The following is a 144179-nucleotide window of genomic DNA, read 5'->3' on the forward strand; positions in this document are numbered from 1 at the left end:
TTGAAACAATATGATAACGGTGTTAAACCAATAAGATACTAGTTGGTGAACCAGCTGTATACACCTAGGAACCTATAACTATAAAACCAGTTTCAAACCAAATGTTTAACTTGCTACGATGGTTTTGTACTATAGGTAGAACTATATTTGTTGTTTAAGGAGATGCATCCAAAGGCACCAGTTCATCAACGAGCTTTCGAGAATTAAAGCCATACTTTGTGCACAAGCTTAGGGATCAATACACTTGTTGCTACATAACACATGTTCAGATGTCATTCTTAAAAGATGCCTTGAACCAGATTAGAGGATCTACTTTTGGGTGGCAAAGCATGTCAAATGTGATTGTGTCATTTGTAATGTGGATTCTCAACCAAGTGGGTGCAAGGTTGCAGAGAAGTCCTAAAGAGCATCACAAGCGCATGGGAGTCCCTCCTATGTCCCAAAGTTGAAGGACTATTTTCCATGCTTTGAAGTTTTTGATGAGGAGGTTAACTATCTGTGGTCCTCGAAACATAGCAGTTTATCCATCTCAATCTGCATATGCTGGTCGGCTTGTCACCGTGAAGATCTTTCAGAACATAGAATGTGGAACCACTGATGATGGTGGCAAGACAAAGAAGAGGAAAGAGTTAATACACAAGGAAATGTCATGCAAGGCACTAAATCAAATGTTCAATGATCAGCTCAGAAAGTTTATCAAACATAATTTTGTGTACAGGTAACAAGCTGAGCAATACAAAGAATGCTTGTCCAATTTCCCTGAAGATGTGGTAATATCTATTATAGACTTTGCTGAGAATTAATCTTTTAAGGAGAAAAATTTGATACAGCTTATGCGCTGGTATTCAAGCCAAGTGTCCATATTTCTGCATATTGCATACTTTCGCATTACAGGTGACATCCACAAAATGATACACTTTTATATCTCTGATGATAAGAAGCATGATACTCATTTTGTGCAACATTGTTTCATTATAATTGGGTATTACCCTTTGGTATCCCCCTACAACCTCATTGGGTTTGGTCTAATGGTGCTTTGTTGTCTCAATTCAAAGCAAAAATTCCTTTCTACTTTGTTTCCAAGTACACTGCCATCACCAAGTTGCAAATGAATTGGAATTTCTTTGCGTCTGGTCATGGAAAGGGAGAGCACGACGGTGTAGAAACTATAGTAAAGAAAGCACTAACTCATGAACAACTCAAACCTAATGGTGCTAAGCTCCAACGTGCAGCTATTGTCATAAAGTTTTTGCAAGAAATGCTCACCACTGGAGCCGAGTCCACAAATGCATCACAAGCTCAGTATGTTAGGAGATAAAGTTGGGTGATATAGATAGAGATGAGATGGAATGTCAAGGCTGTAACAAACACAATATCCCTACATTCAGTCTCTGCATACTCTCAGCACGATCCAACAGCATTGATGTTAAATTTGCAGCAATGTGATGAGCCATCGTGGATCAAATGCAAGAATCAACATCATTAGCAAAGAGATTAGATGATAATTAAGATGTGATTAGTGAGTAATTAACTGATAGCTTAATGTAGGCGTGGATAATCAAAAACTAGCAAATTCTCATTAGGCCAATGCCTCAATTTATAGAGTTTACATCCAAGCATCTAATCCCACTGATCTCTCCTTGATCTCCACACATCCTAAATCTTCTCATGCTACCCTTTATTCTCTCCCAATAGATACTTCTCATCTTTTCACAGCTTCTCTCTCATTTACAGATTCTCTTTTATAGCCTCTTGCTAAGGGCTTGTTCCCGCACACACCCTATTCACTTGTATATTTCAACACCACCCCTCAAGTGAATACTCCTAGCACACCTGGACCATATACCAAGTTTCCCTCTTACTTGGTAGTCCGCGACCAGTGCCTCAAGTCCCTAAACTCATAGTCCTTGACACTCTCACTCTCTATGTGTCCAAGGCTACTACAAGTGCCCGTGACCTTGACTAAAGTGCTGACACATACATCTACCACATGGCCAACATCATCAATGGCTCAGAGGTGGTTTTACTCTGTTGGGGCATGTTACATTGGGTTGGGGGTTTCTCTCTCTATCTCTCTCAGAAAAGATGATATGACTCCACTTCCTTAGGAGCCTCCATGAAGTTTGCCGATGTCGTTCCTTCTCCACTAGGTTTGCTGTAGCAGTCTCTTGCCATGTGTCCTGGGGCTTCCCACAATTGTGGCAAGTGAAGGTCCTTCCTCCTCCTACTCTGCCTCTTCCTCGTCCTCGTCCTCGAGAGAATCCTTCTCGGGTGAAGAATGCTTTTTCTTCTCCAGTTCTTGAGTCCATCCATTTCTTCTCCAGTTCTTGAGTCCAGCCATTTCTTCTCTTTGACCCTGGTCTCTTACTCTAGTAGAGCTCCTTCTATCTCGTACAGCTTCAATTCAGGTACATTCTTTAAGGTTGCTACAATGTTTTCATGTTCACCTTTGTCCACACTCTTTAGAAGCACTGCTAGTGCCTCATCATCTTCTACCTTCTTGCCAATGGCTGCCAGTTGTTGCTTAATGCTTTTGTATTTGTTCAAGTGTGTGATTAAAGGTTCACTTTCCTTCATATCCAATTTGTAGAATTGCATTAACAGATTTATCTTTGAATTTTTTGCTTGAGTGCCAAATAATTAATTGAGTTCATCCCATCCATCTTTTGCCCATTGTATCCTTGTGATGTGATGAATGATTTCATCATTTAAACTGAGTGCGATAAGTCCTAATGCTGTGAAAATAGAATGCAGCACAATCATGCCAACATACCATAGTGATACATTCTCACGATTGTGTCTGTGACTTCTAGTATCCCGCCACATTGCAAAACACGTAAATCAATTGCATCTAAGCTGGTAACAAGCCTGCTTTCTTGAATTGTAAATGCCATATTGATGGGCCCAATACTCTCCAACTCCCGTAATTTTCTAACATATTCTCCTTCAATGACATTAATTTATCTACAGATCTTGTTGGATTCCTGGCCTACATCATCATTTGCTAGATCATCAAAAAAATTCACGCCATCACTAGAGCAGAACCGGAGGGTTGTGCTGTGCAGCAACAGCCGTCGATTATGCTTGTGGTTGTGCCTCCAATTGTGGTTATTTATGAGGTTCTAGTTATGCGGCATGTCTTGTGCTTCCACTCTTATCTGAGTCCAAGAGCGGGTGTCCCTGTCGCGTGACCAGCACATGTGTTCTCAACTGGCCTTGCATGAGGATGGCGGGATGGGACCGTCAAGATCTCCAGCATGCGACAATCGCTAACAGAAATAGGTGCTAAATGGTCATATCTATACCTCAATCTACAAAGTTATGGGCATGGGCATAGCGGAAAATATGCATCTTCAAAAAACTCAATCAGCCAGTCTTCAGTAATTTCCTGGAGACACAAAACTGCAGATGCTTGCCATTGCATGCCAATACTCTAGTGTTCACAAATATCATGCACAAGCCTCTGAAATGGTAACCTAGCTATTTCAAGTTGCATATGTCGCTCAATCTATCGAAGCTCTCATAGAATTGCCGTGTGGGCTTGATATCTTCTCCTCCTACCTTGCACCTGCTGAAGAAGCAACTCCGTAGGCCTTTCACTTGTATCTAGCCTTCAAGCAGTTCGCTTGGTATGCTCCATCTAATAAATAAAGTCAATAAGATGACAGCCAAAATAAAGTCAGTACCAAGCGATAATAGACAAGCGGGATGCCCACAAGAAACTAATCACTTGGTACTAACCCCCGCTAACAAGATCTTTTTGTATAGTCCATGAGCAACATGACCCAAAGGGAAGTCAGTATTAAGTGATATGGGGCCAGTATGATGCCAACGAGCCTCGTATCGCTTGGTACTGACCCTGTGACAAAATGACGCAAGGGGTCAGTACCAAGAGAAATGGGGCCTGTAGGATGTCACCTCTTGGTGTACTAACACCATGACCAAAAACACCGCAAAAGGTCATCAGTACCAAAAGCGACATGGGGTAGTAGGATGCCAACAAACCTCCTATTGATTGGTACTAACCCCATGAGGAAAATGACCGAAAGGGGTCAGTACCAAGAGAAATGGGGCATGTAGGATGCCAACGAGTCTCGTGTCGCTTGGTACTGACCCCGCCAGAAAAATGACCGCAAAAAATTGTCAGTAGAGTAGCAAGCGGTATGGGGCTTGCAGGATGCCATCGACTCTTGTCGCTTGTTGGTACTAACCCCGTGAGCAACGTGTCCCAAGGGAAGTGAGCACCAAGCGATATGGGGCCATCATGATGCCCACGAGCCTCCTATTGTTTGGAACTGACCTTGTGAGCAAAGTGATCGAAGGGGGAACAGTACCAAGCGAAATGGTGCCTTGCCAATGAGACTCGCATCACTTGGTACTGACCCCGTGAGAAAAATGACCACAAAAGGGGGTCAGTACCAAGCAATATGGGGCCTGCAAGATGCCAATGAGACTCGTGTCACTTGGTATGACCCCATGAGCAACGTATCCCAAGGGGAGTCAGTACTACCAAGTGATATGGGGCTAGCACGATGCCCATGAACCTCCTATCGCTTGGTACTGATCCCTTGTAAAAAATAACCTCACAAGGGGGTCAGTATTAAGGATTCCAATGAGACTCGTGTTGCTTGATACTCACCTCGTGAGCAAGAAGGCCCACAGAATAGTTTGAGGGTGTAGTTTGGTAAACATGTTTATATAATGTATACAAGGGTAGGTGTAGTGCTCATGCTTTGTCGTTCGCAACATCGCCTTCTTGTCTTTCTTAGGGAGCTCTGAAAACACTCTTAGCCAATGCTTTGGTGGCACCTCATTAGAAGTCAGACACCTTGCATCCTCCCCTCAAGATTGAGACCATACACTTTGGAAAAATCTTCTGATAGTCCTACAAAATTCTTTCAATGGCTCCGTCTCTAACTTCGAGTGACGAAACTTGGAGGGTGCCCGCTTCTGGAATGCAAAAAACATTGGTTAGACAAGCAAACACACTCTCCTTGTCTCTCATATATTGAGCTCAAGACCACCAACATTTGTGGAGCTTGATTAGCAGGTCAATAAGCAATTTGAGAGAGAGAGAGAGAGAGAGAGAGAGAGAGAGAGAGAGAGAGAGAGAGAGAGAGAGAGAGAGAGAGAGAAGGTCCACCTTTGTATCTTCATCGTCGTTGCTCTTCAAGTTAGCCATCACCAAAGATGCAAACATTTTCTCAAGAAGCTAGGGGAGAGGAAGAGAGAGGAGATCTGCTGACTCTGAGTTTCTCGAATGAGTCAGTGCATGTAGAGGATGCGTGAAAAAAATAATTACCCCACCACTTTCAATTATCCACCACTATCTTTTCAGTTATGTACATTATCTTTTCTTTTTTTCATTTTTTTTTTCAATTTAAAGTTCATTTCCTAGTTGCAAACCACACCCCAAAAACCACTATTTCTACTAGACCAAAGTGTACCACCTTACCATGCATCCACCCATTTATGAGTGTACTTCGAAACTCATTCAAGGAAAGATACTTATTATTAGCTTTTTAAATCTTTGAAATGCATTCAAGGCAAGATACTTTATTATCATTGCATTTGGAAACTCGTTCAAGGCAAGATACTTTATTATCAAATTTTTTAATCTCTGACGTTGGAAGTCATCATTGTCCATGTCCTCAACAAGATGAACACAATCCCTAGCACTAGTAGGAAGTCATTGTTCTCCATGTCTTCAACAAGATGAAGAACACAATCCCTATCCTTTCTTGACAATCTCATTAACCTTTTAATAGAATAAGCCTCAAGTAGAGATTACACCAAATAAGAGTGGAAGATAATAGCATAGGAATACCTTTAGTTTGTCTCCAAACTCTATCACCACATTTAATGAAGCAATTATTTAAAGTCCATAGTTGGATATTGATGAATCTTTCAAGATTTAAAAAGATATAGCCAACTTTGGGTCTATTCTTCCATTTAGGCTTTCTTCATATGTCTCTAGAGGAGTCATAAGGAATAGAGGGCCTATATAGCCAACTTTAGGTCTATATACCTTCTTCCATTTAGGCTTTCTTCATTTGTCTCTAGAGGAGTTATAAGCAATAGAAATGAAAGGAAAAATAGATTTGTTTATAAATGCTAATTAATAAATTTTAGAAAGCACAATAATAAGTCCATCATCACCATTATTGGGGATGATTTCATAGCATTTAGAAATATATGCTGCAAAGATAGCCATAAGATATCTAGGAAAATTTGGGAATAATTCATAAATTAAATTGATAATGCACTATAATGAGGTATCAACCTTAAGAAATTTCTTTACAAGAACATGCTAATTCCTAACTTGAATTTCCTCCAAGATTATGGAATAAACATTCATAATCATTGTAGTAACCTTTGATAAAATGCTATCATGTGCATTTGTAATCCATCTATGAGACTTGTTAAATGGTCTAAAAATTGAGGTTAAGAATGGTAAGGAATAAACATGATCTTCAATTTCACGAAAAATTGAGGTTAAGAATGGTAAGGAATAATTATGATCTTCAATTTCATGAATAAGTTCCCCCAAATTCTCAACCAAACTTGATAGGCTTTCATTTGGAGAAATTCATTTGGAAGACTCTTTACACAATAGAAAGTCTCAAGAGCTTCTTTTTAATGAATCCAATGGAGACATTCAAATACTAGTGTGCTACACTTGTCACATCTAGAGATGAGAAGTTTGATTTGAAGTTCTACTGTGTTAGCTTCCAATTCCTTTTTTCATATATGTATGACATAGATGAACTTATCCTTTACACATTACAACTTTGAAATTGTAAACAATAAAAGATGGTCCCAAAAAGAATTCATGGCAACATCTAAGCTTGTAGGCCTACAGGGAACATGATTTCATCCTTTAGTTCCATCTTAAGCTAGTTATTTTTACGAATAATATTAATATATGAAGTGTTTACATGACCTTGTAGAGAACCATCATAACATCCCACTATTGTTATGAAAGTTTAAATCTTTTAATATTCAACCAGTCACAAGAATTTAATAAATACTTCCAAGAAAAATCATTGAACACTGTGATTTTTTGATCCCAATGGACTATGGTATTTCCAACCAATCATTATCATGTCAATTTTGATCGATAAATTTTGTAAAAAATCCTTAAATATCATTTTAATATTTTTCTCAAGTGTAACTAATTCCATTGTTCTACTTCTGTGAGAAATATGCCCACAACTCTCCTCTTAAGATGGTGTTATTATTAGGCACATTTATTTATTTTGGATCTTAGTCCTATTATACAATAGTCTAATTAAGCTTCTTTGCAAAAGTAGTGTTAGCATGATAAGCATTCACATTTGACCCCAACATTGTTGGCTTGATCGGAAAAAGTAGTGGTGCTACCATCCCCATCTCCTGCACGTATTTTAGATTTCAAAAGATTATTGGATCCTATTGAGAATGAGGGTGGTTTAATTAGCCTTTCCATTGGATCTTACTAAGAATGAGGGTGGTTTAATTAGCCTTTCAATTAGATCTTTCTGAGAATGAGGTGGTTTAATTAGCCATTCAATTGTTAAGATGTCTTGTTCATTTACATGTTTGGAATCATGATCCTTATTTCTAATCCAGAACACCTTGTACCATAAATTCTCTGACAAAGTTAAAAATAATCATTATCAAAACTCCTTGTTTTGCTGGACCAGTTAACCACATTAAGACTGTGCAGTGAAAGATGATCCCAAGCTCGAATCTAGACATACTACATTATTTAAAACTTGCAAAAATCTTTTCAAATTGCTTAGGAGGCATTCCTCATATTTGAAAGTTTTGCCTTCTCTTATAAAAGGTTCATGCTAACAAGCTATACTTCTTTTTAAGTATGGATGAAAAGCTCTAAAATTCATGAGCCTTTTGCTTTGATCTTGTCTTATCAATAGAAGCTCAAGACATTTTGAGAAGGCTTCATTTTCAATCTTGGCTATACTAACAATGGATAGTAGCCCATGACACTCATAGATTACATTAAAGGAAGAAGGCTCTCTCATATTCACAATCTCGCTTTGCATACTTGGCTTGGGGATGCTGACAAGGAGCCCTTCAAAGGAAATTTCTTAAGATGTTACATTAAGCTATATGACTTGGTCCAATGGTGGAACCTATGGTCTTGTTTACATGATTCTAACCAATTTGTTATACATTTTGGGCTCTATAATGTTTTGTGTGGATTCAGTATAGCTACATGTGGCATCTCTACTGGTGGATCAATCATATATTTGCATTGAGGTACATCATTTGGTGTTTGTATTGTGTTTCCCTTTTTAATTTTTCTTTTACTCTAGATAATAATAACAAGTCCTTGCTCATTAGGGAGCCCGAGCCCCTAGTGGGGCCACTGCGCATCATTAAAAAATTGATCATTCCAATTTGAACCACCCCACATCATATCAATTCACAGACATAGCAAAACGAGTGCATTCCCCATCAAGGTCTACACCAACAACCAGCAGTCCTCCAGAAACCATCTTGTTAAGTGCTATTAGCATAAAACCCCATGAAACTCATTCATAGGCCTTGTCTAAGTCCAAATTCAAAATCATGTATTACACATTTTAAGAGAGCATGATCTATTCCACATATTACATTCAAAATTACTAATTGGGTTTGATGATCTTGGGAAGAGATATTTGATCCTAAGTGCCATGGTTTTTGCCAAGATTTGTAAGAGAGTTAGCAAGGCCACTGGCCTCCACTATAGTCATGTGTCAGGATGGCACCATCATTAAAGACCCATCATTGAAGACCCATCATTGAATTCCAAGAGCTTATAAGAGCAAAAATATCAAATCAAAGTGTTTTTCTTTGAGTACATCATGTCACCTTGTGAAATTGCTTGCCATCATGGTGAAGTTATTGAACATGTGTGCTTTAGGTGTGCATGAGTGTTGAGATGATTGGTGGCTCTTAATACCTAAGTACAAGAGGCTCTGGATACTTTTCGAGTGGGGTGGGGATTGTCGTGTAGCGAAGGCACCGACTACACCCATTGGTGTGCTTTTTGGAGCACGCAATCGAAAAATCCCTACAGCACAATGTTCAGGTAACATTTTTTAGTGAACTTGACAAGAATCCTTCTCACCATGGGTTGAAGAGGAAAAGGAAATTTTGAACATGCATTTTCTTTATATTTCATCCAATTACTACTATTTTTTAAAGAAGTGGAGGTGACATTTTTCCTTCTCCTCTTAAGATGAGGTGAATTTTTTAAAAGTTGAACAGTCTCCAAGATAAAAAACCTTGTTGCATCACTTTATTTAAAATAAGGTATGACAAGAAAGTGTGCCTGATGGGGTGGAGAGAGCAAGTAAGTGGTACAATCACATTTTTATCATTTCAATGCCAAAGTATCCATCCTCCGAATGGGATAAAATACCCCATCTAAAGTGTACCCTCAATCGAGCAAGACCTGCTGCTGTGAAATGCTACTTTTTTCCCAATGTGCATTCTTAGATTTTTTGTTTGGGCTACTTTGTCTTGTGTTCTATATGCTAGTTTGAAAAGTGAAATATGCAAAACCATTGTTCTTGGTCTATCTTTGTGAAAAGGTGGCTAGCGAAGACTTTTAGGATTCTCTCTTTTTCTTTTTCTTTTGATAGCACTTAAAAGATGTCATTTGGGGGCATCTATGGCATCAAAATCACCTTGGACTTGCAAACCATGTGGATTCACTTCACCACAATGGGCACCCAACCCCAAATGGCAATGTCCCCATCCACCGGTCACTCATGGAGTGGATAGGGCATTGAAGCCTCCAGAAAAGAACCCGGGTTCAAGCCCCTATTGTGACCAACAAACTCTCTCTCTCTCTCTCTCTCTCTCTCTCTCTCTCTCAGGTCCTTGGGATAGTCTCCTATAATGTAAAAACAATTCTTCTCCTCCTCCTCCTCCTCTCTCTCCCTTCCCCTCCCCCCCAATCTCTCTCTCTCTCTCTCTCTCTCTCTCTCTCTCTCTCTCTCTCTCTCTCTCTCTCTCTCTCGTGGGGCAGATTGGCTAGTGCAAGGGCCCTTATAAAGGCCATGATCCACCCGAGTCAAGTCCCATCATTGGTCGTATATGCCCTCGTGTTGCATTCTATCGACGTTAATGCCTCCCTCCCTGCCTCCCTCCCTCCCTGCCTCCCTCCCTCCCTCCCTCCCTCTCTCTCTCTCTCTCTCTCTCTCTCTCTCTCTCTCTCTCTTTGCACAAAGCAAGATCATGATGAAACAAGGTTTCCCCTCCTCTCCCACTCTTCCAGCCCTACATACACAACCTGGTAGATTCCATTTATAGGTAGGGTGTTAAGGGAGGTAAAGTGTAGATTGCATTCATAGGCTAGGTGTTAAGGGAGCTAAAGTGTAGATTACATTGACAAATCGGGTGGTGAGTCGTCCACTTTAGCTGAGAGACTAATCTCTATTGTCTTATATGCACAAAGCAAGATCAGGATGAAACAATGTTGCCCTCCAGCTCTACATACACAACCTGGTAGATTTCATTCATAGGTCAACATGTGCTGAAGTGTAGATGACATTAATTCATAGGTCAGGTGTTAAGGGACTAGCTAAAGTGTAGATTACATTGACAAATTGGGTGGTGATGAGGAGTACACTTCAGCTTAGAGACTAATCTCTATTCTCTTATATGCACATCATGTAGTATTGTTGTCACCATACACAATAGAAAGCTCTCAAAGACACATGATGCATGGCACTCCTATAGGGAACATGCTCAAGTGTGAATCTTGGAAAGTTTCTAGCAGTAGATATGGTGGGGGGTTACATAAAGGAATAGATACTTAGATATTTGCTAGCCAACTATTAGGAGAAATTGGAAGCCTTATGCTCTTACCATCATTCTTGTAGAGGAGGATAAGAATATATCACAAACCGCTCAACTACAAGGTGGCTAGAGTGATCACGATCATAGTGTATCCTCATTCCAACATCCAAAGGCGCCCACACTGCACGGGGGCTAGGGTGTGAGGGCACCGCACAGGGCGGGTGGGGTGACGGCACGGCACAACGTCAGAGATGGAGATTCGATATGGTGGAGACGACCCTTTAGGGGGTCACTATCAAACATCCCAATGATAGTTAGACATGCCCACCAACACAACGGACCCTGTTTGATTTTCAGAGGAGCTTGTCTCACGATTGTGTTTAACCCTATTCCCTCATCTCACGGGAGACTGTAGTGATTCTAGGGTTTTTTGGAGATGCCTAATGAATCACGTAATGTCATGCATTATTCTTGGCTGTGTGGGCAAATTTGGCCCCGTGATAACCAGTGATAGAAATGTTGCTTTCTTTCTCTCTTGATTTGAAGGCACTAATCAGTCATGTGATCAACATTAATGGATGATTTGTAACACTTAATCATCTTTTCATTAATGGATGATTAGTAACATTAATGCATTCATGGTGACTAGCACACAATGAGCAATAATTAATGGCTATGACCAAATTAGCAAGCGATTCATCATCAGTCAGTTAATCATGTAGTGATTTGCTACACAAAGTTTTTTTTTACAAGATTAGGCAATAAGAAAATGGTTCCTTTTACCGTGGATTTAATGTGTTGCAACCCTAAATAAAAAGTAAATATGTTATTTCAAGCCCAATGTATCATCTACTTTGGCAAACTATAGTTTTTATCTTCTTTATCTAGATTGTGAACCTTCAACTCTCAATTTGGCTTGACTACTTTCTAAATTAGGTAAAGACCAATTGGAGTTTGCAATGGGATAAAGCAATAAGTGACATGACAATGGGAAATAAGCTTTATGGCAGTAAGATTGATAAGAAGTTTTCATGGCAACGAGGCACAACAAATGTCAAATAAGCTTTATGGCAACAAGATAGGTAAGGGGTCTTTATGGGAGACGACACACAATAAATGTCACGTCTTGTCTGATAAGGGTGAACAAGAAAAAACATTAGCAGAGCAATGGACAAGCTAAAGCTCAAGCCCAAAACACTTACCTCCTCGTACCTTGGTGGTGTTGATCCAAGTTATGACAATGGAACTGACTTTGGCCTGTGGACTGATAATTTAGAAGAATAGAGCTCATGTGTTCAACTCAAATTTAAGCTTGATTTTTAATTAGCCAATTAAACATAATAATGTCTTCACTTGAAGAAAAACTAGACTTAAAGAAAGCATTTTTACTTGGTTACCATTTGCTTAACTCTTAGTTGGAACTTCTTGTGCAAAAAGTTATCTTTCAAGAACTGTGGGGGTTGAGGAGGTTAGTATTCCAATTGTAGAATCTTGCTTTCTTCCTCAAGAGAAGAAAATAAAAGGAAGCACATTAGAAACAAGTGCACATAGCGCTTGGTTTTAAAAGCTCACAATAATATATTAGTTGTAATCATGGAGAAACTTACTACCAATCAGATGAACAATGTTGGATCATATGGTAAAAGTACATCCGATGACCAATGGGTTCCCCTCAAAAGGACAAGTCCTTACACAGAATGTTTTCAAAATTATAAAACATTACTAAAATATCGGGAATAAAAAAACATTACTACGGGAAAAGTATCCACACATGGAACACCATGGTTGGGTCTAGACAACGATATCGCGCTCTTCAAACATGGCATATTTCCACTAGTAGTTTCTTTCTTGAGGTTACATATTCTTTCTGGAAATCCTTGCCCTCAAGCAGAAAATCTCTAAAAAGAAGTAATGCAGCTTGAGTGAATAGACATGATGCCACTTCAGCCAAACAGCCATAATGCAGCTTGAGTGAAGACATGATGCCAATTCAGTCAAATAGACATACTCCCCCCACAAATTGTTGTCCCCCCCTCCTCTCCTCTGCATGTGCACACTTGCCAACCTGCAAGTAGCTTTTTAACTTAAAAAGCCTCAATAACAATCTGCCTGCAGAGATGAACACAACACAATCAAAGGGCAAGGGGAGAATGTAGTAACTGGCATTTCCATACAATTTTGGCTGTGATAATGGCATAGCTTCCTTAATTGAAACAATTACCTGCCTGAGAGGGGCCTTTGAGACCTAAAAACAATATATTTCTCTTAACAATAAAAACAAAAACAGTTTCCTTTCTATAGAAATACAAGAAGGTGAAACAAGAGACACTCAAGCTTATCAGATGCAGCAGCAACTAGCACAATCATTCACTACACCTCTGTTAAACATACACACACAGTCAAGCTTGATGACTTAACAACACACATTATCTAAAGCCCAAGTATAGATAGAAAAATACGACTGAAGATGCTGGGAAATATGAAGTTCTTTTCAATGTACAGAAAAATGCAGCCAAACTCAATCAATGCCAGACCAACTTTCAAATAGATCTCCTTGGCTCCGTGCTCTTCCGCTTCCTTTTCAGTACTTCGGTCTTATTTGGTGAATTCGGCACCATGTTTTTGGCCTTTGCACAAGACGGACAAAACCAGGCTCCCTCAGGTATCTCTGAAAGGGGAGGAATCAGGCAGTATGTATGATAGCCTTCATCACAAGCATCACATAAGAGGATCTTGTCATCATCTGCATCAGTTTTGCATGCCCTGCAGAGGCATGAGGGGCAATACCACGTTCTGCGCGGGAGCTTTTTCAAGGAGGGCCTGAGGCAAGACAAATGGTAGCGTTTTCGGCATCCCGAACACGAAACGGCAGATTTCTTGCCTTCAACCCCACAAAGCTTACAAGCATTCTCATTCTCTAGAAGAAAAGCAAGCTCCGGAGACCCATTTTCCAGGCTATGTTCTCGAGATCCATTCTCAACACTATGCTCTGGAGATCCATGCTCAACGCCATGCTCTGGCAATGCCTTGCCCAAAATATGTACTGGAGAAGTGTCTTTAAAATACACATGTTCTGCGGATTCATTCTCAGTGGCAAGTAAAGAGTCCCTGGAAACCCGATCGCATACCGAGCAATTGTGAACATTGGAATGGGTGGCATCTTCATGGGCATCTTCATGTGAAACGACAAATTTCCTCTGGGCTTCAACACATGTAGGACAATACCAATACCCATCAGGGACTCTGTCGATGGCAGGAGTCAGGCAGTTCATATGATAAGCAGCATCACATGCATCGCACAGGAGAACATTATCGTCTTCTTTCTTGCATGCTTCACAAATTCCTGCTTTACCAGTGGTCTTAAGAAGCTCCCTGCTGGTTTCACTAATTGCAACACTACTCAAGAATAGCTCTTTCCTTGTTTCTTTAACAAGGACCCCTTTATCAAGGGTCCCTGTACATGGACTCTCCACAACCTCCTTCAAAGTGCACAAAGGGCAACACCACCCACTTGCAGGCAAAATGTCCGATGTCAAATCTAAGCAGTGGGTGTGATAACCTGCACTGCACTGTTTGCACACGATGCACTCGGTACCCTGCTCAAGCCCACATTTTCTGCAAACACTTTCTGGATTATTGTCTGCAATAATGACTTTCAATGCCTTCAGTGTTTTAGCTTTACTAACTTTTTCAAGCCGCTTGCTGCTTTTCTGTGGCCTGGATCTGGTAGCTTCCTTCTTGGAATGAGAATTGAGTTCTTGAGAACTAGCATGTACAGCTTGATGCGTCAATGGTGTAATCTCCTGACCAGAACTGCCCTTATCTAATGTGCTGGCTGGTTTTGCAGGAGTCCTTTCTGATGGTGTTATCTCCTCACCAGAAGAGCCCTTTCCTAAGGTGCTGGCTGGTCTTGCAGGAGTGCATTTTGATGGCGGCACCACATGGTTTTCCTGTAAGATGTGAGTGTCATCAAGAGACAGCCAATTATAGTCAATAGACTGCTTGCCATGCTGAGAACTCAGTGGTAGAGGTTCCTTTTCTTCCGGCATCTCCTTTGAAAGAATACTGCTGCTTGGCATAAGACTTTCTCCAGAAGAGACTTGAAACAAGCTCATTATCTGAATACACAGAACCAGCTTTAGTTGGCAAGTAACTCACCACAAATCACATTTGCACTTGAAATAGAAAGACCCATAAGCTTCAGCTCGGCCACTGATCGAGAGACATCAGGAGAGCTCATGAAATAACCTGCTTAACTTCTGACTAAGAAACCGCCAGCTCATATGGCAGGCGAGATGCCAGGAGTGCAAGTTCTTGAATGACTGTCTAATTGAGTAGGGCGGAGGATAGTAGAAAGGGCATGGTCATAGGTGAGTATATAAACACACCCCTCTTGAGCCAGCCCCAAAAGGAATGTACCATACGATGGCAGTTGTCAAATTGTCCCAAATGGAATCAAAAGGGCAACTCTCGAAACGCAAATAAGATGAAAAAAAATGTAAATGCCATGTCATCATGCCAGGGAGGGGCCTAGGCAGTATTACAATCAAGTAAATGAATACACCAGATCAAACCTGAGAAACAACTGGTTGAAGGGACACACTGCAGTTGGTGGGCAGCACTCATGATCTTGTCGCTAGGTAGGAAAACCAAGCTCAATGTGAGGCCGCATTTCAACCTACGTGGCCATTCCCAACCTACACTTTTCAACACCATTGTCTAATCGTGTTGGAAAGCGTTGATTAGCAAAGGTTTAAACAAGGTTGACAAAGGCTACTCTTAGGCAAAAACATGAGAACAGATTGCGACCTTGCCAATGCCAATTTTGACAGCTATAATAAGCACCATATAAAAGGGGGCCCTTCTGGTATTTTGGTGCAAGTATCCAACATATAAAAAACATGAAAAACACAATATTACAGAAGCTTATGATCGGGTTACCTCTTGCTTGTACAGATTGTCGGAGAGCTCTGAAAGAGAATGTGCCAAGGTAACAAGCTCGTTTCCAGCAGAGAGAATATTCTTCCACACCTAGAAACACAAGCGCATGTAACTTAGACAAATACAAGAATGAGCTGAAGAGCCAACAATGTGATTGTTAATGAAGCAATCAAACAAGCACAAGTGTGTGACCAACGAGTTAAGAACTTCACAATAAGAGGCCTGCCTTTGCGGCTAGAGAGAGAGAGAGAGAGAGAGAGAGAGAGAGAGAGATTGAATAATGTTACATGTTGGAAGTCTTTGGACCTTCTTGTTAGTTTGCATATTGCTGAGGATCTAAGTATCGGTAGGCTGTGAAGCATGTCTTCGAGTTACTTATAGGGCACCCAGTCTCTTGGATTGTTCTCTGCCCGGGAGGGTGATATTCAGCTGCATGCTTCAGCGATTCAGATTGGGCTGGTTGTTTTGACCATTAATGGTAGTTGCTTTCTTTCAGGTACTTAGAGCATATCTTGGTTGAGCAAGAAGCAACCAACAATGGCCACTTCGTCTTACAAACAGAAAGCAACAGTTGAGTGTATGGCTCAAAAGACAGTTGGCAGATCTTCATGTGGCATCACAATCCACCACACCCATTCTCATTGAGAGTCAGAGTGCTATCCCCGTGGCACAGATCCCAGTTTTCCATGCTTGTACTAAGCACATTGAGGTGGACTGGAGAGAGAGGCTACATGTCAACCTTGTTTACGTCTCTACACATGAAAACATTGCAGATCTGTTCAGCAAGGCACTGCCCAGGGAGAAGTTTGAAGCTTTCTGAAAAGCTTTAGGCTCACTATCTTTTTGAGATTGATATGTTACATCCCTCTACATGTTCACATCATCACGGGGCTTTTGTGTTTTTCTTTTTTCTTTTTTTTAGGGGGGGGGGCACTTGGATTTGTGAAATCTATAGTAATGACCATGTGAATTAGGGACACCGGGGCACTTTTTACCTTCACAATGAAGGGTTTTTCCCCCCGCATGTGAACACTCTTTCAGAGTGTGTAAAGAGACTCATTAAGTCACTCACTTTTGTACTTGCACCCTTGTCTCATTATTGTGTGCGTCGTGTTTTTCCAATCTCTCCTTTAAGTTTGTGCTTCATTCCTAACCCTAAACCTAACCCCAAACCTAACAATGGTGACATTACCCCTCTCTTCGAAACAGTTGTCCTCCACTATAAGAGAAGTCATATCATCCCAAAGCTGATTGTGCTTTGTGTGCTTCATTGCCAAACCTAAATCTAATCCCAAACCTAACAATGGTGACATTACCCCTCTCTTCGAAACAATTGTCCTCCACTATAAGAGGAGTCATATCATCCCAAAGTCCAAAACCATAATCTCATGTAAGATCCAAATGTCCCATGATCATCGAGTCCTGCTGTCACATGCACGCTCAAATCATAATCCCTGATTAGGACAGCATTTAGAGCACCATCAGCAGTAGCAGCTGCCAACATCACAACTAGCATTATCATCATCATCAACAGAAAAAAAAAGCAGAAAACACAGATCTTCCCCTCTGGAGAAGAAAACATAGGTTTGAAACAATGCGGACAGCCACCAAGTTTGCATGAAAACGCAGCCAATCAGCGATTCCAGGTCTAGACGTCTCTAGGCTCTGATACCATGTAAGAGGGCAGCGGAAAGATGTAGACGAATGACAAAAATGCTGAAGCTCCAAGACAGAGATGAGAGAAAACAACAAAACACTGATGCACTAATCTCAAGAAAAGAGTCCAGCCCGTAGGTGAGGCGTGGACTCCGTAGGCAGAGGGCTGAAGGTGCCCTAAACTCTCTACCAACTATGGTTCCTTCAAAGTCAGTGAGCAGATCAATGAGGTGATTTTTGGTTGGCTTTAGCCTTTGCCGAATCATTGGAAAATACACGTCGTGTTTCATGTAAGCCTCTTTCGCAAATATGTGGGACCGAAGCCTAAAGAGTCGGTTATGGAAGATCCACCTGAAGTGGGTGAGCTCAAAGAGGTAGCTGATTGTGTCTCACAAGGAGCGTAAGCTTGCAAGAGGCAAACTTCAAAGGCGCTACCTTGTGAAGTTCAAAAATTATTCACCCATGGATGCTAAATGGATGAATGGGGTATACTCCCAAGAGTATCCGCAACTCCTAGAAGCATATTTGGAAGCTTTTCGGTTGCGGTCAGCTATTTAGAAGTCGGGGGGGATGTCACTAGTTGGGCATTCTCTATACTTCCCGACCTATGGACGGGCTACCTTGTGTGGACATGACACCTCATGGCACGGGACTTACATCTATGCCAAGTGTCATGTGGAGTGGAACCTCATAGTAGGGAACTAATGTCTACACCAGGAGCCAGTAGCATAGTCACATGGGTCGGGGGACGGGAATGGGGACGGAGAAGGGTTTGGGGATGAGGAACGCCTAGAGGCAGGGAACGGGGACGGGGGATGGGACGGTACACAAAAAATGCATCAATATATCCATCAAATGTTAAGTATTTATATTACATTTGAGTATTTTGAAAGAAAGCACACAAAATGGCACAATTCATGATTCATATTATAAAAATAGTGTACTGCTGTGTACACAAAACACAATACAACTGTTGAGACTCACAGCTGAAGCATAGTGCCATAGTCTACTGTCTCTAGAATGCAGATACTAGAAAATAAACCATGTCTACATAAATATAGCTTGGGTAGAGGGTCCTAAAGGCTGAGCTGCACATGTGACATCCAAGGTTGAAGACTACGGCATTGCGCTAATCAATCAGAATCCATACTGAAGGAAACACTGGCCTCATTGTCATGAGCACCAGTCTCTCTGACGTCAACCTGCTCATTCTCCTTCTCTTGTTGCTACTCCCACTCCACAAAAGGATTAGCTTTTGCAATCACCCCCTTGCCCAACATACGCAAGTTGGCACTTACAAAAACCAAATCATGGGCTTTTTCTACGCCAAGGCAGTTCCTCTTCTTTGATGCAATGTGACTATAGGAGCTCCAGAGTTGCTCCAAACAAGAGGAGCTCACAACTTGGCTGAGAATGCGAATAGCCAATTGTTGTAACTCTGGTCCATCTGATCCAAAATCGTCCCACCACAAAGCTGCCCCCACCCGAGTCCGATCCTCCTGTGCATCCGGGCAACCATACATGCCACGAAAAGATCTATACTCTGCAAGTGAGTCTCTTATTTTGCGCCTTGCACTAGGCTCTGGCACCAATCTCTCTAAGATAATCCGCCAACCACTATTCACCTCTCGATCATTTTCTTGACCCTTGCCTTGAAACTCGGGGTCCAAAATGTATGTTGCTGCATGCAAAGGAGAATGATATGCATTCCATCTTTTGACCCACAGATCCTGAACCATCTCATACTTGCTCTTGAGAGTGTCCTCCTCATCCTCGTCATCATGATCAAATTGCTCTTGCTCTTTAATGAGCTCTTTCAATTTCTCAATCATCCTGTCCATGGCCTCATACACTTTCCCAATGCATGGCTTCATGCCATCCACAAGCCTCAACAAATGCATTATGGGCTGCACCATTGCATCAATGCGACGCACATGCTCCCAAAACTCAGGATCTTCAGCATCATCTTTGCATTTCCACCCTCCAGTAGTAGAGGCTAACGGAGATGATGTGAACTCATCACTAATGAAAACCTGCCTCAATGCGGCACTACATGTACTCAGCCGGCCCAACATCAGAAAGTTATACGCAAACCGTGTCTCCGAGTACTTCAAGAGCTGCTTGCTTGATTTCTTATGACACTCATGTAGTAAGAATTGATGATTCAACACAAAAGTGACCATGTGACTTGCCCTCTAAATGATGGGCGCAATCACATGTGGATACATCCCTTCAACAATGGCACCTGCGGCCCTGTTGGCGGCCTCGCCATCCACAACAAATCCCATAACAAGGTCACCACCAACAAATTCTATTGCCTCTGTCCACTCTGATGCAAGCACATCAGCACTCTTCCCAGTCCCTGATGTATCATGCAATGAAACGAAATACATCTCTCCTTGAGAATAGGCCACTCACTACCCCATGGATGACCTCTTTCGTGTATCGCTCCATCCATCAGCGATGAGAGACACTCCATTCTTTTTCCACGTATGCTTTGTGTTCTCTGCAGCTTGCTCTACAACATGCCTCTCTTTCTCAAGAAGAGTGGTACGCAAGGTCTCTGAGGATGGGGGAGTGTAAGATGGACCATACTCGCCAATCTTCCTCACCATAACCTTGAAGTACTCAGATTTGGCAGCATTGAAGGCAATATGATCACAAAAAAAGAAGCGAGCCACTGCCATATCAACATCCTCCTTTCTCTTGGGATCCCATTTCTAATCGAGGGTGCTCTGTCGACGTGTAGGAACTATGGATGGCATGCTAAAGGACGCATGTGGTGTGGAGGATGTATGGCTAGCTGATGCTGATGCTGATGCAGAAGCTCTAGAGGCTCTACTACATGCCTCTGATACAGGTGGCCTGACAAATGTTGCGGGGTCAATTGCCACAGGATGTGCCGCCCTCCTTGCTGTAAAGAGAGACGCTTGTGCTGCAGCCCGCTCTAAGAGCTCCGTCCTCTTCTCTTGGCTTACATTTGGGCAAAACTACACCTCATGCCCAGACTCATGGAGAAGGTGAGCTCTCACCTTGTTTGCCCCACTTGTTCGTGTGTATGGGCATAACTTGCAACGCCATTGACGTGAACCTCCCCCGCTTCCTGGTCTTTGGGATTCACCTCTTCCCACCAAGACCAATTTGAACCCTTGCCCCCAACATGGGCTGCTGGTGCTCGCAAGGAAGAGGCCATTGTGATTGAACTTTGAGCTTTGAAGGCTGGCCACTGGGGCCTGGGGCCTAGAGGCTGGGCAGCTTAGATGGAGACTAGACTCTAGAGTAGTGGGTTGTCACCTGTGGCAAGAACTTGTGCTGCAGCCTGCTGTGCAGTCACTGCACACTGCAGAGCAAAGATGGAGGAGCAAAGACGGAGGAGAGGCTGAGAGCAAGTGTGCACACTGCATAGGTGATAGCAGAGACGGAGGAACCTGGAAAGCGCACAACAGCACAGACCTGGAAGGAGGAGAGCAGAGATGGAAGAGCAGAGGAGGAGGAGAGCAAGACTGCAAGTGCAGAGGTGACAGGTCACAGCAGAGACGTAGGAGTCTGGACTCTGGAGAGCACTCGATCGCACACAGCAGAGATGGATGAGAGCAGAGATCGCTCGACGCTCACACGACTCGGCCTTCTTTTTTACCAAAAAAAAAACATAAAATGAGGCGCCCGTTCGTTTTTTTCCCTTCCCGTCCCACATGTTTAAGGCATCCCTTGATAGGGGACGGCCATCCCGTAGTGAAGGACGGGACATGGGACATCCCCCCTGCAGAGGGACGCGTCCCCATGTGAAAGGTAGGCCGGGACGGCGTTCCCCTGTCCCCAAGGCCTGGGACGGGCGTCCCCTATGACTATGGCCAGTAGGCTAGATATGAGAGGCTGGGGATTTTGGTCCGCCCATATCCAGATTACGGTATTCCGGTTGGCCTTGGGACATAATGTCTATGGCCAGAATGACCGCCTGCTACAAGCTAAATGAAAGGGAGATTGACTACATATGCATCGCATACTTGCATGCTTGGAACTGTTTTCGCATGAAATGTTTTACTGCCTGCAAGATCTGTGTTTAGTTTATGGGCAAGGGACACCCTCTCGTGAACTGTGCACTAAATCTGTATTATGACCTTGCTTATAGGTTGTAGACAGGTGGTAGGTGTGACCCAAAACTCTTTGTTTAAGCTTATTTGTGTTTTAGCTCATTGTGCTTCTTTGCACATCCACACTTCATTAAAGTACAGTCGGACAACTTATAAATGAATTTGGGCATCCACACTTCATTAAAGACTGGGTGGACAGGTTATAAGTTTGGACACTTAATGGATGGCAGCCGGCCAAACTCTCATAAATCAAGCACTCTTTTGAGTAAAAGAGTGTGGACCCTCTCCACTTATGGGAGGGTGTGGCTCCTGTCGAGGTGGCAATGGCCACCCACTATCCGTATAGAAAGGCTTATTCTCTCCCTCCCTTCAAGGGATATAGGCGCCTACTTCATGAGGAGATAAGGGTGTCAGAATGGGCAAACGGAAATGAGACAAACACCTATGAGAACAGAAATGCAGAACTGTAGGAGAGAGAATTTGTATAAACTCTACTATATACAAAGGATCTGGTACAAACTGTTGTGGGGAGCAAGGGTGGTATATATACCACCCTGGGACTACTGGTCGGCCAGCCTAAAACAGACTGACAGCCCCATGAGAGCCCATGACTGGATAAAATCCAGTCGACCAGCAAACGGTGGGCCACTCCTGGTCGGCCAACAAATCTACAGCCGACAGCAAAAAAAAACACCCCCCCCACGGGTCCTACAAATAGGAAAAATGGACAATGAGGAAAAAATGGAGAAAGCTCCTAGCCGGGCGGGCACACCCACAACAGAGGCCTTCACTCCCTACTGAGTAATATGGTAGGGACAGGAGATAAGTGCTAACACCCCCTCTCAGCTCTTGGATGTGGAACCAACTCCAGTGAGCTAGAGTGCTGATGGAGCATCTGCTGAGGTAGAGGCCTCGTGAAGAAGTCCGCCACATTGTTCACCATCGAGCAAAAGATAAGCAAGATGTCATTAGTCAAAATCTTCTCACGAACAAAGTGATATTGTATCTCTGTGCTTGGTCCGAGAATGGAAGACCAGGTACAAGCAATAGCTATGCAGCTCTCGTAATCGCACTGGATGAATGTGAGTTCCTTCTGTGGAAACCCAATCTCGCTAAGTAACCTCCGTAGCCACACCACCTCGCAAGCAACACCACAAGCAGCTCGGTACTCTGCCTCAGTAGAAGACAAAGCAATAGTTGGCTACCTCTTGCTACTCCAAGAAATAGCTCCTGAGCCAAGGGTAAATCCGTAGCCTGATGTAGATCTCCTCGTGTCTGGATCTCCTCCCCAATCAGAGTCACTCCAACCTCGGAGACTGGCTTGGTCCTTCGTTCCCCCTCTAGTGTCATAGAAGAGTCCATCCTTCGTACCTTGAAGATACCGCAAGATCCGCAATCCTACGTCCCAATGAATCTTCATAGGTGTCTGCATCAACAGTCCCACTGGAAAATTTACGTCCAACCTGGTGTTCAACAACCAAATCAATGCACCAACAAGCTTCCGATACAAGGAGGCATCAACCTGCTCACAAGGATCATGTACTGTAAGTTTGGTATTCGGGTCCACTGGAGATGAAATAGGCTTGCAGTTCTCCATCCCAAAGGCCTGCAGCAACTCATGAACATACCGCTGCTGACAAACAAAGAACCCCCTCTGGGTCTGCTAAATCTCCAATCCCAAAAAGAAATGGAATAAGCCTAAGTTCGTCATCTCAAACTCCTTTGACAAGGCAGACTTCGTCACAGCTATGTGCTCCACATGACCGCCAATGAGAATAAGATCATCGACATAGAGGGTAATCAAGGTGACCATACCGCGTTCCCGAAAGAGATACATGTCACCATTTGGCCACCCAATCGGTCCACCTGTGCTTTCTCATCATGTATGTACATTGGACTAGCATCCATGGCAGTTGTATAAGTCGAGGATTGAGGCCACTCATGAGATACTATGGAATTGGCTTTCCGTTGGGACTTGTACCTCTGTGTACATGCCTGAAACTGCCTGGTGGATTGGTGTTCCATTGGGTCTGGTACCTCGTGTACTTGCCTAGAGCAAGTCTATTTTGGTATCGTCTCATGAACGGGAATTGTCCAAACCTTATCCCATTTATACAAAGGGAGTAACCAACCATGTGTTCGTTCTAGCTTGCACCACAAAGAACCTACCTGACACCTAGAGTGGACAACTCACCACCTCACTCTTCCCTCTCTCTTCATGATTCCTCTTTGGCTGTATTTTCTGCACTTTCTCCTTCCCAACTCCATATCCAAGCTTGCTAGGGTGTTTTTCCAACTTCCAAGAGTGTTTCCACGTGCTGTACACTCTCCTACACACTCCCAATGACTGAAATTCAACAGAACAGCTCTCATTTTTGCTGTAATTTCTCGTCTTTTTGCTAATTTCAGCCTTCCTTTCTCAAGTTGAACCATAGGGGAAGCTTTCCCAGGGTTCCCTTCATCCTCTTGAAGACTTTTGTCGAGAACGATTGTAACAAAACGAAGATTTCAACACTCCAAGCACTTCCATCGTGAAGACTTCCGTTGTTATCGACTCTACTTGCAATCGGTAAGCTTTTATGCTTAAATATGGAAGTAAGTAGTAGGAGGGAGAAACTGGACTCCAAGATCACATACCTTGTGTAGTGTTCTTTTGTCCTACGTGTCCTCTTGCAGATTGTTGCTACCATATATTGGTGGAACAATAGAGAGCAGATGGTAGGGAACATGGGCACTTGAGAGGGTAGTGTGCACCGACAGTCAATTGCTTGCAATAATGTATTCATATGCATTGGTATGGAAATCTGGTGAAAAATGCCCATGACACTATGTACTTGATTCTCTCAAGATCAATATACTTTATTTGAGGGGCCGGCCGTTCCGGCTCATTATACGTCTCTTGTCAATTCAGCAAATTACTTCTTCTATTGAGCATGTTGTTCATTAAATCTTGGTGTATTTAAGTGTATTGTTTAGCATTGTGTTCAACCAAGTTACATTGGTATCAATAATCAGAGCATACGGTTCTCTTTCACTTCTATCATGAAAGATGATCACCGTGAACACTAGCTATCTCTACACTCAGAACACTATGGACAGCCATAGAGTGAATGTTGGAGATGCTAACACAAGAGGCGGGGACAATGAAATGCATGCCTCCAATGCTTTACAGGATGAGCAAACTCATGTGGTGCACACTAGGAAACATAAATATGTGGGACAGCCATCTCGTGGCAAAGAAAATGCAGGAAGAAGAGTCCATAGTCTTAAGGATGAACTTACTTGTATGCAAGCTCTTCTCCATGCACAACAAGAAGAATTGAAGCTCTACCGCCACAAGGATCCATTGGTACATGACCATTTGAAAGCCAAGAAAGCTGAATATTATATGGATTATGCAATGGCAATGATTGCTCGAGAGTTGCACATGCAACCGAGGGATGCAGCACGTGCATACTTGGCTCGTACCGAGGATGCCTATACAGAAAAGGAAACCATCCCATGGGCTGGCTGCTGCGCTACAGAGAACAGTATGCCAGGCGGCGCTGGTTAAATCTCTCTCTTTGGCTTTTGGAGGGCTGGTTGGCTGCTGCGCTGCAATGTATACAGGCGCCTACTAAATCTCCTTCTCTTGTGCTTTTGGCAAGACGCCAGCTGGCTGGACTACAGGCGCACAGGGCTGAAACACATGCGCTTTTGCACAGAGTCAGGCTGCAGCTTACAGGCTAATTTCTCTAGACACTGTCACCATTTGGCCACCCAATTGGTCCACCCATGCTTTCTTATCATGTATGTACATTGGACTGGTGTCCATGGCAGTTGTTTATGCAGGGGATTGATGCCACTCATGTGATACTGTAGACTTGGCTTTCTGTTGGGACTTGTGCCTCCGTGTACATGCCCGGAAATGCTTGGTGGATTGGTGTTCCATTGGGTCTGGTACCTCGTGTACTTGCCTGGAGCACATCTATTTTGGTATAGTCTCATGAACGGGAATTGTCCATACCAACGCTGCATTGCATAGCATCTTTATGTGCTTGCTTGCAATTGAAATTGCATGCTGTTTTCATGCTTGCTTGACCAATGTGTAGTTCCAGGTAAGGGGACGCCCGCCCACGAACCGTGCGTGTGAAACTGTCTGTTGACATGGTTATGTGGCATGTGACAGGTGGTAAGTATTGGTCATAAACTTGGCCTTAAGAGTTAACACTAATTTATAAGTGAGTGTGTACACACTTCATTAAGTTTTGGGCGACCAAAAACTCACTTATAAATTATGACCAACCCGGTGTTCACACACATTGATGTCCCGAGGTGGACACAACCCAATGTCCACCACCCAGACCTTATCCCCTTTGTACAAAGGGAGTAACCAGCCATGTGTCCACTCTAGCTTGCTCCACAGAGCACCTGCCTGCCACCTACACTGGACAACTCACCACCTCACTCCTCTTCCTCTCTCTAGAGTTTGGCACCTGCCTGCCACCTACACTGGACAACTCACCACCTCACTCCTCTTTCTCTCTCTAGACTTTGGCACCTCCTTCATGAGGACTGTTGGACACATTCTCCTTCCCAACCCTTTCCATCTTTATCTACTTTCATCTCGAAGATGAAAGATCTCCCGGACGAGCTTACTGTTTGTGGCAAGGCATCTCTACAAAGGACATGGTTATTCAGCTTCTCTCCAAGCTTCCAGAGAGGTTTGATGCATATTTTCAGTCTCTTGTTTCTTCTCCTCGTCCTGTTCCAGTTACTTGGGAGAAAGTTCTCCCCTCCGTTATGAAGATTGAGTCTCGCTCTGAGGAGCAGACTGGCACCTCTGGTGGCCCTGATGGAGCTTTGGCAGCGCGAGATGAAGGGAAGAATCAACAAAAGAAAGGGAAAGGGGGTTCTGACAAGAACTCCAAGGATTCCGACAAGGATAAAGACAACAGCAAATCTTCTAAGAACAAGGACATTGAATGTCATTATTGTTGCAACAAGAAGGGTCATAAATCACCCCAATGTCACAAGAAGAAGCGTGAAGAAGCAGCAAAGAACAATTCCTCTACAGCGGTGTCCCAGACCAAGAAGGATGATAGCATTAGCAAGTGCTCATCGTATACTTGCTCTTGTGACTTTTCAGTCACGGTCGTGGATTGTGGATAGCGGTGCTACTGCTCACATGACACCCCATCGAGATTGGTTCGAGGACTTCACTGCCAGGTCAGGTGAGATAACTTTGGGTAATTCTTCTTCCGTGCCAGTGCATGGTCATGGCACCATCCCCATCTTCCACTCTTCCCAGGACAAGAGGTACTTCTCTGACGTTCTGTATATTCCAGATTTGGCTTTTAACCTTTTGTCAGTGTGGAGGTGATCTTCTCTCATTATGAGATTACCATTCGTGATAAGGCAACTGGTAGCATCTTGGCTCAGGGAGTCCAGGATAGTGGTCTGTACAAGTTGACCGCTCTTCTTTCTTCTAGTGCTTCTTCTGCTCTTTGGCATGCTAGGTTTGGCCATTTGAGCTATCAACTTCTTCAGCAAGCTTCGAAGGATGGGTTGGTTGAGGGTTTACCGACTATCAAGGCTCCATCTTCTGCTTGTTCCCTTTGTTTACAGGGAGGAAGCAACACCGAGCCGCCTTTCCGAAGGAGGCGACACATAGATCTTCGACATCACTTGCTCTCATTCATGAAGACTTATGTGGTCCTATGAGTACCGCGTCTTTGAGTAAGGCGTTGTACATGCTCGTGATGGTGGATGATTTTTCTAGATATACTTGGGTTTTCTTTCTGAAGACCAAGGATGAGGCTTTTCAGCATTTCTGTGATTGGAGAGTTGAGGTGGAAAAAGAGACCGGTCGTTCGGTCAAGGCTCTCAGGACCGATGGAGGGGGTGAGTTCACATCCCAAGAGTTTCAGCAATATTGCAAGACCCATGGCACTCAGAGACAGCTTACTACAGCATATACTCCATCACAGAATGGAGTTGTAGAGAGGAAGAATAGGACCATTATGGAGATGGCCCATGCTATGCTTGAGCATTCTTCATTACCTCGACGTTTCTGGGCTGAGACGGCTTCCACTGCTGTCTACATTCAGAACAGGTCTCCTACTGCTGCTCTTCCCGATAAAACTCCATATGAGGCTTTCCATGGTGAGAAGCCCTCCATTGTTCGTTTCCGAATATTTGGGTGTTCGGCGTATGTTCATGCGCCTAAGGAGCATCGCTCCAAGTTGGACTCGAAGTCTCAGCCCATGACTTTTCTCGGATACAACACTGTGTCCAAGGCATATCGTCTTTATGATCCTTAGGCTGACAAAGTTGTTGTGAGCCATGATGTGGTGTTCGATGAGACTTCTACATCTTCAGAGAGGGGTGATGAGCTTCTTCTTCCTCCACCTCCGTCTCCGCCTTCTCCTCCTCCTCCCGCTCCTTCTGTTACGCCTCCAGTTGTGGATTCTCAGTCAGATGATGATGACTCTACTCCTCCTCCAGCGAGTTTGAGCAGATCTGTGCCTGGATGGTATTATCAAACAGTTCGTGATTCTGGGTTACGTGAGCTTCCTTCTGCTCCTCCGCCTGGTTCTCTCCGGCGTTCTCCCAGAGTTACAAGGAAAAAAATTCAAGAGGGCAACATGTTTGTTAATTATGCTCTTATGTCCTCTATCATTAATGGTCCTTCTGATCCCACTTCTATGGACGAGGCTCTTTCACATGAGCCTTGGCATCGTGCTATGCAGGCAAAGCTAGATGCTATTGAACGGAATGGCACTTGGATTTTGGTGCCTAGGCCACTGCAGCATAAGGTGATTGGTGTGCGTTGGATCTTCAAATTGAAGCTCCGAGCTGATGGCAGCTTGGACAAGCACAAGGCGAGGTTGGTTGCCAAAGGTTATGCTCAACGCCCTGGAGTCGACTTCGATGAGACCTTCGCTCCGACGGCCCGGATGACTACCATTCGCACCGTTCTTGCTCTTGCAGGTCATCATAGATGGCCTGTTTTCCAGATGGACGTCAAGTCGGCTTTCCTGAATGGAGAGCTTACACAGGAGGTTTATGTTGATCAGCCACCGGGATTTGTTGTTCCAGGCAAACAGGATCAAGTGTACCGGCTGAAGAAGGCTTTATATGGTCTGAAGCAAGCTCCGCGGGCTTAGTACCAACGGATTGATGAGTTCTTTCAAAAGCTCGGCCTGCGGCGCCGTTCTCATGCAGATTCGAACCTCTATATCCTCCTTGAGAGGAGGTTGATTGTTATCATTGTGGTCTATGTTGATGACCTCATCTTTACAGGTTCTTATTCTGTGAGGATCCGTTCTGTCATGGATGCTTTGAAGACAAAGTTTGAGATGATGGATCTTGGCCTTCTCCATTATTTTCTCGGCTTTGAGATCTGGCAGACCTCAAAGGGCATTTTCTTCTCTCAGCAGAAGTACATAAGGGAGATTCTCGACAGATTTCAGATGACTGGATGCAGACCAGTATCTTCTCCTATGGATATTGGTGAGAAGCTTTCTCTACTTGATGCTTCTCCAAGGATTGATCAGGGACAGTATCGGGTTCTCGTCGGTTGTTTGGTTTGGTTGACCTACTCCCGATTGGACATATGTTTCGCACTCTAGACTTTGGCATCTTCTATGGCCAAGGATGCACTCTTGTTGGATGGTCTGATTCAGATTGGGCGTTCAACCACTGGATGTGTTTTTACACTCAGATCTAGAGCCATTTCATGGAGCAGTAAAAAGCAACCTATTGTAGCACTTTCCTCACAGAGGCAGAGTATCGTGCGGTTTGTTATGCTGCATGTGAAGCGATTTGGTTGCGGAGATTACTGGAGGAACTTGGCTGTCCTCCTATCAGATCTACTCTTCTTTGGTATGACAATCAGAGTTGCATCGCCATCACCAAGAACCCTATGTTTCATGCTCGTACGAAACACATTGCGATACAGTATCACTATGTTAGTGAACGGGTTCTTGTTGGAGATTTGCGTTTGGAGTATTGTCCTTCAGCGGAGAATGCTGCAGATTTGTTCACCAAGCCGGTTTCTCATGCTTCCTTGGCTCATCTTCGGCTTCTCGGAGTTTGTTCAGCATCTAGTGCTGAGAGGGGGTGTTAGCACATTCATCCCCAATTTCTGCCCATTTCTGGTGTCCTTTTGGTCCCTTTTGTATGGCCCTTGATTGTGGGCTGGCCATCCCTTTTTTCCGTATTTTCCTGGGATTTTTCCCAGCCCATGTGGTATTTTACCAGTCGGCCAGCTCCTCTACTCCAGTCGACCAGCATTTTCAGCCCCAATCGGCCAGCACTACCCGCCTATAAATAGGTGGGGCTGGCCTCTCACTTTTCATTCAGTCTTGTATATATTTTGCTCCCTCACTTATGAGACTATCTGTGTCTCTTGCTTGGGACTGTTTTGCTTCAGTATATTCAGCATAGTTGCTCCATATCTCTCTCTCTCTTGCACTCTCTATTCAGCACACTCTAGTGCGCCCCTTTGCTTCCGCTCTATGCACTCTTTCAAAAACCTCTTGCATTGTGGCATTGATCCAATACCGCCCAAACTCACACTGTTCTTCACCATCAACAAACCAACGCTCCATTCCTCTTCATGATCCTCTTCAAAACCCCTTTTTTTTCATCTTCTCTCATGGTCCCCTCTTGGCCTGAGAGGGGGTGTGTGAAAACATGTCATTTTATCCAGCTCGAAAGGGTGTTTTTGGTATTTAATTTGTCTTACTGTTTACCCTGACCGACCAGTAACCCTTCAGCATATAAAAGAAACTCACACGTTATTCACTTTAACAACAACACGCATCACAACCCAGAGTCTTGCTGCAGCCAGTGCTCCTTCATCTTCTGGCTGTGCATCCTCTCCTGCTGCTGCTACAGGCCGTTTACATCTGCCTATCATCAGCATTTACTGGCTTTACATCAACGTACATCAGACTATCTTCAGCGCTTACATCAGTGTTTACATCAGACTACCTTCAGCGCTTACATCAGGGTTTACATCAGTGTTTACATCAGCCCTCGTCTACTGTACTTCAGCGTTCAGATCTGCAGTAGCTTCTCACCTACAGTATATCAGCGTTTTATCTACAACATATGGGACAGCAGCCCTCTCTGCTACAGTAGAGTTTTCCAGCAGGTTTACTTCATTCATCATCACTGGGATAGCAACCCTCTTTGCTCCTTCACCTCAACATCGAAACAGCAACCCTCTTTGCTTATTTCTTCATGACAGCACCATGAGTATATAACATGCACCTTCCTAAAAGGTGAATTTGGGTTCCTGGATTCATCTAGGTATATGATTCAGTCGTATTAGCGGACATGCAGATTTCACATTGTGAAGTTTTCGTCCAAGTTGCGACCAATTGATATTGTGCTAATTCTTTCTATCTTTAGCGGTGCATTTGCCCTATCAACTACTTATTTGTTGTACTAATTCTTTCTGTTTGCTACTTCCCATAGTGCTAGGCTTCATTATGGCCGAGTATGCCTTGCATCTCTGGAGGTTTGACAGAAACTCAGTACGAAGGGCTTTGTGTGAATATATGCTCTTATGTGTGTGTGTGTGTGTGTGTGTGTGTGTGCGTGTGTGTGGAGTGCGTGTGTGAGAGCATCTCTTGATACAGAGTTCTACAACCACTATTGGGCACTAATGACGTTAGTGGGTATGTCGCAGTATCTAGTCCATACTATGCATAATGGAGTTGATAGTTATATACTCTTGTGGGTTGATTACCATGAGTATATAACATGCACGTTCCTAAAAGGTGAATTTGGGCATGTTCCTGGATTCATCTAGGTATATAATTCAGTCTTATTAACAGACATGCAGATTTCACATTGTGAAGTTTTCGTCCGAGTTGCGGCCATTTTGTATTGTGCTAATTCTTTCTATCTTTAGCGGTGCATTTGCCCTATCAACTACTTATTTGCTGTACTAATTCAGTCGTATTAGCAGACATGCAGATTTCACATTGTGAAGTTTTTGTCCGAGTTGCGGCCAGTTGATATTGTGCTAATTCTTTCTATCTTTAGCGGTGCATTTGCCCTATCAACTACTTATTTGCTGTACTAATTCTGTCTATTTGCTATTCCCTTAGTGCTAGGCTTCATTGTGGCTGAGTCTACCCTGCATCTCCAGAGGTTTGACAGAAACTCAGTACGAAGGGCTTTGTGTGAATATATACTCTTATGTGTGTGTGTGTGTGTGTGGAGTGCGTGTGTGAGAGCATGTCACCAATTGGCCGACCATTTGGTCCATCTCCAGTTTTTGCGTCTCGTTCACTTGAGGCCAGGCCGGTGTCTCGTGTGAAGAGGCCAGTATTTTGCTGACTTGGACGGGAGCCAGACTGGTGCCACCCGTGTGTTAGCAGGATGGTGTCGTATGGACGGGAGCCAAACCAGTGCCACCCGTGTATGACCTGGACTGTGTTCGACCCATGGGATTGTCACGCCATGGAAGAGCCAGTATTCGTGCCGTGTTTTGCCTATGGGACTGTCACACCATAGGGAGACTCGTGCCTGGAACTGTGTCTTACCTATGGGACTGTCACTCCATAGGAAGACCAGGTTTTTATGTTTTTATGTCGTGCCAGTTTTGTGCCGACAGATATTTTGTACTTGTTCCATGAACGGGAGATATGTCCATGTTACTATTTGCACATGCACACATATTTTGCATGTTTGAAACTGTTTTCGCATGACATGTATTTGTGTGTTTGCCTGCTTGACGTGTTACTTACTGAGCGGGGACGCCTGCCAAGTGAGTCGTGAAGTCTGCTCTGTATTCTGACGAGTTTTGGTGCATGTGAACAGGTGGTAAGTATGTTGCACATGTTGTTTTTATTATTTTATCTCTAACCTCTTATTTTATAAGGTTAGGGGTTCACATTTATTTAAAAGTGGGCACCCACTTAGGGGCCAAGGTGGGGAGCCCCACTTTAAGTGAGTGTGGGGGTGGGCATGGGCACCTACCCAAACTCCCCCACCCACATGCAAGCATGGAGTAAACTCCACTTTAATCTTATTAAAAATAAGGGGGCCTCCATCAAGCGTAGAGAATCACCGTGTCCACCCTGTTACGTGAGACAACCAGCGCTTCAACCCTTTGCTCCTCAGGCTGCGCTTGTACTCGGGCAAACCACTCTCTGCACTTCTGTACGGACTGCTCACATGCTGCACTAACCTCCGTACAGGTGACTGTACTTGCAGCAGGAGTTCCCTAACTGCAGGCGGCTACTCTCCCAGGTGGCTGGTTGCAACTGCACTACAGGCTGCTGCTCACCTCCCATACAGGCGACTACACCTCACTGCTGGCGACTGCTTCTCCCTTCCCTGCACAGCGGCGGCACTTCCTCCATACAGGTGGCTGCGCCTGTTTTCCAGCAGGCTGCTCTGCCTACACAGAGACGGCTGCCATCACCTGAAGGCTACGCCTCAACTCTACTGCTCATCCAGGCCATCTCCTTTTCAGACTACAGCCAGGCGGCTGTGCACTGCAGCCAGGCGTTACTAAACTGCACACCCAGGCTACCTCTGAATTGCTCCCCCAGGCGGCTGTGTGTCTAACTTCGTCAGGCTGCGTGTGCATCACCAACAAGTGGCGTCTTGCATCCAGGACATTGTCCACCAAGTAAGCTGTACTTCTCCTCTCACAGCTGGCGGCTGTGGTTTCTTATGGTGGTACTTGTCTTGATGACTCTACACGAGGCAACTGTTTCTTCAACAAGGGTGGCTTCAAAGTCTACACAAACACCATAAGTATTGGTTCTCTATCAACCATCTACAAGTAAGTGACTTTCAGATTTGAATAAAGTATTTCATGTTTAAATCTGATAAAGGATTCATTCCACTCGGCCAACACCCGTTCGGTGCCGGGTTGTCCAAGTTATATTGGCGAACCTCGGTCCAAAGGTGCTGAGATCGGGAGAGCCAGGCATTAGTACAAGAGCGCCTGTCTGTGCGTGGTCTCGGAACACCAGTGAGGCGCTCTCCGCGGAGTCCAGTGAAAGCACAGGACCGTAGAGATTGGACCACACTAGTGGTCGTTCTGCTTCGAGCTTCTACATCGAAATTCGAGCCTATTTGTTTGGTACTGTTTTCATATGTACATGGACATTATCTGGTTCTTGGAACCCATGGAGCATTGTATTTATTAAATACTCCCAATAAATATATCATATATTGAGGGGGGGGTCGGCCCGTTCCGGCCCCAGTGCTGGTGTCCATCTTTCCATTTCATTTCATTTTAATTTCAAGTTGTTTTAAGTTGTCCATTTCAAATTTGTGGTTTTAAAGTTGTGCTATTAAGCGTGTGGGTGTCCAACGGAGTCTTTCCCACTTGACGGGATCGGTTTCATTGGTATCAGAGCACGGTTGTTTCCCTCTTCCTAGTGGGGAAACGAACCTGTGTACTGGACATCCCGCTTTTAGCAAACTTAAAACACAATGGACAGCCAAGGCAACCCTTTGGAAGTGCCAAATTCGAGGGGTCCATCTAGTGCTTCTCGTGGGTCTGATGCCCAGCGAGGTAGACACAAGCCCCTTGAAAGGGTTATGGATAGTGAATCCAAGGGTCAACTGTCTCCAGGAAAGACAGTTATGCTTGAACAAGAGCCTGATACTATGAGGGCTGAAATGGAACATATGAGAAAACTTTTGCAGGCTCAAGAGCAAGAGTTAAAGTTTTTGCATGAAGATCCCCATCTGCAAAGTGCTATTGAAGCCAAGAAGGCTGATGCTATGGTTGATGTAACTTTTGAATCAATGGCTCGTGAAGTCGGCAAGAAACCAAGGGAGTTGGCACTTGCCTATCTCCTTCGCAAAGGTGATATCAAAGAGGGGGATGACGGAGAGCTGAAATTCAGAAATCCACCTCGTTTGAAGCATGGAGATCCCGCATCCCAAAGGCTGAAATCTTTTATGCAAAAGGAAGAGGTGACTGTCACCTCTCGACATGCATCCTCTCCCCAAGGCACTAAGCCTGACAGATATATGCATGCAAGACATGTATCTCATGGTGACAGGTCTACTTCCAGAAAAATTTTGCCTTCTGAGTTGTCTCATGGAGAGACAATGCCATATGCAGGTAAGTCACATGCATCTGAGTTTCGAGTTCGTGGAGCACATGCCACCGTGTCCCATGAAGCTTCTACGACGGCCCATGAAGCCCATGCAGACAGGGCTACCCCGTTGGATAAGGGGAAAAGAAAAAGAGTAGACCATGAGCCTTATGCCAGGAAGCTCAAGGAATTCAAAGCAGGTGATAAATCTGTCAAATTTGATGTCTTTCATGGTGAACATGATGCTTCTAAGGTGTTAGCGTTTGTGGCAGAGTTCGACATTGCTTTTAGCGATGAGGACTTTACAGAAAAGTCAAAGGTGCGCCATGCTAGCATGTTTTTGAAAGGGACTGCTGCTCATTGGTGGATCACTAAAAAGATCACCAAGGATCCCATCTCCACTTGGAAGGAATTCAAAGATAGATTTTATGCTCAGTTCTTGCCACCCAATGCAGAGCAAACTCTCACTCAAAAGTGGGACAGGTAGGAGCAAAAAGATAATGAGAGTGTGCAACAGTATGTTAACAAATTCTGGAAAGTGTTGCTGGAAGTGACTCCCTTCATGCTAATCACTGAGGATGAAAGAAAGAGGAAGTTTCGTTCTGGACTGCAACCAGCATATAGATCGGGTATTGAATTGCACCCGAAACATACGTTGCAACAACTCACAGCTTCTGCTCTTGCTACAGAGCAATTGGTGCTCAAGATTAAGCAGGATCAAGGAGGTTCCAAGGGGAAGGACAAGGCTGTCCCAAATCAGCAAAAGGGTGGACAGTCACCTAAAAAGAACTTCCGGGAGCCCTACAAGGGTGGTAAAGCTGAAAATAACACATCTAAAGAACAGGGCCCAAGAAAGAACAAATTCGGCATAACCCCGGAGCAAAGAGAGCAATATGCTGCTGACTCGTTGCTAGGTGAATTACCTCCCCAAAGGCCCGAAGATCATCGTATAGATCTTGTGCCAGGTAGTTCTCCTCCTAACAAACCCGCATACCGAGTGAGTGCTGCACAACAAGAAGAAATTATGAAGCAGGTAAACGAGCTTTTAGAGAAAGGTTTGGTTCAGCCCAGTTCCTCACCTTACTGCTCTCCTGTGCTTCTTGTTCAAAAGAAGGACGGATCATTCCGTATGTGTGTGGACTATAGAGCTTTAAACAAGTTTACCATCAAGAACAGATTCCCAATTCCGCGAATTGATGATATCTTGGATAAGCTTGATGGCTCAGCTTGTTTTAGCAGACTTGATTTGAAGAGTGGTTATCACCAGCTACGCGTGGTGCCACAAGATGTCCATAAGACTGCATTCAGGACAGCCTTCGGATTATATGAATTCTTGGTAATGCCTTTTGGTCTCACCAATGCTCCTGCTACTTTTAATCGTATGATGGATAGGATATTCCGACCCCATCGCAAGTTTACAGGAGTCTTCTTTGATGATATCTTGGTTTTCTCCAAGAATGAGCAGGAACACAGAACTCATTTGGTCACAGTGTTCGAAGAGGTGCGGAAGCATAAACTTTTCGTCAATGCCAAGAAAAGTGAGTTTTTCCTTTCAGAGATTCATTATCTGGGTCATATTGTATCCAAAGATGGAGTTACAATGGATCCTGCAAAGATAGAGACCATTCGGAATTGGCCCGAATTGCAAAACGTACATCAAGTACGTAGTTTTCTGGGATTATGTTCTTACTACAGGCGTTTCATAAGGCATTTTGCTATGATTGCCACTCCTCTACATGATCTCACGAAGAAGAAAACTGCTTTCAAATGGACTTCAAAGGAACAGGATGCATTCTTGCAGCTCAAGCATGCAATCATATGTGGTCCAGTATTGATTGTTCCTGACTTGCATAAGTCATTCGTGGTTGAATGTGATGCTTGTGGTGATTGCATAGGAGCTGTCCTAAATCAAGAAGGGCATGCAGTTGCATACGAGAGCCGTCATTTGCATGATGCTGAGCTTCATATGGATATCTATGAGAAAGAGCTCTTGGCTGTAATTCACGCCTTAAAGATTTGGAAACATTACCTTCTTGGGGCTGAATTTGTAGTCAAGACAGATCATCAAAGCTTGAGATACTTTCTATCTCAAACCAAGCTTTCAGAGAAGCAGATGAGAATGGCAAACTTTCTTTCCATGTTTCATTTTCAGATTGTGCATACTCCAGGAAAGAAAAATGTAGTAGCCGATGCACTATCTAGGAGGCCTTATATTGCTACAGTCTCAGTGGCCTCTCATGGAGACCTATCTGCTATGAGAAATTTGTATCATTTGGATGCTGATTTTTGCCATATATGGACTGATTTGATGGCTGGTCATTCACATGCCTCTTATGTTATCAACGAGGGTTATCTCATGAAAGATAATTGCCTATGTGTGGTGAAGGATTTGCGTCCAAAGGTTATGGACGAATGTCACGCTCCACCATATGCTGGTCATAGAGGTATTATGCCTACTATTCGCATGATTCAGAGGTATTTCTTTTGGCCAAGCATGCGTAAAGACATTGAGGCTTATGTGCGTGCATGTATTACTTGCCAAAAGGTGAAATTTGACAGGCAAAAGCCTCCAGGTTTGCTTCAGCCATTGCCTATTCCCTCGCAACCTTGGGAAAGTATCACGATGGATTTTATTATGGATTTGCCTAGATCCCAGCATGGGAATGATGCTATTTGGACTATTGTGGACAGGTTTAGCAAGCAAGCTCATTTCTTGCCCGTCAAGAAAACCATTAAAGCTGATCATATGGTAAAGCTTTTTCTTGCTAATATTTTCAAGCATCATGGTATGCCTAAATCCATTGTTGGGGATAGAGATCCCAGCACTACAAGCCTATTTTGGAGGGCTTTATTTGATAATATGGATACTAAGCTTGAGTTTTCATCAGCTTATCATCCCCAAACGGATGGCCAAAGTGAAGCTGCAAATTCAGTCGTGTTGGATTTATTGAAATGTTATGTGGCAGATCAAGAGAGTGCATGGGAGAAGTATCTTCCACTTGTTGAGTTTGCCTACAACAATACGATCCATACTTCCACAGGAAAGGCTCCGTTTGAGATTATTTATGGCAGAGTGGTATTGCCACCCATCCTTCGTACCAAGGATGAGATTTTTGCAGCTGATGAATATGTTCGTGACTTGGATGTCGCCTTTGGTCAGGTGCGGACAGCCATTGTAAGATCTCAGGATAAGCATAAAATGGCTGCTGACAAGCATAGAAGGGACATGGAAGTCAAAGAAGGTGATTGGGTATTGCTGAAATTTGAGAAGGCTAGGCTTCGGAAGAGGCCAGGACGAGAAGGATCATATCCTAAGCTTTCTCCTCGCTATTATGGACCCTTCAAGGTGATTCACAAAATCAATGAAGTGTCCTACAGGCTTGCTTTACCTAGTCATTGGAAGATTCACAATGCTTTTAAATGAGGATTATTTTGCAGATTATCCACAATTGTTGCAGGCATATCTTGAGGCTTTTCAGTTGAGGTCAACTCTTTAGAAGCCCGGGGGGATGTCACCAATTGGCCGACCATTTGGTCCATCTCCAGTTTTTGCGTCTCGTTCACTTGAGGCCAGGCCGGTGTCTCGTGTGAAGAGGCCAGTATTTTGCTGACTTGGACGGGAGCCAGACTGGTGCCACCCGTGTGTTAGCAGGATGGTGTCGTATGGACGGGAGCCAGACCAGTGCCACCCGTGTATGACCTGGACTGTGTTCGACCCATGGGATTGTCACGCCATGGAAGAGCCAGTATTCGTGCCGTGTTTTGCCTATGGGACTGTCACACCATAGGGAGACTCGTGCCTGGAACTGTGTCTTACCTATGGGACTGTCACTCCATAGGAAGACCAGGTTTTTATGTTTTTATGTCGTGCCAGTTTTGTGCCGACAGATATTTTGTACTTGTTCCATGAACGGGAGATATGTCCATGTTACTATTTGCACATGCACACATATTTTGCATGTTTGAAACTGTTTTCGCATGACATGTATTTGTGTGTTTGCCTGCTTGACATGTTACTTACTGAGCGGGGACGCCTGCCAAGTGAGTCGTGAAGTCTGCTCTGTATTCTGACGAGTTTTGGTGCATGTGAACAGGTGGTAAGTATGTTGCACATGTTGTTTTTATTATTTTATCTCTAACCTCTCATTTTATAAGGTTAGGGGTTCACATTTATTTAAAAGTGGGCACCCACTTAGGGGCCAAGGTGGGGAGCCCCACTTTAAGTGAGTGTGGGGGTGGGCATGGGCACCTACCCAAACTCCCCCACCCACATGCAAGCATGGAGTAAACTCCACTTTAATCTTATTAAAAATAAGGGGGCCTCCATCAAGCGTAGAGAATCACCGTGTCCACCCTGTTACGTGAGACAACCAGCGCTTCAACCCTTTGCTCCTCAGGCTGCGCTTGTACTCGGGCAAACCACTCTCTGCACTTCTGTACGGACTGCTCACATGCTGCACTAACCTCCGTACAGGTGACTGTACTTGCAGCAGGAGTTCCCTAACTGCAGGCGGCTACTCTCCCAGGTGGCTGGTTGCAACTGCACTACAGGCTGCTGCTCACCTCCCATACAGGCGACTACACCTCACTGCTGGCGACTGCTTCTCCCTTCCCTGCACAGCGGCGGCACTTCCTCCATACAAGTGGCTGCACTTGTTTTCCAGCAGGCTGCTCTGCCTACACAGAGACGGCTGCCATCACCTGAAGGCTACGCCTCAACTCTACTGCTCATCCAGGCCATCTCCTTTTCAGACTACAGCCAGGCGGCTGTGCACTGCAGCCAGGCGTTACTAAACTGCACACCCAGGCTACCTCTGAATTGCTCCCCCAGGCGGCTGTGTGTCTAACTTCGTCAGGCTGCGTGTGCATCACCAACAAGTGGCGTCTTGCATCCAGGACATTGTCCACCACCAGTAAGCTGTACTTCTCCTCTCACAGCAGGCGGCTGTGGTTTCTTATGGTGGTACTTGTCTTGATGACTCTACACGAGGCAACTGTTTCTTCAACAAGGGTGGCTTCAAAGTCTACACAAACACCATAAGTATTGGTTCTCTATCAACCATCTACAAGTAAGTGACTTTCAGATTTGAATAAAGTATTTCATGTTTAAATCTGATAAAGGATTCATTCCACTCGGCCAACACCCGTTCGGTGCCGGGTTGTCCAAGTTATATTGGCGAACCTCGGTCCAAAGGTGCTGAGATCGGGAGAGCCAGGCGTTAGTACAAGAGCGTCTGTCTGTGCGTGGTCTCGGAACACCAGTGAGGCGCTCTCCGCGGAGTCCAGTGAAAGCACAGGACCGTAGAGATTGGACCACACTAGTGGTCGTTCTGCTTCGAGCTTCTACATCGAAATTCGAGCCTATTTGTTTGGTACTATTTTCATATGTACATGGACATTATCTGGTTCTTGGAACCCATGGAGCATTGTATTTATTAAATACTCCCAATAAATATATCATATATTGAGGGGGGGGTCGGCCCGTTCCGGCCCCAGTGCTGGTGTCCATCTTTCCATTTCATTTCATTTTAATTTCAAGTTGTTTTAAGTTGTCCATTTCAAATTTGTGGTTTTAAAGTTGTGCTATTAAGCGTGTGGGTGTCCAACGGAGTCTTTCCCACTTGACGGGATCGGTTTCAGAGCATATCTTGATACAGAGTTCTACACCCACTATTGGGCACTAATGACGTTAGTGGGTATATCGTAGTATCTAGTCCATACTATGCATAATGGAGTTGATAGTTGTATAGTCTTGTGGGTTGACTACCATGAGTATATAACATGCACATTCCTAAAAGGTGAATTTGGGCATGTTCCTATGTTGCAGCAGACTATGGTGGATGAAACTCCATGTTGTGGTGTGGGAGAGAGAGAGAAAGTGAAAGCGAGAGAAAACGAACTGTAGAGAGAGCGACAGAAATTACACAAACTCAATAAAGATTGATTAATTGATATATCAACCCCTTCACCAAATACATTCTTTTTATAGGCATAGAGCCTTATCTTTTGACTCAATCAAACTTGGACTAGTTCTTTCCAAGGTAGCATCCTATACACTTGCCTAATATCAAATCTATCCTAAGAGATTGTTCACACATAAACACACGCACATACACACTCATAAAGGAGTGTTCACGTGGAAACCCTAAGGAAGACACTACTACCCTTTGACTTTGTAACCCATACAATGATAACTCGCGGGAGAACCTATGTTGTCTCCAACAAACCCCCCTACAACAGATGTTCGAATGCCTAGAGACTGATACAATGCTAGATATATACACAAATGTTTTAACCAATGATACATATCTGGATACATCAGAGATCTAATACCCATAGGATTGATAAAAATCCTGGTTGGAGGTTGCCTGTCAAATGTTAAGCCAAGAGGTCCTTGGTAGCAAGATTAGCCTAAACAGCATGATGGTTCTTAACACAAGAACCCACCTATGCTTGGATAAACGGATTCAAAGCACACACAAAGAAAGATTAACACACACATTGATTATTACAGCTCATTTTGGATTTAATCCGGGCAGAGTATCCCACACACATTATTTATTCATATTTTGGGGGACTACTCGGGTAGAGAAACCTTGACACTCACACACACAGAAACGAGAAATAGATATTTTGGAAGGCTCAAAACCTTCCTGATGACGTGGCGATGAAGCACATTCGTTTTCGGCGATGTTTCCATGGCATTGCAGCTTGGGGTGACGGCATAAAATTTGTCAATGGAGCCCATGGTGTACTACAAGTATGTGCAAATGCTACTGGTATGACCTTTGTTGAAGCTAATGATGCACCATCGAGACTCCCATCAAGTTGTAGAACCAAAAATTAGGAAAAAACCCCTAACTTTGTTGTAGCTCCAATTTGGCTCAATTTTGCTGATTTTGTGGAAACTCCAAAATTTATGCTATCCTGCATCCTCAATTTTGAGTTCCAAGGCCAATTTTTCAAAAAACTGCCAATTTTAATATCTAATCCAAATCCAAGTCCAAATTCAAGTCCAAAGTTTGAATCAACTCCCAAACCTCAAAGAACTCAATACCCAATCTTCAGGAAAATCCTCAAGAAGCTTCTCGAAAAAGCAAACACCAAGGTGGCGGATATATTGAGTCCCCCCTACTGAGGTTCAAGTGAACTCAATATACCCAATCTTCAAGAAAATCCTCAAGAAACTTCTTGAAAAAGCAAACACCAAGGTGGTGGATATATGAGTCTGATAGCCAATTCCCCCTGCTGAGGTTAAGAAGGAAAAACGTTGGCAGTGCTGGCTATGGGCGGCGGCGGTACAGGAGCGGAGCTGAGCGGATCAGCGAGCGAAGCTAGCTGGCGCAAGGAGGTGAAGCCGGTGGTGAGGTAGAAGATGATGAAGATGATCTCCACAACTATATGCCAAGAGAGAGGTTGAAAGTGTCTTTTTATACTTGGGGAGAGCCCCTCTTTTTGCCAAAAAGCTCTAACTAAGCTTTGTCCAAAACTGGTGTTTTTTTCTGAGCCAACTTCATGATCCCTGTTCCCATGCTTTCATCAACTTATCTCTGTGTCCGGGCATGTGTTCCATCATGTGCAATAGAGCTAGGAGGGCCAAATAGTTACATTCCCTCCCTCTCATATCATAGTTGTTCTCGACTGCGGGCTGCAAGTGTTCCCAGTACATCCATATGTTCCAAGTATATCTATGTGTTCCAAGTACATCAAGTACATCCATATGTTCAAAGTATATCTATGTGTTCCAAGTACATCAAGTACATCCATATGTTTCAAGTGTATACATATGTTTCAAATATTCCCCAATACTAGTCCTATCGGGTGAGCTTGTGCATTTGGTCTTTCCCCATACATTTGCTCATCTGGCAACATCTCTATGCCTTATCTTTGACCAGTGTCTTCGTTCTTGATGGTACGTCTTCATGGCCTGTCACAAGTGTTAGATAAAGAAAATAAATGCATACTGTGAGGGCAAAAGAACGAAAAGACCAAATGTATGAGAGATCAGAGCAAATCAACACAACATGCAATGAGTGCTCAGTGTTAGACTCTAAAGGAGCAGAGAGGGCTGCTGTCCCCCTCTGCTAAACTTGATGATGGGATTCCAACCTATTCTTGGATGACTGTCATCATCCCATTCTGTTCCCTAAACCCCTCTGTCATCCATCCATCTCTGGCAACCCTTTTCACTGAAAACCCGGCCTGGTCTCCAAAACCACTCTGACTCTGAATAAGATCTATGCATCTGTTCCATCCAGTCCCCAATTCGTTCCTGCCCTGACTCTGAACACTGTCTTGGTCTTCATTCCTGAGAAATGAGTCTGGCACTCTCACATCACCCCTTGGAGGATAATCCTCCCTTGGGACCATTGCCTGAAAACCTATCTGGCTCACAGGACTGCCATCCCCTCTGGCTTTTGTCAGAATACGCACCGGAGATGATGACCAGATCTGGGAACACGAACAAAACGCAATGCAAAAAATCACAGCAAGAGAGAGAGAGAGAGAGAGAGAGAGAGAGAGAGAGAGAGAGGCGTGTAACTCTGCTCTAAATACACAAAAGAATCCCGGAAAAGGTACAATACTGACAAGGGGGCTGGGGGCCATTTTAAATGGCCCCCCAACAGCAGTCGACCTGCTGTAGGGCAGCCAACAGGACACCCACGACTTGCAAACAGCAGTCGGCCAGCACAGAAGGTCCACGACCTGTCCCGTCCCGTCCCGTCCCGTCGGCCAGCTCCAAAATAAGAACATAAACATGCTGATGCAGTCGGCCAGCAACTGGGTCCTCCTGCCATCTCAAGGCTGCCTCCCAAGCCACAGAAAAATGGAAAAAAATAGAGGAAAAATACGGAAAGTGGGGAAAAATGGGAAAACACCTAATAAGGGCGGGCACACCCACAACAGAGGCCCTAGTGTATAAAAATAGACAGGAGATGACTTCTAACACCCCCTCTCAGCTCCTGGCTGTGAAACCAACCACAGGGAGCTGGGGTGCCGCCTGAGCAAATCCTGAGATAGCGACTTCGTGAAGAGGTCCACCGTACTGCCCTCCGTCAAACAGAACTCTAGCAAGATGTCATCAGCAACGATCTGTTCACGAGCAAAGTGCCTCTAGATGACCATGGGTTCCTCCAGTGGAAGCCCAAACTTGCAATGCAACCTCTGCATCCTCACCACCTCACAAGCACCCCGGTACTCTGCCTTTGTCGTTGACAAGGCAAACGATGACTGCCTCGTACTGCTCCAAAAAACTGCTCCTGGGCCTGAAGTAGATCTCCTCGTGTCCAGATCTCCTCCCCAAACTGAGTCACTCCAACCTTGGAGTCGAACTCAATCAATCAATCCCCCTCCTGTGTACAAGAGTCCATGATCCTTTGCATGCCGCAGAAACCACAGGAAACGCAATCCTGCCTCCCAAAGAGTCACCCGCAACCATGAGCTCAACTGCCTCATCAGGAAGCTCCCGTCCAATCTGGTGTCCATCAACCACATCAATGAACCATTCTGCTTCTGAGTCAAAGAGGCATCACACTACTCACAAGGATCAACACCTGTTACGGTGCAAAACCAAGTCCTAGAAACCTCCTAAAGACCATGGAAGGCCTTCTGAAACCTGTCAACCACCTCCTCTGAAACCGGAACCACAAAGCCTGGAGTATGCACCTCCTTCTGCAAGTAACCAACTGCCACCTACGTGGCTTTCCGAAAGGTCCCCGTGGAAAGAACATCCTCATCTATAGGAGTTTCCTTGTCCCGAGTACTATGAGACATCAGAGCATAAGTTACATGTTCAGTTTCCTATGACTGACGAACACTCCACCAACATCAGTACTGGAAAGTTCCTGTCAATTGCTGCCATCAACTAGCAGGCTATCCACCATCTGGTCCTGGAAAGCCTGCACCTGCAGCATATCCACACTTAAGTGGCCAATACCAGACTGCCACTCATCACAAACCTGAGGACCTCGGAGAGAGAGTGCTGAAAGCATTCTCCACTCCGCCTTCCCAAACCACCTGGCCTGTTGCTTTGTCCCGAAGAGCAGCAAAATGCTCATCAAACTCCACCCGTACGCCAGTCTTGCAAACCTGATGCACTGACAACAGATGAAAACCAAGTGACGGAACATACAACACCTGGGAAGAATGCTTCCCCTCTCTGCCATCGGGAACTATCTCCATCCTGCCCTCACTGTGAACTGGGATAGTGGTGTATTCCCAGTAAGAACATGACCAGAATACTTGCAGAGATCCTGTAAATCTCGACAAGAAGGAGTCATGTGCCTGGAAGCACCACTGTCTAGAATCCACTCCCGAGTATCCGTTGCGGAGAATCCTCCAATCTCCTCCCTGCTTGAAGAAAATGAAACATTGGTGTCCATCACCTCCAAGTGCACAAAAGCCGAAGTCTTCATGATTGCTACTGAGGAATCTTCACCCTTCTCGGTCTTCCGCTTGGGACACTGCCTCCAATAGTGGCCTTTCTCACCACAATCATTATAGGTCCTCTCTGCCTTTAGTTTCTCGCGGTCAGTAACGGACTTCTTCTCAGAAGACTTCTCCGACGAAGCCTTCCCTTTGCCCGTGTTACGGCCTTTCGACCGTTGGCCAGTTAACACCTCCGAACCTCCACCCTAAGGAGGGTTCGTGAATCGTTCCTTCTGGTCCAAGACATGGGCACAAGCTCCTCACATGCATTTCATTGTCCCTGCCTCTTGTATTAGCGTCTCCAACATTCATTGTATGGCTGTCCATAATGTTCTAAGTGTAGAGATAGGTAGTGTTCAGGGTGATCGTCTCTCACGATAGAAGTGAAAGAGAACCGTATGCTCTGATACCAATGTGACTTGGTTGAACACAATGCTAATCAATACACTTAAATACACTAAGATTTGAAGGACACTTGCTCAAATACAAGAAGTAAATTGCTGAATTGACAAGAGACACACAATGAGCCGGAAGGGCCGACCCCTCCCTTGAGTAAATTGTATTACTATTGGAGAAATTCAATACATAGCTTCACGGGCACCCATTGCCAAATCCTCCATGCCAATGCATATGAAATTCAGCATTTAGAAAACAATGGTATGTCGATGTAGATCACCAAGGAGCTGCCTTGATGCCCGGCCCGACTTCAGTGTCCATATTCTCTACCATTGGCTCTATGTTCTACCAAGCAAGGTAGCAACATCTTCAAGAGCACATAGGACAAGAGAAATACTACATAGGGCGGCTAAACAAGGAGTCCTGCCCTTCTACTGAATAAGTAATGACAACACATTGTCCAATTAGCTTACGAGTCTTTATAGAAGTTGTTGCAAGCGGAAGCCTTCGCATTGGAAGCCTTAGAAGTGTCGATATCTTCGATTTGCCGCAATCCTTCGCGACAAAAGTCTTCAAGAGGATGAAGGGAACCCTGAGAAAGCTTCCCCTATGGTTCACCTTGAGAAAGGAAGGCTGAAATTAGGGTTTTCAGCAAAAAGACCAGAAATTACAGCAAAAATGAGAGCTGTTTTGCTGAATTTCAGTCATTGGGAGTGAGTAGGAGAGTGATTAGCACTTGGAAACACTCTTGGAAGCTTGGAAAACACCCTAGCAAGTTGGGTATGGCTATGGAGAGCTTGGAAATGGAGAAAAATGGTGGAAAAACAGAGTTTTCAGTCTCCAAAAACCCTCATGAAGAGAAAACACGAATTTTCTCTTAATAAGTAAGTGAATTGGGGTCCAATCAGGTGAGAGGACATGGGGAGATGCCCATTTATGAGTAAAAAGGGAGGATCAGGTCCTGGACATTGAGTCTTGTCCGCCTCAAGACTTCAGTGAGTGTGAACATGGAAGCGGTCATAATTTATAAGTGATTTTTGGGCGCCCAAACTTTAATGAAGTGGGAACGCACTCACTTATAAATAGTGGCTAAGTCCTAAAGGCTATTTGAGCTTAGATTGGGTAATACTTACCACCTGTTCACATGCCACACAACCATGTCAGCAGACAGTTTCACACGCACGGTTCACGGGCAGGCGTCCCCTGGCCCGGAACTACACATAGGTCATGCAGGCATGAAAACAGCATGCAATTTCATTTGCAAGCAAGCACATAAAGATGCTATGCAATGCAGCATTGGCATGAGCAATTTCCGTTCATGAAACCATATAAGACCAGGCGTTTCCAGGCAAGTATATGAGATACCAGACCCAGTGGAAAGCCAATCCTCCAAGCGTTTCCGGGCATGTACACAAAGGCACAAGTCCCAGCGGAAAGCCAAGTCCTCCAGATATTCCGGGCATGATAACGTCAAGTCCCAGCGGAATATCATTTCCAACTATACAGCATGACACGTATCAATCACATGCATAAGCACATTCCATAAGCCATGGACACCAATCCAATATGTACATAGTGTGATAGCAAGAGTGAACCATTCGGGTGGCCAAATGGTGACACGACGACTTTGCAGGGCTCATAACCCGCATCTGTACTTCCAAGAAAATCCTCTTCATGCGCGATACCCTGTTATAAAGAGAAGCCAAATGCTGCCATATACCTCTGGCCAGCGTCGTATGCTTTACATGATTGATTACCTACGGTGTGCAGTTGAGAAAGATAAACGAACGGACCCTGGCGTTGACACGATCCCACATCTATGTCTGAGCCTCCCGGTGTCACCATTTGGCCACCCGAATGGTTCACTCTTGCTTTCACACTATGTACATTTTGGATTGGTGTCCATGGCTTATGGAATGTGCCTATGCATGTGATTGACACGTGTCATGCTGTATAGTTGGATATGATACTCCGCTGGGACTTGATGTTATCATGCCCGAAATATCTGGAGGACTTGGCTTTCTACTGGGATTTGTGTCTTTGTGTACATGTCCGGAAACGCCGGGAGGACTTGGCTTTCCGCTGGGACTTGTGCCTTTGTGTACATGCCCGGAAACGCCTGGAGGATTGGCTTTCCACTGGGTCTGGTATCGCATATACTTGCCTGGAAACGCCTGGTATTATATGGTTTCATGAACGGAAATCGCTCATGCCAATGCTGCATTGCATAGCATCTTTATGTGCTTGCCTGCAAATGAAATTGCATGCTGTTTTCATGCCTGCATGACCTATGTGTAGTTCCGGGCTAGGGGACGCCCGCCCGTGAACCGTGCGTGTGAAACTGTCTGCTGACATGGTTGTGTGGCATGTGAACAGGTGGTAAGTATTACCCAATCTAAGCTCAAATAGCCCTTAGGACTTGGCCAATATTTATAAGTGAGTGCGTTCCCGTTTCATTAAAGTTTAGGCGCCCAAAAGTCACTTATAAATTATGTACAAAAGTTTTGGAAAGTGCTTTTGGAGGTGTCTCCATTTATGCATGTCACCGAGGCAAGAGATGGTTTCAATCGGGATTGCAACCCGTGTACAAAGCGGGATTACAAATGTATCCTGGTCATACCTTACACCAATTAATCGCAGCCGCCACCGCCACCGAGCAATTGGAACTCAAATTGAGTCGATCCAATAAGGCTAAACCCTCATTTCAAGGCAAAGAGAGGGGTGTCCAAAACTTGCAAAATGATGGACAGCCACCTAAAAGGGACCAAAACCAAGCCAAATCAGGTCCAAAAGCTGAAAATAAGTTTGCTAAAAAGCGCTCTTATAAGCCGGCAAACTTTGGTCTTAGTGCTGAGAAGAAGGAGCAATATATGCGTGAAGGCAAATGCTTTACTTGTGGCAGCACTGAGCACATGGCAAGAGCATGCCCAAATAAGAAGAACAAAGCTGAAAATGCTAATGTACCGAAGCCTAATGTGCATATGGTTCCGGATGTGAACACTTCACATGATAGCAAAGATAGGGTTGTATGTAAAGCTTGGGGACAGCTCAAAGATCAGCCCGCTTTGTTCATGTTTGATGATTGTGCATCTGAAAATTTCATATCCACTCAGATGGCAGCTGCTTTGGGTATTGAAGTGAAGGACATGGGTCCTCAAATTGAAGCAGGGGCTGAAACCGGCCTCTGATAGAAACCAGAGTGCGGTAGACTAGCAGTCACCCGTCCACTTGTAGTCTAGATGTGAAAACAAAACAGATTGGAGCTAGAGTGCCCAAATCTGAAAACAAAGCGACACCTGTTGGCCCCAAAGCTTGGCGCCCCTTGCGGTATTTCTTTATTCAATTATAATAATATGAATGGCTGAGTACAACAAAAATCAGCCAAGAGTTTACACCTGTATGTCCAATCTGACGTCCCACAATGCCTCTTAGCACAGAGGATCTATGCACACAGATCTGTGTTCCACAATAACACACTGTGCCTCCCTCTGATCAGCCAAGACTACTAAGCAGGGCAGCCATGGGCATACATCTGGCATAACTCAAGTGCATGATACATCATCTCAGCTCATACATACATGTGCTGTCCAAACTCTGTCTCAACCCTTGTCAATCTGCCATACCCCTCCTCTCACAAGGGGCCAGATAACTCATATCTGCAACAGACATCAAGCAGTAGAAAGAGAGATAGATGAACAGAAACGGAGCTTACCAAATTCAGCTCGTGAGACAGCACTGGAGGAAGCAACGGTACCAATCTGTACTTGCATGCACTTGTATCCACAACCCTGCTTCACATATGTGCACGTACTTGCCTGTACCCTCCTCCTGGTGTTCACTCTTATGCTGTCTTTGAAAGTACAGATCTGAAAAACAGCCCCATACCCGTTTGTACCACCTCGGGATACGTGCCAAGAGTTGTACTTGCACACGCAGCCTGCTGTCCACTCTTGTACCAGCCTGAATCAGTGTAATCAGGCCTGTCCAGCAACCTGTCAAGCGCCGCCTGCAGCAGTTTTTGTTGTACTTGACTGTCCGTACACTGTTCGGCAGTCGTACAGTATTGTGCTGGCTGTGTACTTGCTGGTACAGCCTGTACAGGGCCTGTGCGCAGAGAATCCAGCAGAGAAAACAGCGCATGCAGCAGATTACAGCAACAGTACAGTACTTGCAGTCGTACAGTGAAGTACGGGCTGCACACGTGGGTAGTACGGCTGGATATGCAGAAGAAATCAGCAGCAACACACAGATACAGCAGCCACCTCCTTCCTCAGCTTTTCCACGCTTGTGTGTATGCGCTTGAGAACTCCACGATTCCCAAAAGGGAAGAGAGAGAGAGAGAGAGGAGAGAGAAACACTCCAAAAGTGGCTCCTCCCCAAAATAATCCCTAGGGCCCCAAACTTTAAAAGTTCCCTAGGGCCACTAAGGCCTAGGGGCAAACTTTAATAAACATTAAAGTTTAATGTTTCTAGTTCCCCCCTTCACACCTAGGGATGTCCACACATCTTAAACTCTGTCCGAGCACCCCCCATGTGAATCATAAAATATTCTGACTCTGCAACCACCATGCCCACACTTGTACTGTTCCATTTTCACAGGGCCATGACATACCCCCCTCTTGAAAAATGGCAAGCGTCCTCGATTGCATTCTGGTGATGCATCAAAATATCCAAAGTGAAATATACAATATGGCAAGATCAACGTCCCAATCTCTCTAAGCCATACACATGTATCAACATTCACTGCAAACCAATGGCATAGTAATAGTCCAAGTTGTATACCACTGTGAACCATACATATCCACAAAAATCTCATGTGACTAGTACACATATATCATAGAAGTCCCATAAACAGATGTACTGTCAGCCTCAGTACCTTCGGGTGAGTGAAAAACTGCACCAAGCGACCTCTAGATGTCATCTGAGCCTGTCTGTATCAAGGGAGTGGAGGTGCTACCCCCCTCTTGAGCATCAGGTAATGCTCCAGACCCATGCTCTGCTGAACCTAAATGAGCCACAATAAGAGTCGGCTCTAACTCAAAGGCATCGAGATAAAGCTGCAAAACCTGAGGTGAATCTGTTAAGTCACCTTCCTCCATCCACTTCGCATCCATCGGTGAATAGTTCTTGAACTTCACAAGATAGCGACGGGAAACTTTACCTCGTACCTTCCTTTCTTTATGTGCCAGTATCTGCTCTGGAATCAGAACCTCATCAAGTTCCTCAACTTCCGGCTGAGCCTCATCTGATACATCCTCAGGCACATCCCCACGGAAAGGTCTAAGAAGACTCACGTGAAAAGCATTGTGAATCCTCCAGTGATCTCGTAACTTCAAACGATAGGTTACCTCACCAATCTTTTCCAAAACTTGAAAAGGCCCATAATAACGCATGCTCAATTTAGGGAATAAGCGCTCTTTACCCTTCATCTTCTTGAGTCTAGCCTTTTCAAAGCGCAAAAGAACCCAATCACCCAATGCAAACTGTAAATCACGTCTGTGACGGTCTGCGGCTTTCTTTTGCTTCTGCTGAGTTTTCTGGAGGGCCAACTTAACTCTCCGATAAGCTTCATCCAAGCTCTCCACATACTGATCAGCCTCAAAGATCTTATCCTTTGTATGCAAAATGGGTGGTACCTTCTTCCCTCCTTCCACACTCTCAAAAGGCGCCTTGCCTGTCGAGGTATGTACATTGTTGTTATATGCAAACTCCACCAAAGGAAGATACCTTTCCCATTGTTGCTTGTGCTCTGACACATAACACTTGAGAAGATCTAACACTGTAGAGTTAGCCTCTTCTGACTGACCATCTGTCTGTGGATGAAATGACGATGAAAACTTGAGAGTTGTACCCATGTTGTTAAACAAACCTCTCCAGAACAAACTCGTCATCCGTGGATCACGGTCACTAATGATAGACGTAGGCAAGCCATGCTACTTGAAGATGTTCGCCATGAACAACTTCACCATATGATCCACTTTAATTGTCTTCCTCTCACGGGAACCTGCTTAATGAACCTGCATATGATAGTCCAGATGCCATCATTTCCCGTTTGTGTCCGTGGAAGATCAAATACAAAATCCATGGCAATGCTCTCCCAAGGTCTATCCGGAATAGGTAAAGGCTGTAATAACCCTGGTGTCTTCTGACGGTCAAACTTTACCTTCTGACATACGATGCATTGTCTCACAAAGGCATCAACATCTCTTCTCAAGGTTGGCCAATAAAAGAAAGTCTCCACTGCTTTGACCGTGGCGTCAATACCTCTATGACCTGCGTACGGTGGAGCATGACTTTCAATCATAACCTTGAGTCGCAATGGCCTGGTAACACACAGTCTGCCATGCATCAATAAAAACCCATCTCTGAGAGTATAATGCTCATGCCGCTGACCCTCAGACATCTGATCATACAACCTTTCAAAATCCTCATCATGGGCATACTGCTCTTTCATTTCATCAAGCTCATGATGATAAGCAAGTGAAACTGCAGAGACCTGTGGCTTGCGTGACAAAGCATCTGCCACTACATTCTTTTTGCCTTCCACATGCACAATCTGGAAGTGAAACATTGACAAAAAGTTTGCCCAACGCATATGCTTCTCTGAAAGCTTAGTCTGCGTGAGGAAATAACGCAAGGTCTGATGATCTGTCTGTACAGTGAAATCAGCCCCAAGCAAGTAGTGTTTCCATGTAGAAAGAGCGTGAATTACAGCCAACATCTCTTCCTCATACACCTGTAAATGCTTCTCGGCATCTTGCAAAAGTCTACTCTCATAGGCTATCACATGTCCCTCTTCCATGAGAACTGCACCAATACTACTTCCACATGCATCACACTGGACAACAAAAGCCTTTCGGAGGTCCGGTAACACCAATACTGGGTCCGAAGTAAGCTTTTCTTTGAGCTTTTTGAATGCTATAATTTCCCGATCAGCCCATCTAAACGGAGTTGCTTTCTTCGTCAAAGCATGAAGAGGCGAAGCAATTTCAGCAAAGTGCCGTATGTAACGCCTGTAATAGGAACACAATCCTAGAAAGCTGCGTACATCATGCACGGTCCTCAAAGCTGGCCAATTAAGTATTGCTTCCACCTTTGCTGGATCCATACGGACTCCATGACCAGACACAATATGCCCCAAGAAATGTATCTCCTGCAAGAAAAACTCACTCTTCTTGCCATTAACCACCAACCTATGGTTTCTGAGTTCTGCAAACACAATGGCCAAATGCCTTCTATGCTCTTCCTCAGTTTGTGAATGCACAATCATATCATCAAAGAATGTGCCCACAAACTCTCTATGAGGCCTGAAAATCCTGTCCATCATTCTGTTAAATGTGGCAGGCGCATTTGTCAAACCAAAGGGCATAACCAAGAACTCATACAACCCAAACGTGGTTCGGAATGCTGTTTTATGCACATCCTCGGGTCTAATGCGTATCTGATGATACCCGCTTTTCAAGTCAATACAACTAAAAACTGTGGAGCCCTGTAAGCGGTCCAAGATGTCATCGATCCTCGGTATGGGGAATCGATTCTTGATGGTATTCTTGTTCAGCGCCTTGTAATCAATACACATGCGCCAAGAACCATCCTTCTTCTGCACTAAGAGCACAGGTGAGCAAAAGGGTGATGAGCTAGGCTGTATCAACCCTTTATTCAAAAGCTCCTGCACCTGACTCATAATCTCTTCCTGTTGGGCTGCACTAACACGGTACGGCGGTCTATTCGGTGGAGTACTACCAGGAATCAGATCTATGGCATGATCTGCTGGCCTCTCAGGAGGTAATTCTCCTGGCAATGACTCGGAAAAACAGTCTTGAAACCCACTTAAGAAATCAGTCCTGTCGTTATCTAACATAGACAAATTAGACTTAGACTCATCATCCTGTTCCCCTTTGAGTTTTACATCCAATACATGCTCTTTCCCTCTATGAGTCTGAGTGATTGTCCTATTGTAAGTATCCACCACCGCATGTACCCTGTGGCACCATCGCATCCCCAACAAAACATCACAGCCATCCAAAGGCATGATGAAGAACTCTTCGCTATCCACATAACCCTGCAAATGAAGCCGGAGCTTCCCAATAATAGGAGTAACGGGTTCGGCATACCCTGGGCAAGCCATATTAGCCTCATGTAACGGCCCCATCTCCTCTGCGCGAATCCCCAATCGGCCAGCCAAATCTGGTGAAATGAAGTTGGCTCTAGCACCTGTGTCAAAGAAGATCAAAGCATTCTGATCTCTCACTTTGCCCCATGCCCTGCACAACTCTGTAGCTTCACCACCTAGCTGCTCCCCCACAAGATCAGGAACTAAGCCTGCAGAAGGCTTTGATTTCTTTGGCTTGGGCTCTCCTTTATTGTCAGGGTCCTTTTGGGACTTTCTTTTGGGACAATTGAATGACATATGCCCCTCTTCAGTACAGTAAAAACACTTTTGAGCATCTCTCAAAGCCTGTCTTTCCTCAGAGGTCCTCTTGGGCATTGGCAACTTCTTATACTTTGTCTCCGAAGACCCTTTAGCATCACGAGAAGCATGCCCAAATTTTTCAGCTTTCTTGCTCAATTTCTTACTGCCTTTAAACCCAGATGAACCACCTGTGAGTAACGCATTTGCTGTCATAGCATTTTCAATCATCTGTGACATGTTCGTTACTCTTGTCTTTATACAATAATCTCGTACCTCTTTGGGCAGCCCACAACAATACTTCTCTACCTGCTCAGATAATGGCACGGCACGATAAGAAGTCACTGGGAGTAGAGCTTCCCAAAACTTCTTGTTATAATCCTCCAAACTATCACACTTTGAAGCATCTAGCTTGTGCCATGCGGTCATAACATCCACCTCAAATGTAGATGTGAGCCATACGGAAGAGAAAACCTGTTTGAATTGGACCCATGTGGTGGGTGCTATGCCTTGCAAAAGAAGAGTAGACCACCACTGCAAAGCATTGCCCTTGAGAAAAGTGGCAGCTTTCCTCACCTTTGAGGACTCTGTGTAATTCCCACCAGAAAAAGCAGCATCAAACTGCTGTAAAAAGGTAAGTGCTTTAAGTTTATCCTTGGCCCCACTGAATGTGTCAAACTTCACTGCAGCTCCCCCTTCCTTGTAATCCTTCGCCTTTCCCATAGGCGTTAGATTATCATATGGAAGTGGTTTCGCAAGATTGCTGCCCCCAACATTCATACCCATCATTGGGTCAACATTTCCCATTCCCATGCCAGGCATACCATGCATTCCAGCCATGTTTCCAAACATTCCATTATGCATACCTGGCTGCATACCACCAAACATATTGCCTTGCATCCCAGGTTGCATGCCCCCAAACATATTTCCTTGCATACCGGACTGCATACCACCATACATATTCCCTTGCATGCCAGGCTGAAAATTGGCTCCAAAAGGCCCATACATACCCATGCCTCCCTGAGGATAACCCCCAGTCATGGATTGGAACACCGAGCCACCACCAAAATAACCTGGATGCATATTCTGCTGAGGAATAGGTGGCTGTCCATAGAAGGAACTCTGTGAGTTTGCACCATAAGCATGCTGCATATTCGGAAACTGGCCAAAAGATGGTTCCTGTGGGATGGCACCACTATGACCCTGAGGAAGATTCTTTGAACGAACCTTCTTCTTCTTTTTCTGGGGCTCTATGCGGGGCTCTGTGCGAGATCTCATAAATTCAGCAAATCTCTCGCTCTGAGTGAGCTGCATAAAAGTATCCACGCCAAGCGATCTTTGAACCGAGCATCATCATCCTCTTTACCATGCACGTCTTCTGGCTATGTTACATCCTCATAGGGCTCAACATCTGCAGCCTCTTCTCCTGCAAAAATATCCTCAGATACATCTCTCTCAGGAGAAGTCTCTTGCTCTTCTTCTTCATGATAGAAGTACTCATCCTCTGTATCAGACATGTTTGCTGAATTTCCAGCGATGGCTTTCTTCAAAGCAACCACGAGCTCACCCCCTTCAAAAAGTTGATGATTGGTCCCGGCAACGGAACCTTGAAACCGGCCTCTGATAGAAACCAGAGTGCGGTAGACTAGCAGTCACCCGTCCACTTGTAGTCTAGATGTGAAAACAAAACAGATTGGAGCTAGAGTGCCCAAATCTGAAAACAAAGCGACACCTGTTGGCCCCAAAGCTTGGCGCCCCTTGCGGTATTTCTTTATTCAATTATAATAATATGAATGGCTGAGTACAACAAAAATCAGCCAAGAGTTTACACCTGTATGTCCAATCTGACGTCCCACAATGCCTATTAACACAGAGGATCTATGCACACAGATCTGTGTTCCACAATAACACACTGTGCCTCCCTTTGATCAGCCAAGACTACTAAGCAGGGCAGCCATGGGCATACATCTGGCATAACTCAAGTGCATGATACATCATCTCAGCTCATACATACATGTGCTGTCCAAACTCTGTCTCAACCCTTGTCAATCTGCCATACCCCTCCTCTCACAAGGGGCCAGATAACTCATATCTGCAACAGACATCAAGCAGTAGAAAGAGAGATAGATGAACAGAAACGGAGCTTACCAAATTTAGCTCGTGAGACAGCACTGGAGGAAGCAACGGTACCAATCTGTACTTGCATGCACTTGTATCCACAACCCTGCTTCACATATGTGCACGTACTTGCCTGTACCCTCCTCCTGGTGTTCACTCTTATGCTGTCTTTGAAAGTACAGATCTGAAAAACAGCCCCGTACCCGTCTGTACCACCTCGGGATACGTGCCAGGCGTTGTACCTGCACACGCAGCCTGCTGTCCACTCTTGTACCAGCCTGAATCAGTGTAATCAGGCCTGTCCAGCAACCTGTCAAGCGCCGCCTGCAGCAGTTTTTGCTGTACCTGACTGTCCGTACACTGTACGGCAGTCGTACAGTATTGTACTGGCTGTGTACTTGCTGGTACAGCCTGTACAGGGCCTGTGCGCAGAGAATCCAGCAGAGAAAACAGCGCTTGCAGCAGATTACAGCAACAGTACAGTACTTGCAGTCGTACAGTGAAGTACGGGCTGCACACGTGGGTAGTACGGCTGGATATGCAGAAGAAATCAGCAGCAAAACACACAGATACAGCAGCCGCCTCCTTCCTCAGCTTTTCCACGCTTGTGTGTATGCGCTTGAGAACTCCACGATTCCCAAAAGGGAAGAGAGAGAGAGAGGAGAGAGAAACACTCCAAAAGTGGCTCCTCCCCAAAATAATCCCTAGGGCCCCAAACTTTAAAAGTTCCCTAGGGCCACTAAGGCCTAGGGGCAAACTTTAATAAACATTAAAGTTTAATGTTTCTAGTTCCCCCTTTCACACCTAGGGATGTCCACACTTTAAACTCTGTCCGGGCACCCCCCATGTGAATCATAAAATATTCTGACTCTACAACCACCATGCCCACACTTGTACTGTTCCATTTTCACAGGGCCATGACAGGGGCTGCCTTTGTTGGTAGAGAAGTGCAGGTCATGCCTATTTTTGGCAAGTTGCGCATACACATTCAAGGCTATGTGGATCATGAGGATTTTCTTGTGGCACCTTTGAATGGCTGTGATGTATTGCTTGGAAAGCCTTGGCATACACGTATTGATCCGTGCGCAAGGCTTACAAGACTAACAGAATCACCTTCATGCATAAAGGCCGAGAACATGTAATTGATGTTGGTGAAGAGGGTGATACCATTTCCCTTGTATCTCATGTACAAATTAAAAAAGTAATGAAAAAGAGTATTTTTGCGTACTTGATTTTTGTACGAGATCCTGTTGAGAAAAATAATGTACATGTAAACACTCTTTGTAATGATAGGCTGAAATTTTTGCAAGAGCACAATGATTGTTTTGCTGATGAGTTACCAAATGAGTTACCACCTGAGCGACCGGAAGATCATCGCATTGATCTTGTGCCGGGTAGCTCACCACCTGATAGGCCAGCCTATCGTGTAAGTGCATCCCAAAAAGAGGAGATCATGAAGCAAGTGAATGAGCTTCTTGAGAAGGGTTTGGTTCAGCCAAGCTCTTCTCCATATTGTTCACCCGTCCTCTTGGTTCAAAAGAAGGATGGATCCTTTCGTATGTGTGTGGATTATAGAGCTTTGAATAAGCTTACTATCAAGAATCGGTTTCCGATTCCACGCATAGACGACATCCTTGACAAGTTGGATCGATCGGCATGCTTTAGCCGAATTGATCTCAAGAGTGGATATCATCAAGTGCGTGTAGTGCCTCAGGATGTACACAAAACTGCTTTCAAGACAGCATTTGGGCTTTATGAGTATCTTGTTATGCCTTTTGGTCTTACAAATGCCCCGGCTACATTCAATAGAATGATGGATCGCATATTCCGTGGGGGTACATGAAATTTACAGGTGTCTTCTTTGATGACATCCTAGTCTTCTCGAAGACCGAAGAAGAGCATAAAGCTCATTTGGCTATTGTTTTTGAAGAGCTCCATAAGCATAAACTCTTCATAAATCCAAAGAAGAGTGAGTTCTTCTTGTCAGAGATACATTATCTTGGGCATATTGTTTCCAAAGATGGAGTGCGAATGGATCCTGCAAAGATTGATGTAATTTGGAATTGGCCCGAATTGAGTTCGGTCCATGAGATCCGTAGTTTTCTTGGATTATGCTCTTACTACCGCAGGTTCATTCGGCACTTTGCATGGATTGCTTCTCCTTTGCATGATTTGACAAAGAAGAAGGCCGTGTTCAAATGGACTAATGTAGAGAGAGATGCATTCCTCAAATTGAAAGATGCAACTACTCATGGTCCAGTGTTGATCGTTCCGGATTTGCAAAAGCCTTTTTGTGTGGAATGTGATGCATCTGGAAATTGCATAGGGGCTGTCCTCAATCAAGAGGGACATGCCGTGGCTTATGAGAGTCGTAGGTTGCATGATGCGGAGCTATCTCTTGGGTTTAGTTGAGTAAATGGATTATTATCTTGGTTAAATTAAGGTACAGGTACAACTCTCCCTACCTTGACGCTGCCCCGTTCTTGTGCTTGTATAGCTGGACGGCGGAGACATTAGTAAGGCCCGGAGTTAGCCTATGGTATCCCTCAGACCCTTCGGAGAATGAGGTTCACCGATTGAGGTGAGTGATTGTGATGCTGCCTAGTGCTGAGGGCCCAGGCTAGTGCGGTGAATTAGCCCATCCTAGTGTGTAGACATTCCTCTCAAGGGCGAGAGGATCGAGCGATGGAGCCTGAGAGGGTGACATGCCAGCTTGAGTCCTCGCCCCAGCAGCCGAGGATGAGGTGTATGGTCCTGTAGGTTTTTGCCTAGCATGTAGAGGCTAGAAGGCCGAATTCTAGATCATCCGCAGTATAAAGGAAAAGAATAAGAGAGCCGATTGTGCTTGTATGGGATTGATTCATGTTTAAATATTTTTTTATAAATCTTGTCTGTGGCATTATTGTACTATGGCAAAGGACTGTTTTAGTGAAAAGGGCCTTAATTAAGGAACATGCTTATTTATGTCAAATAGTATGGTAGAATTAATTAGAAAATAAAATTGACGCGTGAGTAGGGTGGAAAGTGGGAGGATGGAATGCCCTGATGGCACCATCCTACGGACGGGTGGACCTAATTAGTCGGGTAGCTTTCCAACATATTAAGTGAAAGCCCTACGTTAGGTAAATAGGTTCTTGGGGGCAAGTCTATTCAGAAGACTAGGCTAGGGGCTGTGCCTTGCATGGATGAGGAAAAAAGCGTTGTCTCTAGGAATCAATACTAGTAGTTGCCCAAATTATGATCAATTACCCTATGGGTGATTTGATTTTTCGAAGACCACATCTTACTTATGAATCGTATCCTTGAATCTCTACATGGTCAAGGTGTCGATGAGTGGGAAATTTTCTCCAAGTTAAGACTTAGTGGACTATCTTAAGTGTTTCCCATATTTTGGAAGGGGGGAACCTTACAAGTGGTATTAGAGCTAATCTTAGTTCCTAGGATTTGTTTTTCAAAGGTTAACTATCAAGGGATTACAACAAGTGATTGTTTATCATATGAGGATGAATCAATCATCTCTACTAGCCATAGAAGTGATTTGAATATCCTCACATGTTGAGACAATCATCCTAGTGAAGACAGATCACCAGAGTTTGAGGTATTTTCTTACTCAAACTAAGTTGTCAGAGAAGCATATGAGGATGGCCAATTTCCTCTCTATGTTTCATTTTCAGATCTTGCACACCCCGGCAAAGAAGAATGTAGTGGCCGATGCATTGTCACAAAAGCCGTATGTAGCAGCTATCTCGGTTGCCTCTCATGGGGACTTGTCTACCATGCGTGATTTCTATCATACGGATGCTGATTTTGCCACTATTTGGGCTGATTTGATGGCTGGTCATGCACATGTCTCGTATGTGATCAAAGAGGGTTATCTCATGAAAGATAATTGCCTATGTGTGGTGTCTGACATGAGGCAAAAGGTTTTGGATGAGTGCCATGCTCCTCCATATGCTGGTCATAGAGGCATAATGCCTACTACGCATATGGAATGTGCCTATGCATGTGATTGGCACGTGTCATGCTGTATAGTTGGATATGATATTCCGCTGGGACTTGATGTTATCATGCCCGGAATATCTAGAGGACTTGGCTTTCTGCTGGGACTTGTGCCTTTGTGTACATGCCCGGAAACGCCTGGAGGACTTGGCTTTCCGCTGGGACTTGTGCCTTTGTGTACATGCCCGGAAACGCCTGGAGGATTGGCTTTCCACTGGGTCTGGTATCGCATATACTTGCCTGGAAACGCCTGGTATTATATGGTTTCATGAACGGAAATCGCTCATGCCAATGCTGCATTGCATAGCATCTTTATGTGCTTGCCTGCAAATGAAATTACATGCCGTTTTCATGCCTGCATGACCTATGTGTAGTTCCGGTCTAGGGGACGCCCGCCCGTGAACCGTGCGTGTGAAACTGTCTGCTAACATGGTTGTGTGGCATGTGAACAAGTGGTAAGTATTACCCAATCTAGGCTCAAATAGCCCTTAGGACTTAGCCAATATTTATAAGTGAGTGCGTTCCCATTTCATTAAAGTTTGGGCGCCCAAAAGTCACTTATAAATTATGACCGCTTCCAAGTTCACACTCACTGAAGTCCCAAGGCAGACAAGACTCAATGTCCAGGACCTGATCCTCCCCTTTTACTCATAAATGGGCATCTCCCCATGTCCTCTCACCTGATTGGACCCCAATTCACTTACTTATTAAGAGAAAATTCGTGTTTTCTCTTCATGAGGATTTTTGGAGGCTGAAAACTCTGTTTTTCCACCATTTCTCTCCATTTCCAAGCTCTCCATAGCCATACCCAACTTACTAGGGTGTTTTCCAAGCTTCCAAGAGTGTTTCTAAGTGCTAATCACTCTCCTACTCACTCCCAATGACTGAAATTCAGCAAAACAGCTCTCATTTTTGCTGTAATTTCTGGTCTTTTTGCTGAAAACCCTAATTTCAGCCTTCCTTTCTCAAGTTGAACCATAGGGGAAGCTTCCCCAGGGTTCCCTTCATCCTCTTGAATACTTTTGTCACGAAGGATTGCGGCAAATCGAAGATATCAACACTTCTAAAGCTTCCAACGCGAAGGCTTCCGCTTGCAACAACTTCTATGAAGACTGGTAAGCTAATTGGACAATGTGTTGTCATTACTTACTCAGTAGAAGGGCAAGACTCCTTGTTTAGCCGCCCTGTGTAGTATTTCTCTTGTCCTATGTGCTCTTGAAGATGTTGCTACCTTGCTTGGTAGAACATAGAGCCAATGGTAGAGAATATGGGCACTGAAGTCGGGCCGGGCATCAAGGCAGCTCCTTGGTGATCTACATCGACATACCATTGTTTTCTAAATGCTGAATTTCATATGCATTGGCATGGAGGATTTGGCAATGGATGCCCGTGAAGCTATGTATTGAATTTCTCCAATAGTAATACAATTTACTCAAGGGAGGGGTCGGCCGTTCCGGCTCATTGTGTGTCTCTTGTCAATTCAGCAATTTACTTCTTGTACTTGAGCAAGTGTCTTCAAATCTTAGTGTATTTAAGTGTATTGATTAGCATTGTGTTCAACCAAGTTACACCCGGTCCTTTCGGATCGACGGTAACTCCCCTTCCTCTACTTCCGGCCGTGGAACCCCAACAACGACGAAATCAACGAGGTCGTAAGACTCCAAAACAGATTCCATCATAACCTTCCATATGCCATAGTTGTTCCCGTCAAACTGACGGTCCACCGGGGACGTGGGGAGTATCGAGATCTTCACATGTTTCTCGGCCATCTCAAACAGATCTGCCATTGCGGGGATGTACACTGAAAAAGGATGGGTGGGTGGGAACAAAAAAGAACTCACACCTGCAAGTGGCTGTCCAGCAAATCAGCCCACCGTCCTCTTGCTTCTCCTCTTCCCGAACAGTCCCGTATGGTCCACCAATCAACAACACAACAGTCCCCCTCTTGCTCACACAAATCCCAAGAACTATCAAGAGCCTATGGCTCTAATACCATGTCAGAATACGCAGCGGAGATGATGACTAGATCTGGGAACACGAGAGCAAAACGCAATGCAAAAAATCACAGCACAAGAGAGTGAGAGAGAGAGAGAGATAGAGGCGTGTAACTCTGCTCTAAATACACAAAAGAATCCCGAAAAAGGTACAATACTGACAAGGGGACTGGGGGCCATTTTATATGGCCCCCCAACAGCAGTCAGCCTGCTGTAGGGCAGCCGACAGGACACCCACGACTTGCAAACAGCAGTCGGCCAGCACAGAAGGTCCACGACCTGTCCAGTCCAAGTCGGCCAGCTCCAAAATAAGAACATAAACATGCCGATGCAGTCGGCCAGCAACTGGGTCCTCCTGCCATCTCAATTTTGGCTCCCAAGCCACAGAAAAATGGAAAAAAATAGGGGAAAAATACGGAGAGTGGGAAAAAATCAGAAAACACCTAAAAAAGGGTGGGCACACCCACAACAGAGGCCCTGGTGTATAAAAATAGACAGGAGATGACTTCTAACAGCTTTGTGGAACACCACCAACAAACCTCCTGGGAGCTCTTCCCGATCTTGTGTTCCTTTTCCTTGCCTTGGGCTTCGTACCCATGCATTTTCCTGTACCTTGGACCTGTACACCATCATATGAGACTGAAACAACGTTTAGCCTTGCTGAGCCTGATGATGCTCTGATACCAATGTAACACGCGGAAGCTCTGGGAGTCTTCTTTCAGCCCTAAACACCACTTAGAACATGCTGATGCAAAAACACAAACAGAAGGGAGAGTAGAGAGAGAGAGAGAGAGAGAGAGAGAGAGAGCTAGAAATTCAGTATATTAATATGGTACAAAAAGGTACCCAGTTCTACAGCCATAGGCTGCCTTGAAAATGTAGTGAAATACCCTACTCTAATCCTAGTCTAGACCCACACCCAAAGGGGGAGTGAATGATTAACACAATGAGCACATGTGCCTTTTATACTGGCCGACTGGTCATAAAATCCATAAATGAAGATGCGCTTGCAGCCGCCTCTTATCTGGTTCAGCCGACAGCATCCAAGTCCTTCTCCAAGCCCAACATTGGCCACTACTGTACCTCATGCTCCCAAATTCTGGTTCTAGTCGTCTTTTCCTTGGCTGCCCCTTCTGGACTAGCTCCGGAGAATGTCCATGGCAATTCTTGCACATGACAGTGGAGATGTCAAATCCCCACGGATCCCCTCGTGATCGATCTTGGTTCGAAACTCGAATCCTGCAAACAAACGAACAAATAAACAAGCAAGGGGGTGCAGGCCTGACTCACCTCCCAACCATGACAGCCGTGGGCGAGCCCACAGTCTTGGTTGTCCCCACCGAGCCACGAGCTGAGCTAACTAGGATGACATACCGACCAATCTCCTCCTCGCGACGTCCCATACCGCCACGAAGCTGCCCTCGCGGGCCTCGAGACTGCTGCCGGCCTCGGCTGCGCAAAGCAGGTGCACGTCTGCACTAGATCCAAGCTCCAAGACCATAGAGCTCTCACAAACTCGCGAGACTCTCTATATCCCAATAACTAACCTTGGCCACCCTTTTATAGGCTCTTGGTCGGTCATCGGGCGTCCACACTTGGGTGCCCGCCCGTCCATACTTGAGTGCCGGCCCGTTAGTATTTCCCTAACTCAGCTCGTCAATCAGCCTGCCTAGTTCCAAGCTTCCCCAAGCCTCGAAACTAGTCTTGCATGCGTGTAGCACACGGTAGATACACACTGTGCACATGACATTGGATGAAACTGAAAGTGAACTTGCCACGTGTCCACGATCTCCTTGGTGCGCTGCTTTTGCTCGCCCCCGAACGGATCCGGAGTAATATTGGAGCCTTAAGCTGAAGCCAAGGTATCCATACCCGAGAAAGTAGAGAGGGTAGTGGTCAATAGAGCAATGGAGTTCTGCAAAGCTTGCATCTAGGCTGCGATTTGTGCCTAACGTTCCGTCGAAGAAGCTTCGAGAGCTACTTTGAACTCTTGGAAATCTGATTTTGACACAAAATCGTCAAAAAGATCGGCATCGGTACCTTCCGTAGCCGGCAAGCCTTCGCGTTCCACGAGGGGCTTCAACTCCGATTCTTGGGTCGACATCGTGAAGAGGGTACGTGGAGAGAAAATTCGATCTTTGCACAATGAAAGTGCGAGTGAACTTGAGAGCTTGAGAGCTTGAAAACTTGAGAGATATGTGGCAAGAAGCCCACTTGAGGGGGTTTATAAAGGTTTCCCAAAAAATACTAAAAGCCCCCAAAAGCTATGCTTGGCTTTTTCTTTGCTTTTGTGTTTTTTTTCTTGAATATATATATATATGTATATATATGTATATATATATATATATATATGTATATGTATGTATGTATATACATATGTATGTATGTATATACATATATATATATATGTATATATATATGTATATACATATATATGTATATATATATACATATATATATATACATTAATATATACATATATATATATACATTAATATATACATATATATATATATATTAATATATATATATATTAATATATATATATATATATATACATATATATATATATTTATATATATATATTTATATATATATATATATATATATACATTAATATATACATATATATATATACATTAATATATACATATATATATATATATTAATATATATATATATTAATATATATATATATATATATACATATATATTTATATTTATATATATATATATATATATATATATATATATATATATTAATATATATATATATATATACATATATATATATATTAATATATATATATATGTATATATATATATATACATATATATATATATATATTAATATATATATATATATATATATATATGTATGTATGTATGTATATATATTTTAGGGGCTGCGTCTTCCCATCCGCACACAAGAGCAGTTGCTTGATTCAGTGTTCCCCGATGACACGACAACATACTTGTCGGGGGACAAGAAGAACCTCCAAAGATTTGCGAAGGCGATTGAAATCTTTTGTTGTGCTTCCAGGGTGCAGATCGATTGGCACAAGTCGTGTGGTTTTCAGGTTGGCTCAGCACCCACCCAGACTTGGTGTCCGATAGGGCTCCCCTCTAGCGCCTTATCTCTTCATATTGTCGCAGAGGCCATGAGCAGTTTTCTCTCCGCCCAGGAGACAAGGCTTCAAGGGCTGCGTCTTCCCATCCGCGCACAAGAGCTGTTGCTGGATTCAATGTTCGCCGATGACACGGCAACATACCTGCCGAGGGACAAGAGGAACCTCCAAAGATTCGCGAAGGCGATTGAGATCTTTTGTCGTGCTTCCAAGGTGCAGATCGATTGGCACAAGTCGTGTGGTTTTCAGGTTGGCTCATCACCCACCCCGACTTGGTGTCCAGTTGAGGATTTTCAATGGGCCTGGAGGGGCACTCCAGTTCATTATCTAGGATGCCAAGTTGACATTGATATCTCCCCCGAGCAGCAACTAGCCCCTCTTCTTCTAAGCATTCGGAAGAAGCTGCTATATTGGAGCTCTGCCAAAGCTTTCCTTAGCTAGCCGGGTTGTGGTGGCGAACCACGTTCTTCTCACCACCATGTGGTACATCACCTCCTACTGGTCTTTCTCCCGAGCCTGTATTGGTCAGGTTCAACCTTTGATGTGCAACTTTCTGTGGGCTAGCAGCAACGGGAGGCTCACTCAGGCCAAGGTGGCCTAGAGACAGATCATTCAACCGTGACAAAGGGGGCCTAGGCATCATCGACCCCTCCATTCAGAGCCATGCCCTTTTCGACAAATCGAATGTTCGAGGTCTTCTTCCAGGTGGTGAGCCTTGGAAGGACTTCCTCCTGGCTAGAATCTCTGCCCACACGCCAATCCTGGGAGGCCCGTAGCCTCAGAGCACGAGATGATCTTCACAGAGATGCGCGCACGTACCTTTAGCCCAAAATCGAGGACTGGTTTTCAGCCAATCTCATGCGTGCTTGGGATCATCTCAGGCCAACCCTTCAACAATTAGCTCCAGTAGCCTCCGAGGAGCACCTCCGACAGCCTTTGATCTGGAACCCCATGGTACGTCTACCTAGCGGTGACATGCTCGAGGCTCGCCTATACATATCATGGGAAGCTTTGAGCACGGGAATGGCGGAGTCAGTGTCGAGGCTAAGTCTGTCCCTGCCGCGACCTGCTGCCACTCATGGGCCTCAAGGGGCAGCTAGCTATCTGAATGTGAGTCAATCTCCAAGTGACCTAGCGGGGCTCTGCTCTTTCCAATCTACCATGAAGCCCGATAGAAAACGTGAGTAAGGCGGAGCTCTCATCCGCACCATGAACTACGAGGCTCTTAGAGGACTACACATTTTCACTATGGATCGGGCCCCCGCCCGTATTGTTAAGTGGGGCACAGTTGCTTGGGCCATTGAGGCCGAGGTTGTCTTGTCATATGAGGAGGAAGGTGGGGGACTAGCCCTTCAAGTCTCTCACATTTCTGCCGATCCCAACTCCATCCAAAGGTTGTTGGTCACTAGGTTCTTGCTAGAGATGGGAGATTTACAACAGTATAGCTGCATGGCACATATGGAGAGCTCGATGCAGCCATCGAAGGCACCCTTGCCCCACCAACGGAGTTTATCCGGAGCATCTGGCTCAATATCATTCATACCCTCCACGGTCAATGGGGGTAGCTTCGGGGCGGCTCAGACCCCATGCGGAAGCACCGAGAGGCCTCCTTGAGGATCTGGCATCATGGTCCTTTCTCACTGACATAGGTGGCGAGCCCACTTGGCATTATAGACCACCTGTGTGGTGGTTTCCCCCTCCCCCCATTGTATGAGTTCATTGGCGTCCTTACAATTAATGAGGGATTATTGAGAGATTTTGGTCACAATCATGACAACATGTCTTAACATTAAAAGAGCAAGAGTTCTAAAAACGCCCCCAAGAGCCATGTGAATACATGCACATGTCCTAGGTGGCATCCGGGGAGAGGAGAAGAGAGGGGGGGGGGGCATAAATCTGTTGTCAAAAAGAAAAGAAAAAAAACAAAAAAGAAACAAATATTAGAAAAGTAGTACCTGTTGAATATCTGCAGAAAATAACTCTGGTGTTTGTCCATAAGCACCTGTGGACAATCTTAGATGTATTAATTGCAAGTCTAGAGATCCAGCAACCAATGGGGGTGCCTTAAACTGCAAAGTGGCCTCCAGGGATCCAGAAGGTGAGCCCCGATTAAGCATGTTGGTGAGAGCTGCAAAATTGTCTGTAGAGATGATACTCCTCAAAACGTCTTGACATCGTTGCGTTATGAAAGATGCTGATGGGATCTTCGTGCTGGCTATGGGTATCTCACTGGCATCCTCTACTGCCTTTGTTGTATCAGATTCCAGTGTGACACTAGCATTCACATTAACTACAGCTTTCCCATGAGATTGTGCAGGAACTAATGGGCGGTCTTTCTGCACATTTTCAGGCATCCATTATATCAGAACAATACCACAACCAACTCTTTAAACTCAATTTACATTCAGCCTATAGCATAGTAAGAAAAAGACCAACTCACCTTGCTTTTGCCAGTAAAGTTGTGCTTTACATCGCCGTGATTGTGGATCTGACTTTCTGGACCTTTGAATATCCGTTCGCCCAAGGTCACACCATCGATGGTTGCCTTTACCGCCATCTGGCTGTTTGATAGCAAATGAGAGCTTGCAAGTTGACTGTTTTTTGCTGTGGGTAAACCGAGGTGCTTAGCCACTTCAATCCTTGACCTGAACCGTTCCTTGGTTGGTGAGATGAAGGTCTTACTTAGCTTGCCAGTGTTATGCCTCCGTTGTGAATCAACATGCCACCCATGTTCAAGCACCCCGCCAAGACTTTCTATGTAGGTCCTGAGGCTATCTAATTGTGTGGAACCTGTTGGCTGTTTTCCGGCCCTGTTTGAATCAAGAGGCCCAGATGCAACTGCATGCCGTCCTGACACATTCGCAGGCAGAGTAGGCAAGACTTTCATACCTGGCTCACCCTTCTCTTCCTGTTTCTCTGATTCTTTCAACTGCTGAAGAGACAACAGGGTGTCCACAGCTCTGTTGCCGTGTTCATCAGTTGCAGCCTTCTTGCCGTGCTCGGGAGACACCTCCAGAGGGCTTTCTTTGCTGCGTGGGCGTAAAACCCGCTCTGGCTTGACCATCAGAGGGCTCTCCTCTGCTGCGTCAGTCATCTTCACATCCTGATCGGCACTTGGCAGTGAAACCTTGTTGTCTGGCTTGTTCGTCAATGTTTGTGATGTGTGTAGAGCTTCTGTATCTGCCATGCTCTTAAGTCTCTGCCGTTTTTTCTTCCTATCCTCTGTCATTCTTGCCATGATCCCTGGTCTAACCCTAATCACACCGCTTTTCTGTTACAATTAGACTAGTAGAGAGCCTAGAAAAGGGTGGATGAGCAAAAACCAGAAATAATACCCTAGAAAACACTTCTTGAAGAAAAACCAACAGATATAGAGGCAAAACACCCTTAAAAAAGGACAGACAAAAAAATAAAAAGCAGACACAGACAAAACCCCAAAAAGGCAGAAAAGGCAAGAAAAGAACCAAAAAGCAGGCAATGTGCTTTATAATTTTGTTTTCCAGAGAAACACAGAGAAGAAGTAAAGATCAAAAGACGTCAAATTACCTGGACCGCCCGGACCTGCAAGGGAGGGCCACTCTAATCTCTGTTTTTCTCGCGACTCGCCATAGCCACAAACTTTCGAGCTCCACTGCAAATGTCTGAACGAGAGTACCACTCCGGGGTTAGTAAACGCGCACGTGTCCGCCAAAATATATATTTTTGGTTTACAATTGCATTGGTAGTTCTGAATTAGGCAAAAAAACGTTTTCTACCTTAGGCTATGCTTTAAAATTTGTAAACTTTTCAGTCACCGTGGCACACATAACAAAGAAATAGGGCACCAAAATCCTCTCATTAATTCCATTCAATTAAATCATATGGAATAAATTTGTTGCTTAATGTAATAATGATGATAACTATAATAACGACTATTATTTGATATGTATATTCAGACAAATTATTTGATATGTTTATTCAAACAAATTATTTGATATGTATATGTTTATTTGATATGTTTATTCAAACAAATTATTTGATATGTATATTTCTGACAAATTATTTGATATGTATTAATTAAATGCCACTGATGTGGCATTTAATTAATACAACCTTAGAAGATGAGTTTCCCCTACCCCTCCCTCTCCTCCTCCTCTCTCACCCAAGTGTGGTAGATTGGTTAGCTCATTTCCCTCTTGAATCAAAGGTCTTGAGTTCAAATCTTGTCGGATAGATCAATTTGGTCTCTTGGGATAGTTTCCTACGACGTTAAAAAGTTCTCTTCTCAATGTGTGTGTGGGTGTGTGGGTGTGTGTGTGTGAATAAGAAGAGGAAAATGGGCTAACCTTTCTATCACCCAAGTGTGGTAGATTGGTTAGCTCATTTCCCTCTTGAATCAAAGGTCTTGAGTTCAAATCTTGTCGGATAGATCAATTTGGTCTCTTGGGATAGTTTCCTACGACGTTAAAAAGTTCTCTTCTCTTCTCTTCTCTCCCTCCCTCTACTCGTTGAGTGAGCCCTTTGAGGCTTTTTATAGAGAATTGTGGACCTTAAATAGAAAGGATTTGTTTGTTTTTTTTTCAATAGTAGATATTTATATATAAGTGTTGAAAAAAGTCAAGTACACTTTCAAGTCATATACATCTGAAAATTTCCTCACTGCAGACCTCTATTTTTCACACTTGACTTCGTTTAAGAGTTTACAAAGTAAAGACCATCTCTCCTCTTCCAACAGAAAGTTAGACTGCCCCCAAAAAATCTGATAGCCCAACATAATGCAAGCCTCCATCATTGCCTCTATGGTGCACCCCCTTGGGGATTGTTTTTCCAATCTGCCTCCTTTCTTTAACCAAATTTTTACTGTGGGCGTGCCCATTGGGTGCCTCCATCATTGCCTCTGTGGTGCACCCCCTTGGGAATTGTTTTTCCAATCTGCCTCCTTTCTTTAACCAAATTTTTACTGTGGGCTTGGTGTCCACTGGGTTCTCTAAGAATGCAACAAAGCCAAATTTTTACTGTGGGCTTGGTTCCCACTGGGTTCTCTATGAATGCAACAAAGGTATAGTCAATCTGTTTTTCCTTGAGGTACCATCTTCTGGTTCTGGGCCCAAATCTAGGTAGTCTGCATTTCCAGCCTTCACAAAATCTCTCCTGCAAAATATAATCCAAGGGTTAGGAACCCCCCCACTACGTTTGAGGTCCCACCGAGAGTAAGGCATAAATCAAGTAATGCTCCTTTGTAGATTCAATAGGAGTTGATCCAGTCCTTCTTCTCTCAACTTATTCAAATTACATATAGACCAGTACATACAAACACATTTATGCATTACATATGTCGCATCAATACCAAGAAGGGACACCTTCTAAAAAACAATAGCATTCCAGACTTCCCACAAACAACATGCTCTGATTATGTTAAACAGTAGCCCTGCATTTTCATCATTGAAGGTCCATTTACCAAGAATCCAATCCCCCTAGTAAGCCTGAACTCCCAAACATTGCTTAACCCATTTAGCAATCCTACCCCATGCTCCTCTGATGGCTGGACACTCCCAGAAGGCATGTTTACTCTCCTCCAATGCAGACCTGCACACCTGGGAGAGCTTCCACTATGAATATTTTATTGAAGCAATTTAGAACCAATAAGGAGGGTCCACATGCCAATCCTCCACAAAAACACTTGAAATCTCCTTGGGATCTGACTCTCCCATAGAAGCTTCCATCTCTTCTTCCAAATTTCAAAGCTCCATCTCTCTCTCCAGATCTTGTTTTGTAGTATTCAACATTGCCTTCCCCTCTTCTCATCATAGAGTAAAGATCTTTGGTTTTGCCATTTACTAGCTTAACACCATTGATCCAAGACTAATCCTTAATCCAACACGTCTCATCTACAGCCATCAAGGCACTCCTTTGCTAGGGAATGAGTAGGCATATGTAAAATTCCAATGCCCCCATCCCCCTTTGGGACTGACAGTTTGTCCCAAGCTGGATACTCTACCATTTCTCCGTATGAAATCTCTGACAGGACCTACAATTTTTTTCAATGGCACTTCCCAAAATCCATCACTAGGCATAAAACATTATGCAAGCATTCAGTACAGCATTACAAATATCAATCCTGTTATGAAATGGAACTCTATTAATACCCTCCCATTTCCTTAACTTCTCCAAAAACCTATTAACAGCCCACTCAGTCATCTGTTTATTATGTAAAACAAACCCCAAATGGGATTCCTAGCAATCTAACATTTTGTCCCTTATGTACCACCTCACACCCCCATCTCTGCATATCAAAATCATTGTCTTTGTCAGACTAATAATTCTGGATTTCTGGATATTACAACTGGAGCCTAAAGCAACTACAAACTCCTGAACAATGTCCAAAGCCAGTCTAACATTGTTGTTCTCAGCTTTCAAAAACAACAGAGAGTCATCACCAAAACATTGTATAACCAATTGCTCACTGTATCTTAACTTAAACCAAGTGATACTCCCATCTCTACAAGCATTCTCAAGTGTGACACCACCAAGGGATGAGAGGCAATAGCAAACAGGAGGGGAGCCAAAGGACAACCTTGTCTAACATATCTATTAATCTCAATCCTCCCCCCCCACCACTCTCCCATTCAGTAACACATTGGAATACCCTCCCAAAGACATAGTATACATACATGTTGCCATTTTAGTCCCAAATCCAAGTCTCTCCATAATTCTAGCTACAAATGACCAATGAACCCTATCATAGGCCTTTTCAAGATCAAGTTGTAGCATAATGCATTTTTGTTGAGTTTTAAGAGCCACATCTCTTCTTAGCATAGCTCTAAAGATGTTGTCATATATTTATCTACCCTTGATGAACCCATGTTGCTTCTTAGAGACAACTTCTTGAAGCACTAGAGTGATTCTGAGGGCAATCACCTTGGCCAAAATCTTATAAATCACAGTCAGCAGAGTAATGGGTCTCCAATGTTCAAATCTGCTATACAAGCAACTTGTTTTGGAATTAATTTCACAAGACCTTCGTTAAAGTCCTTGTCCATGCTGCCAGTGTTGAAGGATTTCCTACATACTTCCCCCACAATATCCTTTAAAGAGGGCAAAAAGGAAATGAAGAATTATGTAGAGAGGCCATCTCAGCCAGGTGCTTTGTCCCTTCCCGATTTCAAAAGAGCAACTCTTCCTCTATATATTCCACAAATAAGGCATCCTTAAGGAGAAGATTATTGACATTCAGCTTCCTTGTGGGATACTGGGAAAGATCAAGCTTATCCCCATCGTTAACAGTCCAGCACCATTTCAAAGGCATATGATTAGATATAGCAGAGTTGTGGTCAATAGCTACCCTCAAGGTGTGGGAAACCTAGGAAGCTTGTTGACCAAAAAAATCCTGTCAATTCTCAAGGAAGATGAAATATATTACAAACTAAAGTACATATGACCTGGGTAATCTCTCCAATCCCCTAAGTGCCAGCTATCTATCAGGCCCAGATCCCTTCTTAACTCCACCCATTTGCCTTTTTCCTTGCCTATACAGTGCTTCCACCACATCTATCCACTACCCTTTCAACCATATTAAAATCTCCCAAGATAATGCAAGGAACCTGAATATTTAAATTGGCAATCTAGTTCCACATCTCACTCCTGATTTTATGATTGTGAGCCCCATACACATTAACGAGCCAAGTTATTTCTCCTCTCATCAAAACTTCTACCACAAGAATCCTACCATTAAGATGATTAGCTATTATGCTAGGGCTAAGATCATTCCTCTCACTATAGTCATCACCCTGCTATATCCAACACTTACTCCCCCATACATAATAGTCCAATCTTTGAATCTATCCTTTCTAGTGATATCGCCAAAAAGATTATGCTCATGTACAACCATAACCCAGTAACCCCATAGCTTAACTAACCCCCAAAAGAGGCATTCTTTTTTTTAAATCTTTTATCCCTTTTACATTCCATGTGCACCCTGAAAGTTCAGTGTAATTATTCATGACAGCGCATTTTTCGGGGCCATATCAACCTCCTCCTCATCCCTTAGTACTAAAACCTCTTTCTGAATCACTTTCCAAGTCTCATCAACAATGAAATCAAATCTTTGATCCAAGGAAGGGCGACTATCACTCTTCTTCAAGGGGATATAGGGATTAGAATATAAACTAGGGCTTAGATTGCCTTGAGATTTAGTGTTCTTACATTCTACCCCCTAAATAGGCCTAACCTCTGGCTTGTTGAATCTGTAATTTTTTTCCCATCATTTTTATTTCCCTCCTTTTTCCCTTCCCCTTTGACCACACAAGCTGCTCAAGGCAATTTTTTGCTATACGACCAAACTCTCCACATTTAAAGTAGGCACTCAGGAAAGCTCCAAATTTCAGACCCAACTCTAATATATCCCAGTCACCCAAGTGATTTAGGTGTCTCTATTGGTGGTGTTCCAGGAGATGCAAGCTCTATTGGCTTGTCTACCACACCCACCTCGTCATTTGGCAAATACAACAGTGGACACAGAGAACGAGCTATATCACGCATAGCCGGTCTAAGCCATGGGGGGAGGCCTACAATTTCAACCCATATAGGACATGCATTTTGAATGCTCTTTAACATCAAATAGAGGGTCAAAGGAAAACACATGCACTAACCATTGGTCCAAGAAGAGGGGACCTTTGGCAAACAGCTCAGTCACCAACTTTCCTTTAACAAACAAAACATTGAAAAACCCTTTACCTAGCTAGACTTTGGACACCACATTTTCATGCACAACATTTTCCTGCAACCACCTACTTAGCTCAGACGGAGGTCTTCTTGGATAGAAAACGATCATGCTACACATGAAGAAGAGCCCCACTTGATTTTTTACCAACTTCGGGTTAATCCTCAAACATACCTTCTAATCTTTCGATTGAGCACACAGTCTCTTGTTTAACCAGTCAGGCACATTCTTCTTCTTAGCATTCTCAACCTCAGCCTCCTCTCTGCGAGACGGCTTCATCTCCCCTTTGTTGTTGGTCTCCAATCCCCCCATCAGCTTGGAATCTCTTAATCCCCTTGGTGCCATAGACTCGATGTCCCTGCCATTCATTCACCGTCTCGTCGACCACCCGTCGATGTACGAATGCATGCAACCACCCTTGGTGCCATAGACTGGATGTCCCTGCCATTCATTCACCGTCTCGTCGACCACTCGTCGATGTACGCAATGCATGCAACCACCCACCGTCGATGTACGGAATGCATGCAACCACCCACTTGGAAAGGACACTTACACGGATCCACTTGCCCACTCGCCTCACACGTGGCTCCGCTCCCTAACACGTCTCCTCCTCCAATATGCACCAATAGAAATGATTTGGGTGAATGCATGCAAATAGAAACGGTATGGGGGTCATCATTTTTTTGCCTTAAATAGAGAGGATATGGGAGTCATCATCTCATTGACTTTTTCAAGCATTAATCATTACATACTAAAATGAAACCTTAGAAAAACACTCTTCTTCTTGAAAATCTCACATAATATATTTAATGGAAATGCAAAAAATAGTTTGGTGCCATATTGTTAGAACCATAGATTAACCCACAAGGCCGAATTTGTTGCTTAGTGTAATAGTACAACCATAGAGTAACCCACTAGGCCCAATTTAGTATGAGATCATCTTATATCTTTGCTTTTATAGTAAGAAAATGCACGTGTCCTCTTCATTGCAAAAGGGGATCACCCACCTTCGTCTATGGCCCCTCTGATGGAGCAAGGCTTTGTTTTCCTCTCCGGGTTTGGTGTTTGAGATGCCTCTCTCTCTCTCTCTTTCTCTCTCTCTCTCTCTCTCTCTCTCTCTCACACACACACACACACACACACACACATGTAACTTAAGCAAAAGAATGTTGGACTAGCCAAAGTTAGAGTAGCTCAACAAGAAGGCAAATGGGCAATCTACTACGATTCAGAATATCTCATTGAGGATTTTTACAAGTCTAATCTAAAGCCCAAAGTTTAAGAAGCCCAAAAACCACTTCCAAATGATGGCTTTATGTGAGGCTTAGCACCAACAATCTCCTAGCTGATTATAGTAGGATGTTTGTTTTCATTTTTGCTTGTTTGTGTTTGTTTGCTCTCAATCACGGTCTAGTCTTTCTCCATGGACTACTATTCTCAAGGAACCAATGTATCACTTTTGATCTCATAGATCATCCTTGGGACCTTTCGTAGATGTAAATCTCTCTCTCTCTCTCTCTCTCTCTCTCTCTCTCTCTCTCTCTCTCTCTCTCTCTCTCTCTCTCAAACAATGTTTTATCTTTTATCTATTTGGGATGGAGGGAGGGGGGGACTCTGCATATCTAGCACAATGGCTCTCGAGGGGTTGATGAGGAGGAGGTAGGGGAGTAGGAAGCCTCTATAGAAATGCTAAGGAGGAGCATCAACAAGCATAGTAGGGGCCTAAAGATGCTAGCAACCTTACTACTTGTAAGGTTTAAACTTTTGTGTATTAATTAATGTCGAGGAGAAGGTAGGAGAGTAGGAAGCCTCTGTAGAAATGCTAAGGAGGAGCATCAACAAGCGTAATGGTCTACTTAAGTTTGATACTTGGCATCCATTTATTAAAGCTCGTTGAGGCACCTTCATAGCACTAGAAAATAGGTAGATTCCCTTTTTACCATAATAGCTCTCCCATTTGAGGAGTAACTACCCTCAATCAAATAAAGAACTTAGTATCAAACTTTATTTTATAGAGCATGGAAAAGTACAACATAACCATTGATGATTTTAAATTTAAAGTAATAAACTTTATACTATAGAGCATGAAATTTTACAGCACAACCCTTGATGATTTTAAATTTAAAGTAATAAACTTTATATTATAGAGCATAAAAATGTACAACATAACCATTGATGATTTTAAATTTAAAGTAACAAGTTAGATATTTGGTAAAGAGTTATCCGAATAGCATTAAACATACAATGATTGAAGCCACATGTAAATATAATTTAATCTATAAAAATGGTGTAGTAAAATATTTGTCATGCATATGTGTGATTATTGAAGAAGCTTACTTGAATTTGCTTGACTTGTAGAAGCTGGGCAAATTTAACACTAACTCAATTGAAAGATATTAATGAAGTAAATACATTAAAAATTAAAGTCCTACAATATTAATTTTGACTACTTTTTAAGAGTAGCAAAAAGATGGAAAGAAACAATTATCTTTTTGAGTGGTAGTCTGGATTTTAGATATTCCAAACGTGTGTGAAATTCCGGTTTAGATATAGTTGGATCATCTTTGATATTATACCCTTGGATGATTTCATAACGTAACACTAGAATTGAATGTTTGGTTTAAATACCCAATTGGAATCGAAATGCAATATACCTCATGACTCTCGACCTGCCTTTGACTACTCATCGGGATAATTTCCATTAAAAATTGGGTGTAACACTTGATATAGAAAGGCATTTTAATCGAAGATGATCGCTAAGTGTATGCACTCCACCAGAAGAAAAAGCAAAAAATGAAATTTTGGAGGAAGTATAGGAGGACTTGAGGAATTGGGAGCTTTACTATATTTAAAATTGGATTTTACATGAAGGAAAAAAAACCGTCCAGGTTCTGCAAAAAATGAATTGGTATCCACATCAGGGTCAAAGGGCTTTTACATGAAGGAAAAAAAAACCCTCTAGGTTTTGCAAAAAGGAATTGGTACAAGGTCAAGGACAAAGCAAAACGCTAAGGAAGAGTTAAAGCTAAAGTTCTTTACCCATTGAACAAAAAGAAAACTACAAATTATTATCCAAAGGATGAAGGGAAAGTGGATTTGCATGTTTTCAAAACGACTTTCCTTAAAAAAGTGGTTTTCCCCAAATCAATTAGGTTCCATGGATTGAATCAATAGGTTACGAGGATCAAACTCCTACTCACAAAATGTTGAAACACCTCAAGTTAGACTCCTACCCTCATCAATGGCGATCGGTGCATGGAGATTTTTCCAGGTTGCTAGCGGTAAATTCGTGTTTCTTGTTAATATATAAGCTTAAGATAATAAAGCTTTAAATCTTGAAGATTCAAAGTCTTATTAAAAAGCCTTAACTATAAGGTTTCTAAAACTTTAAAAATAAGGCTTACCATACTCTCTTTCAAGGTTCAAAAGGACATTAAGAAAACAACCTTATCGTGTTTCTTATTAATATACAAGCTTAAGATAATAAAGCTTTAAAGCTTGAAGATTCAAAGTCTTATTAAAAAGCCTTAACTATAAGGTTTCTAAACCTTTAAAAATAAGGCTTACCGTACTCTCTTTCAAGGTTCAAAAGGACATTAAGAAAACAACCTTATCGTGTTTCTTATTAATATACAAGCTTAAGATAATAAAGCTTTAAAGCTTGAAGATTCAAAGTCTTATTAAAAAGCCTTAGCTATAAGGTTTCTAAAACTTTAAAAATAAGGCTTACCATAATCTCTTCCAAGTTTCAAATGGACATTAAGAAAACAACCTTATAAAATTTATGATTTTTTTCTTTAAATCGGCACCAAAGGAGGGCTTCAAAATTTCAGAAAAGGCGGTTTCAACAAAATGAATCTTTGCAATAGAATTGACTGGTAGAAGACAAGGGAAGAAAAACAACTAACAAAGCAATATTTTTCTCGACGGCTCGAACAAATGTATAACAACTTACTCAAAACTTGGAATTTACTCAAAACTCGAAACTTCTACAACTTATGGTAGAGTGCATATAGTTAGCGATCCTCCTTGAATGAATGCATTTCTATATCGTGTTACTCTGAATTTACATGTAGCTTCAATCATTTTATGTTTAATTCTATTCAGATAACTCTTTACCAAATATCTAACTTGCTACTTTCAATTTAGAATCACCAATGGCTATGTTGAACTTTCTCATGCTCTATGATGTAAAGTTTGTTACCAAGTTCTTTATTCAATTAAGGGTAGTTACTCCTCAAATGGGAGGGTTGTTAAGGTAAAAAGGCTTCTACCTATTTTCTAGTATGAGAAGAAGGACGATGGTGATGACAAGAAGCTTTGAACTTACAAATGGAGACTACTAATCAAACGAAAATGGGAGATAGTGTTATGAAGGTGCCTCAATGAGCTTCAATGAATGGTTGCCAAGAGTATGTTATCAAACTCAAGTTAACCAAAATTTTGCAATCACTTGTCAATTCAAGAGCTAGATAAGCTTTTTCTTTTCCCTTTCCCTTTACTTTTATATATTGAATACATTATAGAGAAAAATCTACGATCACACAAAAGTACCATTAGCTCTAGATTATTACCAGTTAACTTTGATGGTTAATGAATCATTTTGTTTATGATTAATAAATTAGTTAGTCAGTTTTACAAACCTACTTAAGATCATCCTTGAAATAATAGGATAAGATATCCTATCATTGTTGACTAAGAAGATTTATTTAAAAAGTAATATTATAAATTACTCATATTTATAATATTACTACTTTCTAGAGATTTGTCATAGCTTAGCAATTTTGGCAAAAGACTTTAATATTCTCAATAATCAAGGAGCAATATAAGAAATATCTTTCCTTTTTCTTTATTTTCGTATTCTTAAAATGATAGTTCTTACATTAGTTTTTCATGATGGTGAAAATTTACTTCCTTGTATCTTTTTATAATAATCAATCAAACTTCATAAGTAAATCAAAAAGTTTTGTTACTGTTTAGCATTTGATAATACTATTGTGCATCATTTTCTTTTGGAAAAGGCTTTTCATATTATTTCCTAGTAGCCAATGCATTAATCAATTGCACCACATTATTGAATCAAGTTTACACTATCTAGAAGCAATTATAAATACCTTTAAAAACATATAGACCTTTGATATTTCCATCAAATACTAGTATCTTTATAGACCTTTGATATTTCCATCAAATACTAGTATCTTTATAGAGGGTTAGCATTATTTTGGGTAATAGCATAGATGACATTCTTTTCAAAGAAAGAGTGACACACCTTAAATGATAAATACAAAGAGTTTAGAAAACTTCAAGATACACTACAGATAAAACATTACAAAATGAGATTTCTTAGTAGAGCCTTAGTAGAGGATATACCCTTGGCTGCTCTATTGTTTACAGACCTCAAAAAGAAAAGAAAAGAAAAAGAATATGACACTTTTTCCAAGCAAGGGGGAGAGACCATAAAGACAATAGAGACCATAAAGATCATATACAATAGCTAGAAACACTTTTAAAACTTCGCATAACACTGATGTATAGATCTATAATAGAACTGCCTTGAATATATTTCCTTGGTGAAAATGCAGCAAAGACAACACTTTTCTGGTTCTCTTCCTTGCAATATATCAAGATTGATCAAACTTCACCAAGAATGTACTAGATTGCACTCTTCTCAAAGTTTCATTAGGGTGACATTTGAGCTTATTATGTATATCTTCAAGGACTCACCTATGCTCGCCATGTGGTACTTATGCATATGGGATGGCCATAATTTTTGCTATATAAGAGCATAGGTGAGGGATATCACACTTCCCCTCTAGCCTAAGTTGTGAAGTCTATCTTATGTTCTTTCCATTTGAATAGTTTAAGACTTATGCTCCCCTATCTCATCGTAGAGGTTAAGGTATCTCCTTTTAATGTTTGCTTAGGGTTGAGTTGAGTCTTCTCCTTGCTCTTGAGGGAACTAAGGATGTGTTGTTTTGGGCATGGCTTGCTTGCACATAAGCTCCCCATGTGTGAGAGGCTTGCGATTGAGCCCTTGTGCTAGTGTGCCATTATCTTCTTCTTGTGAGGTCTTACTTTGCTTGGGTGGTGTGAGCCTTGAGGATGTGGGTGAGTTGGTGAGTGATGGTGTTGCTTTTACATTTCCTTTTAGATTAGGTTCATTCCCTTTTACCCTCTTGTGTAGAGGAAAGCGTGTGGTGAGTGATGGTGGTGCTTTTACATTTCCTTTTAGATTAGGTTCATTCCCTTTTACCCTCTTCCTCTCTTCTCCCAGTTCCATTAGGTTAGCCCATTCTTTATTCTTGTTATTCGTTTGCTCAAGGATTTGGGTAAGAGACAAGCTCTTGGGTGGCCTCCCATGGGTATTCCATTGACGCGAGAATGCCTGGACTGGAGAGAGCACCCACCCACCCGCAGTACCTCACCTATGGCTTAACAATGGTTCCATTGCACCTTCATCAAAAGTATGATCCTCATCAACGTGCTTTTTGGCTACATGAACAAGGAAAAATCACTTGGCCCTCATTTCTTTATTACACTTCCTTAATATCATTTTCTATTACATCTTAATCTTAAATGAGTGCAAGAAGGCGAGGGCAACCATTAAAAGAAGTCGGTGAGCAAAGCACATGCTGCAAGCCATGTCCGTCACCAAAAGAGCAGGTGAATGCCCACTGCTGAAGCGCCACCCACAAAGTAGGAACAGCGACTAAGACACACAAGGCGATCAAAGTGAGGGGTTGTGTGACGTACTGGGGGGGTGCACAGGCCTGCATGCGGCCACATGGTCACACAGCCCACACAAGCCGGACCAGTCGCGGTGCGCTTGGGAAAGGACAAAAGCAAGAGAAGCAACGCGTGCTGCTGCCACCGCAGGCTGACACAACTGGGCAGCACACAGAGCAAAGAAGAAGAAGAAGTGCCTCTCTTGGGAGGGTGGGTAGTACAGCAAGAGAAGCGCCGCCTGTTGGCAGCAATCGAAGCTGCGCCAACACGACAGCATAGCGCTGCAGAAAGGAGGTGGCGGCTGCCGTGGACGGAGCTCAGCAGGAGGCGACCGTCCTGCCGCCAGCGGCCCATTCAACCCCCTCATTATTTTTTTTAAAAAAACTTCTAGCTAACTTCCTCTAAGCCTTCCTCTCTCTTTTTAACCCATCTCGCTATTTTCCTTTCCCCTTCTGCTGGAATTTTAAAATTCTGTATATTATCCTCCTCCTCACTACTCCCTCACATCTCTTTTATTTTCCCAAAAAAAAAGAAAAAATGTCAAACAATTCAAAATCCAAAAAAGAACTAAAGCAAAGTTAAAATTTTCACACATGCACATGCGCTTTATGTAAATTCATGCCTTGATTAGCTCCACGCACACCTTTCGCGGAACATGGCAATTTCTTAAGGACGTATGGGAGGATTCAACTGATGTAAGTAATAATGAGCAAGAGCCGCCATGGTCATCTCATTACAAGATGATGTACTAACATACCTTACATTTTATGACTTCCCGTACTTTTTTCTATTGCTCTATGGTCACATGGATTTTTTCCACATGCATCTTCACCTCTACTCAATAAGTACTTTGTTTGACCCATTGCATTGCCCCTTCGCCTAAGGTCACATGCGTTTTATCACTGTTTCACATCCGTTACCCGCATCACTTGGACCACATTATGGTGCATCATGAGGAGCTCCACATGTCCCCTATTATCTTCCCATCAGGCCTTTGACACATCTTAAGCCTTGGGAGTAGCCCCCCTTACCTCATGTATCCTCACCATTGAGCATTGTATCTAAGCACCCTCTTTCTCTTTTTAAGGAAGATCTTTCCCCTAACATTTATACATATTTTTTGGGAACACCCCTTCACCCTTATGATTACCTGCCACCAACTTGAGGCACATGCTCCAATTCCATCATCATCTATCATCCTCATGGTACACAGTTCTCTCTTATCATTGACATTTGGGAGGGCACCTACTCTTGGCACTTACATTTGGGATCCATGCTCCTCATGTGTAGATAATTTTTCCTCGGCATCAACTTTTGAGGGGGTTCCCACCTCCACCCTTGATATATATTTCAAGGGGGAGCCTCTTAATCCCTTCCATTCCATGACACTTTAGCTCCATCTTTTCCACCTAGTTCTATAGTCTTTAGCTCCATCTTTTCCATGTAGTTTTATAGGCCCTACTTCACATGGTTACCATTCATCATTGGCCTTTACTCGGGCACCCACCTTGAACCACTTTGTATGGGATCTTGGATTAGTCTACATCGACTTTCCATGGGCTTCATCGATGCCACCTTCTACATCAACATACCATTCCTTAGCGTTTACTAGAGCACCTACTCTTACATTTGGGATCCTGACATACACCTTTGGGGGCCCCTTGAGTTCCTTGGTTTCATTTGGGATCCCAGTGGATACAATCAGCTTTTGAGGTGGGGAAGGACCCCTCACTTCCTATTTTTTCACCGTTCTATACTACACTCTTGAGGTTGAGGAGTTTCCATCGCTTCACTTTTTTGGTGCATGGATCCTCTTTATTGACATATCTTATGGATCCTTTGGGTTTGGGTCATGCTCTAGATTGACATATCTTCGGCACGATCCTTTTTTTAAGCTTCGTTGTTGACATAAACTTTATGCCTTTCTCCTCTCCATTTTTGTACCCATTGCCATCTCATCCAAACACATTTGTGGATGTGTATTAGAGGTGGGGGGATGTTAACCTCTTTTCATACACCATAGCCTAGCACTACATACCCTCTTCACATATGATGGTGCATACACACATTTACATGTATAGGATGTTAACCTCTTTTCATACACCATAGCCTAGCACTACATACCCTCTGCACATATGATGGTGCATATACACATGTACATGTATATCTATTAATGCACATATCCTAGTACATGTATATGTATATCTATTAAGGCATATATCCTATGTTAGGGTGACATGAATGAGGGAGGTTTCACTTCCTCTCTAGCCCAAGATATGGAGTCCATCTTGTGTTCTTTCTATTTGAGTAGTTTAAGTCTTATACCCCCTTTTTCATATTAGAGGTTGAGGTATCTCTTTTTAAGGTTTGCTTGAGGTTGAGTTAAGTCTTCTCCTTACTCTTGAGGTAACTAACGATGTGTTGTTTTCGGGCATGGGTTGGTTCTTGGTTGGTTGCACATAATCTCCCCATGTGTGAGAGGCTTATGGGTTTGAGCCGTTGTGCTAGTGTGCCATCATCTTATGAGGTCTTGCTTTGCTTGGGTGGTGTGAGCCTTGAGGATATGGGAGACATTGAGTAGAAGACAAGCCCTTTGTGTGGAGGAGAGTGTGGTGAGTTGGTGTGAGTGATGGTGTTACTTTTGCATTTCCTTTTAGATTAGGTTCATTTCCTTTTACGCTCTTCCTCTCTTCTCCCATTTTCGTCATTATTCTTTATTTGTTATTCATTTTCTCAAGGGCTTGGGTGAGAAATAAGATCTTTAGTGGCCTCCCATAGGTATTCCATCGACTTGTGAATGGCTAGACTAGAGAGAGAACCTCGTCGATGGCCTAACACATCCTCACTTTGTTGTCACACTGGAATGCTCCTTGCCAAAGGGGGTGAAGGGAGAGCTCTTAATACCTAGATGGAGGCAAGAAGAGAACTATTTTTGTGATAGTTCTCTCTCATAAAAGGCGAGGGAAGAAGAAGAAGCTAATGTAACAAGAAGATCACCTATAATCAAACCTATCTAGCATGCACCCATCAAGCAAGCAAGCCTCAATAGTATACAAGAAAGCAAGAAGAGGAAAGAAGGAGAGCTCAACAGATTTTAGAAACCCTAATTCCTGCACAGATTTGAAAGAATCTAGATTTTCTTTTCTTTTTTAAATTTTCAAATTAAGGTTTTTAGCCATTTTTAGAGTGCTTTTCTTGGACTTTTCTTGCTAAATCTCCTTGATTATGTTGGAATTAGGGTTGCAGGAAAGCATACAAAGCTTGGAGAAGAAGAAGCAACAATGCACACAACACAAAGTGTATTAGATTGTGTCAATGTACAAAAGATAAGTTAGCCCTAGAAGGATGGGCGTATATATACAAGCCGGGGGAAAAAACCTCCTAGGGAAAAAGTGCCCCGACGGTCCTAAGTGTGTTCACACACATCACTGCAAGGAGAAGCATGTAGAATTGTTCACTGTAGTCGTCCATTTTGTTTGTGTCCGTCTCTGCCTATATATATGGTAACAAATCCCCCCTGGGAGTGATGGTGTAAACGAGAGCTGGCACTCATGTATAGGGGAGTGCCATGCCCGAAGTAGATCAATCCACAAAGGGGAGCAAGCCCAAAGCTTTGCGGAAAGCTTCGAACTTCTCACGAGGAAGCGCCTTTGTGAAAAGATCGGCGAGGTTGTCCTGTCTTGGCACATAGGCCAAGCTGATCTCTCCTGCTGAGAGTCTCTCCCTGACATAGTGATAATGCACCTCAATGTGCTTTGTGTAAGCATGAAAAACTGGGTTTCTCGCAACTGCCAATGCGCTCTGACTGTCAGTGAAGATAGAGGTGGCAGACTCCTGTCCAACACCCAAGTCAGCCACCATAAGCCGTCTGAGCCACACACACTCAACCCGTAGGCTGTGAAAGCTGCCCTGTACTCAGCTTCACAACTCGAAGTGGCCATTGTAGGTTGCTTCTTGCTCAACCAAGATATGCATGAGCTACCGAGTATGAATCAAAAACCACTTGTGGACACTCTTGTGTCAAAGCAACCAGCCCAATCTGAGTCCGAAAAAGCATGCAAATCTGGCGGCAACGATCCCCCTTGGGATAAAACAACCCAAGATGTATAGTGCCACTCAAGTAGTGAAAGATGCATTTAACTGCCTTCCAATGCTGAGACCCTGGGCTATGCATAAACCTGCTCACCTGTGAGACTGCAAACTGAATGTCCGGCCTCGTAATGCATACATAAATGAGGCAACCAACAGCTGTCTGATAGAGTGTGACATCAAAGTGATCTCCAGCATCATGAAGACTCAACTTCAAACCTGTCTCCATTGGAGTAGCAATAGGCTTGCAGTCTTCAAGGCCAAATCTCCGCAACAATGTCTCGATATACTTTGTTTGACACAAAGCAATACCTCCATCACACTGCTTAAACTGTATCCCCAAATAATGATGCAAATGCCCCAAATCTGACATCTCAAAAGAGGCATTCAAATTAGCCTTAAAATCAGCAATATGACTCTCATTTGGTCCTGTGAGCAACATATCATCGACATAGAGAGCAATGATTAGATGTACATCATCCACACGTTTAGCATACAAAGTGCTTTCCGTTGGACTATTCTGAAAACCATGTGCAGTCAAATATGCATGTATCTTTTCATACCAAGCTCGTGGAGCTTGCTTTAAACCATATAAAGCCTTTTTCAACCTGCACACTTTGTTTTCCTGCCCTCTTTGAACAAAACCACGAGGCTGCGATACATACACCTCCTCATGCAAATCTCCATTCAAGAACGCAATCTTTATGTCCAACTAATGTACATTCCAACCATTATGAGCTGCCAATGCACAAATGCTACGAATGGTAGTCATACGACAAGTGGGAGCAAAGGTCTCATCAAAATCAATGCCCTTTTTTGAGCATAACCCTTTGCAACAAGTCTAGCTTTATAGTGATCAACACTGCCATCTGGCTTTCGTTTCAACTTAAAAACCCACTTACATCCAATGGCCTTTTTACCAATAGGCAAATCACACAAAGACCATGTACCATTCTTCATTATAGCATCATATTCACTTTGCATTGCAGCCAACCAATTTTTTGATTTTTGTGCCTCATCAAATAAAAGAGGTTCTTCCTCTTCACACATACTAGACACAGCCAAAGCATAACAATCTGATGCATAAGAGGCATGCTAAAAACCTGAACGAGTATGACTAGACATAGGTGCATCAATTTTACTATCACGCAAGGTTTGCACCAGCCATTCAGGCATACCTCTAGCTTGCTCATTTTCAGCCCTATCCTCATAGATTACATCCTGTAAATCTGCATCAGAAATAGGCTGATCTATGATGTCATTTGAAATCTGCATAGGCTGAGTATTTGCCTCATTAGGACTTACATTTGAATTCCCACCTATAAATAGAGTCAACAACGTATCAAATACATCCCGTGAGCTCACACCTGTCTCTTTGGTACATGATAACAAAGGCTGCACAGCATCTTCCACAAAAACAACATCTCGACTAATCAAGATACGCTTTGACCGTGGATGATACAATCTGTAACCCTTGCTCTCAGCACTGTAACCAACAAAAATGCATTTGACAGCCTTATCATCCAATTTTCTGCGTTGTTGCACATGAACTAAAGCATAGGCCAAGCAACCAAAGACACGCAAGTGACCAATAGAAGGCTTCCTGCCATGCCAAGCTTCGTATGGTGTAATAGACTGCAAGGCCTTAGTGGGACACCTGTTGAGTACATATGCAGCACACATGACAGCCTCAAGCCAAAATGCATGTGGCAAAGCTTGGCTCTTGACCATACTTCGTGCCATCTCCATAAGTGACCTGTTTTTTCTCTCAGCAACACCATTTTGCTGAGGGGTATACGGCACTGTACATTGGTGTTTTATCCCACGACTAGCCAGAAATGCATCAAACTCTTTAGACATGTACTCCCCCCCTCGATCAGACGGAGGGTGCCCACATTACAATTGGATACATTTTCAACCATAAGCAAAAATTGTTTGAAGCACAAAAACACTTCGGACTTTGCCTTCAGTGGATATACCCATGCATGCCTTGAGTAATCATCAATGAAAGTCACGAAGTACAAGTGTTTACCAAATGATGGAGTTTGCATAGGCCCACATACATCACTATGTACAAGTTGCAATTTGCGAGTGGCCCGCACAGAACCATCCTTTGGAAACGCAGAACGCTGTATTTTGCCCAAAATACAACCTTCACAAACATGTTTCAATGGTGCCTCAAGAGGGGGCAATGAAGCAACCATATCAAATTTCTGCAAACGCAGCAAACGCAGCAAACTAGCAAAGTTTAGATGACCAAAACGAGCATGCCATAGTTTTGCATCTGAAACTGCCTTTTCATCAGAAACTACATTTGCTGAATCTTCCACACACTTGTCATAAGAATTGAGCCTATACAGCCCATGAAATAAGGTGCCAGATACAATAATCGTATCACCAGAAGTCAAATCATGAACAGTACATTTGTCATCCACAAATTTGACTACAAGTCCAAGTCTAGAAAGTGCAGAGATAGACAATAGATTCTTCTTTATCCCTGGCACATACAAAGCATCTGAAAGTGTGAAAGCGCTGCCATTTGCAGCAGTAAGCATAATTTTACCAATGCCCTTCATTGGGTAAGAAGCATTATTGGCACATGTGACAGTATTCCCATTAGGGACAGCCTCAAGAGAAGTGAACATATCACGATGCGAGGTAATGTGCTTTGTAGCGCCACTGTTAAAATACCATACATGAGAGTCAACAGAAACTGCCAAACATGCATCATGTACATATGGGCCATATTGGCAATACACGCTAAACGCCCATTCTGTATCCTGCACAACATTTGCAGAATCTGCATTTGTAGAAGCATCCGCTATTGTGGCTGTATTTGACTCTTTCTTCTTTGCCTCTTTAGCCTTTAGCGTAGGGCAATTCTTAATGACATGATCATTTGCCTAACAATAGTTGCACCTGATCTTTTTTTTGCCTTTATCATCAAGAGCCTTCTCAGACTTATTGTTGCTACCTGTGGTGGAAGGAGAAGAAGTTGCAGATCTATTAATAGGAGAAGAAACAGTGGAAGGGGCTGCCTTACCACTTCTTCTCTGCTAGGCAGCAATAAATGCTTGATCAACTGCACGCTGCCTGGCCCTGTTTTGCCTGGACTGCGCTTCTTGCAAGAGCTTGTTGACTAAAGTATCATACTTGACCACATCAGGTCTGTCCTCAGTAAAAACAAGTCTTCACATGGAAGCAAAAGTCAAATATGACTCAGGTAAAGCATCAAGAACAGTCTGCACAAGAGAATGATCAGGTATAATCTCACCTGCAGAAATCAACTATTCCTTGAGATCTTTAATCTCAGCAAGAAAAACATTCATGTCATCATCTTCCTGCATAATCTTCGATTCTAGCTCTTTATGCAGGTAAGAGATTTTTACCTCGTTACGACCTGCATACAAACCAGCTAGAATATCCCAAGCCTGTTTTGCTGTTTTAGCTGAACGAATATGTGGGGTGATGTTACGTTTGACAGAAAGTGCAATCAAGGCATGAGCCTACGCATCTTTACCATCCCAACGAGCTTGTTCAGCAGTGGGTAAAACAGCAGCAACAGTAGAGCTGCTAGAACCTGCAACATCCTCAACAGATCCTACATCCACAGAACGTGGACGTACATTCATACCCTGCACAATGTTCCACACTCCTTTTGCAACCAAAACATGCTGCATCATGTATGCCCAAAGTGGGTAGTTACTGTCTCCTTCCAATTTGTCATCAGCAGATAACATGCGAAATACATCATTGCTATTATCAGCCATGGCCCCACTGACTGAAACTGATGCAAAAGCTACCTGTAATGAAGCAAAGACTAAACAGAAAATAACTCGTACTATGTAGCACGGTCCACAATAGAACACGTATGCCTGTTTTGCAGAAAACTGCACTGTCGAAATTTCTGTAGAAAATGATGAAAACACCTGTGCAGAACTTGAAATGCAAAAATGGAGCCCGAAACGACCTCAGATGCGATTTCTGAGAACGCGAAGCACTGTGGGCAGATTTGCAGAGTTTAGGGGCCTGTAAGAGCTCATGAAAGCTCACCTCAATCGGAGAACGTGAGTCGGAGGGTGCCGGCGGCGTGGCCTTGGGAGCCGATGCCTGCTCTGATACCAATTGTTGGAATTAGGGTTGCAGGAAAGCACACAAAGCTTGGAGAAGAAGAAGCAAGAATGCACACAACACAAAGTGTATTAGATTGTGTCAATGTACAAAAGATAAGTTAGCCCTAGAAGGATGGGCGTATATACAAACCGAGGGAAAAAACCTCCTAAAGAGGGAAAAAGTGCCCCGGTGGTCCTAGGTGTGTTCACACACATCACTGCCTATATATATGGCAACAGATTAGTACTTCTTTTCACCAAATCTATTTATAAACCTTAGTTTCCTTCTATATTTGCCTAGTTCTGAGAAATCTTAGTAGTTTTAGAGAACATTGAAGGTTGCTATGCAGATTTTGGTACAATTCTTATCAAAAATTGGTGTAGATTGAAGATTTTATACAAATTTGAGTTCACGTAATAGTTTTGAAGTAGATTTGAGCAGTCCACTATACATATTACAATCCTGTTGAGGAGTTTTATGTACATTACTATGCAGTTTATAGTTTAGTTGTGTAGTTTATACAAAGCTTCCTGTACAAAGGTAAATTTCAAAAATCTTGCTGTAGAATTGTAGTAGAGTTTACAAGATAAAGTGCAAAAATCAATAAATCTTGGTGCAGAACTATGCAAACTTACAACGGTAAGAGCTAATTACCCTAATCTCAGTTGAGTTTTGTATTTTCTTGAGTATTATGCAAGAAGCTTGCTCAAAAAGAACATTGACAAAGAAAGTGCCATAGAAAACAACATAAGATATGTGCACCAATAGATATGTACATAGAAAACAACATAAGATATATGCACCAATAGATATGTATATAGAAAACAACATAAGATATATGCACCAATAGATATGTGTATATGCACCATCATGTGTGGAGAGAGTATGTAGTGCTATGCTATGGTGTACGGAAAGAGGTTAACAGTCTCCCACCTCTAATACGCACCTTGTCCCATGAATGTGGTCGGATGAGATGGAAACGAGTACAAAAATGAAGGGGGGAAGGACAAAAAAGGGATAAGGTGAGGATCAGATCAATGTTGATAAAGCCCAAAAGAAGGATCATGTTGAAGATATGTCAATATAGAGCATGACCCAAGCCCAAAGAATCCATGCACCAAAAAAGTGAAGCGAGGGAATCTCCCCCACCTCACGAGTGTAGGCCATGGTGAAAAGAAAGGAAGCAAGGGGTGCTCCCCCACCTCAAAATCCGACCATATCTATCGACATCCCAAAGGAAAACGAGGAACTTAAGGGGCTCCCAAATGTAGGGGGCTAGAGTACGTGCTCTAACAAATGCCAAGGAATGGTATGTCAGTGATGATAAGCCCATGGAAAGTTTAATACAAGATCCCATATAAAGTGACTCAAGGCGGGTGCTTGAGCAAAGGCCAATGATGAATGGTAAACCATGTGAAGTAGGGCCTATGAAACTAGGTGGAAGGGATGGAACCAAGTACATGGAATGGAAGGGATGTAACTAGGTACATGGAATGGAAGGGATGTAACTAGGTACATGGAATGGAAGGGATGTAACTAGGTACATGGAACAGAAGGGATGAAGAGGCTCCCCCTTGAAAAATGTAACAAGGGTGGAGGTGGGAAACCCCTCAAAAGCCAATGGCGAGTAAAAAGTATTTGTACACGAGGTTTGTGGATCTTAAATTTAAATGCTAAGAGAAGGTGCACTCACAAAAAGGCTAATGATGAGAACATGCAACATGAGGGTGGTAGATGATGATGGAATTGGAGTATGTGCCTCAAATGGTGGCAAATAATTACGAGGGTAAAGGGGTGTCCTCGTAAATATGTATAAATGGTAGGGGAAAGATTCTCCTCAAGAATAGAAAAAGGGTGCTTGGATGCAATGTGATGGCAAGGATATGTCAGGTAAGGGGGATCCTCCCACGGCTTTAGATGTGTCAATACAAGGATCCTCCCACGGCTTTAGATGTGTCAATACAAGGATCGATTGTTGATGGCGAGGCAATAAGAGGTATGTGAAGATCCTCATGATGCACCATAACATAGTCCAAGTGATTGGGGTAATGGATATGAGACACTTACAAAACCCTCGTGACCTTGAGAAATGGAGGAATGTAATGGGTCAAAACAAAGTAAGTCAAGGTGAAGAACGTAAGTGGAAAAACTCCACGTGACCTTGGAGCAATAGAAAAAGTTTGGAAAGCCATGGAATCTCATAGGTATATCGGCACATCATCTCGTAATGAGATGACCATGGCTTACCTATCATGACCTGAGCTAAAGATCCTCCCATACATCCCCAAGAAATGGAAAAATACTCCACCAATCCTCATACCACCTTAGTATGTGCATGAAACTCATGGTATGGGAACACGCAGATAGTAGCAAGATGGTGTTGTGAACATTTGCTAACAGATGTGCCATGATCTGAAAAGATGCGCATGTAGCTAATCAAGGCATGAATGCACATAAAAAGATGGGGCGCATGTGCATATGTGAAAATATTAACTCCACTTTGCTTCTTTATTGGATTTTACATTGTGTGACTTTTTCTGTGTTTTATTTTGTTTTCTTTTATATTTTTTAGGAAAATAAAAGAGATGTGCTGGGGGGTAGTGAGATGGAGGAGAATATAAACAATTTTAAAATTGTAATAGGGAAAGGAAAATAGGGAGATGGGAAAAACAAAGAAGAAAAGTTAGTTTTGGAAAAAGTCAGAGGGGAACGGTTAGAGGGGGGTTTAGAAATTAGGAAGGAAAGAAGGTTATTAAAATGGGGAAGGGAGTTGGGAGATAGTTTATTATTATTATTAATGAATTTATAGAGAAAGGGGGGTTTAAGAGGGGAGTGACATAAGATTTGCATTAGGGTGCGTAAAAATAGACAAGAATCAACATCTTAGCATTCTAGATAGCAATAAAGAGATTAACACTAATGATAAAAATGAAGCAAGTTTAGCTCAAAAGCTCACATATTTGATCCATTAGATAGAGTGGCTTTTTACAGGCTTGAGTACATCTCTAGTTATTAAACATGGCCGAAAGGCTTGATTAAGCCTCTCCTAGTCTTTTCTAGATTTGAGCACCATCTCCCTTGAAGTAAGCACCCACTTGGCTTCTATTCCCACTTCTTCTAAAATACCTACTTTTGGCCTCCACATGGACTGCCCATTCCACATATTCTTCAACCTTTGAGCTCCTTTTGACCCTTTGAACCATAGTCTATGACTTATGTAACTCATACAAATGTTTGAGGGTCACATACCACTCTCCCTTGCTCCAAACATTTACCTCACATCACTTGGCTTCTATTCTCCCACTTCTTCTAGGTGCCTACTTTTGGCCTCCACATGGGCTGGCCATTCTATATATTCTTCAACCTTTGGGCTCCCTTTGGCCCTTTGAACCATAGCCTATGACTTGTAACTCATACAATTGTTTAAGGGTCACATACCACTCCCCCTTACTCCAAACATTTACCACATCACTTTCTTTTTCAAAGAAGGAGGTAATATTAATTAAAAAAGGGGTGTAATGTTTGTAGTTAAGTGTGTGTGTGTGTGTGTGTGTGTGTGTGTGTGTGTGTGTGAGAGAGAGAGAGAGAGAGAGAGAGAGAGAGAGAGAGAGAGGGAGTGGGAATTTAATGCTTTTGGGGGGTACTTTTTGATGTTGGGAGGGAGGGTTTTTCCAATTTTAAAAATAAAAGAAAGAAGAACCCTGCCCATCTCGATGAAGATCTTAAATGGCAGCGATCATTTTTCTTCCTCTAAGTGTGGCTAGGGTCACCCTCTCGAAGCTTCTGTAACTTTTGCATGATAGAGCTGCCTCTGCATCGTGCTAAGCTTAGCATGATGGCCAAAGCCGCCTTTGCCTCCTACTAAGCTTAACACATGATGAAGATCACCTCTTGCTGGAGCTTGCCCACGATGGTCACCTCCTACTAAACTCTGTCCACGATAGCCATCACCTCCTTTCTCCATCAGTATGTCATCATGTTGGCATAGCTTCACTTGTTGTAACAAGTGGTGCTTCTTGTTAACTCTTTTTTATACATCCACGATAGCCATCACCTCCTTTCTCCATCAGTATGTCATCATGCTGGCATAGCTTCACTTGTTGTAACAAGTGGTGCTTCTTGTTAATTCTTTTTTATACATCCAAAATTCTTGCCTTTAGCCTAGGAGGTGTTCAAATTATGTATGATGGCTGTGGGATAATAATATATCAAGAGCCTGCCCCATAACCACAAGCCTTGTATATATGGGTAATGTTAAAACCCTAAGATCTCTCTAGATAATTGTTATGCATAAACATGCATAAATCAGGCATAAACTCAACCACCCACAACCACCCCCGAGTCCAAGGGATGCACACATGAATTATAAATGAAATACATCATACCTCTACCTTGATGTCCCATACCATCAAGAGGTATAACTCCAATCCAATAGCATGTAGCTATAGTGTGAAATGGTAGATGAGTAGATATGGACCTCTACACAAGAGACCATAGCATAAGCCTCCAAGCCTCCAAGCCCCCAAGCTCCCTTGAGTGTGCCCCATGCCCCTATTATATAGGAGGACCCTCAAGTGACTCTTGACTTTCCATTTCTCATGTGTGACCCTTGGATGCCTGACCCTCAAGTGACTCTTGACTTTCCATTTCTCATGTGTGACCCTTGGATGCCTGACCCTAAGCTTAACCCTTAAGGTTAGTCCTAACCCATGCTCCACTAGAGCTTGTTCCCATGCTCCCATGCTCACAAGCCTAATGTGGGTTAGCCTCCTAGTATATGCACACATAATGTGTATATAACATAGCACACATAATGTACATATAACATACTTCGCCTCTCTCAAAACATTGCACTCTTGCAATGAAAAGAAGGAGAACTGCGCTGAACAATCTCAACCGACTCCCAAGTCGAATCCTCAATTTTCCTATCGTTTCACCTAATTTTAACCTCAAAGATAAGTCAACTACAAAGTTTCCTTTCCCTGAATTCATGTACCATATCAGGTTCATGTGGAACATAGGATAAATCTTCGACTTCAACGAGGTCTTAAGGAGTAACTCTATTATCCTCACCTCCTAGTTTCCCTTTCAATCTATTGATATGAAAGACTGGATGAACTCCAACAATTGGAGGTAGTTTTAGTTCTTACGCAACCGTGCCAATCCGATGCATAACTCGAAATGGACCACAATATCTAGGAGAAAAATTCGAGCATTTTTCCATTGACAAAGTCTGAAAATCTTTAGGAACATTAAAATAAACCAACGCTCCTGGTTCAAAAGACCGAGATGAGCGTCCCCTATCAGCATTTAACCGTGCCCTATCATGAGCACTCCTGATAGAATCCCGAGCTTCGGTCAGCATTTCTTGCATATCTCGCAAGAAATCCCTCGATGCATCAAGCTCGATGTCCTTAAGACTGACATCAATAGGTGCCCTGGGTTGATACCCATACATAAGTATGCACGGACTAAAAAATAATAGTCGTAAATTTAGAACTGTTACAGGCAAATTCCATCATTGGAAGATATTTTTTTCAATATGATGATTTTCTAGAGACATATGCACGAAGCATATACACTATAATCTGATTCATACACTCTGTTTGCCCATCAGACTACTACGGATGATCAGAGCAATTCACATTCAAAGTAACTTCCTCGTTTTGTAAACCATTCGAAATAAAGTAAGAAAACATGGCATTATAACAGCAGAAACCAGGGATTCATCGACGCCCTGACATATCCACATCTGCATATGGAATAATCGACATCTCGAGTTACCCATATCAACATAGAGAATCATCAACGTCTCGATGAGTTACATATGTCCATCCGTAAACCTATTAGGTTGATTGTGTAAATCACCTAAAGTACGGAACTAGAGAAAGAAATGCCAACAAAGGAAGAATCCAAATTTCCTTATCCGAACACAACAAGATAAACTTGTTTGAACTCTAAAGAAAGAGATTTCAACAAGTGAAAATGCCGATGAGATTTCCCTCATCAAAACATGCAGGCTATAGATAAAAGAAGTTTATCTAAAGAATACCTTCTAGTGAATTTAGAAAATAAGATTGTCTTTGAATGTTGAGGTCAACATGCTAAGTGATGTAAGCAAAGCAACAATCTTGAGTCTAAATTATCCCATAAGATAATATATGTGAGGGATCACTAGCATCCCATACCTAACTCCTTTGACTACAGAAGAGGTGTCTTCTGCCTGATTTGCAAGAATGAAGGACATCTAAAATAGGGATGCAAAATGCAGCCAACTTGTGCCATCTGCCAACAAACATTCACACACTTGACATCCAATTGCCGATACAATGTTAGAAACAGGGAAGACGCAACTGTCAATGCAGTACTAATAGCAGCACCCATAGCTATTGCACCAGCACCTTATAGACCTTACTATGGCCAAGGCAGAGGAAGAGCTAGCGCTGAGCAGTCAAACGGGTTCAAATGTTATTACTGTCGGAAGCGTGGCCACCAGCAGAATGACTATCAGCTGATTTAAAAGCACCAACAAGAGCAATAGGAAAAGGTAGGAGGGGCGGATGCACTAGCAACGTCCATAAATATCATTGAAATCAAAGAGCTGGAAGGTGTACAGCTAACTGTGGCCATCATCACCAGATCCCAATAGGGGAAAGAGAAGTTGGCTGTGTCAAATGAACCAGTCAGTCAGAAAAAAAAGCAACATGGAATGGGAAAAGCAAAAATGTTAGAGACTCTGTGACAAAGGAGGTGCATCTTCCTACTATCTTGGTTAGGATAGCATGTATAGTTGTATTAGTTCTCTTGGCCTAGTTTGACTGTTGGTGGTCTATGATATGCTCTCCAGGTTGGGGCTTGCATGTAACCAAAACAACTAAAAACTCAAAAAACCTAGAAAGAAAGCTTGAATCAAGGGATATGGATAGGCCACTTACTTGCTGTACATAATCACCAAATCTCCACACCACTCCATTGTCTAAGGTTTAATAAAAACAATAAAATTATCTTAACAAATTCATGGATTTACACTCCAATCGGGCAACTTAAGCTCCACTAAGTAAGGCCAATGCAAGGGAATCCTAAGCTAGGGAGCCGTCCCTACTGGTAATAGCACCAAAGATAATCCCAAATGGAAACAATATAGTCACTTATAGAATGGAAGGGAAAGGAAAATGTGCAATGGTTAATTTTGGGGCTTTCCTCTCTAGCCGTCGATAATGATAACCCCCCAGGTTTAACCTTGCACACCAATGATGTCAGTAATGATAACCCCCTCTTATGGGGAAGCTTGGGGCTTCAGCCTTGCAATGATGTATTGCTAAGGAATAAATTAGGAAGGATCTATAGAAAATCTCACCTCAACCATAATATCTTGAGTGCTACAATATGGGGGAGGTAAATGCTACTTTATATAATGAAAAAAATGTTCAATCTACAACAAATTTGTGAACTTGGAAAGACCAATATTATAGGATTCAAGCAAGGCAACGAGAAATACTATTATCATTAACGCATTGATTATCTATGTAGAAAATCCAAAGTTGCAAGTCTCTAACTTAAACCCCAAAAGCAATATTGATTATATCAATATGGTTAGGGAAATAAGAACATATTAACAAGCTAGTGAGGTAGCTTTTAAGGTTATCCCAAGTGACAAAGCTTCCAAAAGCATATGATACTGATGTTATCGTTGAGTTTCCACCAACAATAGGGTTGGTTCCTAGAATGTATGGAATGAAACACAAATTTGAAAAGCATTTGTGGAAAACCAACACAACTTGAAATGTGAACTTTCTACAAGTGTCATATAAGCTATTGCATTAGGTGTTAGAGTGTTTATAAAAAACATGTCCTTGGTATGTGAACTATAGCTCTCATAACTAGGAGAAGTTTTAGAATGTTCTACAAGTGTCATATAAGTTATTGCATTAGGTGTTGGAATGTTTACAAAAAACATGTCCTTGGTATGTGAACTATAGCTCTCATAACTAGGAGAAGTTTTAGGGGAAGCTTGAAGAAGGCTTGTTCATTAGGTTTTTAGGTTTATAAGATGTCATTGAAAATAAAATGGCTTTTTAAGAAGCTAACCACTTAAATAGCAACATGTAGATGCTGTGTATTATGTCATGCTTAGTGGTGAGACATTATCACACATGATGATATATGTTGGTTGTCATGCATGGAGTCTAGAAAGGTAGGTCAAAGAGTCTCCTTGATAAGACCAAATCCATAGTGAAAAATGTTGACAAATATGGTAAGGCCATTGTCAAACCAAGGAGAGTGCAAATGTGTATCATAAAAGAAATAATAATGATTGCCTTGGGAAAGGAAGGGGTCACTGGATAAATTATTAGAGAATAAGGGGTAAGAAACTTGTTATACTATTATAGTATAGGTTTATCATCCATGATAAATTATTAGAGAATAAGGGGTAAGAAACTTGTTATACTATTATAGTATAGGTTTATCATCCATGATAATTGAAATCTTTCAAAAGGGACTCTCAGAGTTATGTTGAAAGGGATTCCTATAGTTATGTAGGTAGGTTGCTCAAATGAGCTAAGACCAAACAATGGGATCATTTAGTTATAAATAAGGGCACTACATATGAGATTTTTCATGGTAGGAGATGATAAAAACTATTGCTTTGATTTTAAAATTTCAACCAAGCATCCACCTTGAGGGTTGATCTATAGTAAATCGAATGAGACACTCTAATAATAAAGATTTGAGGATGGCATGGGTCCAATTTGTTGACCATACTAGGCACATAAAGGATTGGATAATAATGGCTTAGCATATTTACAATTCAAGTTTTGTTTCTTACTCACCCTCTCTTCATGATTGATTCCTTTTTTTGAGAATATTAAATTGAATTTTTACCATGCCTTCTTATAAATTGTAAAAGAGCTATGATTGTGACATGCGAGACAAAAGAAGAGGGCAAGACTTCACAAATCCTTTTTAAAACTATCTTAATGATGTGGTGGAGTCACTTGGCTATGAAAAGGAGGAAGACTTCTATGGTTTCATGGTAGATGATGTGTATAATGATAGGAAAAATATGAATGATTTGTGAGTGTTTTTGCCTATTTCAATGGGGCAAACCCTTAAACATCATGGTGCAAGGCAAACACCACAAGTGATATGGTTTTATGATACTCATGTAATGAAAATAGAAACATCAACCATCCTCCACATAATGTTTCATCGCTATGTCTTGTAGGAGAGGGCACCAATATTTTTGAAGAATAAATGGATGCATTACTCAAACCAGGTCTCAACTTGTAAACAAAAATAATAGGTATAATAAAACAACCCCAAGTTAATGGAAAAATCCCAGGTTAACGACAAAATACAACACACCCCAATAGACATTCTAGCTCCAAATAATAGCAATAATATACAAGATGATAGGCATGTGTGGTACCCACCAAACATTTCAAAAAGAATTCAAAGAGAACTAGAAGAAAATGTGGTAGTTATATAAGAAAAGTTGATTGAGCATGGACTCCATGAGATTTTCTATGTTGAGACTTACAAAAATTAAGAATTTGGGAATAATAAAGTTCATGTTAAAAGCCACCCAACTTTTAATTGTCTAAAATCATAAAAAAGAGTTGAAAGCAACAAGCCTTATTTAGCATACAAGCACATGTGTTTGTATACTTGAGGGTGATGGATAATGCTAAAATGAGAATATGTCTTGAGGGTGATGGATTATGCTAAAATGAGAATATGTTTATCCAATACTATCTATAATGTATGCCTCAAACCTATCCACAAGATATACCATTTTAGGGTTAGATTGCCATCAGTTTGGAGTGATATTGTTGAATGTAATTGAAGAAAACATTTTAGGGTTAGGGTGTCATCATTTTAGAGTTATAGAGTTGAATGTTTTTTTCAATCTAAGTAAATTTCATCATATGAATTAGAATTAATTAGAGGCTATTAAGTATCTCACACTATTACATTTGTGTTTTTTTCATGTGTGTGTGTGGTACACACACACACACACACACACACACACACACACACACACACACACACAGAGAGAGAGAGAGAGAGAGAGAGAGAGAGAGAGAGAGATCCTCTACTCAATCAATGCCACCCACATCCTCAAGGCTCAGAGAGAGAGAGAGAGAGAGAGAGAGAGAGAGAGAGAGATCCTCTACTCAATCAATGCCACCCACATCCTCAAGGCTCACACCACCTAAGCGAAAAGCAAGGCCTCGCAAGATAATGGCGCACTAGCACAAGGGATTAACCACAAGCCTCTCACACATGGGGAGCTTATGTGTAAGCAAGCCATGCCCAAAAAAACACATCCTTAGTTCCCTCAAGATCAAGGAGAAGACTCAACTCAACCCTAATAAAACCTTAAAAGAAGATACCTCACTCTCTAAGATGATAGGGGGGGGGAGAATAAGACTTAAACTACTCAAATGGAAAGAGCATTAGATGGACTCCACAACTTTGCCTAGAGGGGAAGTGAGATCTCCCTTACCCATGATCTCTATATATAACAAAAAGTAAGGCCATCCCACATACACAAGTGCCACGTGGCGAGCATAGGTGAGCCCTTAAAGATATACATAATAAGCTAAAATGTCACCCTAATATCCTATGGCAGAAAACATAGAATATGTGCACCAATAGATATACACGTACATGTACATGTGCATGTGCAACACCATGAGCGAAGCGATCACCTTTCAATTATCCGATCACCTTGAGAAAAAAGGAAGTTATTCATCTCATCTAATGCACTTGCTATGGTCTTCGGGTTTGTGTTGAATTTCGCATAAAAAATTGAGTGAATAGATCTGGATCAACAAACTGTTCCCCATAATCTAGAGTGATCACACTGGCAAGCGGAGCGAAGGGCTTCCTATATGTGGAGAGGGTATGTAGTGCTAGGCTATAATGTACAAAAAGAGGTTAAGAGGTTGTGATGGATGAGCTAGCAAACCCATGATGGGAAGTTGCGTTTGTGGCTTAAAGGCAAGACCCGACAACACATGCTTTGACAAGGCTAAGGTAAACTCTTAACTTGAACATATTTGGCGCCACTATTGGGGACTAGCCTAGGACTTAGCTCTATTTTTTTGTTCATTCCAAACTATTGGGATCACTTAATATTGTTTGATGTTGATTAGGAGGTCACACTCTAAAAAACATACGATTTTGAGACATTAGATGTGTTTGTTTGTGTTGATTTTGATTTAAAGTTTATTTTGCATTATGGCATTCTAGTGGTAGGGCAAAACCCTGGTTCTTTGGTGATTTGCATGAAATCTGAGCCCAAAAGAGGGATAGATTGCATTGGATTAGCTTAGCAATTTTGACTAGAAGTTAAATCTACTCCAAAAACATGAGCATTGAGCTCCATTAGGTTGAATTAGAGTGGGATTGTCAATTTTTATTCATGCATTTTATATTTTTTCATAATTTGTTTATGCATTGTTGGAATTGGTAGATAAGAGCATGCAAATCTATCAAAAATACTTAATTAGCTATATAATAACTATTAATTAGGATTATGATCCTTAATCACCCCTCATCAAGTTTAAAAAATCGCAAAAACCAGGCCAAACCAGCTCTCATCTCGTGAGTAGGGGATGTGAGCCCATAGTCCCATGTAAAAAGACGTGAGCTTGGATGCATAAGCCTACACATGTGAGCTTGGAGCCATGAGCCATGAGCTTGAACACGAGCCATGAGTTTGGACATGTGAGTTGTGAGCTTGGACACGTGAACCTACTACTAACGTGAGCCTAGAGATGTAAGTCTAGAGGTAGGTATACCTAATATAGTACAGACCAATTAGGACACACCTACCCATGTCTTTAGAATATTTTCATATCATATAAATTCCAAAGAAAATTCTTGTCCTTTGAAATTATTAGGCAATTGAGTATACTTATTACCCAATAATTGTACAATAATTGCACACGCCCAGTTCCTAGATTTTCATATAGGCTCCATTCCTACAAGGGAAGTATGTGAGCCGAGTTCATATAAAAAAGGGCGTGAGTTGTAGGCATGAGTTTAGAGGGGCATCATGAACTTGGATACATGAGCCTAGAGGCATGAACCTAGATACGTAAAGAACTTGGATACATAATGAAAAGATTGGGGGAGAAGAGAGAGCTTGAGCTCTTCCAAGCACACACACACAAAGATGGAAGGCTAAAATCTTCTTCTTGTTGTTGCTCTCAAAAGAGGTCTACAAAGCATATGTGAAAACCAACATAAGTACTAGATTACTATATACAAGCGGTCCATAATGTGAACATGCTAGGTAGGTGAGCTAGCAAGATAAGTATGCCATAACTCGATTGGACTAGGTAGGTGTAGTCCAACTATAGAATCACTAGTGAAGATCCGTCATGTCAGCTACCAAACACACTAGTGGTATAAAGGTGGAACGGTCACACAGGCATGTTATGAGTTTCACTTGACATCTCAACACTTCCCCTCAAGCTCAACTCCATCTCCAAGTCTCCAAGCATAGTGCAAAATCTGTGAAGCTTCTCTACTTCCAAGGCCTTGGTAAAAATGTCAGCTACCTGCTCCTCTATGTTGACGTACATAAGATCAACATCTCTTGCCAAGACCTTCTCTCTAATGAAGTGATAATGGACCTCTATGTGTTCGGTTGTGCATGAAACACTGGATTCCCGGGCCAACTGTATGCTACTAAGGTTATCGTAGTAGATGATACCTATCCACATGCAACCCCAAATCTCCAAGTACCTTATATATCCAAGCTACCTCACATGCTGCCATGCACCCAAAATGCACCTACTTAACTTTTGTAGACATCTAGCAATCAATCAAGACATGTACAAGCCATTTCAACAATGTCACAAAAGTGACCATGGGGTTTTGGACAACAAATATCTAAAAACTAGTGTGGAACTAGTTTTTTCACATAACTAGAGAGAGATAAACCTATAAATTGTCTACAACTTTGCTTTTTGTTCTATCACTTGGTTTGCAAGATATGCTCCATCCAAAATGGCAAAAAGTTACTATCCCACAACTATTTGTTAGCAACGACGAAATGATGCAATTTGTCCGGCTGAGCGTATATGCCTCATCAAAACACCCATAACAACACATAGACCCATGGGCACCATCATAACACCCAGAACAACAAATAGACCCATGGGCACCATCATAACACATGTGCTGACCAGTTTTGAGCCTAAACGATGATCCTTGTGGGGCGTGCAACACCCAAACATGAATTGGGGTTTCTACGGTCTTAAAGGTAACTCCCCAAATGAAATATCAAGTTTCTTAAAGCAAACCACACACAAAATATTAAGTGTCACAAAGTGCAATTTAACTTCTAAAAAAAGACAATGTCAAGAGATGCTCCAAGTTAGATAGTTATCCCAAAACATTCCACATCCATGTCTACATATGTGGACCAAGACAAAGAAAACACTATCCAATGCACAAAATTACAAGTGATCAAAACCATGGATAATGAAGAGGGGGCGTCCTCAAAAATCCATACAGTCTACCAAAAGATGCAATCATGGCTATAATGCTGCATATACCCGACGTATGTCTTCACTCTCCTAGTAGTTGGAAAACATAGAGATTTTATGTTGTAAGAAAAGATTTGGTGACTAGTAAAGGTGTATATGCAAATCCTCTATATTCAAGACACTTACCTTTGTCGCATATGGCTCCAACAGATGGCCATATATGTGATGGTCTTTCTTAAAAATTAAGACATTGCACTCCATGAATACTGCAGTATGCCCAAGCATCCTCGTGCCCGCAAAGAAGTCTATAATAATATCTCCCGGATTGGTGAAGAGTGACACTATATACTTGCAGAACCTCTGACCTCTTTGGCAACTGCCTCTCCATGCCCTACCCGTTCTTTTCACCACATCCTCGAGCAAAACTCAGCCCATTAATCACATCGTCATGTGTTAAATGATGAGTTTATAGAACATCTGACAAAGAGAAGAACACTTACATATCAAGAATGAGGTCATGTCCAACATCAAGATCAGTGCCAAGATTCATCTCCTCCACTTGCTCTCCATAGATCTTAAATGAACTTCTCGCTATGGCAGAGCGCACAAAGGAGGATAGAATCAGACATGCGACCTGCATATTGCACAATGGACTTACTATTAGTTTCTTTTGCTTACAATGAATTCTCCACAAAAAAGGTTCAATCTGTAACTTGCCTGTGTAACAACTTGTCCCATCGTCTTCCCCACCACGGGTGGTGTGCATTTGACTACCTGTTGTTTGTGGAAGACCACAAACCTTGCAACCTTTGCCAAATGCTCTATCTTCACTCCTCCTTCCATTGTATACAAACACATGATGCAACCTTGATCACTAAGACAAAAGTCCACAAACTCAAACATGGACTCATAAAGCTTGTCACCTATGACATTCCAAGGTGGCACCTTACTTCCTGGACACCCCTCTACAATGAGTTTGGAGGGGACGTTTGCAAATATCACTTCCATGTAGCAGTCACTCATCTCCCCATGGAATTTACCTAGATTGCAAATCACATTCATAGCTTCCAAAACATTATGAAAGACAATGGAAGCCCCCTCTATGTTCTTGCATTCTATGGATAGGCCCTGGATGGTGATGTTGAATACATATATTGTTCCTGAAATTTGTACCCAAACACATAGTATATTCAAGAGACAAGACTACAATTGGACACTGCAAAGAGAAGAGGCATAATTTCTCTGACCTTTTAGTTGTGCTTGCAACCAGATCAGCCTCTCTACCACACCTTCACCTTGGCCGCCACTTTGCTCACCTTGTCTTCTATTTTCTTCTAATGCTCGAGCTATGATATCGCTTCCCAAGTTCACAAGGGGGAATCTACATCATGGATTGCAATCCAGAGGCCTCCGCTGACATGGCAAGAGATGACGTAGGGAATGTAATTGTCATGCTTTGGAAAAACCACATAGCATTCATCATGCAATGCTTCTGACATGTTGCAACAAAAAGTGTGAACACTGAAACCTCGAGCATTATTACAAAGGTGTTGATTAAGTAGGTAACCAAATACACCTCATTAGAGCCCTCATGTTGGCTCATCTGAGCCAGTGCTATTATATGGTACCGATACAACTGAACCTCGTCCTCAAGCACAGTAAACCTCTCCATGTCTAGCCACCACGAGCACTTTGTCTTCTCTACAATCAAAAGAGGCTGCCAACAGACAATAAACTTGATATTATTCAAACAAATAGCAACAAAACCACCTAGACACCTCGTTGAAATAATGTGTACTCTCCCTAACGAGGTGTATCTATGCATGACCAAATGTCTACCAACGGTGGCATGCCCTATAATACGCTGTTATCCACCTCCTTTTGTAGCCACCTATACAGAATGATCCATTTAGAATGTAGAAACCATTAGTCAAGCATGGAGGTAGCAACCACATGCCAAAAGCACACAAATTACCTAAAAAGAACTAAATGCGAGGCATTTCGAAGTCCTTTCTGTGACTCTATGTCATTGCTTTATATCTCTGTGATGGACTCTAAAGGCTTAAAGTACTTGCGCCGACATAGCATGGCATAGCTATAGAGAAAGCATTTAGAAGTGGCAATGCTACCATATCGGCATTCTTAATCTCCTCCAAAATAGAGATACCAAGCTCATTTATATACAACCATAACACAAACATATGGAGACAATCCCTCACTTTAGCTTTGTCATTTGGTGAGTACTCCAATTCTCAAATGCCCGACTGAGAATTGTCAAGCATTTGAACCAAGAATGCCTTATCCTCATCCCACACATAAGTGGTACCTATCATGTTTAGTTTCTCCTCCGTGGCTATGTGATTTCCCGATGCATGCCATGGTAGCGAGAGTACTGCATGCCAAAAGCACTTCGCATTGGTAGGGTCTACAATCCTAGCATACTTCCCAACTCTAGTTCTAAATCTGCCCTCTACTTCTTTTATGACTCTTTTCCTACCAGGATCCAGCAAACCCTGTGACTTTTCCTCAATTGTTTTTTCCATCTCACCATGCATACAACACATAGATAGAGTGTACTCCAAGATTGACTTGACAGTCCCAACAATGAAACAATGTAGTGGAGGCAAAGCATACCTTGAAAAGAAGCCATGCTAATATATTCATTAGCACGCTAAACCATCTCTTTTTCCACGAGTGGAGCACTTCTGTATCTCCTTCTCCAACCTTGCTTTATCCTCAACATCAAGTTCAACAAGAAGCATGGTCTTATCCGACTCACCTATTCTTCTGAGTTGAAATTAGTGTGTCCAAAAAGTGGTTGGCTTGAAGGCATAATCTAGAAAAAACAATTTGTTGAATGAACAAATGATAGTGAAGCAATTGGAAAAGAGGAAGTGAAGAAGTGAATATGACATTACTTGTTTAATTTGGCCAAGGAGAACATAATCTCCCCAACATTAGTCTTGTCAAATTTCAGGAACTCACAAAACACTAAGTAATGCTTTGTTAAGTCAGTAGGGAATTCTGCAGTAAAAGCACCAAAAAGTAAGTACCCTATTACAAGCACAAGATTGTTGTTTAAGGCTAAGTAGAACTCACCTTCGGCAATGTAGTCCATCCAAGCCATCCAAGCCTTGTATCGATTGTTCCCATTGAGAATATGCGGCATCTTTCCTTGAAGGTAGGGGACCCACTTGGGCAATGTCTCCAATGACTTCTCAAATTTGCCATTTACCCTTCTCCATGTCTCACTCCAAGAATTTATCCTCTCCTTAGGGAGTGGAGTATCCTCCCCCTCCAAATCTATGATTGACCTATAAATCCTCCTTTTCTTTCAACGTAACCACCCATCTTCTTAAATGATCTGGTAAGGGTCTTCTCAGTGTTTAGGCTCAACCTTCGGATAGCTTTGGTGGGAACAAGCTTGCATAAGGGAATCCTTGGAGGTGGGTTTGATCGTAATACGGTTGATAAACGCATTCAGTGTTGAGGTCTTTAAGATTTTTCCAAACACCTCCTCTTTCTTATTTTTATTTCCTACTACTATTTCAAATGTCAGTGTATCGCCACCCTCTGTCTCTCCAAGGACATTGGATAATGCCACACTATGGTTTTGTGGGCTTTCCTCCTCCTCCTTGTCCTTTTCCTCCCCATCTTCATCAACCCTACCTTCACCTTTATCCCTATCACCATTATTCTCAACTTCTTTATTCCCTTCTTCCAACTCACCAGTGAATGCCACCTGAAACTCTTCATTTTCTGCTTGGTTTAGGGGAGGAATGCCCCGCTTAAAGTCACCAGACCCACCCACAAACTCTGCACCATGAACATCTTGATCTAATGGATCTACAGAGCTTTGAATTTTGTCCTTTGCTTCGAATAATCCTCTAGATGCCCTAGAGGGGCAATGCTCAACATTCTTTCCCTACATTTTTTAAGAACGCTTAGTTTTGTAGGCAAATGACAATCAATACCTTGGAATCAACAAGTTCCTAGAGAGCAAGAAGATCTAGTCAAGTAATGAGTGACAACTTTGAGAATTTGTAGACATTTGCAAGCTAACCACAAGACAAGACATAAACAACAACATGGGCATATTTCAAATGAAAAGCACAAGACAAGACATAAACAAACAACATGAGCATATTTGAAATGAAAAGTTACTTGGTTAACTCAAGAGTTTAATGCGCTACTAAAATAACATCACTAAGAGCCACTTGAAAAAATCATTACTCATACTAAACACGCTCGTAGCATGTGATGATACAGCAATAGCTCTGACATGATTAACATTAAATTCATTTACCTCAACCACTTAACATTTACTACACACATACCGATAGCTAGCCTTAAATACACATATTTTTTCATGAGTACGAATAACTGATATTCATGTAGTTCTATACAAGAGCTACTGGGCATAATAGTCCTCATTCTAGACTTATCAGAGTCCTCCGATACCAAACTTTTATACATACATGTAAGTCCCTATCCTACAAACTCTAAGTCTCTAGTTTACCTAACTTAAACTCTGTTAATTTTTGGTGTTAATCACTGTGTTAGTTTTGTATACAAACTTTGAGTCCTAGTTTACCTTAAACTATGCAACCAATGTTTAAGCTACCAATGCAGACGAGTGGGGAATAATGGCCAACATACTTGCAACATTTTCAAGTGCGCTGTGAGCGCAATTGAAAATTTGGTGCATAGGCTAGTCATAAGTGGCCAATTTTCCTGCAAGATATTTAATTTGCTTACCTTTCGATGTAGACGAGTGGGGAATAATGGCCAACATACTTGCAACATTTTCAAGTGCGCTGTGAGCGCAATTGAAAATTTGGTGCATAGGCTAGTCATAAGTGGCCAATTTTCTTGCAAGATATTTAATTTGCTTACCTTTCGATGTAGAGGATTAGGGAACAATGGCCAACAAACCTGCAACATTTTCAAGTACGTTGAGCACAGTTGAAAATCTGGTGGTGTAGGCCGGTCATAAGTGGCCAACTTTCATGCAAGATATTTAATTTGCTTACCTTTCAATGCAAAGGAGTGGGGAACAATGACCAACAAACATGCATGATTTTTAAGTTCACTAAGTGCAATTGAAAATCTAGTGTGTAGGCTGGTCATGAATGAATGAAACTCATTGCTATGCATGTATAATGAAACATGAATGAAAAGCTCTTGATCTTAAGATCACACACAATATCTATTGGTCTTGTAGTCATTCCATTAATTGTTTAAACAATTAAGTCTAAACTTGGTTTAGAGACCAAAGTTTGCAAGCCCACACAAAGATTAATATGGTCTTCAGCAAGCACTAAGGCATATTTCTGTAATTATGGTTTTCGTAAATAGTCTCTTAGAGCCAACTATGTCTTGAGAGAAGGAACATATCTAGTGATCGTTGTTTTATATGTTGATGACATTATACTTAGGTAACAATAGTTATTTTGCAAACAACATATTAAATGAGTGATTTGGGATTCCAACACTTTTGTTTAGGCATTATGTCACAATGAAATTCAATATACAGAGTTGTAAGTCCATTAGCACTCCATTTTAAATTGGTCATACACTTGGGAAAACAAGTGAGGAAGATGCAAATGCTACTTTATATGGACAACTAGTTGGTGCTCTCATCTATTAAGCTTGGTTAATAGATGAGATATTGTGTATGTTGTTGTACTCTTAAGCAACTTTATGGCATGCCCAAAAGCTTCTCATTGGCAAGGAAGCATGATAATCTATAAATACCTCCAAGGTACTCTTCACTTGGACATGTTTTATACAAAAGCAAAAAATCCATGTCTATTTGGATTCAGTGACTTGGATTTAGTTGGAGACAAAGACGATCAAAAATCAACATTTAGATTTTGTTTCTTACAATCCTTTGCTAGTATTAAAACAACCTTTTCTCTTCTTCTTCTTCTCTCTCTCTCTCTCTCTCTCTCTCTCTCTCTCTGCCTCAAAAAATGAAGAAGTATTGTCTCATAAACAAAATATATTAGATATTATATGTGGAAGATATTAGATTTGAAATGAATCTTGTATAAAGGCTCATGCATGCCCTTCATCTTTGAGTTTTTTTTTCCATTGTGAAGTGCTAAATGAAGGACTCTTATATGTAGGCACACATTGGACAATTGTGTTTGATTTTTTTTTTTGTGAGTTACAGAGTCCAATCATTGGACTCATTTATGATGTGTATGCTTAATTAGTGGCTACATACATATGCTCAGTTCTTGAGTAGTATGTATAAAAATTGATTTGTACATACTACCTCTGTGTATGCATGACTCATCATACAAACATAGAGGTATGTATGACTCATCATATTTATGCTCTCACAAAACTTAAATAAATGAGTCACATGGCTAGTGATGTGACAAACCCTAGGCAAGAAACTTATGTACTTGAAAAACAAGTTGGTTAACATGCTACTAAATGCGTAAAATTTTCTTTGAAATTATTTTTTGTTTCCCACTTCTTGCTCCATAAAGAACTCATCATTGTCTTTAAGCACGCACTTGCCCATAAGTCTGGACTTTTTTGACAACACTCCCAATGGGAATAATCATCATTGTCCCTTCAATTGTTTAAGCACTTGCCATAAGTCTAGAGTGTTTCTGAACAACACTGCCAATGGAATATTCATAGGTGAATGAATAAGGGATGATCCCTTGATCTATCTCACCCCATGGAGTGTGGGTTTTTACAAAGAGAGAGTGGCCCTTTACATGCATGAAAATTTCATGCGAGGTGGCCATGTTTGCCACCCCCTTCCTTAAGTCTTCCCTAGCTTCATAGGTGGATCTTGCATTTATGATTTGGACTTCAACTCCTTGAGAATATTGTCTCTTACATTGAGATATTTCTTCTTCTTATGGCTAGCTTGGGATTAGCTCCATGGCTTGATTTGGAGCTTTGTCTCTTGTATTGAGATATTTTTTCTTCTTTATGGCGAGCTTGGGATTAGCTCCATGGTTTTATTTGGAGCTTTGTCTTTCTAAGGAGTCATTTGATTATTCATTTCTTTCTACCTTTTTGGCTTGGACTTTGAGTATCTTCTTAGCATGCCTCTTCCACTTTTTGTCTCCTTTTTGGATCACTTTTGGCCACTTTTTGTCTACTTTTTTTTTTTTGTTCACTTTCTACCTCTTATAGTCAAAGCTTGGACTTAATTTACGCCTTCATCCTTGTGTTTTAGAGCATGAGCTCTAGTCACCCACAACAATCCACTTCTTCTTACTTTGGATCCTTGGTTTCTAGGATTAGCAAATTGATAGAAGTGGATAACCTCGGGTGCCCATGTTGATAACTTTGAAGTGATGCGCCAAAAGTTGAGAGTCCCTCAACAATGCCTTACTCCACAATCCTTGCATAATTGCTAAAACTAGCCTTATTAGGGCACTCTAAAAGCATTCCATGCTTCTTTCAAGTTGAAGTGATGTCAAAAGTTGAGAGTCCCTCAACAATGCCTAACTCCACAAAGCATTCCGTGCTTATTTCAAGCACAGTGGAAAGCATATACAAGGATGCTATAATATACAAGGCATTGCTTTTCTTAGTTCCTCCATCGTTTTTCCTTTTGAGGCATTGGTTAGTGGAAATCATATACAAGGATGCTATAATACAAGACATTGCTATCCTCATCATGCTTTTCTCACTTTCTCTTTTGTTTTCTTGTGAGACATTGGGCTAATTAAATTGCAAAATCAGGAGGAGAAATTGGAGGTCTAGGAGGATACATATGTCTCATTGGCTCAAGGTAGAGGGTCCTAGAATTACACCGTTGGGCATTGTGTTTCTTAGTACTATAGAACTCTTTCTTGCCTCCTTGTGACGTAGATGTGATTTTATTTATCATGGTTCCTCACTCTATTGTGTAAATTCGGTAATAGTACCTCCTCATTATTGTGAGCAAGTGCGGACACTCATTCACACTAGTTTGATTTCCATTGTATATGGAACAACACCACACATAATCCTGCTACAACTACAATCGTATAGTGAGTTGGTTTTGCGCTCTTGATCATTGTTTATATGGCAACATTGCTTCTTTACTTCCAAAATGGAGGATTTCTTGTGTGCAAGAAAGAAAATGGCCACTCCCTTTGACATCAATTGAGAAGTGACCCTTGATGAAACTAGATTTTTAATGGCTTCTTTTTTTTCCTTTTTTGGCCTCGGAGAAAGACAGACAGATGGGCGAGGTCTGCGTGGAGAGAGGTCGCCTCCTCAACCACCCGGCTATTTTAGTGAATTTTTTAAAAAGAAGGGTTTACTGCTATTTTAGTGAATTCTTTTTAAAAAAAAGTTATTTTTAAAAAGTAAATTATATAGGACACTTTGGGGAGAAAAAAAATACACTTAAATAATCTTATAGTCTTTCGTTTGAGCCGAAGGGTTATTATTAAAGCGAGGATTCACAGCGACGACGACGAGAGGAGTTAGAAGGTTTTGCGCGCGCCATAGCCAGCGAAGCTTCGGCGTGCACGGTGAATTGCGTTAAGAGGTGTGCGCGTGCGGGCCTGTGTGTGTGTGTGTGTGCGCGCGCGCGTGCGCTGGATTGTGCTGTTCGGAATTTTGCGGTAAAAGCACCAAAAAGTAAGTACCCTATTACAAGCACAAGATTGTTGTTTAAGGTTAAGTAGAACTCACCTTCGGCAATGTAGTCCATCCAAGCCTTGTATCGACTGTTCCCATTGAGAATATGCAGCATCTTTCCTTGAAGGTAGGGGACCCACTTGGGCAATGTCTCCAATGACTTCTCAAATTTGCCATTTACCCTTCTCCATGTCTCACTCCAAGAACTTACCTCTCCTTAGGGAGTGGAGTATCCTCCCCCTCCAAATCTATGATTGACCTATAAATCCTCCTTTTCTTTCAACGTAACCACCCATCTTCTTAAATGATCTAGTAAGGGTCTTTTCAGTGTTTAGGCTCAACCTTCGGATAGCTTTGGTGGGAACAAGCTTGCATAAGGGAATCCTTGGAGGTGGGTAGCTAAATTTGATCGTAATACAGTTGATAAATGCATTCAGTGTTGAGGTCTTTAAGATTTTTCCAAACACCTCCTCTTTCTTATTTTTATTTCCTACTACTATTTCAAATGTCAGTGTATCTCCACCCTCTGTCTCTCCAGGGGCATTGGATAATGCCACACTATGGTTTTGTGGGCTTTCCTCCTCCTCCTTGTCCTTTTCCTCCCCATCTTCATCAACCCTACCTTCACCTTTATCCCTATCACCATTATTCTCAACTTCTTTATTCCCTTCTTCCAACTCACCAGTGAATGCCACCTGAAACTCTTCATTTTCTGCTTGGTTTAGGGGAGGAATGCCCCGCTTAAAGTCACCAGACCCACCCACAAACTCTGCACCATGAACATCTTGATGCAATGGATCTACAGAGCTTTGAATTTCATCCTTTGCCTCGAATAATCCTCTAGATGCCCTAGAGGAGCCATGCTCAACATTCTTTCCCTACATTTTTTAAGAACGTTAGTTTTGTAGGCAAATGACAATCAATACCTTGGAATCAACAAGTTCCTAGAGAGCAAGAAGATCTAGTCAAGTAATGACAACTTTGAGAATTTGTGGACATTTGCAAGCTAACCACAAGACAAGACATAAACAACAATATGGGCATATTTCAAATGAAAAGCACAAGACAAGACATAAACAAACAACATGAGCATATCTGAAATGAAAAGTTACTTGGTTAACTCAAGAGTTTAATGCGCTACTAAAATAACATCACTAAGAGCCACTTGAAAAAATCATTACTCATACTAAACACGCTCGTAGCATGTGATGATACAGCAATAGCTCTGACATGATTAACATTAAATTCATTTACCTCAACCACTTAACATTTACTACACACATACCGACAGCTAGCCTTAAATACGCATATTTTTTCATGAGTACGAATAACTGATATTCATGTAGTTCTATACAAGAGCTACTTGGCATAATAGTCCTCATTCTAGACTTATCAAAGTCCTCTAATACCAAACTTTTATACATACATGTAAGTCCCTATCCTAGAAACTCTAAGTCTCTAGTTTACCTAACTTAAACTCTATTAATTTTTGGTGTTTAATCACTGTGTTAGTTTTGTATACAAACTTTGAGTCTCTAGTTTACCTGAAACTATGCTAATCTTTGGTGTTCAACCAATGTTTAAGCTACCAATGCAGACGAGTGGGGAATAATGGCCAACATACTTGCAACATTTTCAAGTGCGCTATGAGTGCAGTTGAAAATTTGGTGCATAGGCTAGTCATAAGTGGCCAATTTTCCTGCAAGATATTTAATTTGCTTACCTTTCGATGTAGAGGATCAGGGAACAATGGCCAACAAACCTGCAACATTTTCAAGTACGTTGAGCACATTTGAAAATCTGGTGGTGTAGGCCGGTCATAAGTGGCCAACTTTAATTCAAGATATTTAATTTGCTTACCTTTCAATGCAAAGGAGTGGGGAACAATGACCAACAAACATGCATGATTTTTAAGTTCACTAAGCGCAGTTGAAAATCTAGTGTGTAGGTTGGTCATGAATGAATGAAACTCGTTGCTATGCATGTATAATGAAACATGAATGAAAAACTCATTGCATGTATAATGAAACATGAATGAAAAGCTCTTGATCTTAAGATCACACACAATATCTATTGGTCTTGTAGTCATTCCATTAATTGTTTAAACAATTAAGTCTAAACTTGGTTTAGAGACCAAAGTTTGCAAGACCACACAAAGATTAATCCGGTCTTCAGCAAGCACTAAGGCATATTTCTGTAATTATGGTTTTCATAAATAGTCTCTTAGAGCCAACTATGTCTTGAGAGAAGGAACATATCTAGTGATTGTTGTTTTATATGTTGATGACATTATACTTAGGTAACAATAGTTATTTTGCAAACAACATATTAAATGAGTGATTTGGGATTCCAACACTTTTGTTTAGGCATTATGTCACAATGCAAGTATGTTGAAATTCAATATACAGAGTTGTAAGCCCATTAGCACTCCATTTTAAATTGGTCATACACTTGGGAAAACAAGTGGATGAGGAAGATGCAAATGCTACTTTATATGGACAACTAGTTGGTGCTCTCATCTATTAAGCTTGGTTAATAGATGAGATATTGTGTATGTTGTTGTACTCTTAAGCAACTTTATGGCATGCCCAAAAGCTTCTCATTGGCAAGGAAGCATGATAATCTATAAATACCTCCAAGGTACTCTTCACTTGGGCATGTTTTATACAAAAGCAAAAAATCCATGTCTATTTGGATTCAGCAACTTGGATTCAGCGACTTGGATTTAGTTGGAGACAAAGATGATCAAAAATCAACCTTTAGATTTTGTTTCTTACAATCCTTTGCTAGTATTAAAACAATCTTTTATCTTCTTCTTCTTCTTCTTCTTCCTCTCTCTCTCTCTCTCTCTCTCTCTCTCTCTCTCTCTCTCTCTCTCTCTCTCTCTCTCTGTGCGCCTCCAAAAATGAAGAAGTATTGTCTCATAAACAAAATATATTAGATATTATATGTGGAAGATATTAGATTTGAAATGAATCTTGTATAAAGGCTCATGCATGCCCTTCATCTTTGAGTTTTTTTTCCATTGTGAAGTGCTGAATGAAGGACTCTTATATGTAGGCACACATTGGACAATTGTGTTTGAATTTTTTTTTGTGAGTTACAAAGTCCAATCATTGGACTGATTTATGATGTGTATGCTTAATTAGTGGCTACATAGATATGCTCAGTTCTTGAGTAGTATGTATAAAAATTGATTTGTACATACTACCTCTGTGTATGCATGACTCATCATACAAACATAGAGGTATGTATAACTCATCATATTTATGCTCTCACAAAACTTAAATAAATGAGTCACATGGCTAGTGATGTGACAAACCCTAGGCAAGACACTTATGTACTTGTAAAACAAGTTGGTTAACATGCTACTAATTTCTTTGAAATTATTTTTTTATTCCCACTTCTTGCTCCATAAAGAACTCATCATTGTCTTTAAGCACGCACTTGCCCATAAGTTTGGACTTTTTTGACAACACTCCCAATGGGAATAATCATCATTGTCCTTCAATTGTTTAAGCACTTGCCACCATAAGTCTGGAGTGTTTCTGAACAACACTCCCAATGGAATATTCATAGGTGAATGAATAAGGGATGATCCCTTGATCTATCTCACCCCATGGAGTGTGGGTTTTTACAAAGAGAGAGTGGCCCTTTACATGCATGAAAATTTCATGCGAGGTGGCCATGTTTGCCACCCCCTTCCTTAAGTCTTCCCTAGCTTCATAGGTGGATCTTGCATTTACGATTTGGACTTCAACTCCTTGAGAATATTGTCTCTTGCATTGAGATATTTCTTCTTCTTATGGCTAGCTTGGGATTAGCTCCATGGCTTAATTTGGAGCTTTGTCTCTTGCATTAGATATTTTTTCTTCTTTATGGCGAGCTTGGGATTAGCTCCATGGTTTTATTTGGAGCTTTGTCTTTCTAAGGAGTCATTTGATTATTCATTTCTTTCTACCTTTTTGACTTGGACTTTGAGTATCTTCTTAGCATGCCTCTTCCACTTTTTGTCTCCTTTTTGGATCACTTTTGGCCACTTTTTGTCTACTTTTTTTTGTTCACTTTCTACCTCTTAAAGTCAAAGCTTGGACTTAATTTACGCCTTCATCCTTGTGTTTTAGAGCATGAGCTCTAGTCACCCACAATAATCCACTTCTTCTTACTTTGGATCCTTGGTTTCTAGGATTAGCAAATTGATAGAAGTGGATAACCTCGGGTGCCCATGTTGATAACTTTGAAGTGATGCCAAAAGTTGAGAGTCCCTCAACAATGCCTAACTCCACAATCCTTGCATAATTGCTAAAACTACCCTTATTAGGGCACTCTAAAAGCATTCCATGCTTCTTTCAAGTTGAAGTGATGTCAAAAGTTGAGAGTCCCTCAACAATGCCTAACTCCACAAAGCATTCCGTGCTTATTTCAAGCACAGTGGAAAGCATATACAAGGATGTTATAATATACAAGGCATTTCTTTTCTTAGTTCCTCCATCGTTTTTCCTTTTGAGGCATTGGTTAGTGGAAATCATATACAAGGATGCTATAATACAAGACATTGCTATCCTCATCATGCTTTTCTCACTTTCTCTTTTGTTTTCTTGTGAGACATTGGGCTAATTGAATTGCAAAATCAGGAGGAGAAATTGGAGGTCTAGGAGGATAAATATGTCTCATTGGCTCAAGGTAGAGGGTCCTAGAATTACACCGTTGGGCATTGTGTTTCTTAGTACTATAAAACTCTTTCTTGCCTGCTTTTGTGACGTAGATGTGATTTTATTTATCATGGTTCCTCACTCTATTGTGTAAACTCGGTAATAGTACCTCCTCATTATTGTGAGCAAGTGCGGACACTCATTCACACTAGTTTGATTTCCATTGTATATGGAACAACACCACACATAATCCTGCTACAACTACAATCGTAGTGAGTTGGATTTGCGCTCTTGATCATTGTTTATATGGCAACATTGCTTCTTTACTTCCAAAATGGAGGATTTCTTGTGTGCAAGAAAGAAAATGGCCACTCCCTTTGACATCAATTGAGAAGTGACCCTCGATGAAACTAGATTTTTAATGGCTTCTTTTTTTTCCTTTTTTGGCCTCGGAGAAAGACAGACAGATTTTTCTTTGCACTTTTTTTGTGGAGTGAGGGGCCCAGGGGTGGGCGAGGTCTGCGTGGAGAGAGGTCGCCTCCTTAACCACCCGGCTATTTTAGTGAATTTTTAAAAAAGAAGGGTTTACTGCTATTTTAGTGAATTCTTTTTAAAAAAAGTTATTTTTAAAAAGTAAATTATATAGGACACTTTGGGGAGAAAAAAAATACACTTAAATAATCTTATAGTCTTTCGTTTGAGCCGAAGGGTTATTATTAAAGCGAGGATTCACAGCGACGACGACGAGAGGAGTTAGAAGGTTTTGCGCGCGCCATAGCCAGCGAAGCTTCGGCGTGCACGGTGAATTGCGTTAAGAGGTGTGCGCGTGCGGGCCTGTGTGTGTGTGTGTGTGTGTGTGTGTGTGTGTGCGTGTGCGCGCGCGCGCGCGCGCGTGCGCTGGATTGTGCTGTTCGGAACGATGGCAACTAAGCGGATCCAGAAGGAGCTGCAGGAGCTGGAGCGCGACCCGCCGGCGTCGTGCAGCGCTGGGCCCGTGGGGAACGGGGATGACCTCTTCCGGTGGCAGGCCACCATCATGGGACCCGCCGACTCCCCCTTCGCCGGCGGCGTCTTCTTCGTCAACATCCACTTCCCCCCTGACTACCCCTTCAAGCCCCCCAAGCTCACTTTCCACACCAAGGTACCTTTACCCTCACATGCTTTTTCTTCTTGCTTTTCTAGGGTTTCTCCTGTCCTCTGTGTTTTTGGACCCTCTGCTTGCTTGCTTCCCCCCCCCCCCCCCCTTTTTGAAGGGTATCCCTATGAAGCTTTAATTTTCTTTTCTCTAACGTGCCTTTCATCGTGCCACACAGCAGTTTCAGAGCACATTGTTGCCATTTGAATGCATATAGGTTCATGATGGCCATGGGGTTTATATAATTACATAAATGTAACCTGTAGTTTGTGCCTGGAAAGAAGGGCTTCATTCTCGCCCATGGCCGAATTGCGCCGGTGGCATGAAGATGCCATTCTCCATCTGGACAAAGCCATACCCAACAGATTTGCCTTAGGCCTGCATCATCTGAAGCAGGCCTTATCTCCTGCCCTCTGTGTTCTTGGACCCTGTGCTTGCTTTCCTACCCCCCCTTTGCAGGGTATCCCTATGAAGCTCTATGCTTTTCCCCAATGATGCCTTTAATATAGTAATCCATGTGTCATCATGCCTCCCAATTTGAGACAACATTCTCAAGGCACATTGTTGCCGTTTAGATGCATAATGGAACCGCTCAAAATGGCCATGGGGTTCATATAATTGCATAAGAGTAACGGATAGTTTGAGCCTGAAAAGAAGGGCTTCATTCTAGCACATGATTGAATTGGGCGACGTGAAGATGCCTTCTCCTTATGGACAACGACACGGCCGACAAATCTGCCTTATACCTGCATCATATGAAGCAGGTCTTATCTTTCTATGCGACAGATTGTATTGTCTTACTGTTGGTTTTTCTTGCTCTAAGATTTAGGCATATCTGTACAAGATTGTAACATGGGTCTTGCTTCCGTTTGCAGGTATATCACCCCAACATTAACTCGAATGGGAACATATGCCTCGACATTCTGAAAGAACAATGGAGCCCAGCATTGACTATTTCCAAGGTCTTGTTATCTATTTGCTCATTGCTCACGGATCCGAATCCTGATGATCCTCTTGTCCCAGAAATAGCCAACATTTACAAGAACCAAAGGGCCAAATATGAGCAGACAGCACAGGCCTGGACGCAAAAGTATGCAATGCAGTGATCTATTCAATGGTGTTGCAAGTAGGGAATTTTGAGAGCAAGGGAGGGGTGTACATAGGAACAATTAATGGCTTGTGTTCTTATGCATCCTTTTGGCGAAATCGACATTAGCTTGCAATTTGTAGTCGACAAATTATCCGAAGTTTTTGGAGACCTTGCAATTGATGTTGAATTGTCGCCTGTCAAGGACAATTAAGCAAATTTATTGCTGCAATTGTTTCTTTTTGGTGGAAACTTATGCTTAGTTTTTAGTCTCATGGGAGTATGATAGCCCCTGGTTTGCTAGAGCTAGTTTCAATCTAGAATGCAAAGTGTTCAACTATTTTCATGCAAAGCAATTTGTATGTAAGCTTTTTTGCTCACTTGTTGCGAATAGCGTGCCACTGTTTTTCTAGACATCCATCTCTTCATGCATTGCTGGCTTGCCAAGATGAATATGGTTATTTTGAAGAGAAAACCTAAGGTTGTTTACTAGGGATGTGAAGCAGTGTTATAAGGTTGTTTACGAGGCTTCTTTATGTGAAGCAATGTTATAAGGTTTTCCAGAAATCCTTCCATCCACGTCATCCAGCTCTAATCAACTGTAATATAAAAGCCAAGTCAATGGGTATATTCATGTCCAGGCTGAACATACGTTAGGAGAGTATCTCATACAAATAGAGGTCCACGTTAAGTGGTAGTGTCAGCTAAGGAAATGCAGCTGTTGGTTGGCCATCAAACTAGCAGCCTATGTATATTATGCTCTGCAAAAGAAATTACAAAGGGGCTGCAATAGCAAGTATGATAGCATGGCTGTTTGGCAAAGATAGGCTAGTAAAAGGGTCATTGACATTGGTGATTGACGTTATGTCTAGCATTCAGGCAGCAAGTGCCCAACTGTTCTACGACAAGACAACCATACAACTATACATTCTAACAAAGCTACACTCTTGATTAGATAAGATTTCTTTGTAGATAAGGTTAACCTTGTCTTATGCATACAATTGGGCGGGTGTCAAATACCTTAACAAAAACATTGCTTGAGAAAGCAAGGCTTTCCTTTAAGCATAGCTGGAGGACATTTCTCATCAAACACCACCGTAAAAAAAGTTCTATTAGAAGGCTTGTGATGGCCCCGCTTTGTTCGGGGATACAGCCAAATTTGTGAAAGGCTACAATGAATGTCAGTGGCTCACTGAAGTTCACAGCCGTGACAAAATGCCCTTGACAAAAGGATGGTAATGGCAGCCCAAGGCTACCAACACCACAGAAACCCTATGTGCAACCCTAGCAAAGGGTACGGCAAAATTTGATAAGTTCATGGAGCCCATGACCATCTCCAGACATACCATGAACATGATATTCCTTCCACCTCAAACTCAAAAGCCTATGATGCAGTTGAAGGCATTGAACCACTCATTTGTTGCATCCCTCTCAAGCCTCGCTAAGTGGGCCAAAAACGTCTACTTCACCCAGGCCAGATGAAGAGGGATACCAAACCAAAAAAATCTCATGAAAAATGTCAAAGAAAGCGGGGAAAAAAGTCGAGGAAAGCAGTTGAGAAAGGGGCAAAAAAGAAAGCATGAACAGAAGAAAGAAGAAGCATGAAGACTTGTTATGGAGACTCCGCAAGAAAAGCCAATGCTATTTACATAAAATGGTTCTCCAATCACTGGCCTTCTTTGTAAATCTCAAGATGGGGGAGCCATTGTGGGTGAAAATCGAGTCCATGGTATGGCCCATCGTCCTGATTGCTAGTGATTAAAACATCACTAACTAAGGCACTTCATCATTTGCACACAAAAAACGGTACAAGATGTACATACACGCTCTCATATGTGCATGCATGCTTCCACATTCACATCTACGCATGCAAATTCTCATCTACACATGCACGCTTCCACGTTCACAACTCAGCATGCACATTCACAGATGCGAACGCATGTACGATGTTCTTTGTGTGTGCATGTTCCCAAGAATGTCCTCCGAATGTACGTACCCACTTGCATACGTATATTCCCAGGTAAATACTATAAAAATAGAGAGCCCCCTCTCATTTTCCACTATTCCCTCTCCAGCTAGCCAAACTCTTGCCAATTTATCCAGAATCTTCTTTGCGTTCTAGCCCTCTAATACCTCCACTATCGTCATGGGCGACTACAACAGGGCATCTCAAACCTCTTCAGATACTATGCTCCTCACACCCACTAAGAAGAGGAAGGCTACTAAGGTCACCAAGCTCTTGGAATACTAGGTAGCTACCACCGACTTCTCCCCACTCTGGGAGTGAAGCTACTCCGCGAAGTCGATGACCACATGATTCACAGTCACGTCTAGTTCAACAAAAAGATAGAGCACAACCTCACCTACCACACCCAAGAGTGCTACTAGATTGCTAGGAGACCAGAAGTCATGAAACACTTACACAGACTTGGACTTGATGGGATGGTAGCTCTTCAAGCTTGGGGCCGCCCCAACCTTAGCACTGCTTTAGATTCATCTCCTCTTATGACACCAACCTTAGCATACTGTCACAGTCAATGTGGTCCGTGAAGCCTTGCACCCAGCCCAGAGTCTTACAAGAAGATGAGCAAAGCACAAGGAATGGTCAAAGGCATCATCACGAGCCTAGTAAAGATGGAGCAAAATGGGAGGACATTACTCGACTTGATCTGCTTACCCCCAGCCCATGTCCTCACCATGCTAACCAATCTCTTATGGACAGATAGGTAGAGCAGGTGCAACCTCTCCCTGCCTCAGTGAACTACTCCAACCATCCATCATGAACTCCACAGCATCTGCACAAACGTGGCCGCCATCATCGCGTGGGCAAGTTTGAAGCTGCCATGATCCTCATGAGGGTTCTCTATTATGCCACAAGATGGCAAGAGCTTCCCTGAACCCTATAGCTACCAAGGAGCCCCGAGCAAGCCTCCTCGGCACCAAACCCTAGTAGCTTCCTCCCTATCGACCCCCCATTTCCCTAGGGCTGAGGCAATTCCAAGCTCATAGTCCATTTTGAGGGAAGTAGATTCTCAAGTTCTGAAGAGGTGCAAAATCTTACAGAGACCCACAGCTGGATACAAGAAGGGCATCTTGCCTCAATTGAAAGCTTCTCCTAGGCCATCTTCAACTCTCATGGGCGCCTCCCAAGATTTCCCGCTACCTTCTCCTCTATGATCCATACCCTTGCCGGGTACATGACCAAATTTATGGCACACCAAAAGGAGCAAATGGATGCGGCCCACAACAAGCACTCCTCCGGTACATGCAAATATCACCCAACTAGAGACTCAAAAGAATGCCACCATTGCCCTTAATGATAGGCTACAAGGCCATGCCCTTGAGAGTGACTCGTGCATCCATTGTCTTGTGAAGAGAACTAGAGGTCTTACACACGGAACTAGAGGGAGCTTGGGCAGCCAGAGCGCAAACACAAGAAGAAATCACCTTGGCTACACTGCACTCTAGAAAGCCGAGACCATGGCATGCAACAGGCAGCAACTCGTGGATGAGGTCCACAACCAAATAATGGAGTAGTGTCGAGATTTCCGTAGCGCGATTAAAGCCAAGGACCAAACCATTGCTCTACTCGAGCAAACCATTATAGAGATGAAAGTTAACCCCCAACCCGCGTGACAAGTCACCTCAGAAACAGAATATAGGTTAGCAGCCTTATGGATGCCACTATTAACTTGCCAAATCTTGCCACCATCCCTTCCAACCACCCTCTGGCCTCCTCGAATTGCAGCACATAACCCTCCAGCTTAACCTTCTCTAGAACTATTCCTCGACAATAAACTTTCCACCTCCACCTTCTCCACCATCCTCTCCAAAGTCTCTCATACCCTCGCCATGCTCTTCTTCCAAAACACCATCAATTTCACCAAGCCATCCACCATGTTTCGATTCCCTCACCATATCCTCTGCCTCAACCTCTAGTCCTGTCGCTAATGAGTCCTTACCTCTTCTCCGCCCACCTGGATGAGGGTGACTTCATCAACCTTTTTGTTCCCACACTGACTTATGCCCATACCCCATATCCACAGATATCATCAGTAAGGCCATTCAGTGGATGCACACACATGGCTGGCATGATGTGGATGAGGTGTGAAACCATCTTATCGCAAAGGCAAGCACGTTCTATCACCCATCGGCGTTGTCGTCTCTTATATTATAGAATTTGGAAGAAACTGCAACTTATGTGTACTAGCAAGCGCCACCTCTTTGAGAGTGTGCATGAATACACGGAGCCTTTTCTTTTATCAATCCATGAAGCCGGCACTCAAGGTCTCAGATGAGGAAGAGGATATGCACACTACCAAGGACAGGAATGACAATGACGCATCCGACAGCAAAGGCATGTCTAAAGAAGATCGCCAATAGGATCAACGGAGCGGTAGGTGGCCCATGCAAAGCTTCCCAAGGCCCTTCAACCATGCTTCCCATAGTCCCCTCTTCATAAACTCCTACCAAAGGCAAGGAAACAGGTAATGCCTTGAACTCCCTTTTGTGGACCAACCCTCTACATGAACTCCCCCTCTCCTCGCTTTCACCTTACCACCTGCCGCTCCTCCTTGGATTACCTCACTTGCATCTCCAGCACCGCCCTCCCCCTCTCATCTCCCAAGTTGCCCCATCACTTACCTCTCTAGGAGACATCCTCAATAGACTCACCAAGTCTCCCATCACATATTTTTGAAGAAGGTGAAACCCCATAAATCGTCGGAGAGAGTAGCAGAAGATGCACCCCTGACCGCTCCTTCAACCAGTGGGATCCTCTCGATGGGATTGATATTGACAAAGCCCTTAGAATCCTAGACAAGCAACAATACCCCGACACCAATAGGATCATTAATTGTCTTGGTATATGCCTTATCAAGCTTTAGCTAGAACAAAAGTTCAATCAACAATCCAGATCTCATCACAAGAGGGAACCTCATGGGGGACCAACCTATGTGGCATGAGGCGACCCTACCTTCTCCATGCTAAGTGTTGGAAAGAAATAGTGCTATGCTCTAAGGTAAGCACTCTTTACCTCCCAATTGAACGCAGATGGGCCTGGGAAGTCTTTGAGCATGAGCTTAAGAAAAACCTGAAGGTGCAATTCAATTTTCCATGGATACCTCCACCTCGACCACCCCTACTCCTACATTAAGAATGGACGTTTCACAAAATGCAAACGTTCATCCAAGCTTATGATGCAATGCTGGACCACCCTGATATGGTCATAACCATTCGCCTTTTCAGACTTATCATCGTCCTTTTGGTAGAGTTCCCTGATTGGCATGCATTTGTTAAAGGTCACAACATGGCCTTCGACATTTACAAGGGTCCAACTCTTCGTTGGTGCCAAATATTTGGCTACTATAAGCGAGTCGAGTGGATTAGATACAAGGTTGGCGCATCCTCACATTCAAAGATATGTTCAAGACAACTTTCTAGACATCCTACAAAGCTTTTCATTGAACCACCCAGTACAGGAAGTCTCATTTTGACTTCTACTGTAACTTTAACAGCTTTTACCACTAGCCTCTCCGAAGCCATTAGGAATTTTTTGGACCCAAAGAGGGCCTCTTGGATTAACTTTTGATTAGGAATGGACCAATAAGAAGAGGGCTGGGTGCACATTTTTGACTTCTTTGACCCTAGGGGGCCTATGCTTTGGTTTGGGCCTAATTACTACTCTTGTCCCCCTACCTCCTGGGCCCAAACTTAGAGGTCCCCCACCAAGAATCTCGCGAATTAAAAAACCTTTAAAAACCCTAAAATTTAAAAAATCTTAAATTTTTCCCAAAAGTGTGTTTTTCCTCTCAAACTTCCCCCCAACATATAGGATTGGAAAGCTCATTTTGAACCTCTTTCTTCCTCTTTTAAGCTCTCCATTGTTGCAGAAACTCCATACCTCTCAAGCTCTACCTCCTTCTCAAGCTCCCTCTCCCTCTTTCTTCCTCTTCTAAGCTCTCCATTGCTGCACAATCTCCATCCCTCTCAAGCTCTTCCTCCCTCTCAAGCTCCCTCTCTCTCCCTCTCCAGCTCTCTCCCTCTTGATTGCTGCAAAACTCTATCCCTCTTTAGTCTACTCTAGGTTTAGGAAGCCTATTTTCAAACTCTAACCATCTTTTAAGCTTTCCATTGCTGCACTGAAAACCCTGAACTTTCTCTCCTCTCCACTCCTCTGTTGTAACAAGCTTTTCTTTTCCCTTCTTCTTTTTTCTTACCACCATGGCCTCTTCCAGCAATGTGAGAAGACCTAGGCAGAAGGTGGAAGAGCTTGTGCTGCATAACACAAGAGATGAGCATGGATTTTAAGCTCCAACAAGATTCATGGTTGGGGCTTGGGTCTACATGCAGCCAAGCTCTAAGGGACCACATCGAGTGCGTCAACTAGGGAATATGCTACATCATTGAAGGGGCGGCTACAAGGCTTCAAGCATACTAAGAAGGAAGGACTGGTTGCCATAGTGCAACATGTGTATACCCTTGGAGACCTTTACATTCAAAGCCAACGAGACCAAGGTTTCCTTCAAATTGTCAGTGTAATATAAACACAGCTTTAACAATATGCTAATATTGAATTTTTTGTTTCAAACTTTCTTATGATTCTCCATTTTCTTATGTCTCTATCTGTGCAGATAATTTCCCCTCTAATTATGTTGAGGAACAACCACTCCAAAGCCTCACTGGAGTTTTCTATGCTATGCATGCATCCATTGGAGAGGCAATGTTTGTATCTCAAAGCCCAAGTGAGCTTGTACAAAACAATATCTTTTTCTTTTCTCACTCATATTTTGTAGATAAAAAACCAAGTTTATTTGGCAAGCTAGAAGAGACCCCAACCTGATGCTTGGACCATCTTATGCGTAAAGTTTAAGATGGTAAGTGATATCAAGACATCACTCAAGTTTTCAAAGGCATCTAGGTCAGTAGGGCTAAATTGGTTTTTTCCTTTACGTGTCTTTGTGCACAATGCACCAAACGAAAACAATGTATATTTGTAAGGAGGTACGGTCTGACCTCATTCAAGGATTACTAGGAGAGGGTTGGGAGGTTAATGAGGGGTCACATCAAGGTGATGTGTACAAGTGTAATGTAGTAGATTCTATAGTGTCTTTCAGGTTCTTAAAGGCACGCTCTATTTTGTACATGCGTCTACAATACCAAAGATGGATGCAAAAGCACGGGACATGGATCCCACTTCAAGCCTTAGAAGAAGAAATTGTTACTATTGAGGTAGCTATGATGATGCAAAATGGATGGATTGAGCGAGTGGTAGCAAGCAAGCATTGGAGCCTAGCAGACCTGCGTCAACACTTTAGCATCATGGGCTTTGACAATGTGGAAGAGTTAAGTTTCAAGTTGATGAGAAGAAAGGTATATCTGATTCCACTACATGTCTAGATTTAACCCTTACACTTTCTGGTCATTGTGCCACTTTCTATATTTTTACAGATTGGGAAGCGTAAGGAGGGGACAACCATGGTCTCAGAATCATGGCAAATGGGGGACCTTGAATTTTCAGCAGAGCAAGGTGCATAGCCCTACCAACACATAGTAGGCATGTGGAAGAGCTTGAAGATGAACTAGGTATATGGGAAAATAGCCTCTGTTCTGATGCAAGTGAGGGGCAAGAGTTTCAGGATCGAGGTGAAGGCAATGACGAGCTTTCAAGTCAACAAGGAGATGGAGATCAACATGAAGTAAATGTCACAAGAGGCAAAAAATGAAGACATTATAACAATTTTAGATTAGATGACATGCTTGTAATTTTGTAGCAGGCTCTTTTTTAACCCCTCTTTATTTAATTGAAATCTTAACATTTTGCAAACTGTGATTTTTTTGTCTAGCGGTCTAGTGTGAAAATGCCAAACTTTAAATTTTAACTATAAATAGGCCAAAGGTGCCTTCTTTCTCATTTTCACACGATAGAAACCAAGCACGAGCTCACACTATCTCTTTGCATTCACACATGGCTACCCATTTTGACGACTTCTGTGAGTTCCTCTCCACCACCCCATGGGCAGGCAAGAGCGAGCTCTTTGCCATGTTTTGTCAGTCCCTATATAATAGAGAGAGAGAGAGAGAGAGAGAGAGAGAGATTTTTTCTCGATGATAATGTCAAGAATTAATATTAAGGAGAGGGAGCTAAATTGTGATACATTCTAGGTGAGTAAAGGGTTTTGGGGGAAAGAGAGAGACAAAGGCATTGTGGGAAAAACAATTTATGGAACCGGATGTAACTCCTGTACCCCATGGATACAGAAGGAAATTACCACGTGTAAGAAGGTATATTCTCTTTAAAACTAAAATTTGAAGATTTCTAGGCGGATGCTTTTTCTTCAACCATTTATTTAAATTGGCTAACTGGGATTTTGAAAGCTTGGCAAATAAGTAGTTTAAGAGGTCATTATCTTGTGCAATGAATCCCATATCTTTTATGTTAGTACTGAAGGCTCCATAGCATTGGGTCTAAACTACTCTATGTTAGTCACGCAGACTTTCCACGATGCACTTGTGAAGGATTTAAAAATAGAGAAAGCAAGTGCTTGACATACATGCCATGCAAGCACCTATACTTCGTGTACTTGTTGCAAGTTCAAGTGCTTGACATACATGCCATGCAAGCACCTATACTTCGTGTACTTGCAAGTTCTGGGCATGGATTCACTCATGAGTTCTTGCATCAAGGAGCCCTCTTATGTGCACATTATATGTGCATATACTAGGAGGCTAACCCACCCTAGGCATGTGAACATGGGAGCATGGGAACATGCTCTAGTGGGGCAAAGGTTAGGTCTAACCTTGGGTTGAGGTTAGGATCAGGCAACCAAGGGTTACACATGGAAATGAGAACATGCTCTAGTGGGGCAAAGGTTAGGTCTAACCTTGGGTTGAGGTTAGGGCCAGGCAACCAAGGGTTACACATGGAAATGGAGAGTCAAGAGTCACTTGAGGACCCTCCTATATAATAGGTGCATGGGACACTCTCAAGGGATGTTCTCTTGTGTAGAGAATTGTGTCTGCTCTCTTGCCATTTCATGCTAGAGCTATGTGCTGATGGAGTGAAGTCATATCTCTTGGTGGTATGGGACATTAAGGTAAGATATGTGATACTTCGTTGTATTTATGTGTGCACCCTTGGGCTCGAGGGTGGTCGAGTGGATGAGTATATGCCTGATTCATGCATGGTTATTAGCTAGAGAGATCTTTAGGGTTTTAACAGTGGTATTAGAGCGGTCTCTAGTTAATTTTTTATGTCTTTCTCCTCTCTTTTTTCTCTCATTATTCCAAATTTTAAGCATTTTTAGTCTATGCGTTGGGAACATCAATATGGCGGTCGAAACGCGGTGTTTCTCGACTTTGATGGACGTATTGACGTTGTCGGGAAATTCTATGAGTGAAAATGCTATTTTCTCTATTTTTATGTTAACATAAGCATTTTATGGATTTTTAACCAAAATACCACACATGCTATTGCACGTATTTTTTTGTAGAAAGGATTCCCTAAAATTTCTACAAAATTTAGAAAATTTTTCCTAATTATTTAGGAAAATTTAAGAGCATTTTATGTTAAAAATGCATTTTTAGTGCATTTTTTGAGGGTTTCCCGCGAGTATGCTATCAAAATTTTGCCAATTTTCTGCTAAAATTCACTAGGGGGCAGCATATTAATGCATCGGGTTCTCTCCCATGTGCATGGCATAATTCCTATCTCTCAAATCGGGATTTTCTCTTCCGTGTGGGAACACCCCTTATGTGGGTAGGTTTGATTAAGTGTTTAATCATAATTAGTGTGAACATAGTTAGGGATTAATCAACTTAATTAATGCATAATCTCCATGATAATCAGTATGGAAGAGAAGAGGAGATGAGGGAAAAGAGCAAGAGAGTGTGGTGATGGAGAAGGGAAGGAGGAAGGGAAGCCATGGCTTCCCCAATCTCCCTTGCAAAGAGGGGGGGTTTGCAGGCCGGCGGCGCCCCCCCACGTTTTTTTTAAAAAAATGTTAAACTTTCTAAAAGCTTTATTAAATTTTTTTAATAAAAAAGCTTTTACAATGCTTTTGATTAAAGCATTTTAAAAAAAGAGAATGAAAATTTTCCGTTTCCAAGATTTTTTAAAGAAAAATTCTCTTGAGACCTTTCATTTTCCGAATTCTAAAATTCTTTTGACCTTCTGAATTCCGGGTTTTCTTTGTCTCTTCATTTTCCCGCAACCCTTGACTTTTCGTATTCCGAGATGACCATCCAGGTTTGGAAATTTTTTTGACCATTCGTATTCTAATGCGTTTGGGGTGCATTTAAAAATTTTTTAAAATAAAAAATTCGTGGAAAATTAGACAAATGTTATTTCAAATGTATGGAATATCCGGGTTTGGTGACCAGCAAATTCTTTTTTTTAAAAAAAATTACCCAAAAAATTAGTAAATCCATTAAAATTGCAAGTTTTAATTGGATTTGAGAATTGTCGGGCGGAATTGAAAAATTTCGTGTTCGATGGGATTCTTGAGGTAAACTTTTTTAATAATTAAAAAAATTTAAAATAATTATTTTAGAAATCCTAAAAATTGGCATTTTTAAAATATCAATTGTATTTTTACAAATTTTATTGCTAAATTTTTTTGAAAAATTTTAGATTTGGAGTGCCATAAGATAGAATTTGGTGGAGTTCAAAATTAGTAAATTTTGAGACCCTAAAAATTTAGAAAAAATTAGAAAAAATCATGATAATTCTTTTTTCTCAAGGATTTAATATTTTTGGGGGTTAACTAGTGTTGAAGTACGTTTTTTAAGTGCTGGCATTAGATAGATGTGGGTTATTTGCTTATAATTAATGCGAGTATGCCTCATATTTGTAGTTATTTCTATTTGGATTAATTCTAGATTGTGTTTTCATGATTTTTACCGTTGTTTAGCCACCAAATGCTAATTAAAGCATTTTTTCTTATGTGCAATTAGTTCTAGCGAATTGATTTGCTAGATCATTTTGGTTAAAAGAGAGAAAGTGAAGTTGAATTCGAGTGAATCGTGATTTTTGAGAAGAACTTTATTGACATGGCTCATATTGACTCCTTAGTCAATGATAATGTCGATCAGATGAGTGATCATCCCAACTTGGGTGGGAAAGATCTAAAATTCCAAGTTGAAGAAGAGGAGGCTATTGGAAAGAGTGAGTTTTTGGAAGAAACAGAGCATCTAGAGGCAACTATTGCCAAATGCCATGACGATATGAAGTCACTAAAGATGCAGATTTTGACTTTGCAAAAAGCTCTTTTGGCGACATCTTGTGCTCCTACCAAAGCAATTGCTTCGATAATTGCACCAAAAGTGTACTGTAGTGAGAAAAAGGAGAAGACTCAGGAATGTGTAGATGCCTAGCCCAATAGGTGGACTACACATTTTGCCTTTGATCCATTCACTGATGCGCAAAAACTGCAGATGGTGTAGGGCTATTAAAAGGAAAGGCATTAACTTGGTGGAAGGATCTCAAAGGTAATTCCATTCCTACGACTTGGCAAAGTTTCGAGGAAGCTTTTAAAAAAGAGTTTGTCCAACTAAAGAATGAATTCGAAATAATTGCCAAGCTTGTTAAAAATAGCATGGGAAATCACCCTTTTGATAATTATGTGCATAAGTTTAGACAATTGGTTGCCAAAGCCAAGTTTGATGATCATACCTTGTGTGGGATTTTCATCAATGGTCTAGTTCATGATTACGAGGTAAAGAAATGCAAGGTCAAAACGGCTGAGGATGCTATTCAGGCAGCTCAAGTTTTTCATAAGACTATGGTCAGTGCCAACACTTCAAAACCATCGTCTAATGAAAAGAAATCCGCGTTCACTTTTTCAAATACTGGACAAAAAAGAAAGTTTGTTTTCACACCAAAACCAAAAAATTCAGACAACTCTAGCAAGAAGCAGAAATTTGTGAGCAAGGATAATGTCACATGTTTCAAATGCAAGGAAAAGGGACACACGAAGAAATTCTATCCTTTGAATGGAGCTACAGCACCTTCGGTGCCTGGACAAAAGGTGGCACCGAAGAAGTTCATACCAAAGAAATCTATACACATTACATAATTTCAAGGTAAATTTTATGAAGTCGATATTACGCATCTTGAAGGAAGCCAATGTTCAGATTGTGCTTTCAGTAAAGACATTTTTGGTTTGAATGAATTATTTCGTGTTTATGGATCAATAAATGGACATCAGGTTCATATTTTGTTTGATCCTGGTAATATTCACAATTTTATTAACAACATTGTGGTACAGAGCATGAAGCAGGAAACCACACAGAATGATCACATGTACAAGGTCAAGATGGCTGGAGGACAAGTCCAATTATGGGACAAAAAGGTGTCAAAACTACCGTTAGATAGACATCCATTTATACTCTGATAGACTTGATTTTCATGTTATGAGCTTGGGTCATGTAGACATCATTCTAGGGATGGAATGGTTTCATAAAAAAAACAAAGATTTTTCTGTTGATTGGGTCAAACATTTAATGTCTTTCCATCACAATTGGAAACCTTGTTACTCCTAAGGGAAATAAGGGAAACATTGTTGTACCCAAGGAAACTTTTATTAATGAGCTTGAGTTAATGAAAAATCTTTTTAACTATGAACTTTTCCAATTTGTTATGGATCCAGTGTCCATGTGTTCATTTTGATGTAAACACTGTTTCTTTGGATATGTAAACACTGTTTCTTTGGATGTAAACACTGTTTCATGTGTTCATTTTGATGTAAACACTGTTTCTTTGGATGTTTGGGAAAGTAAAGTGCTAAATTCCATTAAGAGCAAATTTCAGGATGTATTTCCTGATAAGTTACCTCATGGATTACCTCCTAAACGAGAGGTGGACCATAAAATTGAGTTAGTGCCAGGTGCAGAACCTCTTAGTATTCCTCTATATAGGCTTAGCCAGACTAAGAAAGACGAGGTAGCAAAGAAACTAGTTGAATACTTGAGGAGGGGTCAAATTAGACCAAGTAAGTCTCCTTGGGTTGCACACTTCTCCTGGTTAAGAAAAAAGATCAAGGCACCTGGCGGATATGTATTGATTACAAAACTCTTAATAAAGTTACAATTTAAAACAAATACCCATTGCCTAGATCAGATAATCTTATTAATAGGTTGTGAGGAGCTAAGTATTTCACAAAGCTTGATTTGCGAATCGGTTATCATCAGATCCGTATTGCAGAGGAAGATGTTCCTAAAACTACTTTTTGGATACGTTGTGGCCATTATGAATTTTTAGTGTTACCCTTTGGTCTCATTAATGCACCAACAACTTTCCAACAGATGATGAATGATATATTTCGGGATCTGTTAGGAAAATGTGTGGTGGTTATCTCTTAGATGATATTTTGATATATAGTAGAACTTTGGCTAAGCATGAGAATCATCTTAAAGAGGTTCTAGGAAGGAGAAACTGTATTGTAAATTATCTAAGTGTGATTTCTTTAAAAAGGAATTGTTATACTTGGGCCATAAGATCTCTCAAGATGGCTTAAGTATAGATTTTGATCGCATCCAATAGGTTTTGGGATGGCCAGTTTCGCGTACGGTCAAGCAGTTAAGATCATTCTTAGGTTTCGTGGTATTTCTTTGAAAATCTGTCAAGGATTATTCGAAGTTGACAATGCCTTTACCAACCTTCTTAAGGGTAAAAATAAGAAGTCTAAGCTACAGAAAACTTTCAATACTTTGAAATATAAAGTTCGAGATGCTCCTGTGTTAACCTTACCAGATCCTAGTAGGCCTTACATTGTAGAGACTAATGCTATTGATTTTGCGGTAGGCACAGCTTTGTTCCAGGATGGGAAGCATGTGGCCTTCGAGAGTAAGAAACTCAGCGATGCACAGACTACGTACCTAGTTCAAGAGAAAGAGTTGTATGCGATCATTTACGCTTTAAAGACATGGAGACAATATCTTTATGGGTCTCAGTTTATGGTCTTAACAGATCATCAGTCTTTGCAGTTCATTTGTGATCAACCGGACTTGAAAGGTAGAAAGGCTAGATGGGCTAAATTGATGCAGGACTTTGATTTCATGATTAAATATAAAAAAGATAGCTTGAATAGCATTGCTGATGCATTGAGTCAAATTGGTGAAATTAATGAACTTAGCTTCATGGAAATTACTTCTAACTTGTACGATTCACTCAGGGGAAAATGCAGTACAGATATTTTCTTTGTAAAATATTAGAATTTGGCAAAATTAGGGTCTAACACTGAGGTAGATAAAAACTTGGTGAATCAAGGAAAAGCCAACCAAATTTTTATTCAGAATGGTATTTTATATCGAAATGATAAGGTTTGCATACCGGATGTGGCGGAAATTAAACTGAGGATCCTATTTGTGTCGTGATGCACCATCGGCCATGTGTGACCCTTGGTTTCCTGACCCTAACCTCAACCCAAGGCTAGGCCTAACCCTTGTCCCACTAGAGCATGTTCCCATACTCCCATGTTCACATGCCTAGGGTGGGTTAGCCTCCTAGTATATGCACATATAATGTGCATATACTAGGAGGGTCCTCAAGTGACTCTTGACTCTCCATTTCCATGTGTGACCCTCGGTTTTCTGACCCTAACCTCAACCCAAGGCTAGACCTAACCCTTGCCCCACTAGAGCATGTTCCCATACTCCCATGTTCACATGCCTAGGGTGGGTTAGCCTCCTAGTATATGCACATATAATGTGCACATAACATACTTCGCCTCTCTCAAAACATTGCACTCTTACAATGAAAAGAAGTTGAACGTTTTCAACTGACTCCCAAGTTAAATCCTCAATTTCCCTGTCTTTCCACTTAATTTTAACCTCAAGGATTAAGTGACTATGAAGTTTTCTTTCCCTGAATTCAAGTACCTTTTTTTTCAAGTTTATGCAGAACATAAGACAAATCTTCAACTTCAACGAGTTCTTAAGGAGTAACCATGTTATCCTCACCTCCCAACTTCTCTTTTAATCTACTGACATGAAAGCCTAGATAAACTCTAACATGCGGAGGTAGTTTTAATTCATACGTAACCATGCCAATCCGACATATAACTCTGAATGGACCACAATATCTAGGAGATAATTTTGAGCACTTTCCTGTTGACAAACTCTCAGAATCTTTAGGAACTTTTAAATAAACCAATGCTCTTGGCTTAAAAGACCGAGGTGAGCGTCCCCTATCAGCATAAAATTGTGCTCTATCCTGAACACTCCTAATAGAATCCTGAGCTTGGGTCAGCATAAATAAACCAATGCTCTTGGCTTAAAAGACCGAGGTGAGCGTCCCCTATCAGCATAAAATTGTGCTCTATCCTGAACACTCCTGATAGAATCCTGAGCTTGGGTTAGCATTATTGCATATCTCATAAGAAATCCCTCAATACATCAAGCTCAATGTCCTTAAGACCGACATCAACAGGTGCCCTAGGTTGATACCCATACATAAGCATGAACGGACTATAACTAGTAGCCGAATGCTTAGAAGTGTTATAGGCAAATTCCATCATTGGAAGATATTTTTCCCAACTCGATGGTTTTTCAGAGACATATGCATGAAGCATATCCTCTACAATTTGATTCACAGGCTTTGTTTGCCCATCAGACTGCGGGTGATACGAGGAACTCATACTCAAATTAGTTTCCAATTTCTTGAAAACTTCATGCCAAAAATGAGCCGCGAACTTAGAGTCCTGATCGCTCACAGTATCATAAGGTAGACCATACAGTCTAAACAATTGCTCGACAAATTGGTAAGCCAATTATTGTTGGAATTAGGGTTGCAGGAATGCACACACAACTTCAAGAAGATGAGAAAGCTTGAGCACAACACAGTAGTGTATTATGAGTGCCAAAATAGAAAGATAACAAGCCCTAGAAGATAATGGGCGTATATACAATGCACGGGGGAAAAAACCTCCTAGTGAGGGAAAAAGTGCCCCGGCGGTCCTAAGTGTGTTCACACACATCACTACTATAATATGGTAACAAATCCCCCCTGGAGTGATGCGGTGAACAAGAGCTAGCACTCATGTATAGGGAAGTGTCTAGCTATGTGGACGAATCCACAAAAGGGAGTAAGCCCAAAGCTTTGCGAAAAGCTTCGAACTTCTCACGAGGCAGAGCCTTTGTGAAAAGGTCTGCAAGGTTATCCTGTGTTGGCACATAAGCCAAACTGATCTCTCCTGCAGAGAGTCTCTCCCTGACATAATGGTAGTGCACCTCAATGTGCTTCGTACGAGCATGGAACACTGGGTTCCGCGCAACTGCCAATGCGCTCTGACTGTCAGTGAAGATGGTGGTGGCAGATGGCTGCCCAACACCCAAATCAGCCATAAGGCGTCTGAGCCACACACACTCAACCGTAGCTGTGAAAGCTGCCCTGTACTCAGCTTCACAAGTAGAAGTGGCCACAGTAGGCTGCTTCTTGCTCAACCATGATATGCATGAGCTTCCAAGCATGAAGCAAAAACCACTCGTGGACACGCGTGTGTCATAACAACCAGCCCAGTCAGAATCTGAAAAAACATGTAAATCTGGCGGCAATGATCCCCCCTTGGGATAAAACAACCCAAGATGCCGAGTACCACTCAAATAGCGAAAGATACGCTTCACTGCCTGCCAATGCTTAATGCCTGGGCTATGCATAAATCTGCTCACCTGTGAGACTGCAAACTGAATGTCTGGCCTCGTAATGCATACATAAATGAGGCAACCAACAGCTGTCTGATAGAGTGTGACATCAAAGTGATCTCCAGCATCATGAAGACTCAACTTCAAACCTGTCTCCATTGGAGTAGCAATAGGCTTGCAGTCTTCAAGGCCAAATCTCCGCAACAATGTTTCAATATACTTTGTCTGACACAAAGCAATACCTCCATCACACTGCTTAAATTGTATCCCCAAATAATGATGCAAATGCCCCAAATCTGACATCTCAAAAGAGGCATTCAAATCAGCCTTAAAATCAGCAATATGACTCTCATTTGGTCCTGTGAGCAGCATGTCATCGACATAGAGAGCAATGATTAGATGTACACCATCCACACGTTTAACATACAAAGTGCTTTCTGTTGGACTATTCTGAAACCCATGTGCAGTCAAATATGCATGTATTTTTTCATACCAAGCTCGTGGAGCTTGCTTTAAACCATATAAAGCCTTTTTTAACCTGCACACTTTGTTTTCCTGCCCTCTTTGAACAAAACCACGAGGCTGCGATACATACACCTCCTCATGCAAATCTCCATTTAAGAACGCAGTCTTTATGTCCAGCTGATGTACATTCCAACCATTATGAGCTGCTAATGCACAGATGCTACGAACAGTGGTCATACGACATGTGGGAGCAAAAGTCTCATCAAAATCAATGCCCTTCTCTTGAGCATAACCTTTTGCAACAAGCCTAGCCTTATGGCGATCCACTGTGCCATCAGGCTTACGCTTCAATTTGTATACCCACTTAGTGCCAATGGCCTTCTTGCCAGGGGGCAAGTCACATAAAGACCATGTACTATTTTTCATAATAGCATCGTATTCTGCTTGCATAGCAGCCATCCAATTTTCTGAACTTTGTGCCTCATCAAATGAAACAGGCTCACTTTCATCGCACATACTAGAAACAGCCAATGCATAACAATCTGACGCATAAGAGGCACCATGAGAGCCAGAACGAGTGCGACTAGACAAAGGGGCATCCAACTTGCTGTCACGCAAAGTCTGCACCAGCCATCTAGGCATGTTCCTAGAGCCCTTAATCTCTTGTCTCTCATCCTCAAGTGCATCATGCATATCTGCATCAGATATAGGCTGATCTGTGCCATCATTTAAAACCTGCATAGGCTAAAAAACTGCCTCATGAGGTATTGCACTTGACTGTGCACCACTGAAAAGAGGCAACAATGTATCATAGACATCACGTGAGCTGATATCTGTCTCCTTAGTACATGAAACCAAGGGCTGAACTGCATCTTCCACAAATACAACATCACGGCTAACCAAAATGCGCTTTGTCTGTGGATGATACAAACGATAGCCTTTGCTCTCAGCACTATATCCAACAAAAATACATTTGACAGCTTTGTCATCCAATTTTCTGCGATGTTGCACAGGCACTAATGCATATGCCAGGCAACCAAAAACACGTAAATGGCCAACAGATGGCTTGCGGCTATGCCAAGCCTCATATGGAGTGACAACCTGTAATGCTTTGGTGGGACACCTGTTTAGTACATAAGTGGCACACATGACAGCCTCAAGCCAAAAACCATGTGGTAGACTTTGACTCTTAACCATACATCTTGCCATTTCCATGAGAGACCTGTTTTTTCTCTCAGCCACACCATTTTGCTGTGGTGTATACGGCACTGTACATTGGTGTTTTATCCCACGCTCAGCCAGAAATGCATTAAATTCTGAAGACATATACTCCCCCCCTCGATCTGAACGGAGGGTGCCCATCTTACTTTCTGACACATTTTCAGCCATAACCAAAAACTGTTTGAAGCACAAAAACACTTCGGACTTTGCCTTCAAAGGATATACCCATGCATGCCTGGTAAAATCATCAATGAAAGTCACGAAGTAAAGGTAGTTTCCAAATGATGGAGTTTGCATGGGACCACAAACATCACTGTGAACAAGCTGCAATCTGCGTTCAGCTCTCACTGATCCATCTTTGGGAAAGGAAGCACGCTGCATTTTACCCAATATGCAGCCCTCACAAACATGCTTGACAGGTGCCTCAAGCTTAGGCAAAGAAGACACCATTTCAGATTTCTGCAGGCGCAGCAAACTTGCAAAATTCAGATGACCAAAACGTGCATGCCACAGTTTTGCATTTGAAATAGCCTGCGTATCCATAATAGCACATGCTGAATCCTCTACACATTTGCCATCCATATTGAGCTTATACAGCCCTCGACATAGTGAACCAGATGCTACAATGATGTCACCACAAGAGAGATCATGAACAGTACATCTGTCATCCACAAATTTTACAACCAAACCTGTTTTGGCAAATGCGGAGACTGACAGCAGATTCTTTTTGATCCCTGGCACATACAATGCATCAAAAAGTGTAAAGGTGTTACAATTTGCAACATTCAGCACAATCTGTCCAACTCCTTTAACGGGATAAGAGGAGTTATTGGCACAAGTGACAGTATTTCCTGTGGGAGCAGACTCAAGGAAAGTGAATAAACTGCGCTGCGAGGTGATATGCTTAGTGGCACCACTGTCAAAGTACCATACATCTGAATCTACTGCAGACATACATGTGTCATGCAAAGATGGGTCATAACTGCACCGCGCATTGAATGCCCATTCTGTATCTTGAACAACATTAGCAGATTCATTGTTAGAAGGAGAGGCATCTGCAACAGCCATACCAGCCTCTTTCTTCTTAGCCTCTTTCGCAGCCAGCTTAGGACACGCTTTGATGACATGATCATTTCCCTTACAGTACTTGCAAAATGTCTTCTGTTTGTCACCCTTCTTCTCATCTTTGTCTTCCTTCTTTGGTTGCGCAGCATTTGCAGATTTCTGCTTACTAGAAGAAAAGCCAGCTTTACCTTTCCCGCTTCTCTGACTAGCAACGAAAGCTTGATCTGCGACACGCATAATATTCCTGTTTTGCCTTGACTGGTCTTCTTGCAGCAAAACAGAAACTAACTCCTCAAATGATAAGGCATTGGGATTGCCTTTCATCATCAAGCGAAGAGTGGAAGCAAAACCCTGATAAGAATCTGGTAGACCATTCAAAACAGTCTGCACAAGTGAACTGTCTGACAGGATTTCATTTGCAGAAATGAGCTACTCTTTGAAATCCTTGATCTTTGTCAAAAAGCTATCCATAGAATCACCTTCGTTCATATGCTCACTCTCCAACTGTTTTCGGAGGTAAGCAACACGAGCCTCATTTCTTGCCTGATACAATGTGGCAAGTACATCCCAAGCATCCTTAGAAGTCCTGCAGGAGCGAATATGTGGGATAATGGTACGTTTGACAGACAGCGCAATCAAGGCATGAGCCTGCGCATCTCTACCATCCCAACGAATCTGCTCTGCTGAAAGTGGTGGTTCTCGAACAGCTGCTACAGCACTTGTGCCTGCACCATCATCAACAGTACCTGTTTCTGATGTGTTTGCAGCATTCCCAGCCACAATAGGACGTGCATCAATACCCTGCACAATGTTCCATAACCCCTTTGCTACCAATACATGTCGCATCATATATGCCCACAATGGATAGTTGGTGCCATCCAACTTATCCTCAGCAGCCAACATGCGGAATACATCATTGTTGTCAGCCATGGCCAATGACTGTACTACTAGATGTAAATGCTGTCTGTAAGAGGTAAACTTGTATAAAATCGACCTGTGCTATGTAGCACAGCCCAAAACAGACGAATGGGCACCTGTCCTGCAGATTTTAATCTTGACAGAAAATCTGCACAGTAGGACGATTTTGCCTGCGCAGTACTTGGAATGCAAAAACGGAGGGCGAAATGACTTCAGATCAAAATTCTGAAACGAACAAGCCCTACGGGCTTGCCCACGGCATATACTAGCCTGCAGACGCTCGTGAAACCTCGTCGCAATCGGAGGAGATGAAGCGGCAGGTGCCGGTGATGCTGCCCGGGAGGAGGAAGCCTGCTCTGATACCAATTGTTGGAATTAGGGTTGCAGGAATGCACACACAACTTCAAGAAGATGAGGAAGCTTGAGCACAACACAGTAGTGTATTATGAGTGCCAAAACAGAAAGATAACAAGCCCTAGAAGATAATGGGCGTATATACAATGCACGGGGGAAAAAACCTCCTAGTGAGGGAAAAAGTGCCCCGGCGGTCCTAAGTGTGTTCACACACATCACTACTATAATATGGTAACAATTATGACGTTTTAACTGTTGTCTTTGTGGGTAAAAACCTAGCCATCTTTGTTAATCTGTCCACGACTACCCAAATGGCATCGTGACCTCTGCTGGTACGTGGAAGTCTCGTAAATCCATGGAAATACTTTCCCACTTTCGAGACAGAATATCCAAAGGATGTAATAACCTAGCAAATTTAAGGCGCTCTGCCTTATTAATCTGACACTGATGACATTTGACCACATATTTCTGAACAAAATCCTTCATTTTTAGCCAATAAGTTCTTCTAACCAAAGCCAAGGTACGTTGTACGCTCCGATGTCTAGTTTTTGCATTCAAGGAGATTGCGTTTAGCTATAAATTTTACTCGATTTTTTGGTTCACTTGAAAATAGTTGCTAATGGTTTTCCTCGCCTTGTGTTATTTCTACAAGGGTGACAAATGTGCTCTTTTTTGTAAGGCCCCCTTTATGAGGACTGTTCCCAATTTAGACACTAGGGACGGTGGCCAAGTGTGGCTAGAAGATGGCTTATGTAGACTTAGCACTTTGCCAAGTAGGATGCATGCTTGTGTGGGCTATGTGATTGTATTAGTGAGTGCTAGGCAGTAAATCGAGGACATACTGTTATCAGGTTGTGGGTCAATTTAAGGGTCCAAACGAATGATATGGTCAGTTGATCATTTAGAACTAGGTTGTGGGTTGGCCGATGTGGTTGCCCTATATCCATCCTGACCCTGGATACTATATATAGACTAGTTTGGTGGCTAAGCTTAGTTCATCATCGAGCTCATTGTATTCAAGCACTCTTATAAGCAAGACATCCTCTATCCAGAGGTGTTTAGTTCACCATCAAAGCTCCTTACTTGGAGCACATGGGTGGGAGGACACCATCATCAACTTTTGCAAGCAATAATTTTGTTTACTCTCCACTTCTTTCTCCAATTTAGTGCTTTGTATTGTGTTGATCCTGCTTCTGTAATTTTGTATTCTTACATATATAACTTGCCAAATGGGAAGAAACAAGTGGAGTATAATTGTAAACCACTAATGAAGAGGGCCCCAAGTAAAAGAGTCACTTTCTCTTTGGAAAGAGCTTCGTAGACAAAGCCTACTCCATGAATTTAGATTAGGGTCTAGGATGGTGAAACAAGTGGAATTAGAGGGTTAGGACTAGGATCCATGGTTTAAATGCACAAAAATTTACCAATTGCATCTCTACTTGGTGAGAGTAAGTAGCGAGGAAATGCAGAGGCCCCTTAGACCTTGTTCAAGCCCCACCACAGTAGTGTAGTAAATTAGAAATTAAGCCTATGTTTTTGCCACCTTTTTGATACTTTCACTTATTTTACCTCTAGCTATGATGATAACTTATCTTAAATTAACCATGCCACTTTATAAATTGAGTTGTGGCATTTACATGGTTGGAAAGTTTAGTTTCTAATTTAAAATGTATACAACCTTACCTTATCTAATCATATTTTCTTTAGCCATTGTGGGATGATTTGTGTGATTTTATCACATGGATAAAATTATATCATATCATATTCTTAATCATCCGTACCATCAAAATCCCACTTTGCATCTAACCTGATCATTTCATGCACATATTTCTAAGTAGCTTTTTGTCCATAGAGAAGAGCTCCCAAATTTGTCATAGCAACAAGGCATAAAGGGATAAAAACCCACTTTTTGTGATGGGGTACGACCCCAAGGGGGTGTTTACATGGGAATGATGTTCACAAGAAACCTACAAACCATAAATACATATTCATTTGTAACTACTGATTTTATCTTTTAAATGTCTAAAGGTTGGTGTTTAAGTTATACTTTACCTAAAAAACTCATTAAAAAGGATGTAAGTTTTATGATTTTGTAGACGAGGATAAGGTTAAAGGAGGGTTAAAGTGACCAGGGTTAAGTGGTGAGGATAAGAGGTTAGGGTGAACTCCGGTCAATTAACCAGGGTTAGGACGAGCTTCATAAGCGCTCTGTGGAGCTTTGGCTTGTGCTAATGCCTACACCTGTCATGCAACGTCTCCTACGCTGTCTCTGTGTCTAGAAAAGCGAGATGATTGAGGAGATGGTGCATTGAGTAAGCTTCATACATTGGTGGAAGAAGGTGCGGAGCCCTAGCGCTGCAGCAATGGCAAACCCTAGCCCTAATAGCGTAGAAGCAGAAAAAGAGAACCTAGTCGACGAGGGGGAAGAAGAGTACGGCAGCGACGATGACTCAGATTACTCAGACGATTCTGACGATGAATATGAAGACGAGGAGGATGAGGGGATGACACAGGAGGAGAGGGAGGAGCTGGAGCGGGAGAGGGAGGAGAAGAGGGAAGAGAAGAGGCGGATGAAGGAGGAAGAGGAGGCGAAGAAGAAAGCCGAAGAGGAGGTAGTGGAAGAAGAGGATTTGTGGAACTTCCCTGTGGACCGCGAGCACTGGACAGAAGAGGACCTCGGTGAGCACTGGGAAGACTACTGGGGGGACACCAACGCCGTTGGATGGGACCCCGATCTCGTCTCCAGGGCCAGCTATGAGAAGTACGAGAAGCTGTGGAGTGAGGGCCAGCCCGGCCCTCCTGGTACCCCTTACTATGTGCCCTACCGCAAATTCTACCCCCAGATCCCTGATAACCACTATGACATCCAGACGCCTGAGGATGTCGTCGAAGAGCTCGAACGGATGGAGGAGTTCCTCGTCTGGGTCAGCTACATCTTCAAGGATGGCTCTACGTGGGTTTTTCCTTTCCCTGCCCGCCCTATGCTCATGGGGGTTTAATGATGGTACTTTGTGTTGAAGGCTTGTCACTACAGTGTTTAGATTTTAAGTTGTGTTTAAAAATGCTCATTAGTGCTTGAAGATGCTAATGTACGTCTAATGTTGCCCATTAGGGTTTTATGGATGCTTGTTACGGTTTTATGGATGCTATTAGGGTTTATGAATGCTCATTAAGGTTTTATGATTTTTCACTTACTGTTTTATGCATGCTATTAGTTAGGGTTTACGGATGCTCATTAGGATTTTATAAATTATCAGTTAAGGTTTAACGGATGCTATTGGGGTTTATGGATGCTCTGTAGGGTTCACATATGCTTATTAGGGTTCTGAATGCTCATTAGGTTTAACAGATGCTTATTAGGGTTTGTGGATGGTTGGAAGGATTTAAGCGTGCTTATAGTTCTGAGCATGTCCACGGAGGATGCAAATTCTGCCCTTTAGTTCACATTATTCTCTTAAGGGGCTAAAAATGCTCTTTAGGGTTCAGGATGCCCATCGGGGTCTGAAGATGTTCATGTGGGTCTGAGGATGCTTCTTCAGGGCTCGTTAGGGTCCAAGCATAAGCCCAAGTTGCTGACTGGAGTATTAGGGCCAAGGGAAGCTATTTAGGGGCCAAGGATGCTATTTAAGGTTTAAAAATGCTTATCAGGGTGTAAGAATGCTCATTTGGGTTAAGGAGATTTGAGGTTGCTGGTCATGGATGAGGAAATGCTGGTTGCAGATGTGCTTCCTGCTTCTTTTGATTGCTTTTTGAGGAGAGGTCTTTGCAGATTACTTCATGCTAAGTGAGGGGGCTGGGGCAGCTATTTATAGGGCTCCATGTAGACTGGTCGGCTTGCTTGGAACTGCACGATCTGCTATGCCCTCTAAGGGACTTGCCCACCAGCTTGTGTGGTGCTTTTTTGGCCTTGTGCCTGTCTGGCGTGCCGCCCGGCTAGCAGCCCATACCAGTGCCCACACAGCCGAACGCTGCTACTCTGTGGCTTGGTTCTGCAGGTACATTACATGGAAGATAACCAATTGCAATAAAACTTTCCTGCATGGGAGAGTTAGTCTTGTAAAAGTAACTTCCGTGTCGGGAAGGTTCTAGAGCCAAAGCTCTTTACGTAATCTTTTTTTTCCTTCGGTGCCATGACAGGGTATTTATGGGTTGTAGAGGAGCAGAAAAAGACAAACAATGATTTGATGGTCTCATACCCCTCATATTTTCAAGTTTTTGGAATGAACTAGCTTGAATGTTCATTGATCCACTTGAATTTTTCTTAGAATGATTTTGGACTTGCACAAAGGCGCATGCCTTGCCTTTGGTCTTACCAAAGCATTGTTTTTGAAAACCTTGCCATCATGGCAAGAACAAGGCTTTGTGCACAAGATATGCAAGTTGGATAGAGTGTATATGAGAACATGCTTGGAGAAAGTACAAGATATGTAGCGTGTGTGGGGGAGAGAGAGAGAGAGAGAGAGAGAGAGAGAGAGAGGGAGAATCACGTGCATCTTGAACTTGGATGCCACGTGGACATGGCTTTGGTGACAAGTGTTATAGCCAACATTCCAAAGATGGCTTTAACGGTTGAGCGTGGCCATTACTAGTTCGTGGTGATGCCATTTGGCCTCACCAAAGATTTGGCACAGAAGCATTATTGGGCTCTCCATTGTAACTAATCCCGGGTTCACACACGACTATTAATGCAATTAAACACTGAAATAAAGGCACGCACATGGGTTATCCACCTAAAACCACAGACACACTTAAGTACTAGACACCACCCTTAGACTAGAATGGACCAGCCTCCCCCTTGGAACTTATGTCATATTACCAAGGAGTATTTATTTGTTACAAGCTTTAGGGGTGCTTCGGATTCTAGACCTTTATGTTAGTGAGCATGAAGCAATCCACTTTTATCTTTATTCATAAGAGACGAAGCTGGAGAGAGAGAGAGAGAGAGAGAGAGAGAGAGAGTATGTAGAGTCGACACCAGATTGGGTCACTTAAGAGCCCCCTCGTGCAATCAGGAGTATTTTCTTTATTACTTTGGAGAACTTTTGTTACAATGCAGAAAACTTATTGAGATTGATTGACGAAGATTGCCAAACGCAAGGACTTTTGTCTTTAATCCGCTGAAGGTTGAATGCTGAAGCAAAGCTTTGGACTGCCTTGGGACTGAAGCTGTAACTTGGTTGAACATAATGCTAATCAAAACACTTAAATACACCAAGATTTAATGGACAACATGCGCAATACAAGAAGTAATTTGTTGAATTGACAAAAGACGGACAATGAGCCGGAACGGTTGGCCCCTCCCTCAAATAAAGTATATTGATCTTGGGAGAATCAAGTACATAATGCTAATCAATACACTTAAATACACCAAGATTTAATGGACAACATGCTCAATACAAGAAGTAATTTGTTGAATTGACAAAAGACGGACAATGAGCCGGAACGGTTGGCCCCTCCCTCAAATAAAGTATATTGATCTTGGGAGAATCAAGTACATAGTGTCATGGGCATTTCTGACCAGATTTCCATACCAATGCATATGGATACGGTATTGCAAACAGTGTGGTTGTTGGTGTAGACTTGTAACTCACACTACCCTCTCAAGTGTCCATGTTCCCTACCATTTGCTCTCTATTGTTTCACCAACACATGGTAGCAACAATCTGCAAGAGAGCATGTAAGACGAGAGAACACTACACAGGGTATGTGAACATGGAGTCTTGCTCCTCCCACTTCCACTTGCTTCCATATTTAAGCATCAAAGCTTACCAATGGCAAGTAGAGTCAATGACAGCGGAAGTCTTTGCGATGAAAGCGTTCGGAGTGTTGAAATCTTCAATCTTCTCGATCCTTCGTGACAAAAGTCTTCAAGAGG

General features: G+C 42.4%; 3 protein-coding genes across 5 annotated transcripts in view; 2 read left to right on the forward strand and 1 right to left on the reverse strand.

Annotated features, from left to right (window-relative positions):
• Positions 1–13140: 13140 nt before the first annotated feature.
• Positions 13141–68770, reverse strand: LOC147633776 (uncharacterized). 2 transcript variants are annotated; one of them, XM_086804799.1, is made up of 5 exons: positions 68572–68770; positions 67466–68279; positions 66981–67361; positions 15739–15828; positions 13141–14915 (listed from the first exon to the last, which is right to left on the reverse strand). In XM_086804799.1, the coding sequence occupies exons 2-5, from the start codon at positions 68261–68263 to the stop codon at positions 13338–13340; spliced, it is 2847 nt and encodes a 948-aa protein (XP_086660925.1). In that variant the 5' UTR covers positions 68264–68279; positions 68572–68770; the 3' UTR covers positions 13141–13337. The 2 variants fall into 2 exon arrangements, with proteins under 2 accessions (XP_086660925.1, XP_086660926.1); XM_086804800.1 differs by having other exon boundaries at positions 67466–68296; positions 68572–68748.
• Positions 68771–116130: 47360 nt separating this feature from the next.
• Positions 116131–117839, forward strand: LOC147633777 (ubiquitin-conjugating enzyme E2 30-like). Its single transcript, XM_086804801.1, has 2 exons — positions 116131–116562; positions 117432–117839. Exons 1-2 carry the CDS (start codon positions 116341–116343, stop codon positions 117660–117662), a joined length of 453 nt encoding a protein of 150 aa, XP_086660927.1. The 5' UTR covers positions 116131–116340; the 3' UTR covers positions 117663–117839.
• Positions 117840–140449: 22610 nt separating this feature from the next.
• EMB1211 (MORN (Membrane Occupation and Recognition Nexus) repeat-containing protein) overlaps positions 140450–144179 on the forward strand; it is a 15141-nt gene continuing 11411 nt past the window's right edge. The window contains exon 1 of one of the 2 annotated variants that reach the window (XM_086804809.1): positions 140450–141257. In XM_086804809.1, the coding sequence (XP_086660935.1) occupies positions 140668–141257 (590 nt within the window). In that variant the 5' untranslated portion in view covers positions 140450–140667. The remainder of the gene's footprint in view (positions 141258–144179) is intronic. The other variant, XM_086804810.1, reaches the window with a different exon arrangement.

This window comes from Cibotium barometz, chromosome 11 (assembly GCF_041138505.1).
Source record: "Cibotium barometz isolate CiBa-2024 chromosome 11, ASM4113850v1, whole genome shotgun sequence".
Lineage (NCBI taxonomy): Eukaryota > Viridiplantae > Streptophyta > Polypodiopsida > Cyatheales > Cibotiaceae > Cibotium > Cibotium barometz.

Coding starts and splice junctions, on each gene's coding strand:
- LOC147633776 (XM_086804799.1), bottom strand. CDS start 68,263: ATGGCAAGAATGACAGAGGATAGGAAGAAAAAACGGCAGAGACTTAAG. Junction 67,362..67,465: donor ACTTTACTGGCAAAAGCAAG/GTGAGTTGGTCT, acceptor GAAAATGTGCAG/AAAGACCGCCCATTAGTTCC. Junction 14,916..15,738: donor ACAATCTGTACAAGCAAGAG/GTAACCCGATCA, acceptor CTGTGTATTCAG/ATAATGAGCTTGTTTCAAGT.
- LOC147633777 (XM_086804801.1), top strand. CDS start 116,341: ATGGCAACTAAGCGGATCCAGAAGGAGCTGCAGGAGCTGGAGCGCGAC. Junction 116,563..117,431: donor AGCTCACTTTCCACACCAAG/GTACCTTTACCC, acceptor TTCCGTTTGCAG/GTATATCACCCCAACATTAA.